Source organism: Thamnophis elegans, chromosome 1 (genome assembly GCF_009769535.1).
Source record: "Thamnophis elegans isolate rThaEle1 chromosome 1, rThaEle1.pri, whole genome shotgun sequence".
Lineage (NCBI taxonomy): Eukaryota > Metazoa > Chordata > Lepidosauria > Squamata > Colubridae > Thamnophis > Thamnophis elegans.
The window spans coordinates 19,393,622-19,529,188 of record NC_045541.1 but is presented as its reverse complement, the minus strand read 5'-3'; the positions used below and the strand labels follow the sequence as shown (position 1 = coordinate 19,529,188).

At 40.5% G+C, this 135,567-nt stretch overlaps 1 protein-coding gene across 1 annotated transcript; it reads right to left on the bottom strand.

Moving 5' to 3' along the window:
* Positions 1-17,406: 17,406 nt before the first annotated feature.
* On the bottom strand, positions 17,407-133,002 carry PDE1A (phosphodiesterase 1A). The gene is made up of 15 exons (XM_032234752.1): positions 132,498-133,002; positions 64,680-64,793; positions 57,781-57,963; positions 56,590-56,656; positions 48,913-49,029; positions 47,400-47,540; positions 47,101-47,201; positions 43,870-43,995; positions 37,758-37,859; positions 37,509-37,629; positions 35,106-35,187; positions 30,169-30,292; positions 28,407-28,591; positions 21,786-21,885; positions 17,407-20,469 (listed from the first exon to the last, which is right to left on the bottom strand). The coding sequence occupies exons 1-14, from the start codon at positions 132,548-132,550 to the stop codon at positions 21,830-21,832; spliced, it is 1,572 nt and encodes a 523-aa protein (XP_032090643.1). The 5' UTR covers positions 132,551-133,002; the 3' UTR covers positions 17,407-20,469; positions 21,786-21,829.
* Between the last annotated feature and the right edge of the window lie 2,565 nt (positions 133,003-135,567).

Here is a 135,567-nt window from a genome sequence, read left to right as displayed (position 1 = left end):
CAAGATTCCCATCCATAGCTTGCAATATGCTCATATGAATAGGTCTTTCTTGAAAAATAAATTTCCAATAGAAGCTTACCTCGGTTGCCAGGAGGCTATCCTGAAAACCACCACTAATTTGTGTTCAGACCTCATACCTTTTTCTAGGAATTCACCTGAACTGAATCTGAAATATGCAGACTGGAATAAAAGACATGGTGTCTTTTATGGTGTTACATGGTGGTTATAAATGTAGCAGAGGATCAGATCCCTGGGGGTTTTTTGGAGCACATTTCCCCAAGTTTATAGCAAGAGCAATAGCAAGAGCAGTTAGACTTATATACCGCTTCATAGGGCTTTCAGCCCTCTCTAAAGCAGTTTACAGACTCAGCATATTGCCCCCACAGTCTGAGTCCTCATTTCACCCACCTCGGAAGGATGGAAGGCTGAGTCAACCTTGAGCCGGTGAGATTAGAACCGCTGAACTGCAGATAACAGTCAGCTGAAGTGGCCTGCAGTACTGCACCCTAACCACTGCGCCACCTCGGCTCTTATTTCTGAACTCAATCCAAATAATCAATTTTCCAAAGTTAAGCCTTTTGTCTTTGGCCCAATTATAATTTAAATCCCAAGGACAAAATCTGTGTTATAGCACATGACAATTAGCAGTTAGACTTATATACCGCTTCATAGGGCTTTCAGCCCTCTCTAAGCGGTTTACAGAGTCAGCATATCGCCCCCACAGTCTGGGTCCTCATTTCACCCACCTCAGAAGGATGGAAGGCTGAGTCAACCTTGAGCCGGTGAGATTAGAACTGCTGAACTGCAGATAACAGTCAGCTGAAGTGGCCTGCAGTACTGCAAGTGTTGGTAATTAAAATGTGATGTGTGTGTGTGTGTGTGTGTGTGTGTGTGGCAGCTATCTTTCACGATGAACTACCAGACATCCTATTGGTCAATCTTGGGATGCTTTGTTGGTTGGATCACCAATGCTGTGTTTATCCAATTTATTCATCCTGCTTTGATTAGCCCCAGCTTGCTGAAAAATCACAGCTGCCTGCGTTTATTCAACAGTCAAGCCGTATATTATGATTTACAAGCTACATTTACTGAGTTCACATAATATGTTAATCTACAGAATCATTTGTTTGTCTTTAGGATAGCAGGATGTGCAAACTGTATAGCAAACTTAGTTTTATTTCAATAAATTTTTGTTGGGTTGTGGCAGCATATTTGTTGGCCAGATTTGCTGGCTTTTCTTTATATAGCCCTTCATGGTTTAGGACCTGGCTACCTGAGAGACCGCCTCCTGCCATTTACCTCCCAGAGACCTATAAGATCACACAGATTAGGCCTCCTCCGGATTCCATCTGCCAGCCAATGTCGACTGGCGACCCCCCGGGAGAGGGCCTTCTCTGTAGCCGCTCCGGCCCTATGGAACTATCTCTCCGTGGAGATCTGGACCCTTATTACTCTCCCGGCCTTCCACAAAGCGATTAAGACCTGGCTCTTCCAGCAGGCCTGGGGCTGTTGATTTATCCAGCCCCATTTTACGTTATGAATGTTGTGTGATTTTAATGTTTGTACTTTTTAATTTTTGTATGTTCCCCCTCCCTGCTTTACCTGTAAGCCGCCCTGAGTCTTTCGAGAGTGGGCGGCATACAAGTCCTAATAAACTCAAATTCAAACTATATATAATTACACACACACACACATACCACACACACACCAGGGGTGGGTTTCTCTCCCCGTTCCAACCGGGGCCGGCGTCCTCGTGCACGCGCGCAGTGCACGCATGCGTACTAGCGTCTGTGCGATGCTCCAGCTGCTCCTGGAGGATCGCGCAGGTGCTGTATGCGTCCTGCGCATGCGTGGAAGCGCAGAACTCGTCAAAACCGGGTAAGGAGCGTGGGCGGGCGGGCGGGCCCTTCGCCGTTACTTACTTCCGGGTTCGCCGACCAACCGGTTCGCGGGGACTGCCGCGAACTGGTTGAAACCCACCCCTGACACACACACACACACACACACACACACACAAACAGTGTACATACACACCTCTAGAAAGTCCAGCAAAGTTTTAGGTCTTATAGCAATTAGTCAAATTATGGGGGGTTGCCTCCTAAGCAAGATATAATTCTCTTCAGAGCACTGCAGCAACTGAACTGCTAGAACATTGTCTGAGGTTTTAATTCAGCGTCTTAGGGAAGAAATTAATTAATATGGCACAAGAGCCATCAGACAAAACAATACAGGTCAAAATTTCTAGCTTCTGAATTGGCAAGAATTTTGGAGAACCAGCTGAGTGGAAGTGGGCATGTGCACCATCTTTGGCCCATTCAATTATCATATCTTTCTCTTCTCCTTTCTGAAAATGCCAACTGCCTTTGGAGACCCCATCTGGGGGAGAAGGAAAGAGTGAAAGGTTAATTAGCTCTTCAAAACGACCCTCCTCTAATGCAAATCTTTCTTTCTCTTTTCCCCATGCCCATATGGGCAGGCCCACAACGTAGAACAGAAATGGATCCCCAACTGTATCAATACTGCAGTCAATGTAAAAGAAAAGGCATTATTTGCATTGCACAGACTGACAGCTGAACAGAAGTGGGGGAAGTCAGCTCGTTTCTTTTGATCAATTTGTACCACCCTTCGGCGAATGAAATCAGTCTGAGAATAGCTGGATAGCTGTGTAGTAAACCAGTTACGCTGTGAATTGCATGGTGGGAAAGAATACTCCACACGGCATCCTTTCTCAAAAAAGGTTTTATGCAAGAGATGTAAATGTTGCACTGGATCAATGTGAGGAAGAAAATGCTCCTTTATGCAAGTGAATAATACAATTGAGAGAGAACAGACTGTTCACAATGATCTCTAAATATGCTTCATCCCACTCTTGCTGGAGCACAGTGGCTCATGTAGTTAGGACGCTGGGTTCGAGGTTAGCAAGCCTGCGTTTGAGACCCGAATGAGACTGAGTGCTGCTGCATGGTGGGATGGGCTCCGGTCCTTTGCTCCCGCTCCTGGCAAGGACATAGAAGGGACCCCAAACTTGGTGTTCCCCGGGCAACAGTGATGTCTTCAGCTAATTCTTTCAATCTGGAAGCACATTGGTGCTTCTGTTATGAGTGTGATTGATCCCTCTCTTTAATGATAACTTAATCATTTTACTTGTCAAGCACTAAGAAGCACTAAGATATGAACCAGAAGATGAAGACATCTGATATAAGCATCTTCATACTGCAAGGTCATTTCTCTAAGCCTGTGATGGCGAACCTATGGCATGCGTGCCATAGGTAGCACATGGAGCCATATCTACCAGCACACTAGCTGTCAGCTCCAGCGCACATCAGCTGGCAAGCTGATTTTCAGCCTTTAGGAGGGCCGGAAACAGATCACTTCCAAACTTCCAGTTTGGGCCCGTTTTTCGCCTACCCCAGGCTTCGGAGGCTTTCCTGGAGCCTGGGGAGGGCAAAAAGTTAAAACAGCCTCCCCCAGCCCCCCCCAAAAGAAATACCAAGCTCAGCTTAGAGGCAAGCAGTGTGCCGAGTGTGGAAGGGGAGCATGGGAGGGGTTGTGCGTGCATGCACATGTGGGGGCCCCGCTTTGCATTATGGGTGCCGGATAGCATTTTTAGCACCCTACAACAAACAGGTTAGTCATCAACCACTCTAAGCAATAGATGACTATCTTCCTGCACGTAGGTTTTGGAAAGAGAAAAGGAGTATGTCAGAGTCCCTTCCATTCCAAAACCTGTTTGGTTAGAGATGCTTGACAAAATACAAGCATGCCTGTGTGATGGGGAAAAATTGCTTTTAGTCTCTTCTTGAAAATACTGTTACAGTTTCACAACAGTTAGCTGTGATTTGTTGCATCTCTAAGAATCAACAGAGATATTCTTTCAAAGCAAAGCTTTCTGTCAATAGGTGAAAGAGTCATTCCAGAATGCCACAGATGCTTAACTATTCATTGTTAGCCACTCACTGGGGTATAAAGTGCACCGTCAAACAGAAAATCATCTCTGATTGCTCTAGCCTCTTGGTTGAATAATCACATCAGCTTATGTAGCAAATAGAGCAAACTTGAATCTTCTCATTTTAGCGTATTTCAAGCAACAATCCAAGAGGCATCAAGCATCTTGAATCAAGGAGCATCAACATATTTTATTGTTATAATAAATTATATTGTTATAATAAAATCATCATCATCATCATCATCATCATCTCCTCCTCCTCCTCCTCCTCCTCCTCCTCCTCCTCCTCCTCCTCCTCCTCCATCTCCTCCTCCTCCTCCATCATCTCCTCCTCCATCTCCTTCTCCCCTTCTTCCTCCTCTCCTTCCTCCTCCTCCCCCTTCTCCTTCTTTTATACAAAGGTTCTATAGCAGTGTTTCTCAACCTTGGCAACTTGAAGATGTCCGGACTACAACTCCCAGAATTCCCTAGCCAGAAACACTGTTCTATAGCATATGTTTCACCTCAAATTGAAAAGCAACTTGAAAGTAGAATTTTCTCCCCTGAGGGTCAATGACAAGTAATTTCACAAATCTGTCCAGGCTGATTTCTTGGTAGTAAAGCAGAAATGTGTTGATTATCCCTTCTTCCAACCCTGGTATTTCCTGGTGATCTGCCATCCAGGTTCCAGCCAGGTTTGCTATCGGCTGAAACTTAAAAAAAAATACTATGCCGTAAATAGAATTACTGAAAAGCAAAGTGAGCAAGGATGAGGACAAGTGAATTTTGGATGCTGTTAACAGAAGATTGTCCACTGAGAGCTCTACAAAGAAGGACTTGTGGGCACATTCTCTTTCAGTCACTGTCTTCTGCTGAAAACTATAGTGGCAATGCAGAAGACCATCATTATTTTGAAAAATTTAGTGACATATTTTGATTTCTTCTTCGTATTAAAACAAAGTTGGGAAGTTTAGAACTCATTCAGAGCTAGCATGCTTGTTTTTTCTCTCTTGCTTTTTGAACAAAAGAGAAAAAAGGGGAGAAGAGGGGAGATAATTTGTCATGTAACTGCAAAGTTTTGTTTTTGGCTGGGAAAGTCTTAGACTTTTAATTCCCATTCAGACTCATGTGCCATTCAGTCAAAGTCAAATCTTGCAGTCTTGATCATAACAGGGCCATGAAATTATGAATTCGGGTTTTGATACAAACCTTGTTTGTTTGTTGAAAGGTTCTGTATGAAACCTAGCACTAGGTAGTGTGTTAACTGGCTGTCCTTGAGGTATCTCTGCTGTCATTATTTAAGGAGCTCCTCACTGATTGGAAGAGATTTGGGCATCACCTTGCTTAGCATGTCTGCTTTTTATATTAAGACTTTTAACTCCGTTTGCATGAGCTAATAGGAAAACATAACTCTCCATTGTTTACTGGGCTGCATTTCCTCTGGATGCAAGGCAGAGGTGGTATTCAGACGGTTCAGACTGGTTTGGGTGAACCGGTAGCGGAAATGTTGAGTAGTCTAGAGAATTGGCAAACATCACCTCTGGTTGGCCCCACCCTCCCGCCCCCATCGTTTCCTGTCCTATATTCCCTTGGTTTTTAGCTCAGCTGATTTGCAGGGCAGAGCGGATTGGCGCACCTCAGCTGAGCTAAAAAAAACAGCTGAGCTCACCAGCTCTCACACTGAGGGCGGTCTTTGAGTACTGATCATGCGCGCAAAGCACGCCCTCATAGAATCATCTGGAAAAGATTTGGAATCCCACCACTGATCCAAGGGAACCAATTGCCTGGGCATCTCTTCAATGCCCTGACACTTGGCAAAACAAGACATGGTTCTGCCACAGTACCTGGGGGGGGGGAAGGGTTTAGCAATGAATGGTGGGGGACTTTTACAATGTCTGTGTTCAGCTGACGTAAGGCTGGATTCTGCTACTGTCTATGATTTTTTGGTTTTAAATGGAATGTGGTTTTTATATATTTGTATATTGATTTTTGAAGTGGCTTTTATTGGATTTTTAAAAAAAAACCTGTTGCAAGTCCCTTAGATGAGACACGTGGCCAGAAAAATCATATAAGTAATAGCGGTGTTTTTTTTTGCAACCATCATATTTAAACATCCAGGGAAAGAATGACTTTTGACCCTGGCAAGGGCCAAATGTTTCGAAGCCCCCTTAGGAGAGCAGTTGCATAGTCATCCCAGCCGTAGCTCCATGCCCCCCTTCCTATGACCAGAATGCTCTCCCCCTTTGCAGTGTCCGCGTTAACTTCCTCTCAAACATTTAAAACTTCCCAGACGTCCTACGACCTTAAGTGGATCATATCAAGATATATTTGGCTGGATTTAGTTTTATTGGAGTGGGACAGATGCATTTTCTCTGTTGGTTTATTCAGATTTAAAAGAGACAACCGCATTCTACTGAGGTCTCTGATTGATGTCTTCTCTAAGACAAGATTGGTTTGTGGAATCCACTTCACTATGTTTCCCCCCCCCCTTTTTAACTAGACCTCCAAATTTTGATGACATAGGAATACTTGCTGTTAAAAAAAAAAAATCCATGCTTGAAGCCTATTTTTAATCCTAGCACTGAAGAGAGGCATGGTCCATTCCTCTTTACCCCAAGCCTTTTAACTCCAGGAATGCAAATATAGGGTTGGGAATGCTCTATTCATAGATGTGTGTTTGATGGCATCTAATACATGATCTGATGCAAGACTCCTCTCTCTCTCTCTCATTCTGACAGTATAATATCCCAGTAGATCCATATTTATTAAGTACTAGCTGATAACCCAGTCTTGCCCTGGTATTTATTTATCCCAACCCTGTGTTCCACAGGAAAAGGAATGAATTATATGTTGGATTTCCCCCCTTATCAGAGGGAGCCCCCTTGTGGAGTACTGTGAAACTGTTACCATGGCAACTCCACTGTGCTGTACAGTAGAAGTCACTTTAAGGTGATACAGCATGGGTTGCACAGGTAAACCCACCAGTGGCTGGCTAGGTTAGGTGGTCTTAATAGAATGGACCTTATAGATTCATTTTAGTTTGGCTTTTACTCCAGTGCCCTAGAGTCCCAAAGATGACTTTTAGCTGCAGTGAACCTTCTCCCCAACTTCCTCATAAGTTACAAATAGGGCTGAACAGTGTGGCAAGACTCTGCAAAGGAGGGGCACAGGAAGCCAGACGTGGGGGAGAGATAGTACAGAGAAGTTGCAGAAAACTGTTGGTATGAATATCTGCTTTTGTATTTTTCCAAGATGTACTTCCCTCTTCTGAACAGGGGTTTTTACGTTTTGTATGAATACGCCTCTTTAAACGCCCTCTGATTGACGAAGTTTGATTAAAGGTATAAAATCACTGCCCTGGGCGTAGCCAGGACAGTTCAGATGTTGGTGTGTGAACACGCTGAACTCGATGCATCCAATAAACCTGTTTCTCTTCCTTCGTGGTCTCAAGTCCTGATCTTTCGTAAGTAGATTACAAACCTCAATCTGCTGCAACATTTTTGGCGAGCCAGCCAGGAGTTGAGGGGTCTTTGGGACCCTCTGGAGCGTCCACCCCGGTGTCAGAGCTCATCTTGTCAGGGGGAACCTCCCTGGCGCCAACGGACCCGTTTGATCCTAGGGACTTCCCAGCGACAGAGGGCTCTGGCAGCAGCGTTTGGCGATTCCAAGAACCACCAGAGAAGGACCAGAGACCAGGCATCTAAAGGCATCTAAAAGGCTGGCCAGCATCGCAGGAGGGAAGCCAAGTACATGAGGCAAGTACTGTGGGAACCCTATTTAGACCCGGACTCCTTGTTGAGCCGGAGGTGAGGCCTGATCTCCCTCACTAGGTGAAAGGTTTTGGGGAGGATTGTCTAGTGTATGTGTGTGTGTGTGATTGAGGGGGGGGTTACTGCATTTCCCTACGATAGCCGTGTCCATCCGGTATCCTGGGTCAGAAGCCTGTGTGGGGTGATTGCTAAATTTTTGTTGTTTGGTGCCCTGGGAGGACATGGGTGGGGGCAGCAGTGTTCCCTGGATCCCATTACAATGTATGTTAAATCATTTTAAAGAAGGATATGTGACTCAGGATTATGGCATTGAGTGAAGCAGGCATGAGCTTAAAAAGTTTTGTGAATCTGAATGGCCCACTTTTGGTTTTGGGAGGCCCAACAAAGGCAATTTTTGATCCCAACATAGCTTTGAATGTCCATAGGTTAGTGTTTGATCCTGATCAAACAGGATCCGTATATTGACGTGTAGTACAATTTGTTGAGGAGACAGCTTGGCTAAAAAAACAAATGCAAAAGACCAACAGTGTATTCTTATGGCTGTTCGGGTTGCAAACCCCAAATGTCCCAAGCAGAGACCACCAATCCTAGCTAGTGCCCCAGAAGACTTGCCAGAACAGGAAGAGGATCACCACGACCCTCACCACGACCATGCCAAAGGGGGGCTACACCTAGTAGCTCAAGAGACTTGAGGGCATCAACAAGCCGAGCATCTGTGGAGTGGATAGAGTGAGGGCTGGACGGTGTGACCTCTATGATGTCAGAAGAAAGTCCTGTCAGAGGGACAGGGGATGGGGACCCTCTGAGCTCACCAGAATTTTGGGAGAAGAAGGAAGAGGAGATAGAGCAGTCTGAAGAGAGGGAGAAGATTAGAATTGCAGTGTCTAACATTCTAAAACCTGATGTTCCTGCTCACACCAATCTGGCTGACTTTACTGAGCAACGCTTCCCTTCAAGGGACCCGAGATGGAGCCCCTATGACCCCCACCAGTTGACTCTGCCACATGACCATCAACAGTTAATTGTAAGGGCTGTCTGGCTGGGAGGAAAGCCAGCCACTAAAATGTCTAAACTCTGCCGAAAGCCCTGAGGTTTTTATTTATGGTAACCACTAACCTTCCTGAAAATGCTCGGATGCTAGCTATGGCCTTTATTTCTCAGTCATCCGACACAAGATGTAGAAGCTGGAAGGGGCACTGGGGAAGCCCCTCAATGAGCTTATGGAAGTAGCTAGAAAAACTCTCGTCAATAGAGACTTGTTGGAGGAAAAGAAGAAAAAAAAATCAAAAGATGCAGAAAAAAAGCAGAAGTGCTCGCAGCAGCAATTAGGGAGGGGAACAGGCCCCCACCCTTGGGACGGAACCGATGTGCCATCTGTTACGAACATGGCCACTGGGGAGGGGAGTGCCTCAACTGGGACTGGGCTCCACCCCCTGAGGAAAGGGAAGATGACCGCCCTAGGATGCCAAGGGATCCCCCTACCAAGCTGCCCCAGGAGACGTGAATCTCACAGGAGGCCCTTCAATGGCATGCAGAGGAAAATGGTTTTCAGTCATTGATTCAAAGGATGCTTTCTTTGAAATCCCCATCAATCAAAAAAAGTCAGCATTCGTTTGCCTTCAAATGCCCAGTCACAGGCAGAAAGCAGCAATATGTTTGGACACGTTTGCATCAAGGCTTTGAAGAAAAAAAACTCCTAATGGAGCTGCATTAGCCATGGATTTGAAACTTTTAGACATTGCCCCACCTGATGTGGTTTTGCAAGATGTAGCTGACTTGTTGGTCGCAGGTCAGACGGAGGAAGCCTGTCATGCCACTGCAGCAGCCCTACTGCTCCTCCTACAGGAGAATGGCTACGAGGCCTCTCGGACCAAAGCCCAATTAGTCCAACTGGAAGTTAAATATTTGGGCTACAACATCCAGCAGGGACAAAGAACTTTGGGCCATGAGAGGAAGGAAGCCATTTGCCAATTGCCGGCCCCACGAAATAGGAAGGAATTAAGGAGCTTTTTGGGGGCAGCAGAATTTTGTCGCATTTGGATTCTCAATTTCACATTGTTAGCAAAGCCACTCTATGAAGCTACCAAGGGGAATGGAAAAGGAACCCTTGAGTTGGGAGGAAGAGGAACAGAACAGCTTTTTGGAATTGAAGCATGCTGTGACTCAGGCTCCTAGTTTTCTGACTTGACAGCCTTTTCAGTTGTTTGTGGACATTAAGCAGAATATGGCCATTGGGGTACTGACCCAAAAATTGGGAACATGGTATCGTCCGGTTGCATATTTGTCCAAACAGCTGGATCAGGTGGCCAAAGGGTGGCCAGCCTGTCTCAAGGCTGTGACAGGAACTGCCCTACTTACCCAGGAAGCCAATAAGCTCACCTTTGGACAGCAATTAAATATCTACATCCCCCATGCTCTTCGGGCTGTCCTAGACCAGAAAGGTCATTTGTGGCTTACCAATCCACGAATGTTGAAGTATCAGGGGCTTATTACACATAACCCCCTCATCAAGTTTGTCCAATCTATGCTTTGAATCCAGCAACCTTGTGGCCTGAACCAGACTCTGAAATTACTCATGATTGTTTGCAAACCATTGAAGAAACCTATGCCAGTCACCCAGATTTGAAGGATAAACCCCCATCGCACAAAGATGCAACTCTTTGTACAGATGGAACCAGCTTTATACATGAGGGCGTGCGAAAAAGCAGCTTATGCTGTAGTCACCCTTGATGATGTGTGGGAAGCCATGCCCCTACCACCAGAAACCAGTGCCCACTTGGCAGAACTACATGCCCTCACAAGGCTTTGGAATTTGCATGAGATCTACGAGTCAACATTTGCACAGACTCCAAATAGGCCTTCCTAACCATCCAAGCCCATGGAGCTTTAGGAAAAAGCTCTTCACAGGAAAAAGGCCTCATCACAGCTGGAGGAAAGGACATCAGATATGACCCCAAATTGTGCATTTGTTGGACAGTGTATGGGCCCCCAAACAAGTTGCCATTATGCATGTATGGGTCATCAGAAAGGGGTTTCAATAACTGAAAGAGGAAACAACAAAGCTGATCAAGTTGCCAGAGCAGCAGCCTTGGATCCCCCTTCTTTACAGGCCACATGCCTTACTCTGTGGACCCCGGCTCAGGAAGAACAACCCCCATCGTATAGTCACTCAGGAACCCAGCAAGCTGAAGCAATAGGGGTGGAACTACTAGATGGGTGGTGGGTTCTGCTGGACAAAGGTGTTTGTTTCCCAGCAGTTGGCATGGGATGCTGTCTCCTCCCTGCATAAGCATTTGCACTTAGGAAAAACGGCTTTGAAAAAAAAAGGCCTTGGCTCAGGGAGGTCTATATCAACAATTTGTCTAGCCTGGCAGCTGCTGTTTGCTCTCAATGTCAGGTATGTGCTGCTAATACCCTCCGTCAAGGCCCAGTTCAGGTGGGAGGGTAAAGAGGGCAGATCACACCATAGAGGATAAGTTGGCCAAAATTTGTCAGGAAACCCATTTCAAATGGCCGGATGATGCCCACAGCATGGCATTGCTGGCAAAGAGGTGCATTCTCACCGAGGAGTTGGGTGTCTCGCCATTTGAATTGTTGTATGGGAGGGTTCCTAATTGCGTGGCCCACAGGTGTTGCCCAACCCCAAGTTACAGACATGGTGAAGCTCAAACAGTTGCCAGCCCTGAATGCCATAGTCCACAAATTGCGAAAAATATGTTTTGTCTTGTCGTTCTCATGAAATTGTAACTCCAGTCCACAACTTCCACCCAGGACAAGAAGTCTGGATGAAGGACTGGTAGAAGGAACTATTGGGCCCCAAATGGTGTGGGCCGTATACTGTTGTTGTTTTTTCTCCCCTTGTTGTTAAGGTAACTGAAATTAGGCCTTGGATTCACTGGACCCGTTTTAAATTGGCTGCGAAAGCTTACTGGAAGGCCTCCAGTGACCCTGCCAAGCCTCTATACCTCACGTTTTGGAAACACCAGGAGGAACGCCACCTCTTCTGCGGACACACGGGAAGCTGTCGCTCTACGAACAGGTGGTGAAGAACCAGCGCCCTCTGCAGGTGTCGCTCCAGGTGCCGTCGACACCCATCGCACAGGCAACGTATCGCGACACTCCGCCCCATCCAATGCCCAGGCACAACCATGAAGACTGACTAGCGCCTACACCAAGCTGCGTGCATTAGGAGAGGCCTGATGCTGGCAGTTCTGGTCGTGGTTTTTTTTCTCCTATTCATTTCTATTCTCATTGACTCTCTTTATCTCTATCAGGCAATCTTGGCCAGAGCAAAGGGTGAGGCGCCATTGGTGGTGTGGGAAGTTCCGAATGATTACGAGGACCCCCGCTCCATCCTTTCCTATAGGGGGGAATGAGGATAATGAGGGTATTCCCCAACAAACGGAAGCTAGGCCCCTCACCTCTACAAATGACTCCCCTGCACTGGTAACTTCTGAGCCAATGCTAGAGGAAATGGGTTCAGGGCCTTTCCCCCTTTGCAAAAACTGCTTTTATCAGGGTGAACAGGGACTGCATTTTGTGTATAATGAACGCTGGTTATTAAATTGCCATCCGGAGGAGGGGCTATCCCCCTGTTCAGAGGAGACAGGGAACTATTGGCAGTGTTGCATGGACCCCAATGTCACAACTTGGGCACCAAACAAACGGTACAATTCGACCATTAGGTGCCATCGCAAAAAAGCTCATTCAGAGACCCTTCCCAGACCCCTTTCCAGAAAGGACAAGGGCTCAGGTGAAGTGGGCCCCCCTTGATTTCAGTCTGAAAATGGAATATGACATAACTTATGACCAGATTCCCATAATAGTGGAGATAACTTGTCAGCTTATTGGGGATGTAGGGAATCAGTGGTTTCTACAATGGTGGTCAGAGGATGAAAATCTGTCAAGCATGGATGCACAAGACCTGAGTAAGTACTGGCAGATAGGTGTAACACGTAACCATAGTGCTAAAGCCAGTCGCCTGGAGGTCTGGATAACCCAATCCAACTACTTGGAAACATATCAATGCCATGCAGGGACACTTGACAAGAACCTCAGCAGAACAGCTATAGCCACCCTAAACACACAGGGAAAGGGAATGGTGGTTCTGGAGCCACTCCTACAACAGGGTAGGAACCCCCATCCCAGATGGACCCCTCAGGAGGGTGGGAGGGGCGGCCCACAAGGGAAGGAAAAGGGAGCCCCAAGGGAACCCAGGGCCACAAGGAAGGCCATTACCCACTCTCCATTGGAATGCACTCAATGCCTGCAGGATCCACAGAAGAACAAAATGGGAAAAAAAGCCACAAAACCCCATCTAGCACTTGGGAAGCCCCGGAGAACATGTATTGGATTCGTGGCACATTGGCCTACGAAGTCCTCCCTGTGTTCTTGGATGGATAAAACTTTGGGTTCTTTCTGTTGCCCATCCAATCACGACAGGTGCTAGGGGTCCTGGTGTATGACTCAGTAGGCCCCATCCGTCAGAAGAGGAAGGTGGACACAGCCTTCTCTAACTTTCCTTGTAAGGAACTGGCTGAATACGAGAAATTTGACATGTGGAACTCAGAGAGAATCATATGCATCTATGGGAGGGCCACTAGGGCAGAGGATGGGTATTGGGGTTACCGCACCCCAATCTACATGATCAACTGGATCATGCATTTGCAGGCAGTATTGGACTTGGCTGGGGAGAGGATTGATAAATCTTTGAATATCCTCTCCAGTGCCACTGGCAAACTCTGTACTGCAGTGTACTACTGCAAAGGTCCTGGCCCTGGTGGGACGCTCAGAAGAAGGACGCTCGAGCAAATATGTTGGGCTCATGCTTCATGGAGAGGAACCTGCCATTTATGAAACTACACAGTAATCTTAGGATTGGGTGAAGTTTCAATAGGGGGGAATGATACAGCATGGGTTGCACAGGTAAACCCACCAGTGGCTGGCTAGGTTAGGTGGTCTTAATAGAATGGACCTTATAGATTCATTTTAGTTTGGCTTTTACTCCAGTGCCCTAGAGTCCCAAAGATGACTTTTAGCTGCAGTGAACCTTCTCCCCAACTTCCTCATAAGTTACAAATAGGGCTGAACAGTGTGGCAAGACTCTGCAAAGGAGGGGCACAGGAAGCCAGACGTGGGGGAGAGATAGTACAGAGAAGTTGCAGAAAACTGTTGGTATGAATATCTGCTTTTGTATTTTTCCAAGATGTACTTCCCTGTTCTGAACAGGGGTTTTTACGTTTTGTATGAATACGCCTCTTTAAACGCCCTCTGATTGACGAAGTTTGATTAAAGGTATAAAATCACTGCCCTGGGCGTAGCCAGGACAGTTCAGATGTTGGTGTGTGAACACGCTGAACTCGATGCATCCAATAAACCTGTTTCTCTTCCTTCGTGGTCTCAAGTCCTGATCTTTCGTAAGTAGATTACAAACCTCAATCTGCTGCAACAAAGGCAGTACAGTAGAAGTCATTTTAAGGCACAAAAGGCTCTTAACAGAACACACCTCCTGTGATTTGATTTGATTTGATTTGATTTGATTAATATTTGTAGGCCGCCCTTTTCCCTGAGGGGACTCAGGGCGGCTCACATAAAATCGGGAAGGGGAATACAGACATTAAGATAAGACATATAATAAAATAGTAGACAACATACATTCATCATTCGGGAGGGGAACTATCCTTGTCCCCAGGCCTGACGGGCGAGCCAGTTCTTCAAGGCTGTGCGGAAGGCCTGGACGGTGGCGAGGGTGCGAATCTCTACGGGGAGCTCGTTCCAAAGGGTCGGGGCTACTACTGAGAAGGCCCTCCTCCTTGTAGTTGCCAGCCGGCACTGGCTGGCCGATGGTATACGGAGGAGGCCTAATCTATGTGATCTTATTGGTCGCAGGGATGTAATTGGCAGAAGGCGGTCTCTCAAGTATCCAGATCCACTGCCATGTAGGGCTTTATGGGTGACTAATAGCACCTTGAAGCGCATCCGGAGATCGACAGGTAGCCAGCGCAGCTCGCGGAGGATAGGTGTTATGCGGGTGAACCGAGGTGCACCCACAATCACTCGCGCGGCTGCATTCTGTACTAGCTGAAGTCGCCGGATGCTCTTCAAGGGCAGCCCCATGTAGAGCACGTTGCAGTATTCCAGCCTAGAGGTCACAAGGGCCCGGGTGACTGTTGTGAGAGCCTCCCGATTCAGGTAGGGTCGCAACTGGCGCACCAGGCGAACCTGGGCGAATGCCCCCCTGGTCACAGCCATTAAATGGTGGTCAAACGATAGCTGTGGGGTGTTAGGGATGTTTTATCCCCACATTATTTTTTCCAGAGGGTAAGTAATCTTTCTACCAAGTTTGGTTGAAATTGCTTGAGGCATTCCAGACACACACACACACACACACACACACACACACACAGACACACAGACACACCTGTGTGTGTGTGTGTGTGTGTGTATTGCCAGCTTTGCCCTCCACAATAGTCTCTATTCTAGTAGGAGAAGGAATAGCCCTGCATTAACCATTAAATAAAAAATACACATTAAAAGCTACATAGAGAAAGGGAACACCAGCATTCCCTCTAAGCTGCGCGTGTGTGCGGCCGCGCAGGTAACAAAAAAACACTGCACACAAGTTTTAAACTGCAGCGCAGTGTTTTTTAATGTCTTTAAATGTGACTAAAAATATCCCCCCTCCTTCCCTTCTCTCTCTGCACCGAACTCTCTCCTCCATCTGGTGATTGGTGAAATCGAGGAAGACTCTGCCTGGAGATCGATGACGCTGCAGAAGGGAGAATTCCCATTGGTCCTCTGGGGCTTCGTCAGTTCCTAGAAAAACGGGATTCACTGGTTGTAGCCTGCGTTTCTCTGCACATCCGGGGTTTCTCAGGCATTGCCTCATCTGAAGCCCCATTCTGGGCTCAGCATTTTTTCTGCGATCCCTTCGCTTTGGGGAGAGAGGGAAGCAGCGTGGAATTGGAATGCCTGAGCCAAAGGGGTCCACGGGATCTTGTGACTTGATTTTTGAGCAGTACCAATTCTTTCCACTCTTTCCTTTTCCTTTCTGTCCTTCTTCTAACTTCCTTTCTTTTTCCTTTCCTTTCTCTTTGCCTTTCCTTCTTTTCCATTTCCTTTTCTTTCTCCTTTCCTTTCCTTTTTCCTTTCCTTTCTCTTTTCCTTTCCTTCTTTTCCTTTTCCTTTCCTTCTTTTCCACTTCCTTTCTCTTTCCCTTTCATTTCTCCTTTCCTTTCCTTCTTTTCCATTTCCTTTCCTTTTTCCTTTCCTTCTTTCTATTTCCTTTCTCTTTTCCTTTCCTTCTTTCCCATTTCCTTTCCTTCTTTTCTATTTCCTTTCCTTTTTCCTTTCCTTTTCTTGTTTCCAATTTTCTTTCCTTTCCCTCCCCCTCCCTTCCTGGGGGTCTGAGGGAGAGGGAGGGGACCCTTTTCCTCCTTGCCTCCCTCCCAACATCTGCTCTGATGGCAATTATGGCTAAAAAATATTCAGGTGCTCAGGCATGAAAATGTGCCGCTCGAACACTATACTTTTCCTCACACACTGAAAAAAAATTAGAGGGAACATTGGGGAACACCACAGATTTTTTCCCTCCTATCTATCATGCCCTTACTTCTTTCATTGCCATGTTCAACTTTGGTTTTCAACACTTATTGAGTCTTAAGAACTGTGGTGGTGCAGTGGTTCAAATGTGATATTGCTGGCTAAATCTGGCAACTACCAGCAGTTGGATCCTGACCTCAAGGTTGACTCAGCCTTCCATCCTTCCATGGTCAGTAAAATCAGGACCCATATTGTTGGAGGCAATATGCTGATTCTGTAAACTGCTTAGAAAGGGCTGTAAAGCACTATGGAGCGGTATATAAGTCTAAGTCCTATTGCTAAGTGCTCTTAATGTTTTGTTAGTTAGGCAATGGAAGGGTTGGGGGGGCCACCATTGTTGGGCTCTGCTTAGGGCTTCAGTTGGCCTTAATCCTGCCCTGAGAAGGAACATTCATAAACCCTTTTAGTTCAAGGATCACAGAGGAAGAGCAGAGGTCTGCTGCATCTCCGGAGAAAAGAGGAAAGCTTGCTGGTTTCTTCAAATGTTTACGCACTGTAATCAAAGATCTGAAAAATTACTTATGCAAACGTGTTTCTTAACAATAGGAATCCCCCCCCCCCCGCTATATGGTGAATTCCAGATTTTTTCAGGAGAATGTATTAAGAATCTCCCTTTAGATCCTCAGCCACAGGGCTGAAGGACAATATGGTTAGCCCTCATTTAGTGATTAAACATTGTTACTGAGTCTATCACTAAGTGAAGCCATGACTGATCTTATTTCAGCTTTCTTTTCTTGACAGATCTATGAAGTTTGTCAATACAAGGACCTATCACAAAGTTACTTTTCCATCACTGTCATAACTATGAATGGTCAGTGTATGAGGCAGTTGCTAATTGAGGGTTACCTGTATTAAGGAGGATCCAGCACCTACTGATTAACTACCCATCACACATTCAAAAGAATTGAGCAAACTGAATAAAATGAAGTGAAGACACAAGATTGAGTAACACTGGGGAATTCCTGAATCACAAGCCAGAGAAACCAATGGCAGTTTATAGGACATCTCCCTAAGCATAGCTATAGGGAGTGACCAAATAGTTTTCATAAGGTTAACTCAAAATTTCCACACAATCAATATTTTACAAAGACTGCTTTCCAATATAATTTATTTAGACATCTTATCATAGGCAACTACAGCAGAAAAAGCCCCCCATACATTCCATGAGGATTGCCACACTAAAAATTAATTCTTTTAAAATGCTGAAATTATAATTCATATTTATATTACACAGTATGCCAGAAATCTCAAGATAAATATATACAAAGTAAAAGTTGGAAAGTATACCCCTATGTCTATTCAGCTACTGTATACTCTGAGGAGTGCAAGGTAAAAAGATCAGGCCACCACTTTAATTTTCCACAATGCTCCCAAAAATTTAAACAGGGCAGGCGTGTGGCCAACCATATGAACAAATCTTCTCATTGTGTAACTCATACTAGGTGGCTGGGGAAAGGACAATGTACACTAACTATAAGTGTACAGAAAAGACCAGATCAGAGAAGACGTATGCTGCGTAAATCATTACTAAACCCAACAAGTAATCCATAATGTGGTCCCAATTCAACATTAACATTGAGATAACTTTAAAAGATCTGTGGAGGAAAAATCTTCTTTCATTGAAGCACATCAGTGTTTAAAAAGCAGCCTAAAACTAAAACCAAACAGAGAACATGTAGAGAATGGGTACCCTCCCTCTCCATTTTCTGGTCCCAAACACTAAATGAGCATGTTATGCATCATGGATTTTCACAGTATTTCTGTTTTACTGACAAGCAAATGAAATGGAAGAGAATGACTTTGAATTAGGATACTAAGACCTGCCACCACCCATACCTTGCTTGTTTTAACTGTTTGTCCCAATTGAAAATATGACCTTTTCAACGTAAGGCAACATAGAGGGGGGAAACCCTGAACAAACTATGCAAAAACAGATCTTCGTGGGATTGAGTCCACTGCATTTGCTCTTCCTCTGCAAAAATCAAAATTATGAGATTATGCTCAGTAGCTGCTGTGGTTTTTCATTGGTAGCATAACATTACATACAATTTCCATGGTAAAACAAAAGCCACAAAATGTACATTCCTACCACATTGGCCTCAATGTTCAAAGAGTGATAGGAGGTCAAATGTTTCTTGTCAAAGAGCCTCTCCCAAGAGATGCTAGGGCAAATGCTTTTAGAGAAACCTACAGTACATCTACCAGAGGCAGACAATGGCATTTATATAGAATTACAGCTGAAACTGCATCGTATTTGACAGAAGACAATTGCCTTTCTTCCTGTTGAAGACTCATGCTTGGCAAAGCTTTAATTTGAACTGTCCTACAATTCAGTGGGCGAGATGACTATAAGCATGCAGGTATCTAAAAGAAAAAGAGATTAATCCTAAATAATTAAGGCATTATATGAGGGCTTCCAAAATAAAACTGGAGATCTCTTGGCTGTGGCTGGACATTCCCATACAAGGAAAAGATCTCAAGAAATCCTCTTTTCCCCCCAGAAGAAGCGGACATCTCCATTTTCCACACGGGGTTCCAGGTTGAAGAGTCTACAAGTATTTTTCCTGAGAAATCCCTAGGATTAATGAAAGAATATATTCCTGTGGGTTGATAGATATCTCTTGAAGCTTCTTGATGCAAGCCATTCATGAGAATGGTTATTTTTAATCATGGGGAAATAATTTGGTGAGACCATGAAGACACAGTGAATTATCCAAATCCCTGGAGCCACTTGATAGTAGCAACATATGGGTATGTACTCAGGACTACGTATACATACATAGGCACATTCACATACAGGGCAAAGAGAGAAAACACTTCAGCAAAAGTGTAAGTTCCATCATAGAGCATTTCAGACAGTTTTGTTCTTCCAAGGGCTGTTCCGCTCTGGCATAGGGCACACGAAGTCAATGCTAAATACAAGCTCTGCCTTTTGGACAGAAAGAGTTGCCACATGCTTTTTAAAAAAGTATTATCATTATTTTGATCCACTCACCCAAGCTTTCCTTCAAATCAACTTGCTGGTATCTAATAGGCACAGCTCATATATGGCTTTGGCGACCCCTTTTAGCATGAGTTTTGCAATGGGATGGATGCTCTTGCTTTCTAGCCTCCCCAAAAGTGCGGGGAGCAACTGGCTCCAAAGTGAGAAAGCCAGAAGAAGCAGGCAGAGCTCATGTCATTTCTTGGTTTTCACCGCTTCCCTCAGTAGGAAGGAGAGAAAGGCTCCAGCTGACTTCTGTCTACAGGGCAAAAGCAACTTCAGGTGTGTTTAAAAATCCCATACAAGATTCCCTTGGCATATTTACCAAGATGGCCTGCAATATGAATGCTTTTAAAAAGAGACAAAGTGTTGGCCTTAGAACCTTAGCTGGCAACAGTTCTGCAAGCTCCTAGATTGAGGTCTCTCGTACAACCCTGAAGTCTCCAGTTGGTTTTTCTCTGGCAGCAGAGTTTGCATCATGGACCCCCTTACATGCTTAGCTGCTAAGTCATGGCTTCTTTCAAGAATCTGAGACCCAGCAACTAGCATTTAATCTTCTCATACATTTTGATGTAGCCGTGTTTTTACTAGTTTTAAATAGATATTTTTTATACCCTTCAGAAATAAGGCTGGTTATGTAAAAGACCAGAGGTTTACCTCATTGGATACCTATAAAACTATCCCTACTTATTCAAGCGGCTTTCTACAATTCTTGGTATTTTAGTGCAGCTTTTCTGAACCCTCTACCGCATATTTCTATAAAAGCAGAAATCTGTACATCTGGATATGTCACAAATCAACAAGACAGCAGAGAAGCAGCTTGCAGCTGTCTACACTAATTGCACCTTGAGATCCAGTCCACGGTCCTCTTAACCATCTCCAAGTGAGGCAATCTGCTCAGAGGAAGCTCCCACATAAAGTTTCTGCTAATCAGGCACTTCCTCCCTTCAGCAGTCATTCAATATGGCTCTGTGTGTGTGTGTGTGTGTGTGTGTGTGTAACAAATATTTTGGCTGAAGATGTATTCCAGCTATGTTAAGGGATAATAGAAGAACTGAAGAAGAAGTCAAAGAAGTTCTTGATAGCTGCAATCAATGCCTGGAATTATCAGCTCATTCCTTGGTAGCGATACATAGAAAAGATAGCAGCCTTGTGTAGAATGAAGACACTTTCTTGCTGTTCAGTTCATCCTGCAGTGGTATTAGAGAGGAGAAATTTTGGAGATTTGTTCTTGCATGAAACTAGGCATTTAACTAGAGACAAGGAATAAGTAAATGTAGGATACATGGTTCTCTCTATACCGATAAAAAGAAAATGATTTGATAACTGAGAATGCTACAGATAAGAGATACGACATAAGGGCAGAATTATAAACAAGAGCAAGACTGAAGGTTTGGCCTCATGGTTCATGTTAACTCTGCTCTACTTCACAATGGTCTTTTGAGAAAAACAGGGTGTTTCTTTTTTTTTTTAAATTATTCTGGCATGAAACCAAAATGAAGAAAAACACATTACAGCTCAGCATGATGTGTCAACTTGGTCTAGAGTCTTTTGGAAAGAGAACAGCATGGAATGGGAAGATGTTGTGGGGTGGGATTCTCCTAAGAAACTGAAAAGTAGATGGCTTGCTGGGATCCTGGGTAACTGCCCTCCAGGCATCATCTGGCTGTCTCCTTGAATGGCATACCTTTAAGATTGGTTGGGCTTGGAGCTGGTGTTGGCTCAAATACTGGGGGTTTGCACCTGGCATAGGAAAAAGTCAGGGACTCCAGAGGGGATTCATTAGCAGAAGAATTTTCTCAAAGCATACAAGCATAAAAAGTTATCTTTTCCAACTGACAGAAGGAGTCTGGTAGCACCTTTTCCAACTAACAAATTTTATTGGAAGGCATCAGCTTTTGTGAGTACATGACATTTGTTAAGTTTAGCGCAACAAAGTAAGATTTGGGGGGGGGGGGGGAAGTTGCAGCCAAACAACCTATTTTTTAAAATCACAGCTTAAAGCCATGATGGGGAACTTATGGCACGTGTGCCAGAAGTGGAAGGCAGAGCCATCTCTCCGGGCATGCCAGCCGTCGCCCATTGCTCTTCTGGGTTCTGGCATGCATGTGAATGCTTTGCACACGCATGCGTGCCAGAAACCGGAAGACCAGGTGACTGGCGCTCATGTGCACGCCGGAAACTGGAAGTTTAGCTTCCTGGCATGCGCATGAATTCCAGGCAACTGCTTTTCTGGTTTCCGGCACTAGGTTTGATAACACTGGCTTAAAGTGTAAAAATAGTGAATGTGAATACATATTTATAAGATGCTAGGGCCTGGATGATAATGATAATGATGATGATGGACGTCACCTTTTCCTTGTGTGGATAAATGCACCACAATGATAAGACTCTCAATATATTAGTAAAGGTTTATTCTTGTAACAAAGTAAACCTTTCTTCTTTTCAGAAGCATAGAGAAGGAAAGGAAGGTAACCATATTTGGAGAAGAACGGGGATAACTTACCTCTTAGTCTGAAAATGAGCAGAAGCAACAAAGGTACCATTGACTTAGAGTTCTGGCTCTTTCAGGGGCTCTTCGGAATTCTCACCGAGATTAGAATCACCTGAAATTCAAAAACAGAAACTGCTACAAATGGGTCTTCTAAATGCTGTTCACCTTTAATTTGGTGCAGTGTGACCTGTGTGGCTCAGGATTTAGAGCAGAGGAGCACAATCGGAGCACATGTTCTCCACAAAAGCTTTGAGGGGAGCTCCTCAAAAAGTATGGAAATTGTAAGAGGTAAAGATTCAAGAGACCTGTATTTAAAGAAGCAACTGCAAACTTTCCTTTTATTAGGGAAGAGATTCTCTGGTGACCAAGTTCATAGCAAAGCTGTGAGAAAGAGTATTAGAAAGTCTCTGCCTGTATATGTGTATGTGTATGCATATGTATCCGTGTTTCCCTTTTGACACCCCCCCCCCCCCAAATAAGTGCTTGGCCCTATTTTCATGGAGGTCTTATTATTTTTGAGGTGCAGGAGGCGGCGAGTGTGGTCACCTTATGGCTGCTGCTGTGTTGCAATATTTTCGGGGAGGGCTTATTTTAGTGCATGTACTCAGAAGACCAATTGGGCTTAGTATCCAGGGAGGTCTTATTTTCAGGGAAACAGAGTATATGTATATCATCATCATTTTAGTCATTGTCTATCCATTGCAGGATGAAGGCATTTTCTGCATGTTTCCAACTAATACGACCCTGAGCTTTCTTTTGTAAATTAGGCCAGCAATGCTTGCTGATGTTGGATTGCAGGGGGTGGTGGTGTCTTTCTGAGGCATTTTCATAAACCACTTTCTTGACTTGGGTTCAAAGTCTTGTTTGTCTGATCATTGTCTTGGTAGTGGATCTTCCCCCTGTCCTTCAAGACCATCCCCTGTACCCCTTACACATTTTGATTGGATTGTATAAATTTTCATGTGCAACATTACACAAGTGAAGTGGAGGGAAGATTCCCTAAATGATTGTTTTTCTCAGGACACTATTTGGATTATATTTTTTGGAGGGATTTAAAAGTATCAGTTATTTAAAGGGATGTCAATTAAATTAAATTCTCTCCTTTGCTGGAATACATGTCATACCAAGTTATTTAAAAATAGCTTTGTCAGACCTGTTTTTCAATGTTTATATAGACAAGAAATGCTTCGAATGTTAGGTTTCCAAGTGATGAAACCCATTCAAAGAAGAAATGTGCAAAATCCATCTTCGAAAACAAATTTCTTTTATTTAGGTAGACATCATTGGCAACATCTATTGTAATTCTGAATCTGACACAAACTAGAATTACACCATTTAATATATGTGTCTATAGGTTCCCATTCCTCACCTTAGTATAGCTCTGAGAGCTGCCTGAGATGAGGAATCTTGAAAAACCACTGAAAAAAATGGTTACATTTAAATCCTTTGGAGGATGTAATTTTCCCTTGTCCCACAGAAAGTAATCAAATAGATTTAAGATTGAGTAAATCACTTCACCAGATCAGTTCCAGGGCCTTGTCCCAAATTTATTAGGATATGATATATTAAACATAAATAAGTAACGTATAAAGGACTGATTTCCATCGACAAGCAATAATTTCCCTGGAGATCAGCTATATAATGAACATTCCTTCCAGAATGCATCCAGATGCTTCTAATCCAAGCTAATTATGTATAAGTGCATTATCAAGAGCCTTCTCTCACGCGATGCAAGCAACATAACCTCCCAAGATAATGAAATGCAATATTCTGCAACTTCTCCTATTGGGAAGTTTCTCCTGAAATTAATGTTAATTAGCAATGGAACCCAAGTCAGTTTTTTTTTTTTTTTTAGTATAAATGACTTGGCCTATGGGACTCTAATGATATTAAATGCTGCAATTAAGGGGAGGTACTTTCTAATAGAAAGTGAATGGCTCAGCCATAAAAAGGTGGGAATCCTTACTATTTACCTAGAAAAGGTTACCATGGTATCTCAAAAGGTTTGGCATTCAAAAAATGGCAAATCTGCAGTCATTTACTTCTCTGGAAAGGTCTACTTCTTGATGTCAATGAGGCTTACTTCCAAATAAAAAGATAAAGGTTTCCCTCACACATATGTGCTAGTTGTTCCTGACTCTAGGGGGTGGTGCTCATCTCCATTTCAAAACCGAAGAGCCAGCGCTGTCTGAAGATGTCTCCATGGTCATGTGGCTGGCATGACTAAACACCAAAGGCGCATTAAATAAATTAGACAAGAAAGCCCAGGGTAAAAAAAAACTTCTTTGCTTGACATTGAAAGGGAACAAATTAAATACATGGGATGCAAAAATCCAACATAGGGAAAATTAAAAACAGGAACCCTTTTCCTGCAGTTTTGAAGCTTCAGATGCATTGGGAAGAGAACTGAGGGAATGTACTTGAAGGACTAGAAAGCTGTGGGATGAGACTCTATTGGAAAAGGTTGTTGCATCACCAGTTTCCTGATTCTTTTCACTTGATATCTTTTTGGGCCCAGTTTTGAGATATTATCTGCTCTGAACTTTCTGCTTTTTTTTTCTCTGCCCACCATCTTTTCACACAAGTTTTTCTATAGAAAGAGAACAACGTGCACACACACATATTCGATTTCTTCTTACCATGTGGTATTTTCCCCAGATTTTTCTGGCCATTCTTATTTTAAATACATGGCTAGGACCCCCAGGATTAGCACGTTCAGTAACTAACATAAGATCAGATGTGCTGGTTTTCAGATCAAAGGCCTATTTCAGCCAACCTGATCCTTCCAATAATTTTGGACATTAACTCCTGACAAATACAGTCACATAGCGAATAGTGAAGTGCTACAGAATCAGTGGTGGGATTCAGCTGGTTCGGACGAACCTGTTGTTAAATTGCTGGCTGGCCCTGCTCCCTTTCTGCCCCACCCCTTCCAGGAATCTCCACACACTCCATTTTGGCTCCCAGGTAACATTTTGGGGTCTAGCGAACTTTCTAAGGAAGGATGCAGTGAATTCTAGTGTTTCATGAGTTTAGAGGATGGGGGGGAAATTCCTACATACAGTAGGAGCTGGATTTGGTGATGAACATAAAATATTTCATTTGAAGAAAATTCAGGGGGGAAATAGGCATAGGTCGAGCCTACCTTAGACACATCCAGATTCAACTGTTTTCCTCTGAATACCTTTAATAGGTGTTAGATCGTGTAAAGGAGGCACACAAAGGCTTCAGTAACAACAGCTCTTTATTGCAAGTCAAGTAATCATCCGGCTGAGGAAGGGATCTGTCAGACCTTTTGACCAATGGGATTAAACCTTTGTTCCCACCGGAACAGAGGACCTTGGTGGAAACCTCTGTCAGTGGGGACAATATCTAACAATAGTCCCAATCAAGATCCAATTTGAATGTTAGATTTGTAGCTGGCCCAATTAAGTTCAAATTTATGATTTACTTGGCAGCATTCTTTTTAAACTGACTTGAGGGTTGATTTTGATGAAAGTTTTGACTATAGATTACAATGAAGTATAAAAATGCCTGCAACTGCTTTATTTTTGAAACAACAGGATGGAAACAATTCAGTAGAACCTTTAAAGGGCCCTGCAACATTTTAGGCAGAGAATTTCAAGGCAATAAATTTTAGAAATATTTCCCATTTACTTGTTCTAAAGCAGAATGATGAAGGGGGGGGGGGGGAGAAAAGAAATTTAAATTGTCCAGTAAACAACTCCTAGTTCAGCTTAAAAATAAATATGATCGAAAACTGTTCCGAAAACTAACTAAAAATGGAAGAATCCACCATGTTTCATTGAACTTCATTGTCAGATTTGGCAGGCTTATTAATATAGTTCCTTGGTTAAGCTGGGCTCTTCTGGAATTGTGTTGCTTATGCAACATTTTTTTTTAAAGTTGAAAAGTGTGCATGCAGAATATTACTCTTGTGTACATAATAAACTAGTATATGAAATACATCATGTTATATCTGATAGTAGATAATAGCAGGTAATAGAGATCAATGTAGAGATGTCATTAATTTCTTTATTTCTTTTTTCTCAATAGATTTTAGACTGTGTTTGTTAAAAATCCATACCATGTACGGGTTCTGGGAAGTTGGGGGGGGGGAAGGAGGAGGAGGGTTGGGGGGGAGAGTGGAGGGAGGGAGGGGTATACATTAGGCTAGACAAGAATTTGGTGGTAAACTAGAACTATTTTGACACACCAAAAATTGTACTCCGATGTCTTACTGATTGAGGAATGATGAAATGTTTGTTTTAAAAGAAATAAAACTTTTGAACCAATAGCAGGTAATAGAAGAGTGAGCACACTGTCTCAGACTTGCTCACATAGGCATCACCAACAAACTAAGACGAAGTTATCATGACACATCCAGTCATATCAGGAGGCAGGTTCCAGCCTGATGTACTTGTGCCCAAGATCGGATGGAAGTTTATAAGGCACAAGATTTGCATTAGGATATGATGATGAGTTCTGTCATCCCCCCCTCAAAAAAAAGTCCTGTCAATTAAACTAACCCACTTAGTATAAAGTGTAAAACAGATCTGCACATGATGCAGAAAATGACTAAGGATTTCAGTGAGATGGCATTTGTTTTTCATTTGGGGGTGCAGAGGAAAGGAAGGACTGCAGACAGCATGCAGAGATTAACAGGGACTTTATTGAAGGTCAGACAACTAATCTGAAAATGAATGGAACGTAAGCATAAGAAGTTACGTTCTTGGCAAAGTTAGAGGTTACAAGAAAGAGCCAAGCAGATTAGGAAAAAGAACAGTAAAATATATCTGAATCTCTTTTTCTTTCTTTCATTCTTTCTCAGTGAGCAAACTGATTTGCTCAATGAACCTAAAAGGTTCTAGGAGAAGACAGAGACACAGAGAATGGAATAGCTATTCCTCACCATGCAATCCGATAGGCAGGATTTTCAAGGATAATATTTATTGGCCAACTAATCACACTGGTATAAAAATAGCTTGTTACTCTAATCACTGCATTCTTTCCCTTCCAGCCAGAAGTGGGATTCATCCAGTTTTGACTGGTTTGGGCAAACTGATTATTGGAGAACTGGCTAATCGTACCAGTGGCTGCCCTGGCCCACCTCAGCCAGCCTCACCCCTCTCAGTCACTCCTTATCTCGCCTGGCCCGCCTTGGCCATGGCATAGCAGGTGCTGCTCTCTGGCTCCCTCACTCGCTAGCCTCAACCATGTAGCCCCTGTGACCCAGCCTACTTGCCTGCCTTTGCCCCGGCTTCCCAGTTCCCAGCTCCCTACCAAACCTTCCTTGGCCATTCTTCGCTGTCTCCCATGCGGCCCAGCTACCTGCCTGGTGAGCCTTCCTTCATCTCTTTGCCAGCACATATGGCCTGCTGTTGCTGCCTCTTTGTCATTCACGCTGGCAAAGAGGCTATGGGTGCAGGCCATTCTCTCTGGCAAAGAGGCAGCGGTGCTGGTGGCAGACCAGTGTTTCAGGGCAGAGTTGTGCCCATCTACATCAACAAAGGTCGGAAGTAGCTGTCTGTTGTTTCCTGCTGCAAAAATATTTTTAAAGACCCTGATGGTTGGGCCGTCAGACCCAGCAAGAGATGAGGCATCGGAGAATCATCATTGCTCTTGCTGCACAAAGGTTAAGTATAAGGCTCCAGCCATTGCCACCGCCACTTTGACTTGCTTGCGCCGCCCCACCTTGACATGAAGGACATTGAGCTCACGTCACCCACTCAGTCATTAGGAAGAACCAGTTGTTAAATTAGTTGGATCCCACCACGGCTTCCAGCTTTGTCCATTTATAAAAAGAGAGCTGCAAAATTATTTGGCGCAGCAGAACCAGAAAGTCCACTAGAGTTTTGTCCTTCCAACCCCAAGTAACCGCCCAGTCCCCCTCAATATCTTCATGTAAAATTAGTTTCTGGTTCTCTCTTTTTTTCTGACCTTCTTTCCATCCTTTACTTTTAGTTTCTTTGAATCCCAGCATAGGAACCAAGTGGAGCTGGAGCAAATCCGGAATACAGAACTATTAACTTCCTATGATTCGAAAAGTACATTTTTATTTATGTTGCTTAAATTGCATTTGGGGTTGGGTTTTTTTTCCAACCCAAAAGCATATTCATCTGGTTTAAATTCAGCTTGTCATTCCAACCGCAAAATCCTTTTCACATGTAACCCACCAGCTATTGGCATGATATCTGTGCATGTGATCAATTTTTCCAAATGAACAACATACATTTGGATCTATTAAATTGATCTCTTTTTATTTTCAGCCCATTTCTCTAACCTATATTCCAATTCCATCAAATTCCAATTTTATCTACTCCTGATATGCAAGATACAAGATGTAGATATATACCATCTAGTGGCTTGAACATTGAAATGCAGCTGTTTGAAATATTGAACATATAGCAATTTGACCACAATTCTGCAAACACAGAGAGAAAAAAAGGAAGAGAAAAATGAGTGTTCCTATTTGCATATGGTGAATAATTGCTGTATTGAAGCTATTTGTTTTCATTCATCTATATGACCATTAGCAAATATAGTCTTGTTATTCAGTATGTCCAATATGGCATAACAAGCACAGATGAAAGATGAAATTGCATATTGGTGAACTGGCAAGGGAAAACATACCTTTTTCTGCTAAATCTTTCCACCTGTCTTTGTTTGCCTGTATGTTCCGGAATAGGGTGTCCTTAAAGCTTCTTAAATCCACCATTGCCAAAGCGTTTTCTGAGCAGGTCCCACCAACACATGCAGCATTTTTTACACTTAACTTTTTGTTAGCATCACTGCTGGTACTTCCTGTACTATTTTCACTACAAAGACAGGGAAAAGTTAGATTAGATTAAGATTAAGATTAAGATTTAGTTTATTTGTATGCCGCCCTTCTCCGGGAGGGACTCAGGGCGGCGAACAACTCAAAAGGGGAAAAGGGGATACAAACACAATACACGTAATTAAAATACACAAGAGTCATACAGCCATACAAGTCGAGAGGGGAGGGGAACTCATCAACCCCAGGCCTGCCGGCACAGCCAGGTTTTGACGGCTTCAGAGAAGGCCCTCCCCCGGGTGGTAGCCAGATGGCATTGGCTGGTAGACGGAACCCGGAGGAGGCCGACCCTGTGCGATCTAACGGGTCTATGGGAGGTAATTGGCAGCAGGCGGTCTCTCAAGTACCCAGATTAGAATGAAGATGCCTTTACCTGCCTGGAAACACAAAAGCAGCACAATTTTGCTACACTCCAAAATGTTGCATACTTCCATACTGCAGAATTCAACTATATTAGGATCAATTCATTCATTCTTGTGATGTGATCCTAGGCACATTGTACAGCAACCAATTTATTCCAATTTCATTTTAAATCGTATTTTATTCCAATTTCATTTTACACTGTATTTTATCCAATTCCATTTTAAATTGTATTTTATCCAATTCCATTTTAAAATTTTTTATCAGATTTTAGTAATAATTTGCTTCTAGAACTTTGCACTTTGATATGGCCCAAGGATTAATCAATAAAGAAAAGCAAAGTACAGCGACCATTCTAACATATTTCCCTTTATAGGTAGAAATTCTGGGAGTAGTAACTAAGGTTTCCAGAGGATTACAAATGGAAAAGGCTGGTTTAGAAACAAGCCTCAGTGATTTCAATGATACTGATTTCCAGGAAAGAGTACATAGCACTGAAGTTTAAATAAACTGGATTAAAAGAACTAAAGCATCTGCTAACTTCTGTATAGTCCATTCCCCCTTCTTTAAAATGGAGCAAAGATATTCATTTTAAAGGTGTTTCATGATATCAAATCAAAATATTCACTTTTGACTTCAGATGGTGACAGATAAAGTATCTAAAGTCAATGTTTATAGGATTATAATAAGAAGGGAAATAATCCACACAATAAAATGATTTTTCTGCAATTTGCTCAGGATTAGAAAAATCAGATTATATGTGACTTCCAATCCCTCCTTTCATATTTTTGAATCTTACCAGGCTGAAGGTTGACTCAGCCTTCCATCTTTCCGAGGTGGGTAAAATGGGGGCCCAGATTGTTGGGGGCAATAGGCTGAACTCTGTAAACTGCTTAGAGAGGGCTGTAAAAACACTATGAAGAGGTATATAAGTCTAAGTGCTATTGCTATTTTCTATATAGCAATTTAAATGTAAACATTCTACTCTACAATAAGCAAAGCCAGAATAAAAAACACATCCTGTCTTTTGCCTTTCATACATTCAGTTTCGGACTTGAATAGAATACAATTCATAGATAACAATTGCAAATATTGTCACTAGATGGCAGTACTATAACAGGATCATTGCAGTTTCTGAAAATTAAAATAGTTCAGGAGGAAAACAAGAAAAAAAAAAAAAAGTAACCCAAAACCTCAAACCTTGGTGCTGTCAAAAAGGTAGGACTTTCGGACTTGGATGCTTCCTCTATAAGAGGAAAAACTATTTTCTCCATGGAGTCAGTAAGAAGCGCAAATGTTGGTTTCACTATGAAATCAATGAAACCTGTAGAACAATAGAAAGGGTGGGGTGAGGAGAGGCAAGGTTGTTGGCACTGAGGAAACTAAAGAAAGATCCATTTCAATCCATGGCAGGAGAGGAGAATACAGAAAGCCCATCTATGGGAATCCCCAATAGCATCATTTATATAAGTAGGAAATACCTAGGACAGTGTTTTTCAACCTTTTTTGTGCAAAGGCACACTTTTTTCATGAAAAAAATCACGAGGCACACCACCATTAGAAAATGTTAAAAAAATTTAACTCTGTGCCTATATTGACTATATATAAAGTAATTTTCCCACGGCACACCTTACACTATGTCACGGCACACTAGTGTGCCGCGGCACAGTGGTTGAAAAACACTGACCTAGAACGTTGTACGAATGGAAGGGCAGATCCAGTTAAGATTTTGTGCAAGAAAAAAAAAGGGATTGGCGAGACAGAATTCACTGATTTCTCCTGACATTTTACAGATATCTCCTCCCTCCAATATTCTTCCAAACATCTTTTGTGGGGGAGCCAGGAAATAAAAAATAGGGGAAAAAACCCCCTTCCCTTCCAAATGCTGCCAACAGCCAGAACTTCACTAGATATTACTCTGGATTCAACCAACAAGTTCTTTGAAAATTAAACCATTTTGTTTGTCCCAAAGGTGCTTTTCCAGGAAGTAGCTGAACTTTCTTGGGTGGTTTTTTTTTTGTAGGCATTTCGCTTCTCATCCAAGAAGCTTCTTCAGGTCTGACAGGATGGTGGGGAACAGAAGGATTTATATTCCTTGCAGACAGCTGGTCACTAAGAGAGTCATTGAGGCCACAGTTTGAACACTCTTGGGGTTTTTTTCTAAAGGGTTAGGGGTGCAAGGGTCTTGTAACTTGACAGCTTTAAGACTTGCGTGCTTCAAATGCCAAAATTTCTGAGCCAACATTTTGGTTGCTAAGCAAGAGCGTTGTTAAGTGAGTTTCACCACATTTTACAAGTTGGCCACGCCCACCCAGTCACATGACTGACAAGCCGCTCTCACTCGGTCACATGGCTGGCAAGCCACTCCCACCTGGTCACATGGCCAGCAAGCCCCTCCCACAAAGCAGGCCACACCTACAGAAGAGGTTCTAAAAAATTTTGAAACCCACCACTGCTCACAACATAAAAGCTGAGGAAGAACACAAACTTTTGTATTTACAGGTTTTCATTTTCTTAATCAAGTAATTATTCTTGATTCTCTTTCTGGAAAAAAGTACTGAGTGAAGAAAAGCGCAGAGTTGGCCACTAACAATCAGGGTTTATTTCACTGTTATATTTTTTGTCCCTCAACTCAGCTAGTTTTTATGTTGCATCCCCTTCTGCATGTTTCATCTGAAATGAATTCCACGATGCTGACTCTTATATAACTCTGCTTTCTGTTAACCAGCAGTTTGTTTGCTTGTTTGCAGGGCTGACAGGGAGTCCTTACAGACATTTGTTTAGCCAAGTTACAATGCCCCTGGAAATTTTTTTACAACCAGTCCTCACACTTATAACTGCTGCAGCATGGCCATGTGATCAAAATTCAGGCACTTGGCAACCAACAAGTATTTACCACCGTTGCAGTGTTCCAGGATCATGTGATTGCCATTTGTGACCTTCCCAACTGCCTTCTGACAAGCAAAGTCAATGGGGGAAGCTGGATTTACTTAACAACTGCATGATTCGCTTAAACACCAGTGGGGAAAAAAAGTTGCAAAAGTACTCACGACTCACTTAGCAATCATCTTGCTCAGCAGTGGAAATTCTGGTCCCAGCTGCGGTCGTAAATCAAGGGCTACTTGTATAAGGCTAACTCTGTGCAAATTCCCCACTATACAGTTGGGGTTCAAATACATACAATAAAAGGAACCGGAAACTAAAAGTATTCCTATGGCAATGGACAGCATGGCTAAAAGCATTAACCATAGTATAGAAATGCCCCGCCTCAGGAAAAAGCTCTGACAATTTTGCTTGATTCAATGGAATGACCAGATTGCCACCAGCTTCTGAAAAGCCAGGAAAGGGAAGAGTCAGTTTGCACACTGGGAGTATGCTCTTCCAGAGGAGGAAGTCATAGTTTGAAAGGCATGTTACCTTGGCTCTTAAAGATGACAACTTCACATTGAGAGAAATATATGAAAGAATGTTGTCTGTCTTGAGAGGGGAACAATGAACCATTCAGAGATGGGAAAAGATTTCTCAGTCATGAGAAGGAGGAAAACACGAGAAAGAAACTCAAAAGGGCCCTGCCTTGATTGTCTTTGGCATCAGATATGGTAGAGAAAAACTTTGACAAGCTTTCAAGGTGATGCTACAATACCTGCAATATATATTTTTTAAAAATTGAAATCCTTGTTTCTTTGGTTTCATGGCCTTGCTAATCTTGTAGTTCTGACCAGATACATAGCAAACCAAGCTGGATCTTATTGAGAGAAGATGGTTCTACAAATATGCATCCCTCAGACATGTGATGGCAAACCTATGGCATCCGTGCCACAGATGGCATGTGGAGCCCTCTCTGCGGGTATGCAAGCCGTCGCCCCAGCCCAGCATCACAACGCATGCACGCGTGTCTCCTGCTGGCCAGCTGATTTTCAGGTCTCTCCTGCACGTGCTAGAGACCCATGCCGGGGGAATGCACGAGGTGTGTTGTGTCCCCCCCGCACCACATTTTTGGTCCCAGGAGACCTCAGGGCGTCCTGCTAGGCCCAAAATGGGCTATGGGGTGTGTGGCAGCACCCCCCCCCCGGCGGTCTATTTTTGGTCCCAGGAGTCTGCAGGAAGGTCTGCTAGGCCCAAAATAGGGAGCAGGGTGGCTCGGTGGGGGTGTCTCATGCATGTACAGGGGGAGGGGGAGGTCGTCACGCAAGAAGAAAAAAGTTAGCCATCACTGCCTCAGACTCTGAAAAGATTTAAAGGGACAAACAGCATCTTGAATTGCAAGTGGAAATAGGGCAGCTCTTGGAATAAAGGTGTTACATGAGTGTTTCAGGGAGTACCAACCCCAAGTGTCTGAATTCTGGACTAGCTATAACTTTCCAGTGCTTTTCAAAAGCAGCCCTACGTAAAACGCATTACAATAGTCATCAATCAAGTGGTGACAAAGGCATGAGTGACAGTGAATAATGCCTGCCATTTCAGGAATAGATGGATCTGAGTGAAGACCCTCTTAGCCACATCTGTCAGCTGTTCAAGCAGGAGTTGTAAATGTAAGAAGACCTCCAAACTGCAAATCTGGAGGAATGCAACCCTGTTTAAAGTAATGATAGTATCTCACTGGAAATAGCTATCCTTTGAACTCATAGCCACGCATCTGAGTCTCAACCTGTTCCTCCCCATCCGAGCAGCTTTCAAGCACCTGCATAGCACTTCAGCAGCATCACTCAGTCAGGATCAAGACATCCAGTTGGGTATCATCAGCATACCAGTGATCCCAACAATCTCATCTAAAAGCTTCATGGAGATGTTGAATAGTACTGTGTTTTCCCAAAAATAAGACCCGGTCTTTTATATATATATATATATATATATATATATATATATATATATATATATATATATATATATATATATATATATATATACATACATACATACATACATACATACATACATACATACATACATACATACATATATATATATATATATATATATATATATATATCCCACTGCATGCAAGTGGTGATAAGTGGTCACAGAAGAAATGGGCTGGCAAGATCAGGCAGGTGTCAGGATATGTGAGGCCTGGCTGCAACTGTCAGCTAAGCAGATCAACCCTCCCCCCATCCTCACCCTCGCTTGATTTTTACCCATGCACCTTGTCCATCCCGTGCAACCAGGTGCAATGGAGTGGGCAGGGTCTTAACTAGGGCTCATGGGTGGTGGTGGTGTTAAGGCTTATATTGGATGCATGTGTAAAAATCAAGCTAGCGCTTACTTTCGGGGTAGGTCATATTTTTAGGAAAACACGGTAGTAGGGAATACGCAGACCCCAATTAAGGTGCCTAGGACTTGAGCTATTCTCCCCTACAACAAAAAACTAAATCTATCTCTTCGGGAAGGAGAACCATTGCAATATAATCTCCTCTCCCACCTAAATCATTGGAGATGGATCAGAAGTTTGACTGATTGTCCTGAAAACCATTGAGAGATTAAGCAACATTAGAAGGGGCACATTAGTCCTATCCTGTTGCCACCAAAATCAGTAAGTGCCTTCAAGCTGATTCTAAGCTGAAACTGAAATGACTGAAATAAATTCAGATAATTTCGACTTGAGCATCTGAACCTTTATGTGATTGGGTTTGTACTTGAAATGACTATTATGTGTTGCTGGTGTGATTTGACAACATGTTGGCAATGTTCTGTCAGATTAGTGAACGAAACAAGAAATAACCCTTGGAGACAGAATTCAGCCCACAGCTCTGAGATGGCAGTACTGAACAATGCACTTGTACTTCTTGTCTGGTCTTCATTTTGTTTAAAAGAAAACACTTGTCAAAGCACTAAATATGTTCCACTAAGAACCTAACAATCAAAAAACTGAGCTCAATATAGAAAGGGACACTGTGAACCCCTTTCCTCATCTACACCAGCAGTGGTGTCAAGAATTGAGAAAACATGCTGGGATCCCAAAACAGTAGTTAAAAACCTTTGAATCCTCTACCTAATTTTTCCAGTGATTCTATTCTCCATGAATAATGCATATTGAAAAATATAGTTGGAGGCTGAACTGCCTAACAAAGCCAATCCTGTTCTTTCGAGCATTTCTTTCTTTCATTGTAAGATTTTTTTTAAAAGAAACCAGCCCTTACCTATTTGGGACTGTGCCACCATGGTGGATTTCCGGTCACAGAGAGGAGAGAATGGTAGCCCCAGCTCTGCCTCTTTGTCTCCCTAAAGTCGGGGGAAGAAAACATGATTCTCAACATATAATTGAAAGTAAGTGAAAGTAAAGTCAAAGTCAAAGTAAGTGTGAGCATTCAGCCATTACAACTATGTACATATGTTCCTAAGTATTTAAAAACCAGGATGCGGTGGCTCAGTGGCTAAGACCCTGAGCTTGTTGATCAGAAAGGTCAGCAGTTCGGTGGTTTGAATCCCTAGTGTCACGTAATGGAGTGAGCTCCTGTTACTTGTGCCAGCTTTTGCCAACCTAGCAGTTTGAAAGCATGTAAAAAATGCAAGTAGAAAAATAGGGACCACCTTTGGTGAGAAGGTAACAGCGCTCTGTGCGCCTTTGCCATTTAGTCATGCTGGCCACATGACCACAGAGACATCTTCGGACAAGCGCTGGCTCTTTGGCTTTGTAACAGAGATGAGCACTGCCCCCTAGAGTTGGGAATGACTAGCACATATGTGTGAGGGGAACCTTTACCTTAACCTATTTAAAAACCAAACACCTGCCAGTACAACCTAGATACGAAAAAAAGGTACACAAATTGGTAAGTAAGCCTGTCCTTTTCTCATTGCTTCCAGTATCACTCTTAAGATGTATCTGTCAGAGTGAGTGATGGAACCTCTTGATTACTCAGGGTCTGCAGCTATATGTCCTTCAACCCACTCTCTTTAGTACGTCAACTGAGACTTCTTGTTGTTGTTGTTTTGTGTTCTATCAACTTCTGGACAAGGTAAATGGATTCTCAGTGTCCTTACGATAGCCAAAGGATTGACATTACAGCATTGCAAAGATAAATATATGGCTCCACTTGTTCATTGGCTTGAAGACCTGATTACATTTGTGTAGATTGTTTATAATGAAGAGTTGGTATGGGCAAGCGTAATGAAATAAGGTACTCATTTGTATAAAGTATAGTATATACAATATATGGTATAGTAGAAGAATGATAGCTATATAAAAGGATTAGAAATAAATGTTTACGCACTTGAATAATATTTACATTCAATAAGTATATACAGAATTGTAACTGTTAAATGTCATAATGATGTATTATATTTAGTTTCTTTCTATTTTCTGTTGTTTTTTCACTTTTTCACTTTTTATGTGCTATTTATTTGAAAGTGTATGTATTTGCATTAAGTTAGTGTTTTGTTCCTTTCCTTTTTCTGTTATTATCTTAAAAGTAATAAAAATAAATTTCAAAAATCTGTTTTCTATTAACAATGATGCCCTGACTGTTCAGTTATAATGTTTTAAAATTACAATTTGATATGTATTTCCAGTTGTCGTTTATCCAACTGTAATTTAATAACTGACTAAATTCCAAACTTGGTGTCTTTCCAAGCTTTATAGTTATGCTGCTTTGGACTTTATGGGAATTGCAGAGAGCTGAATTAAACAATAATTTTGCATTTAATTGGGAATTTTGCCTGAAGGAAACTATGAGTAAATATTAAACCTAGTGCACACGGGAATGGAAAAGGTGACATGTATGAGCAATACAATTCCTGATATAATAACAATTGCTATATCTGCGCCCTTTGAAACCTCACTGTGCTGGATTATAAAAATAACACACACTGTTCCAAAATAAAAGAAAGGGTTTAGTTTGATTACTTTGGGGCAAACAAAGTGTCTAAAGGGTTTCTTTTGGCACCTCCAAAAATCCCACCCATTTCTTAGAATCTGAGTGTGAGTACAACCACTTCACAAAATAGTTCAAAGGATTGTATTTTTCTTCATGCATCCTTGCAAAGCCTTCTCCAGATATTTATCATCACATGGGAGATGAGTGGACGGGGATCTTTTCAATCATGGACGCCCCCCTGCCTTCATGATCCTTGCATGTCAACTTTCAGATGCTGGGAAAAGGACTCTTTCACACTGAATGTCCAGGTTTGAATTGTTCTTTGCTCCTGCATTTTGTTCTTTTGATGTGTTATATAGGACATTACTTACATTATTAATTGGCTATTAAAAGAAGATTGGAATAAAAACCAGTTAAGAAATAAAATGGATGAAATGCCTGATCCTAAGCACTGCGCCAAAGCCATGGTGGCCCAGTGGTGAGAATGCAGTATTGCAGGCTAGCTCTGCCGATCGCCAGCAGCTCGATCCTCACCATCTTAGGTTTGACTCAGCCTTCCATCTTTCCGAAGTCAGTAAAAAGAGGACCCAGATTGTTGGGGGCAATATGATGCCTCTGTAAACCACTTAGAGAATCTTATAAAGCACTATGAAGCGGTATATAAGTCTAAGTGCTAGTGCTATCTGTCATGGCTTCTGAAATATTTATAAATACATTGGAGAAAAGTACCTGTCGAAAAAATTCTTCCATCAGGGCCTTTGTCCATCGGTAGTGCAGAACCCACAATTTTGATGGATGGCTGATGTCAGCAGCATGGAGGATCAAGGACATGGCTCGGGCTTTGTCTATCCTGTCCATTGAAAGACATTTTTCTCATTATCTCTCTACAAAAATAAGCCTTGCTCCAGACTGAGGATGCCATTCAAACTACCAAGCCTTCTGCAGCTACAGAAGGAAGGATGAAGGAATGCCACTTACCCTTCTGTTTGCTGAAGAGTGTGCCTCATTGTTTTGATTTGCTGGAAATGTCCAGACATATCAGTAGATAAAACCATCTCAACAACCAGGTTGCGCAGATCCCTGTGAGCAATCAAAGTGATTACAGTGGCATTAATTTTGTACTGGGGCACGTGGATTGTACTGCACTGCCTCATTTGTTTCTCAGAAGCAAAAACAACATTAGAAAAGAAGTGAAATTACTTGAAACAATGAACAGTAACCTGCAATTTTATGCTAGACAGCTTTAAAAACATAACTATAATACTACTATTATCTATATTTTTACAGCAAGTCTTTTCAAAATTGTGACCAGAGATTTAGATATAATGGGGGTTGGCTTTCTTGCTATGGCAGTGAGCAGATTTACACATGGTTATAATTCTGCCATCATTGTAGACGGAAGCTACTAACAGGTCAGAAATGGGCAGTCTGGGCCTCCCAGTCCATGTCTAGCCTATTTTTGTGGCTTGAAATTGGTTCTGTTAAATTTTCAGCAAAAAGAAAAGTAATTAAGCATGTTAAGGACTTAAGAGAGGAATCATGTATAAAGCTAAAAATCCCACCTTCCCTCCAAATGAAGGAGAATGGACTTCAAATTTTAGGCCTGTTCCAATAACACAATAACATCATCACCCTATAGAAAACAACAACTCTAGACACAAAAATATCCAGATCTACATTAAAATATGTAATTAAGAGAAAGTGGTTCCCTTCCAAAGGATACCCTACTGTAAGGATCCCCAATCACCCAGGCCACGGCTGTGCAAGTGGCAGAGGTGTGGGCAGGCGGGTGCATGAATCTGCATTTGTGCAAGCAGGGAGAGTGCATGCCTGCCATTTGTGCAAATGGAGCTGCCCTTGCACAAAACCATCCCTCCCTCCCCGCTGGTCCACTAAGTCGAAAAGCTTGGGGACCACTGCCCTACCATAAAGGCCTCCCTGAAGATCTCTCTAAGGTTGTAGAGGTAGTCGATGAAGGAGTACAGCAACCAAATTTGTAATTTGTGATAGAAATGTCTTTACTTGGTACTCTGTATGTGACAATCCTCCCCAAACACCTTGATGTGTCAATCATATCTTGGAAAGGAATTATTTTCTATGGAAACAGAGAAGCATGTCCTGTAGCAACTGTCATTGATTAGTAACGGGCAACTTCCTTTCAATTAAATGTCCAGGGTATGTTTGCTTTATGACAATAAGTTTTGGGTTATTTTATACTAGTTCATGCTATCTTGGATATGTCAATTCCTGAGCTGGTCAGTAAGTAATGCAAAGTGGTTTGATTTTAGAATATTCTAGGACCAGGAATATTTTCCCAAGGTCATTTTTTTTCTATACATTTTGAGAGGGAAAGGAAGTGCAATGTAAACAAATAGCATTTGGGGGAGGTTTCAAAGCAGGACTACCAGATTCTGTAACGGCTTTGTTACCTATGCCATCCACCTGGTACGCTCGCAAGATTAGTTTTTCTCGCCTTGTACATGTATACATCCGAATTAGACTGTGTTGTTTCTCTGGGTCATATAATATATGTGGGTAATGCATTTTTTTTTTGTCATGTTCATATAATATATATTGGAAGTGGTGACCCTTTGAGAGTCGTATGCAACTAAATTTCATTTTAACGTATGCCGATTAGTGTATATTTAAAGTGACAATAAAGTAAAGTTATTCTAAGCATTGATAAATGAGATCTGGCAATGGATATCTGCAGAAAGTATAATTTCCCTCCACTTCCAACCACAAATCGCTAGGAAAAAACTCAAAGGTTGTCCTCTCCCACTTGTTTGCAATTGTTGTTGTTGCTAAAGGTAACGGTGGTGTGTATTAGAGAGAGGAAGATAAGACAGCATATCAACTTATTCTAGCATCCCTTGCAAAAAAAAATAATAATAATCATGTCATGGATATGCTCTTTTGAGTCAGAGCAGCCTGAATCTCCCTCCCAATCTAAAAATCTCAGTTGTACCCTTTACGCCTGTGACTCTGTTTTTAAAATCCCTTCTTGAATAAGGTCAGCACGAAGTATACTTTTCATGGTGACATTTAAGCACCATTAAGCACGGAGTCTTTAAGGAAGCTCTCTGCTGGAAAAACTGATAGACTTCTGAATCAATGTAAAAAAAATATAGTGAATTAAATAGATTGCTATACCTAAATGACTGTGTGCAGCTATAACAACTTATGGTTAAAGTTTTGGTGTGTGCGACTGTGCATGAGAGAGCAGGATGTTGCAAGGGAGGATAGGATGTAATGAAATCCTTTGAAATATTGTTACAAAATAATTTCTCTTATTCCAAACATTCTATTTACAATCTCTATCCTTTTCTACACTAAATGCATTTATTTATTTATTTATTGCAAATGATCTTCTGCTTGTACCCTGATGAATTGCAGTTAGCTATAACAGGAGGCTGCAGTTGAACATGCCATGATATTCACTGGGGATGTTGGGAGTATTTCACTGGCTCTGCCTTTTTCAATGAACTGAACTAATTCACGGTTGTCATATAAATACATGGGCTCAAATGTCATCATTTTTCAGACTGTGCAGCTCTCCAGATTATGAGCAGCTGTTGATTGAAAAGTGCACTTAAAATGAATTATTTACAGAAAAATGCATTTTTCATAGGAGAATCAAATCAATTTTCTTTCCCCGATGTTTTAAACTCCCACTTAACTACATTGTAATGACAAACTCATCATCATAACAAACAGAAGACAGACGCTACAGAAAAAGAAAAAAATGCACTTATAAATCCATTTGTAATCTTAAGGATAAATATCCAATTTTAAACATCCATATTTATTATTTCTATTACTGTTTTAAATTCTGTTTAGATTTCATGATATAAACTTCTGGGAATATTTTTTTTTTTAATCTGGCAAAGTAAAAGAGATGGAAAAGATATTTGTGCAGACATGGATAATCTACTAGGAATTGTTTTGTTGATATAACAAAAACATGGAGATTAAATGTGAATAAACAGTGTCTTACTTTCTCATCTACTGTTTTAAATTTTCAGCCAAAACTATTTCCTGTACTTTAAATATCAATCATTCAAAGAAAGATGCAGAATAAAACCTTGATTTAATTGACTATTTGGGAGAAGGAGTTCTGTTCTTCCTGAGCATTCTTTAAATGCAGACTTCCTTCCCTGTAATTATTTATATCACTTATGTAATGACAGACTTACATAAATTATACATAAATGATTTCATTTGCATTATTTACATAAACTGCATTATAAAAGATGAAATGCATGATCTCATTATGTAAATAATTTAAATTGGTGCAAATAAAGTAAAATTAATATTATTTTAAAGGCTTCATCCAGACATATTTGGATGCAATGGATTTGTCTGCTATTCTGGAGTGTATCTGGATGGAAAATTTCTCTTTGCATCAGAAGTAAACAGTTACAATAAAATAATGAATGTATTGTGTGTCATCATTTTACATGTTTTAGAGGAAAATGAACAATAAAGTCACATTAGCATTAATTGAAACATTGTGTATTTTCCCCCAGTTTTCTTATAAACCAGGGGTGTCAAACTCAATTTCATTGAAGGCCACATTAGAGTTGTGTTTGACCTTGGGGGGGCTAGGGTAGGTGTGGTCAGGGTAGATGTGACCAGCTCAACGTTCCTTGTGTTGGGGGTGCCTATGGTGCCCCAAGCACTTTGCCAGCGAAAATGGGCTCCTGAGGTCTGTTTTCAGTTGCGATGGCCTCCTACAACCCTCTGCCAGCAAAAACGGAGCTTGCCCTCCCGAGCTCCATTTTTGCTGACAGAGGTACCACGGGCCGATGCTTCAATATCTGCAGGGCAGCCCTGCAGACCAGATGTAAGCACCCCACAAGTTGAATCCGGCCCACGGGCCTTGAGTTTGACATAGCTTATAAACTTTCTATTGTTCTATAAACAATAGAATAACTATTGATACAAAGAGCGTAATATATGCTCATTTTGTTACAACTTCTCCAACACAATCTGGAAAGAGAGAGAGAAAGGTTTTTAAGCATGAATCTGGAAGCTCAGGAGACTAAACCTCTGGTCCCGGAGATCGGCTCAGATTGGATCCTGCAGCATTATCCTGGGACATGTATATTTACCTTCATTCATGATAATCTAGAAAGACTGATAAATATAATGCAAGCCTAAGTAGCTGCAGTACAGGTATTACCCATAAATTATTTTTACATTTAATTCTAAATCTGAGAGAGATTTAGAAGGAACTTTTTATCATAAAGAATTCTAAGCTGTTTTTTTCCAAGAAAAGTTACAATAAAGGTAATATATATATATCAGTCGGTGCTTGACAGATGGGCAGTTAGCCAGATTCAGTTAAGTCCATTTGAAAATCCATTATCCTGCCCCTGTTGAAGCAGGGGATGATACCAAATGCCAACAGGGAGAAATAACATTGAGGTAATTATCAGGGTTATGTCACTTTATGAGCTCCTAAGAAGCAAATTAATGGCCGTTTCAGGACAGATGATGTTTGTCTCAATTATATTTGAAATTTTATATACCATCCAGAGTCCATGGGAGTTGGGCCGCTATAATAAATTTGAATGAATGAATGAATGAATTAAAAATACTACTAATTAAAAAATAATTAATAAAAATTACTAAAGATTCTGTGGGTGTCGCATGGCTTGGTGGGCATGGCAGGGGAAGGTTACTGCAAAAATTTAATTTCCTCCTGATCAGCTGGGACTCGGGAGGCAGAGAATAGATGGGGTGGGACCAGTTAGAGGTGGTATTTACCAGTTCTCCAAACTACTCAAAATTTTTGCTGCTGGTTCTCCAGAACTGGTCAGAACCTACTGAATAGCACCTCTGGTTCTAGCTAAACCTTTACTACCTTGTTTTCTTTTTGCTCTTGCTCTTTCCCTCTCTATGTATCATAATTCCAGCTCAGTCAAGCCATGTTATATATCTGAGGAAGTGGGTATGAGTATATAAAGGCTTATGACTTAAAAGTAAGGGGTTTTCTTTAGGTCCGTTTTAGTCAGTGTTGACTTCTGGCAACTACCAGGACAGGTTCCATGAAGATTTTTTTGGCACGGTTTTGGAAATAGTTTGCCCTTGCGTTCTTCTTTCTAGGGCTGAGAGAGAGTGTGTAACTAGCCCAAGGACACTAGCTGGACTGATATCTTAATAAGACTAGAATTCAGGCAGTAAGGAGTTGTAAGAGAAAAATTAAGAATTTATTAGTCCTAAAAGCTGCTATCAAAATCAGGAACCTGGTAGCAACTTTTCTGATTAACTATTTTTATTAATTTATTTTAATAAATATCTATTTTAAAAAAATAATAAAGAAATTTATTAGTTGGAAGAGGTACTACAAGATTCCTGATGTTTTTTGTCACAGTAGAATAACATGACTTCTACAAGTCTAGTTTTTCTAGACTAATTGTCTTACTACAATTCCAAATTCTTTAGGATGCATCTAATCCATAGTTTAAAATTGGAAAACTTTGGCATTACTGTACAACTACCACAGCTTCCAATGACCTCCAATATGCTTCATAATAGTAGAGTCTCTGATAATGTTTACTCACAACGCTAAATTACTGAATGTCAGTTTTCTTTTTGAAAATGAAGTTGCTACTCCAGTGTTTGCACACTGAAACCATGGTATTAGTGTACCGCACTGGCCCAAAGTCACTAATCACACCTGCCACAGGTTTGGATACTGAATTTCATGTCTCTGTCTAATCAAACCAAACCAAACCAAATCTGAGATCATATTGGGATTTTGAGAGACTTGATTGTGATGGCTTGACTTCTACTGCAGTCCTTGTTGGGTAACCAGACAGACTAGTTTTCCACAATGGCAAAGTTCACCAAACCAATACTATATCCCAGACAATAGTGAACATGATTTGATTACTCACCTCATCTGAGTATTGAAAAAACAGCACTGATAGGGGTTTAAAAACCACATGATGCAGAACATCAAACTTAGAAGATATAATATGATAGCTTTGATAAAGACATAGCAGTCAGTCAATAAGCATTAGATTTCTGTGTGTTATGAATGATGAATGAATGATGTTCTTAATCAGGATATCAATCTTACCTCCATTCATCTTTTGTTAGATTCACCAGAATATTCATTTCCTCGTCCTGCATAATCTTATAAGCAGCACTAACATGGTGGTTTTCAAGAACAGAGCGATCATTGTACAGAATAGCAACATCTGACCTAAATGCAGAGAAGGAACTAATAAGCCAGAAGTTCATAACCTGACTATGGTTTTATCCATCTGTTTTCTTAGTTAAATGGAGATATGGCTGGTTGAAATGAAACCCAATGAAACTTTCCCCGCTGGATGTGAGACTACAAACTCTGGCACCTGTAAGGCTTCTATATTTTAATGAAGCTATTCATTACAATGAATATTCGTAGGTGGCAAAATGGTGTTATTTCTTTCTTCCATTTTCATTCAAATACATAGGTGAATAGGACCATCTCCCCTGATAAGAACATTGGATTGAATTTACTTTGCAGAGGCCCATAATGCCACAGGCAGCAGAAGCGTTAAAAATTAGATACTTTGTAAACAGAGGTATGATCCAAACATGCAATAAACAGAGATGATATAATGAAAACGTGATTTTATTATTCCTTCAAAGGAGTAATGGATTTTTCCCATGTACATTATCTCCTGGGAAATGAATGATTCTGTCATATCTGTCCCTTTTTGTTTTTCTGATTCTTGTTTAATTTTATGTATTTATGCTGTATAAGAGAGAAAGGGGGCAGAGGAAGGGAGGGAGGGAGGGAGGAGAGGGGGAGAGATAGTGAGAGAGAGTTTTATATATTTTACATATGAGAGAGGGAGGAGGAAGGGAGGGAGGAAGGGAGGGAGGAAGACAGAAAGAGTGGGAAGTGAGGGTGAGAGAGAGAGAAGAGGGCAGTGGTGGGATTCAAGTAATTTAACAACTGGTTCTCTGTCCTAATGGTTTCTTTCAACAACCAGTTCACCAAACTGCTCTGAAAGTTAACAATCGGTTCTCCCGAAGTGGTGCAAACTGGCTGAATCCCACCACTAGAGGACGGGAAGGGAGAGAGGGAGACAGAGAGAGAGAGAAAGAGGTTGCAAAATACTAAATAGCCAGAAAAGCACTCAAAATATCATCATTTAATTTTGTACAACATGATGCAGCTTCAGGAAGCGTTAGAAACATGGGAATTTTCAGGAGTCAGAAACTGCAGTGTACATTGATTTATTTTTGCCACGGAACTCTGAATGGAAAGAGAGCTTTTCTGCTTCCACAGCCCACAAGGGCAATGCATTTTAGATCCAAATAGAGAAGGCTTGGAGTTTGAATCACTACAGGAGATGCAAAACTTTCATTTTGCCTGGAAAGCAGAAATACTGGAAAAAATAGATCGGTTTAATTCCCTGAGGAATGTGTGTGGTTAACACTAAAGTGAACAATGGGCAAGAAAAATTGAGTCCTCTCTCTAGGAGAGGCAGAAGACGTCTATCTGGATAGAAAGATTATTACATTGATATATAGCAGTACAACTATCTGATCCATTGGCAAAGTTAATGGATCTTTAGTGCAACTGAACACAAATTTCTTTACAAATGGGAACCAATCCAATGTTCTGGTGACTGTATAAAAAAGTGTAGGAAACCAGTGATATCTCGGATGTTAAATTCCAATTAACCCCAGCCCAAAGCAGCTGAGCCAATTGCTAAGTTTATTTTGCTAATGGCTAACTTTATAATGCCTTGGTAAAGCCACACTTGGAATATTATTGCATCCAGTTTTGGTCGCCACGATATAAAAAGCCACAGTATTATCAATATCAATTATTGATATTATCAATTTCAATATCAAGTATATTATCAATATACTACCTCACCCACCCAAAGTACTATTCATTCTATATAAATCTGAGAATCCCTCTTCCTTCCTATTAAACACATTTCTTAAAATAGTCAATAGGAACTGAGAAAACATAAATTGGAATCCTTGGGCCTACTTTCTGTCTCACAGTGATAGAAAAAGGTCTACCGAACCAGTTTGACATGATGAAGTTTAATTATCAAGATCTGAGTTTAAATCCCTGCTCACCTTTGAAGCTTGAAATAGTGAGTCTCTGGATTCCAGGTAGTCCTCGACTTACAACAGTTCATTTGGTAACCGTTCAAAGTTACATCAGCACTGAAAAAAGTGACTTGTGACTATTTTCCACAGTTACAACCTTTGCAGCATCCCCATGATCATGTGATCAAAATTCAGATGCTTGGCAACTGGTTCATTCTTATGCCCATTGCTGTGTCCCAAGATCATGCAATCCCATTTTGTGACCTTCTGACAAGCAAAGTCAATGGGGAAGCCAAATTTACTTCACAACCGTGTAACCAACTTAAGAACTGAAGTGGTTCACTTAACAACTGATGCAAGAAAGGATTGTAAAATGGGGAAAAACCTCGCTTAACAAATGTCTCATTTAACCACAGAAATGTTGGGCTCAGTTGTGGTCATAAGTCAAGGACTACCCATAGTCACATTCTCTTTGCCTAGCCTATCTCAAGGATTGCTGCGTGGATCCATGGGAAGAATAGTGGAATGTAACTATGTGAAAATATATACATAAGTCTCTCAATATGGGAAGCCACTCTTAAGTGAGATAGACAACTCCATTCAGAAACCCAGAATTGTTCTCTTTGTGAATTGTGCAGCGCTGAAGAACCATATTTTTTGGAGTATAAGACACACCTTATTTTGGGGGGGAGGAAAATAGAAAAAAAAATCTGCCTCCCAGGTTTTCATCTGGTTAGTGTCCTTAGTCTGGTCAACTTCAGCACTTAAGTTTGCTGGTTTTGAGCCCGCGCCTGCTTTTTATCCCCTTGTTGGGGATAAAAAAACAGCTTTTAAAACACAGCTGATCGTTGGAGAGAGAAGCAATGAGAAAAGCAGAGGAAGCCTGGAAGATCGCTTCACTCGTTAGTGCCTCATTAAGGCTGAAAAAAGCTTTGAAAAAGCTATATTCGGAGTATAAGAGCCCCCCAAATTTTCAGTCTCTTTTGAGGGGGCTGCATCTTATACTCTGAATAATATGGTACTTAATAACTAATTATCTCCATTTACTTTGTCTCTTTTCTCTTCTTGCTCTCACTCAGTACTCCTTTTGTCTTCTTAAAACTCAGCAACTATTGTAAGAGAGTCTTGTGTGCTGTTGGTATTACTGGTGTAAGTATGCATCATCTGCAAATCTTCTATAAATCCAACATGTGGGAGGCTACTCCCAGATCAGAATTTTGTTGCAATTAATAAGCATCATGCTTACCTGGTCTGAATGTGGAAATTGTTTGTAGTCCCAGTATGCTCATAGTCATGAACTGCAGCTGCAAAAATCATGGCTAATATTTCCAGTTCAGTGAGCCAGTGCTAATCAAGAAAAACAAAACCCATCATCTGTAATACAAATAGTTCACCCTTGCCAATTAAAATTCAAGGTTTTGCAAAATCTCCAGTTTCTTCAAGAGAGCATGAAGACGATTATAGCTTACTCCTGCACAAGTTATTTATCAGTTTCCTAGCAATATTCACAGAAATGAACCCTAACGCAGTAGCTTTTGCCCTTACCATGATCCCAGTCAGAAGCATGATGCAATGTACAGTGTGGGTAACATCAGCTGCATGGATCAAGTTGTGGTAAGGATTTTTATACTTGCTGTAGCCAATTTCCAAAGCTTCTCCAAATGAAATGAGACATGGAACAGGAATCTGAAAGAGTCAAAAACCAAAAAGCAAAATAAAGAAAGGAGGAGGAGAAATCTCCAAGATCAACATGTCTGCAAGGTATGAGATATAAAGGTTTGCATGATTTCACACGTCATCCATTTACCAGTCCACACTCCAAATGTCATCAGAAAAAGAGGACAAGTAAATGAATAGTCTGAAGTCAACTTTGCACTTCCTGATAAAACAGGAAAGTGAATACTTCCAGTTCCCAATGGCCAAGCTCTATCACTTTCAGGCCATTATGCTAAACTGAACTGAGTCACCTCACTATCTTTTTCTCACATTATCTCTATCTTTGTCTCCTGATAAAGGAAACAAGAACCATGGTGATTGGTCTGGTCACCTGGATGCAAAGACAGTCCCTTTCTTCTTCTAATGGGCAAATTATACCAAAAAGTCTTGTATGTTTCCCTTGTATCGTCAACAAATAAACACAGCAATACCATTGCTTAAACCTGAACCACACCAAACAGGCAGAGAATCCTATCTTTTTTCCAAGCTTTTGGAATGGAACAAGCTAGAAATAAACCAGTCATGATTATGTAATCATTACAGAGTGTCAAACAATTCCAGCTGGGATTTCAAAACAACAAAAATAATCTTCCTGACAAGAATGGAGGAGACAGTACGTGTTGTTGTCTATGATAAAGCCTATAGAACTTCACTTGAATTAACTATTGAGGAGAAACACCACCCCCCATCGTCTTTACAGTCTAAAGTCCCAGCCTTTGACCTTTCAAAATGCTGCTTCCTATCCTTTTCTTTCTATGTTACTTCTTATTCAAGGCACTGACCCATCATTGGACCTTAGCATCTGAAAGGAGACTCACGGCCTGTGATACTGTATTTTTAGATGCTGCTCTTTGTCAAGTTCTGTTTCATGACACTGTTAGAGCTGATTCATTCTTTAGCTTTCTCACACATGAAATGTTGGATGCCGACTTGTGTCTATTCTGCTCCTTCATTTTCATGGCAGATGAACTTGCATCATACATAGGCAAGACTACACTCTCCAAGTTCATCCTAGTAAAACAGCCCAAAAGCATAGCATAGACAGAGCAGGTTCACCACTCTTTCTGCACGATTTGATCATTTTAGAAATTACTCCACCTATTGCAAGCAATCAAATGGAATGCATATTAAATTATTTCTTAATTTGAGAATGTATTGCAAATGTATATCACTGCTATTATGGACTTCCTTCTCCCTTACTGGTTGCTATGTGTCTTCGAATCTGCTAGAGAGACATATGAGACGGAAGGGAGGACAGGTGGAGAATGAGACTATTGAGGAAGCAAGAAAGACCAGGTACTCTTTGTCTTTTACATATGTATTTGTAGAGAAAGGTTCTCACCTTGAAACGGCTCAATAAATCATATCTGGTGAACAATTCATGCATCATAAATTTCAGACTGTGGCCTCCGCTTGCTTCGTTTAAGGAAAATATATTAAATGACCATTTGTCAACATCCTAAAAAATAAGGAAGAGGAGAGATGCTTATGGATTTTCTGATTGTTCAACATTTTTCAGATAGTTTTATAATTTGCTTAAATATTATTAGATTATACAAACTGCTATTTCAGCAATATGTGAATGTATGTATGTGTATCAGAGGTGGGTTCCTACCAGTTCGCACCAGTTCGGTAGAACCGGTTCGTCAAATCTACTGAACCGGTTAGAAGAGGTTCCACCAGAAAGCAGGCCACACCTAAAGAGGTTCCAAATTTTTTTGAAACCCACCACTGACTGACACATATACACACAGACAGACAGACAGACAGACTCACACAGAGAAAGAGAAAGAAAAAGAAAGGAAGAAATAAAAAAATAAAAAAGAAAGAAAAAGTGAGAGAGAGATGAAAGAAAAAAAGGAAAAAGGGACAGAGAGGCAAAAGGAAGGGGAGAGAGAGAGAGAGAGAGAGAGAGAGAGAGAGAGAACACATGGCTAGCAAGCCACTCCCACCAGGTCACATGGCCGGCAAGCCACTCCCACAAAGGAGGCCACACCCACAGAGTAGGTTCGAAAATTTTTTGAAACCCACCACTGGTATGTATATGCATGCATGCATGCATGCATGCATGCATACATACATACATACATACATACATACATACATACATACATCACCAATCTATTTAATGGTTTGTAGACATGCACAAGATTTGGTACATCTACACCTAAACTTTTTTGCATTTAGTAGGTATTCATTCATTGGCTATTAAAATATACTCCAATAAAAATCTAGAAATGCTTAGGTCTGACTACACAGGTAGTCCCCAATTTACAACTGTTCATTTAAATTCTGTTCAAAGTTACAACTGCACTGAAAAAAGTGACTTATGACCGTTTTTCATACTTACAACAGTTGCAGCATCCTCACAATATCACAACATCAAAATTCAGACACTTGGCAACTGGTTTACATTTATGATGGTTGCAATGTCCTGGGGTCATGTCAGGGGTGGGTTACAACCGGTACAGACTGGTACGACTGTACTAGATGGTGAAATTTAGCGAACCTTCCCATCCTGTTGGTCCGGAGGCCCCATACCAGAACGCTCCCTCCCCTGGCCGCCGCCCCCCAGTTCGCTCCCCCGCCTGCCCAATTGCCACTTGCTCGTTCCCTCGCCCCACCCATCTGCACCATGCTGCCAAAAAGTTCTCAGAAGAAGAACCAGAAGAAGAAAGAACTGGTGAGTGGCGGGGGGAGAATGTTGGGGAAGAGGCTGAGGGGCTGGAAAAATGTGTGCTTGTGCACAGGCTGAGGGTTTTAAAAACTTTGGAGGGAATCCAGGAAGAGGGAAGAGGCACAGGGGCTGGAAGAGTGTGTTAAGGTGGTCAGTAATGTTGAAGACCGGCAAGGACAGCCATCTTCCTTCTGTAAGTAGCTGTTTTATTGTTTTGTATACTTATTTTATTAAGTGCACAAAATAATAAATTTCCTTTTTTTATATCTTCTTTTTGTAGGTCATTCTTGGGGGCAAAGAATTCAGTGACATCGACTTGGCTACTCCCACCCAGTCACATGACTGCCAAGTCACTCCCACTTGGTTACATGACCAAGCAACTCCCAGTCACATGACTGCCAAGCTACTCTCACAAAACAGGCCACACCTAGAGAATAGGTTCTATAAAATTTTGAAACTCACCACTGGGTCATGTGATCAGATTTTGAGACTCTCTGACAATGGGGAAGCCACATTCATTTAACAACTGTGGCAAGAGCAGTCATAAAATGGGGCAAAATTAATTATCTTGCTTAGCAATAGAAATTTTGGGCTCAATTTTCATCAAAAATAGAAGACTACCTATGTTATATTATATTATTTACTGAGTTACTTGCTTCATAGAAGAAAAGTTAATGTTGTGGCCCACTGGCAGCCAGTGGAACTGGCAGCAGAGTCAGACAGTTAGGAGGTTGGGGAAGAACCTGGGCCAGTCCTGGGGATTGAGGAAAGCTCAGACAAGGGCTCTGCATCGGCGGCAGAGAGGGAGTTAAACAGCAGTGAGGCAGAAGAACAGCTGGAGCCTGTTCCCATTGTGCACATGCACAGAGCTGCCAGAAGTCAAGAATAACTAAGAAAGCAGGGTCGACTTGGGAGTAAAGCCACACCTTAGAGGTGATTGGCCCCTCCCAGAGGAAACAAAAGAGGAATGAATGGGAAGTGGGTTTTTGCAGGAAACAATTTATTCATTTGGTCTGGAAAGTTCAAGTTTTGCTTTGCCCTGTGTTTGGAAACTAGTTATCTGGCAATGCTCTAAATGAGATAAGGTGCATGTGGATAAACATTCCTCTGAAAGACTGTTTGCTAAAGCCTTGCTGACTGTGAATGAAAGGAATTCACAGTCGTGTAAATATGTGTCAGGACTAAGAATTTGCTTCTTGCTTTCTAAGGAAGCCTTGGTCAGAATAGATAATTCTGCCTTGTCTCCACATGGGTCTTGCAATAAAAAGCCAGTCAACCTTCTGTGATAATATATTCAGCTCCATTTCCGAAGTTTTCCTTCCCCACCCAGGTGTTTTTGCTAACGAGATAGCACTTCCTTCTTGTGTATGGCCAATGCTGTTTCAGCTATATAAGCCTTGGAAAGAAAGATGATTAGTGGTATATGATGTTGAGATCAGCAATATATCTATGGGAGCCTTGCTGTTTTCCAGCTTCTTCTCACTGCTGAACCACAGGTGCAGTCTCATAAGCAGCAGTTCTCACAGAAAAACACTTCTTCATTGCTATTCACAGGGCCTGTGGGGCAGTGATGGGATTCAAATAATTTAACAACTGGTTCGCCCAAGGTCAGATTGATTGTCATAGGAGGCATGGCCCATTCCTGTACTCCAGTTCCACCCCACATGTGGGATGATCCTCCTGCGACCTAACTCTGGGTGAACCGATTGTTAAATTATCCCCCCCTCCCCCAAAAGTGGATCCAGGGTGCTGTGCTGCAATGGAGAAACGGGCAATAGAGCGGCTGGCATGAGGGAAGGAGGAGGGACAGGAAGAAGAAAGAAGGAAAGCAGCCTTCTCCTTCCCTTGTGCCAGCCACTCAATTGCCCATTTCTCCATTCCAAGGCAGTGCCCAGGATCCACTTTGATAGTGGCAGGTGGGTAATTTAGCAATCGGTTCAAACGAACCGGTGCGATCCGGCTGAATCTCACCACTGCTGTGGTGAGCTGTGAGGGAGGTTGCCTATTTGAGAACCCTCAACATTTTTGGTGCAGAAGTTATCACTTGGACAAAATGGAGAAGGAAACAGTAGAAACACAATGAGCCTCCCTCTCTGCAAATGAATTCTAATCAAGAAGGTTAATCATAATAGTAATGAGCGCTTAAAGCAATAACTAGCCTTCTTGTTGAAATAATGTCTAAATGACCTTGCAATTAAAAAGAAAAAGCATCACAATCACAGTATTTTGGGAATTGTCATATATGTAGTTAAACAGAAATATTTTGATTAATCCTTAAAATTAGATGCATCCCTTGGGGACATTTATCTAAAGCAATCCTAATGCAGATATATAAAAAAGCTATATATAAGCTTTATTACTTTCAATTTATATCTAAATCCAATAATTAAAATGCTTGTTTTTTCAGCCCATCATCCAACCACTCTGGCTGACTGTACAATTCCAGGGCTATTGTATGCCGATAATGTTGTCTCTGTGTCTGTTTCATAGGAGGGAACAAAGCACTTAGGACATTATCTTTATTTTGCATAGAACAAACACTATTAATAAATTATTAGAAAACCAAAATCTTACTTTTTGCCCGGCATTGTTATGAAAGTCACTAATGGAAAATAAATGGGATTCCAGCTGAAAAACTGCACAGTTCAATTTCTTGCTTTCTTATCCTGGCATGCTCAATTTTCTTATCTAGCAAATGTTGCAAAGCCTACTTTCACAGCTATTGTAAGATGTTATCATTCAATAGGTAAATTGGGTGCAGGAATATCTATCAAAATAATGGATGCTGTTGCAGTCTGCATGGTCTTTCAAGCTAAGATAGCCTCTCAGCTTCTTTATTGCTTCCAAATTGGCTCCTTTGCAAGCTTAATATTATTGAAACCGTCCAAAATAAGTTTATTAGAGACTTACTGATGGTTCCAAAATGTATTAAAGATGCTATCTAATGTGTAGAGACAGGCATAATTTCATTGGATGCTGCACAATGGTTTCTTCTTCATACCTTCTGTCTAAAGTTAAGTCTACTTCCCATAGCTTTGGCCCCTTTAGTATTTAGAGATTGTTTTAAATCATCATGCCTTGAAAAAGCCCTTGCTAAAATTCAATTGCTGGCCTTCTCCATGGAAAATCTGTGCTTGCTAGGTTTTGATAATGGTAATAACACCTTAAGCAATGGATTTGGAATACCGATTTCCAAATAAGCTAAAATAATGTGTCACACCACAATATTTATCATTTGCATCCAGAAAGGCTCACCCCAGTCTCCTATTTATCATCTATTCCAATTCTGAAATTTCACATTAGTCAGGTTGGATTCTTTTCCCTTGGCAGTCCTTTTTGGCTGTTTCAAGGATACTCTTATTTTATTTATTAGATTTTATTCCGCCTTTATTATTATTTTGAATAACTCAACATGGTAAACATACTTAATTCTTCCTCCTATTTTCATCACAACACAACCTTGTGTGGTAAATTGAGCTGAGAGTGAGTGACTGACAGACCAAAAGTCACCCTAGTAGCTTTCATGTCTAAGGTGGGTGGGGCTAGAACTCACAGTCTCCTAGTTTCTAGTCTGGTACCTTACCCACCTTAGCAAACTAGCTCTCATATTAGCCATTAGTTATATCTATTTGGTTATAGTTCAACAAAAAGTCTAAGCCACAAGCATTCTGTGCAGACCCTTATATATCCTATCCCTGTGATGGCAAATCTATGGCACGCATGCCACAGGTGGCACATGGAGACATATGTGCTGGCACGTAAGCCGTCAGCTCCAGCACCAGCTGATTTTCGGCCTTTCAGAGGGCCGGGGCCAGGGAGGGTGTTTTTGCCCTCCCCAGGCTTCAGAAAAGCCTCCGGAGCCTGGGGAGGATGAAAACGGCCTACCCCGGGCCCCCGGAGACTTCTGGAAGCCAGAAAATAATTACTTCTGAACTTCCAATTGGCCGTTTTTCACTCTCCCCAGGCTCTGGAGGCTTTACTGGAGCCTGGGGAGGGCAAAAACAGCCTCCCCTGCCCCCTGGAGGAAATACCAAGCTTAGCTTGGAGGCAAGCAGTGCGGTGCGCATGGGGGGGAGCATGGCGTGTGTGTGTGCATGCGCATGTGGAGGCATGCTTTGCATAATGGGTGCCAGCATGCACGTGCCCTATTGTGCACGTGCAGTGGTTAGGGTGCAGCACTGCAGGCCACTTCAGCTGACTGTTATCTGCAGTTCAGCAGTTCTAATCTCACCGGCTCAAGGTTGACTCAGCCTTCCATCCTTCCGAGGTGGGTGAAATGAGGACCCAGACTGTGGGGGCGATATGCTGATTCTGTAAACCGCTTAGAGAGGGCTGAAAGCCCTATGAAGCGGTATATAAGTCTAACTGCTATTGCTATTGCTATTGCTATTTTTGGCCCCAACTACAAAAAGGTTAGCCATCACTAAAGAAATTTATATTTAATACTATTTTTTTTAAAAAAAAACCAAGACCTTGAAAATAACCTTTGGTTGACTCATTTTGCACTACTTTGATATGCTATACAGCACCATTATTTAGATTTGAAACCAACTTCTTATAATAGTATTTTACCGTATTTTTCAGAGTATAAAACGCACCAAGGTTTTGAAGAGGCAATTTTTTTTAAAAAAGTAGGTAGGTAGATAGAGGGATAGAGAGGGAGAGAAAGAGAGAGAAATACAATAGGTAAGTAGGGAGAGAGAGGGTAGGTAGGTAGGTAGGTAGATGTTTCCAGGTGTATTTATCCATGTGCTGGAGAAGGAAATCGCTGACAATCTGCAGCACATAAGACTTTGTTTCTGCTGACACAGCACTTGATCAATGTAATTCTCATCAATCAAAGAGCTTTCCAAAAGGGGAAAAAGTTTTTGCACTCTACAAACCTCCCCAAAACGGCCCGTTTTTTGTGACAAAGGGCCCATTTTTTTTTAAAGGCATCAATGGCCTTGGGCGGGCTTGCAGAGTGCTCCTGCAAGGGGGAGGGGCTCATAAATGAGCAAAAAACAGCCAAATTTTCATGAAAACATTTTTTGTCAAAAACATTGCATGCATAGCCTTCTGGACGTTTATAGAGTGCTGCTGCAGGCTGGGTGGGGGGCAAAATATGGTCCATTTTTTGCTCATTTCTGCCCTTCCCAGCCCCTTGGAGCTCTCTGAAAGCCTCCATAAGGCTATCCATGGCCATTTTGGTGAAGGGGCGGGGCTTTGGGAGACAAAAATGCTGTATTCAGTGTAAAAGACACACCCAGATTTTCAGCCTCTTTTTTGAGGAAAAAGGGTGCATCTTATACTCCGAAAAATACGGTATTTGGATTTATTTTACTATCTTTGTTCTTAAATTATTTTAGCTTCTATTACACATAGTTTATCTGCTATACATATATAGAGAAGGATGCAATAATTTTATATGATTTTCTAGCCTTAGGGCTATAATAAACTTTATTTCATTTGATTATGAATGATGAGGACTCAAATTGTTGGGGGCAATATGCTGACTCTGTAAACCACTTAGAGAGTAAAGCACTGTGAAGCCGTATATCAGTCTAAGTGCTATTAATCCAGACAAGAATTACTTAACTTTTTTTACATGGTCCAAGTAGGTACTCTAGTGCATGATAAGTAAAGAAAATCTAATGCGACTTAATCACATTGCTGAGATGGCTGTTAGCAATGTTTATGTTTGTAGCAACTTAAAATAAGATGAAATCAGATAATTCACTATTACCAGTGGTGGGATTCAAATAATTTAACAACTGGTTCTCTGCCCTAATGACCAGCTGGGTAGGCGTGATCAGTGGTCCTGTGACCGTGTGGGCATGGCCAACTCAACATCACTTATGTAGATGGGCACTTCGCCTCAGCTGTTACAATGTAATAAGGGTTAACCAGAGCAGTTTCTGTAAGCAGGGCAATACAGATTAGGCTAGAAACAACACCAGAATGTTTCCTTCCTGCCTTCCTTACAGGATTAGCCCTGTAAAGTGGAAAAAGACAAAATGAGATTTCTTCCAACAACCGGTTCTCGAAACTGCTTAGAAAGTTAACAACTGGTTCTCTCGAATAGGTGCAAACTGGCTGAATCTCACCACTGACTGTTACCATTATAAAATTGATAGACAGCATTCAGAAATATGCAGAACAATAGCTTTGTTTGCAGCAAGACTAAAGTCTTGCTGAAATGCCAATGTTATAACTATTTCCTTATGAAACCAGATTAAGAACTTGAACATTGTTTTCCATGCAATTTATACAGGAAGGGGGAAAAATCTGATTCCTATTTCTCCCAATAAATTTATTGAGAGAGATTGAATGTATTTTGTACAGTAGCTGAACTGAACTAACCTTAAAGGTTGCTATTACTTCAGCTGGATAAGCCAAGCCAATCATGCTAGACGTTCTTCGATACATTCTATAAGAAAGAAATATGAAATAAGGCATTATAGGACCTCACAGTTAAAATGATATCTTTATTCTCTGGGAGCAGTTCCTATTAAGTGTCATGAAAGCAAATGTAATATATGTAGAACTCTTAAGTCTGCATGAAAGACCGTTTTCCCCAAATATGGATTTTCAACCCGCTGTCAATCACTTCACAATCTCAGATCTCTTCTGTATCTATACCAATGGATGAATGCTAATCCTTTTTCAATCAAATCTTATTGCTAAAAGAACCTGGAAAATGATAATTTAAGCAGTGATATTACATTCTGTTTTCATATACACAAGCATTACAGACCTTTCAAATATTAATTATAATGAGGATTAACCAAATGAGTGAACAAATCCATAAATAACAGAATCAGGATATGCTTGCTTAGCAATTAACTTTTTTTAAAAAAAATATTTTTCTGTTCTCTTATTCCATAAAAACACAAAACACTAATCTCTTTCTGAGTTTTAAACTCATACTATTGTTTTCAGTGGGAAGACTGAAAAGGCATGAGAGAATTACAGTAAATATTTATGCAAACAATGGCACATATTCCTAAGTAAGTCTGAAGGCAATTACAGTCACAGAGTGCACTTTTATAAGCATTATCTTAAGTGTTCCTCACTGAGTTCAACAAGACTTCTTTTGGTGCCTTCAAGTGAGTGTTGATAAGTCCTTCAAATACCTTAGTAAAGTAACCAAAGTGGTTTGCCATTGTCTCTTTCCTAGGGCTGAGAGAGAGTAGCTGGCCCAAGGTCACTCAGTCTACTGGTTTGTAGTATGATGTCTTAACCAGTACATCGAACTGGCTCCCCTCAACAACTGTTATACAAAGATATTTATATAGTTAAATGTTTATATGTTTAGTCTCAATTTTGATGTAAAAACGCCCCAAGCATGATGTTTGAGTCCAGATTTTTCAGTACTCAGCTGCTAGCATCCAAGCTGTGATTTAGCTGTTTAATACCAGTTTTGAAAAAGAAGACCGTTTAAAATATTGTAAAGTAAAATAATTATTTCTTGCTTCTTGTTCTTTATTAGGATGATGATGTTGGTAACACATTCACCTGCTGTCGTATAATTAATAAAGGAACAAAGCACACCTTTCCACAAAGATCCCGGCTTGTACAGCATGCACGATGCTTCGAAATTTTGGTTTCTCCTCTGGTCTCCTTTTGGTCATTCCCATTTTCCTCGTAAAGGTAGATGCTAACCAATCTCGTACTTCCAGTGGAACAGAATCTGATTGGATATCTGATAGTTCATCCTCTGTATCCAACAACCTCCTGTATATGCATATGTAGAAGACAGCACACAATAAGTACCGAAACTCTTAAGTAATTGGAATTATATCTCAGCATCTATATAACAACATTCTTTCCACATGAATGTACAACAGTGTAAGTCACCATTGCTCTATTTCACTGATGTCAAACTCGTGGTGTCACATTGCCATCACGTGACATATTATGGTGTTTTCCCTTTCATGGAGCTGGGGTAGGTGTGGCCTGCATGTGATGCATCCGCTGTGGGCCACTAGTTTGACACCCCTGCATAGAATGCTACTTTTTATCAATTGACATCAAGGATTCATCTACCTTTATATTATTTATTTCAAGAATGAGCACTTCAAATTTGTGGAACTACATACTTCAGTAGTTTGCTTTTTTACTAGAACCTCAACAGCCATAAACTAGAGATAAGTGCAAAATAGAAGCTGAAATTTGGAACAGAGCCAGAAGCAAAATGGTGACAGAGCCAACATCTACTATTCTTTCCCTCTCCTCACAAAATGAGCCAACATGCATGAATACAAATCTACATCTGAAGTTTAGTATATATTAATCTTTTAAGGATCAGGAAACAGACCCCACAAAGATTATAGGAATCATATTTTATTGTTGGAGGGTACAATAACAGAATCTTGGAAGTCTGCCAGAGTCTCTCTCTCTACTACATCTTATGCCAAACAGAATTAATTCAGCTTATTTTGAGTTCATCCCTGTGCTATCAATTTTCCTGGGGCTGAGTTATAATTTTTCCTTTGTTAATGGCTCATCTATTCCTTCGTGAAAATTATCTCCGGAGTCCTTTATTGTACATCAGGCTTTCTGCTACAATTCTCTAAAATAGCATAGCAGAGTAATATAAAGTCCTTACCGAAGTACAGTAATAGAATACTTTTATTTTATGTGAGAAACACTGTCAGAGACATTAAATTATTATAAAGTTAGTTATTAGTATGACCCAGAACTACACTTGCAATTTTGGGGAAAAAAATCGGAGCAGAAATATTTGCAGTTAAATGGCCAAATATCAAGAGTAAACCCAAATAATTAGCCCATGTTTCCTTGCCTACCTTGACTCCATGATTTCAGAACGGAGTCCTTCAGAATTAACCCAAGACTTTGATATAAAAATTACACGAACCATTATTCAGCTTCTGATCAAGACTGATCAACCCTACTTATTAGAAACTAAATGGTTTATCTTGCCTCATTTGGTTGCAAGGAAAAAAAAAACAATGTGGTAACTTTCACAAGAGTTTTTGTTTGGCCAATAGCCATATTCGTGTGATGTCCCTCAGTAAATCAAACAGATAGTCTTACAAACTTCTGCTCATCATGCTGTTTGTATATCCCATGCATTTCCTTTTTTAAAAATAATTTTATTGACTTTTTAATAAGCATAATAAAAACAAATACAAATTGCACCACTGTGTAAGAGTAACCAGAATATTGTTTAAAGGAAAGAGTGAGGCAGGGATTCAGGCAAGAGAATAGGGTTGTCATGAAAGGGCAGCAAATTATTTACTCTTTTATTTCTTAGAAGTGTGTTTTTACAACAAGGGGTCAGGAGAAATATTGTGAGATTTTCTGCCTCAGGGCCCAAAATAGTTTGGAAGACATGCGCCACGATGGCTGAAGGATCAGTGTGTATGCTCCCACTGTTGCTCTACTCTACCAAATATTTTCCATTGCTTGTATATTAAATTATTATATATCTATATTCCCAGACCGCCCATATGTATCGATTAGGGGCTCAAATCAGGATTTTTATACATATTATTATAATGTCTTTGTAGAGTATTTCCCAGAAGAAAAATGAGTTCCAAACCTTGTGACTGTATTCCCCCCCCATACAAACTTTAAAAAGAAGTCAATAATATAACATTTACTCAGTTTGTTAAGAAAATCAATATCCATATTTGAAACTTCACATGAGGAAGCTGCAGAGACAATGAAATCCATTAAGAAAAAAAAGTAAAAGAAAATGGTTTAAGATATGCAGGAACATTAACATTTACTACATGTACCAACAGAAAGAAAGAAATTATCATGAATTACTTTGGCCTCCATTGGAATTGGTGCAAAAATCCCCTTAAAGAAACACTACATATTATAAGGAGAAATCCAAAGGTTCCAACTTACCAAAACTCAATAGATATGGCTTTATGTTATCTTATTAGGGCATATGCTACTTTCATTGAAATGGTGATTCTCATTGTCCATTGAGCATATACAGATGTTCCTAATAGGCCTCAGGTACAGTACTATTAGTTGGCAAGGAAATTCCCCCTCAAAAGGCACCATCGAGATCTTTCTAAAGACACATTAACTGGTTCTACTTTGTCTCTCCACTCCACTCCTGTCTAGCCTGTCATCTTCAGCAGAGAACCCTGGCTACCCCCAATTCTGGCTCCAGTTTTTCCTTGTTGAAGTTAAGATTTCCCCCCCCCCTTGTTTTTCCGGGATCAGGATGGCCACAGAATAGTAACAAGGCTAATGAGATTACATGTATCAATTCTACTTCAGAGTTACCAGAATGTTCTCTAATGTTCAACATTTTAAAAAAACAACATAAAAGTAACAGTACAATTATGTTAAAGTATTAATTACGAAGACACTAATTCCTATAAAATCTTCCTATCACTTTGCAAACATCTTCTTAGTCAAGAATAGAAAAGAAGGAATTAAAATAGCTGTCAATGTATTATTTTTTAAAAATACAACTTTGTTAATTTTTTTAAAAGATAAAAACTAACCAAAGCTAATATTTATAACAAAAAAGAAAGAAAGAAATAGAAGAAAAAGCCAAAAGTACAGAAAAAATGTTAAAGAAGCTGCTTTTGATTTTCTTTACAGCAGTTACAGATATAGATATACATTTTTATCCTATGGTTACAGCATGCCTTATATTTGTCTATATCTATTTTTTCTAATCAAAGCCATATATAATAATTTCCTCTTTTTTCTATTTCACCTAAAAAGTCTAAAAGGGGTTTCCAGTCAGCATTAAAATTAGATAATGTCATTTCCTTGATCAAAGCTGCCAATTTGGTCATCTCAGCAAATTCCATCGTCTTCCACATCCATCCCTCCATTGTGGGTAATATCAAATCTATCACATTTGTGTATATAATAACCTAACTGCAAAAATTACAACTTTTCCCCACTATGCTGATGATAACAGCTATTTTCCTCAGCTATTTAAAATGAGAAAATTCATAATCAGTAGTTTTTTACTAAACAGATCTGACTGCTTCTTTTATCTGAGCAAGGTGGAAGAATTGCTACTTATAAACAGGCTTGTCCTCATTAATATAGTTAATGCAATATTTGGTGATATTTAAAAGCTTGTCCTCACTTGAACATAGACCAGAGGCCAAACATGTCCTCATAATATCGCCTTATCTTATCACCAGCCCACATTTGAGCCAGAACTACGCTGAGTTGCTCTCTGATGTTCATAATAGAAGTTAGTCTACAAAGAAGAATCTTATTAAAGATTAATTTTTGACTTGACACTAAAATAAAAAGTTGCTTAGCGTTTCAAGTCTTGAACTTTCTAATCAAAGAAACATATTTGAATTTCCGAATTATTTTAATTTAAATGCTCTTCATTATCCCATTTCCTCCTAAATTTCAGCAAAAAGAAATATAGACTCAGGTATTATTGATTTTTCTGCTAAAAGCTATTTATTATTTGCCACAAAAGTGGGAATTATATTTCAGAAATGCATAATGGGGTCCAGACTGGTCAAAGAATTTAATTGTCTCTATTTTTACTCAGTGAGCAGTGTATGTGTGTGTTTCCTACACATTTTCTTCTTTATGTAAGAGACCTTCGACATACTTAAGACAGTGACATTCCAAGTACTGCTCAACTACATCTCAGCTCTTGGGGGAAACGTCTACATGTTTCAAAGTATTATGTTAATAATAAATATTAAGGACATTAAAACTCTCAACAATGCAGCTGGCAACAGAGCTGTAAGTAAGAATAAGAGCGATAGTTCACTAGGGCTGAAACAGTATGTATCACTGTAGAAACAGTCTTCTCCAGCACAAATCAAGACACGTGTCGATAAAATGAGGGAGGATAACTGGGGCTGAAGCAATGTTTGTGGGAGCATTTCCCCCCTAAATGTGAAATACCCAAAGCCAATGCAATTTAACCCAATTCAACCCAACCCTCCCATTCGAGTAATGGAAGAAAAGCAACAAATGTCATTTTATTTTGATTCCTAAGCTTTTGCAAAGTTGCTTCTTCTGCTGAGATATTTAATTTCTTAGCCACACAGCACTCAACTGGAGGTGAATGACTCTTCCCTTCTTCCTTTCTTTTGAGTCTCTTCCTGATTTGGGGAAGAGAGTTGCATCCCATCTCTAATATGTCTGTGTATCACCTGTGGCTCATGTAGCACTGCATGGAAAATACTGACTTGAACAACATAGTTAAGGAAAATCTTGCCCAATGTTTTATATAGTGCCTTTGCTCTTGCCAAGAATTCTTATTTTACAAGGGGAAAGTTCCTATAAATATGTTAAGTACATGGCGGACACTAGGTGAAACCCACTGTTTCATGGTCATTATGTCAAGTAAAAATATCAATATGTTTTATAATAAATACTTAGGTTTGCATTTATATGTAAATAATTACCATAAATATTGTCTATGGGTTAATGATGGAATTGAGGGTGAACCTTTGAATATTTATTAAGGACACTCTGCTTTGAAATTTATTTATAATGTCAGTATTTTCCAACATTTTCCCTTGGGTCTCTTAAATTCTGAAGATTTGCCAGTAAACATCTCAACATTCACCACATATCCAACAATTATTAAGCCACCATCTTTTAATATAAATGCTAGATAATAACAAAATGTTTGTTTTTTGACTTTTATTTTTACCAACCCTTGTCCCATATCAACTGGGAAACCTGTTTTGTTATTTAAATGTTTTTTTCTGTATTCCAGAAAATATTTTAATAGCTTCAATATGTGGAAACAAAATTGGTTTTTTAAAAAAGTGCAGTGACATGGAACATTCCAAGTCTTCATGAAATGTCCTATGTTGGTGATATGCTTTTGAAACTCTCTTCTAACCTAATCCTAAAATGAAACATTTAAAGGGTTTATATCAAAAACCAGTTCTTTTTAAATGCAATTCATCTATTTCACCTTAAAATATATTGTGTGCCATGCCAAAGATAAATGAACAATAACAACAACAACAAACTTTAAGGAAAATGCTACATCTTGAGAAATTGATCTTCTGTCATACTTATTTGTTTTGATTAATAGACAACCTATAAGAGGGAATGCAATTACCTTCTCCAATATGTTTACTGTTCAGAATACTAATTTTCTCATTGCCATGCTTACAGTTAATCAGCAAGGATTGCCCAACAATTGTTTTGCCTCTTCTATCTTTTCCCCAAAGTGTCTCTTGATGGAGAAACTACTTCTCATCGTATCGTCTTCTTCCCTTCCCAGAGTCTATTCAGTAAGCACTCATTTTGTCCCACAGTCTAATAACTATTTTGTTACCTGTGACATGAGCAATGAGCAACAGCTCTCCCATTTCTTCTGAAGAGTCGAGCAGATGTGAAGGAATGTATATGTCTGTCATTCATAGGCAGTTGCATTCATATGTCTGTGAATTTTAATGTTCTGGCTGGGGGGCACTCAAAGAGCAAAGCACAGAACAAGAAGTTGGATCAACCAATCAGCATGCAGGACACACAATTCCATAGTTAAGATTGGGGAGGTCTTTGCATTGTCCTGTCTACAACCATCTGTAACTTACACATCAATCCCTTTGCAGTGTAGGTATGTGGCAATTGTTACGGGAAGTTGCGTGCAACTCTAAATCAGCTTTAAACTGCTGTGCTGCTGTGGTTATAGTTCTGACTTAGCTCTGACTAGAAGTTAAAATCCTTGCAACCTACCTTATCATCAAAAGTAAGGGATTGTGGAAATTCAGACCATATTTGAAGAGCACCTGCTGGGGCAGAACTAAATTCCAGAATGCAACTGTTTGTGAATACTATAATATATAATTCTTTTTTAAAATCAGTTTTCGGTTATCATAGAGGTAATAATATATTACAAGTATTTATTCCTCTTATTTGCTATGTATTATTTCTAGAAGCGTAATGTTTAGTTTGTAAATATACATAAGGCATTCGTACAAGGTAAGTATATAATAGTCAATTCAATAAACCCTGACTGCCTGGAATTATCAAAAGGTCAGATCTTCAATTAAATAAGGAAATAGGCCCAGATGGACCAAAACATCCAACTATGATGAAACAGTCATAGTTGAAAGTACATTTTGTTCTCATTTAAATGTTAAAGATCAAAATACTAGAATGTACAACATAGGTCAAATTTGATCTGATATCTGAGAAGATTTTGTTTCCTGGGCCATCCTAAACTTGATTTCAAGTAATTATAAATGAGAAATGAGAAACTGACTGTGAAATTATTTCAGTACAATTCAGATATGTATTGAACAGTATTATTTATAATGTGAAAAAAGTAATTTATTGCAAGTATTCGAAACACTTCTACTGTATATGAAAAGTAGCAGATGGCATTCTTTGCCTAACTTGCGTTTCTGTATTATCCTACAAACCTTTAAAAAACACAGTACTGTCCCTAAAAAGATGACAGGAGGAATGAATGGAGATTCAAAGTAGTTCCAAAAACTCACCTGGTTTCATCAATGTATACTGCCTCCAGAACAGATGCTGCATATTCAATGTTCTTCTTCAGTTCAACCACGTTCACATCACCTTTCTCCAGCTGCTTCACCAAACATCTTAGTCTGTTGAAAACAAAAATCTAGATGGGTAACGGCAAAAACCAACATCCCCTTTTAGAATGCAAGATAAACAAGCCTAAAGAGTAGTTAGCAACAAAATATTTACATAATTACTCAAATTGTGAAGTAAAGTAAAAGTAATATTGCAAGTTTGAACATTCTCAACCAGATACATGTGGATTGCCTTCACCAAAGGCATGCAATGGTGTCCATTTATTTCATGGACAGTTTACAAATTACCCATTCTATAGAAATGAATGAGAAACATTAGAGCTTTTAAAGATGTACTAGCATCCATGATTATTATTCTCAGTCTTGACAAATGGAAGACAGCCGAGACTAAAGAGTGCATCACCCTGTGTAAGTAATTGTGTGAATTGAATTTAAATTGAATATGCCACTAGAAGTGGCATGAGGCAGAGAAACATTTTGGATCTTCTTCAACTATATCATTTAATTTCTCTCACATTGGTTGCTGTTTACTCCAATGGGGACAAAGACAAGTCTTGTTATTGGATCCATTATTTCAGTGGACTGGAAAACTTCAAAACGTGATTTGGTAAAGGTAGGGTTCCAACAATATATTTTCTTAGTAGTGACAGTCACCCTTCAGATTATTCTGTCTTCCGAGGGACAAAGTGCACCCAACCTAATTCTACACTGAGGATGGTTTTCAAGACTTGATTATTCTGCAGTGAATTTGGATTTTGCCATATTTTAAATGTGATTTATCAAGGACGCGGTGCCTCAGTGGCTAAGACGCTGAACTTGTCAATCAGAAAGTTTGGCAATTTGGCAGTTCGAATCCCTAGTGCTGTGTAACGGAGTGAGCTCCCATTACTTGTCCCAGCTTCTGCCAACCTAACAGTTTGAAAGCATGTAAAAATGCATGCAAAAAAATAGGAACCACCTTTGGTGGGAAGGTAACAGTGTTCGGTGCGCTTTTGGCATTTAGTCATGCGAGCCACATGACCATGGAGACGTCTTTGGACAGCGCTGGCTCTTCGGCTTTGAAACAGAGATGAGCACCACCCCCTAGAGTCGGGAATGACTAGCATATATGTGCGAGGGGAAACTTTACCTTTGAATATGATTTGCTAGTTAGTACTTTGTGAGACTTAGATCCTACTTTTTAAAAGTTCAAGAATTCAAAGTGGCATGCAAAGCTCTATCTTCCCATTTTCTTCCACAACCATCATCGTGAAGAGGTCGGACCCAAAGTATCTGATATGATTACAAACATCTTGATTCCAAGGAAGCAGGTGGTACATACAGTCTTGTGCACCTAAACAGAGAAATCTCTCCCTCCCACATGAGGTTAGCTAGATGTAGCTGACAAAGAGCAACATTGCAGAACTGCTGGATACAGAAAAGTTCAGTGGTACATCTTTGTTTGGAAATACCCTCATCGATATTTTACTAGAAATAATAAACAATGCACTTGAACTAAAATAATTTGGTTTGTTCTCATGAAGAAAAAAAATTGTTTATACAACTGTGTTGAACATTTTCTCCACGCCTACAGGTGTTTCCACTGTTTGTATTCACAGCTATATAAAGCAACAAAACAGGCTGTCACTTTAGCATTTCATTTGTACTCCTGGTATAATTTTGTTCTGTTTATTTTGGTCAGGTGCAAAGTCTATTACCATTTCTTTTTGCAAAGAAATTTCTCTGGATGGAGTTTTGACTTAAAAAAAAAAACCAGTAGAAATAATAGAACAAATACAGTTAATGGAGCCTTTGAGATACGTCATTTGTAGCACTAAGCATTTTGATAACTAACTTGCTTTTTTTTTTTTTTTTTTTAGGATTCCAGCCTACTGCTACAGTTATTCTGTGGGGACCTTTCTAGTTCACTTCTGGATAAATGCAGATGATGAGTTTGTTAGTTTGTTATGCATGAAATGTGGGAAAGTTTGCTCGTTTATTAAATCAATAAAGCAGCTGATCGATTGCAAGCTACTTTGTAGCTAGCTTTGCTCCACTTTGACTCGGTGTATTTTATTTTATTATCGTCCCTAATTGCTTATCTGTCTATCATTTTGATATGAAAACACAAGCCAGCTCAAGGCATTTTCCAATCTGAGAGAAGCTTCCTATCCAGTTGCTGACAGAATCGACCTATTAGATTTTGTTTAAATACTTTCAATCACCTTAGGTTACAAATCTTTGCCGCGGTTGAGTATTTTTTATTTATTTATTATATTTATATATCACCCATCTCTAGAGATTCCAGACTATTAGCATCTAAATAAAAATAATAATATAATGGTAATCAAAACAAAAATATACAATAACAGTTTACAGAATGGAGTGGAATAGAACAGAACAGAAGACTTGGATGTCTTCTAGTCCAACCCCCTGCTCAGGCAGGAAACCCTATACCATTTCAGATAAATTGCTCTCCTAGAGGTGACAAATGGTTGAACTAGAGGTGAGAGAAACATATATGAGGGTTAGAAACAATCTGTACAACATCTTTTAATCTCCACATGATCTTTTAAAGAGAAATTTTTGTTGCTCTGTGAAAAGATGAACCTGGCATATTCCACATGCATGGGTTGTTTCTGAATCTCCCTTTTTGATCTGGTGAAGAGGTGAAACTCAAATCTCCCTTCATGAAACAAGACCTCTGGACAAAATCATTCCATAGGTACACTATAAATCATTATAATTTGCAATATAACAAGATCTGGAGGACAATGGTGCTGAAGAACTTGATAAGACTATTGACCCTTTTTATAGCATACTGGTCAAAAGACATTTAGCCAAGTGTTGCCAGAAGCATGCCAGAGGTTTTGCTTACATCAGGAAAAAAAATCAACAAAAGATCAAGGTCACAATTAATATGATTTTATTAATTTTGGTAGGACCAGAACTCTATTCTTGCTCACGCATCATGGCCATACAAGATTTGGGGTACAGAGGGGCATTTTAAATGAGACGCAAAATTAGAGTTCATTTAATTTCCGGTGAGAAAATTAGTTTTACATTTCTGCATCTTGTGTGAAAAATTAAGCTACACTGGTGGACTCCCTTCAGCATTATTCATGCCTAGATAGAAAATAATAATTAATTGAAAATAATGAGCCTCATGAGCTCTTCCTTCAGGATTCCACTAAACTTTTGCTCAGTATCTGAGAAAGCTTAATTGTTGTAGACAAAATATTAAAAAACTACACAATGTCTCCTAATATTCCAACTGTCAGAAGTGCCATATCACTGAAGCCTTCCACTATCACTTTCTGCTTATTTATTAATATAAAGGCCCAAAGTTCAGGTTTGCAGGTCAACTTCCCCAAGTAAATCTGCAAAATCCAGCCCTATCATAAGGCAGAGGGAAGCAGCAATCTCTCAAAACATCCAATGCTAGGCAGTTGCTGGAGGTGATGGAAAGGACACTTTGATTCTTCCCCTTGACAGGGAGATTAGTAGAAAAGCATAACCACCTAAGCTTATCTGCTATGTCATGCATGGGGAAAACTCATGTGTCTCTCTGCTATTGTTGAAGGAACATGTATTGGTCAGGTTTCTTTCTATAGATGGAATGGGTGAAGACACTATCTTACCTTTAAATTGTAGGCAATAAAATGTGTGAAGATGTTGGCAGCAGGGGTGGTATTTACTTACCTTCCCTACCGGACCAGTTCACAAATGTGAGCGAGCACCCAACTCTGCACATGCACTAAACCTTCCACACATGCGGTTTTCGCTAAAAAAAAGGGTCTAAATGGAATGCCGTAGAGATGGGGCGGATGGGCGGTGCCACCTGCAATTTCTGCTACCGGTTTGGGTGAAGCGGTTCAAACCTGTAGAATACCACATCTGGTTGGTGGTACTCCTTTGTGTGAATGGCTCTTCCCATTTATCTCAACAAAAGAAACAACTAAGGGGATTTGTTGCCTCGTGCTTGAAGCTGCTTTCTCACATGAACAACAGTGCAGAACTGGGAAAGTGACCTGGTCCTAAATGCACAGTGCTTCCTCCCATGCCCTAATTATCAATTGGATCACATAAACAAGGGGAGAGTATTCCTGCCATGTACTTGTACTTGTACTTGACGCCTCTTCACCCATCGTGGGTATAGGCGACTTCCATGGAAATTTGGCACCACTGTTTTCGGTCCTGGGCTAGGGTTGTCAGGTGGTGCAGCCAGTCGCTATTATATGATTTTCGGCTAAGATTGAATGGGCGCATGACTATATCTTCGGCTTTCCGTTTGAAGTGACGCAGAGTGGTTAGACGAACACCTCCTTTTGGCCGTTTCCAGGTCGGACCAGGCTCTGCAAGCAGGGAAATTTTGGGGATTCGATTTTCTGGCATTCTCAATGTATGGCCTAGCCAGCGCCAGCGTCTAAGTTCTATAATGGCAGATACATTTTCATTGATATCACATCTTCGGCGGATTTCAGCATTGGATATTCTTTCAGAGTACTTGATTTTCGTAAGTCTACGCAAGCAACGGTTTTGAAATAAGTCCAGTTTGTGTTGATGAGCAATTTTTATTGGCCAGGTTTCACAACCGTATAATAACGTTGGTATGATAGCAGCCTTGTATATACGGACTTTGGTTTTCAGGCAAATGTCTTTCCTAGCCCAGAGTTTCTTGAGTGAGCTCCAAGCAATTGTTGCTTTTTGAATTCTAGCATTTATTTCTGAAGAAACATCTCCATTTCCCGTAATGTTGCTGCCAAGGTAGGTGAAATGATCAACAGCTTCAATTGGTTCATTTTGAATGTGGATGGTTTGGTCGTCTATGTGGTTGCAGCATATCATAAGCTTGGACTTGTTGCTACTAAGGACTAAGCCTAGACTTGCAGCTTCTTTTGCCACTCTATCCACCATGCCTTGTAGTGAATCCAACGAATCTGCGATCAGGGCAATGTCATCGGCGAATGTTAAGTCGGTCAGTATAAAGTTATTTGGGTGGATAATGACTCCTCCCGGTTGATTATCAAGCGCTTTCGACAATATGGCATCCATTCCGATGTTGAATAAAGTTGGTGACAAGATACCACCTTGCCTGACTCCAGAGTTTACAGTGAAAGCGTCACTTTCTTCATTATAGGCTTTTACTTTGCAGGATGTATGGCGATAAAGGGCTGTTATTATGCCACACAGCTTGTTTGGAATTCCGTCTTGATGTAATAACTTCCACAGACTTTCTCTATGAATGCTATCAAAAGCAGCGGTAAAGTCGAGAAAGGCAACGTAGGTTGGCTGCCTGTACTCGTGGCGCAGTTCTAGTAGGTGTCGTAGGGCACTAATTTGGTCAATACACCCTCTCCCTGACCTAAAACCCGCCTGATTTTCCCGGGTTCTTTGTTGTCGTCCATCTTTTATACGATTCAGTATTATGGCCTCAAGAATCTTATATGCCAAATTAATTAGTGAAATTCCTCGGTATTCCTGCCATGGGCCAATCAAGAATTGCTGAGTAGATTTTAACATGCTATAAGCCTCCTTGGGCATCCTTGGATTATAAAACGAGACATGAATCCTTCAAATGTTTCCTCCATGAAATAAGCAGAGGAACTCAGAGAACCACGAGTGCTCCCAAAACCTTCCCACTGACTTTTGGATAAACTATTTCATGGAGTGCAATACTTTGCCCATATATGTATATTTGATCTCTAATGGGCTACTTAGTGTTGGATGTTGAAGAATGGTTGGTTTTGCTATGATCCACTATTCTCACCTACAAAAACCAGTTTTCACTTAGTAATGTCAACCCAATTCAGTAGGCCTAGAGTAAAGTACAGTAAAGTAAGGGAAAAAATCCTCATGCTTCTGCCTGGAACCACAACCATCAACAGCAGGACTGTCAAACTCCCGGCCTGTGAGTCAGAGGTGTCACACATTGGCCATACCCACACACAGTTTAGTGAAGGAAAAAGTCCTGATACGTCACGTGATGCTGCCGTGACAATGTGAGTTTGACACCCCTGATCTACAGTGTGTGTATACATATCTGTACAATCATGTTATAAACATTTCTTTTTATAATTGTGCCTTAGAGATCAATATTTTTTAAAAAGAGATTCTATGGGAAGGACCTACTCTAGCCCCAGATAAATTTAGTCACTGCTTTTAGTTTGGACAAAGCTGTATTTTGGAAAACTATCTTTGTTTTTAAAAGCTTGAGAAATCATTTCCAGACAAACAAAGCAATTAACCTTGAGTTATTGTGCAATTCCACCTTTCAGTTTGCTAATATGTGTACTCAGAAAAGCAGAATAATATTTTTGGATTAAGTTCCATTTTATGACAAAATACATTCATAATAGGGGATACAATTTTATAATTTTATACCGATTTTTTCTGACATTTCAGATCATTTGCCCTGCAATAAAATTCCAGGTAGATTAATTGCGCATTTAGTTATATTTGAATTTTTAAAACTAATAATCTAAATTGTGAAAAATGCATTTCTGTACATAGCTAAATTTTAGAAATTCTCTTTTTTTTAAACATGCATTTTATTATGCCGCCTTCGGTCTGACCTAAGCGTAGTACATAAAATTATCCACTACAATGTCCTACCTGTCAATGACTACTTCAGCTTCAACCACAACAATACACAAGCACCTAATAGATACAAACCAAAGGTAAACCGCTCCAAACTCGATTGTAGAAAATATGACTTCAGCAAGAGTGGTCAATGCCTGGAATGCGTTTCCTGACTCAGTTTTTTTCTTCCCCAAATCCCCAAAACTTTAACCTTAGACTGTCTACTGTTGACCTCACCCCATTCCTAAGAGGTCTGTAAGGGGCATGCATATGTGCACCAACGTGCCTTCCATTCCTGTCCTAACAACCTCATGTATTTGTATCCATTTCATGTATTCATAATCTTATATGTACTTATATCTATTATCTTATATACACTTGACAAAACAAATAAATAAATAAAATAAAAATAAAACATTGACATCTATATCAGTACAGTGAAAAAGAACTCGGAATAAAACTCTTACAAATTCCATCACATTCTTATATGAATAAAATAATAAGCCATGATAAACCTTGAATAATCTAACCCTGAACACGATGTATACAACTGAGGCAGCTTCTAAATTTCACTTGAACATCACACTTGCCAATTTCAGCTATGGATTAGTGGAATTCTACGGAATGTTTGGTCTGAAATGTTCCCTGGAATTTACTAGGAAGGGACCAAACAGCAGAAAGAGAAAGTGATAATATGTCAGACTCAGAACAGATTGAGAGCCTGCTTATGTAGCTTTTCTTCTGCACAAATGAAGCACGGTTTTCTCTGCCTCTTTTAGAGAAAATAAAACAATTTCCATCTTGGATTCTGGGAGGGAAGAGAGGACACTTTCCCTTGTTCACTGGCCATTGCTCTATTTTCTTTTTGTCTGTTTGTTTGTTTATTTAAGGGCCTTCTCTACTCCCCCCACTTTTCTTACGATGGTTACTTCACTATATATCTGGTGGGGGAGGGGGTTGTAAAAAATAACATTTTGCAGAATTTCATTGCACAACTGGAGAATGTTCAGAGGAGAGATTCACCTCACCACCCTCCAGGCTTTCCGCAAAGCCACGAAGACCTGGTTGTTCCGGCAGGCCTGGGGCTGATGAATTTCCAGCCCCATTTGAAAGGTTATGATTGTTTGCTGTTTTTATTCTGTCTGTCTTGTCGCATTTGTATCCCCCTCCCTTTTTTTGGTTGTGAGCCACCCTGAGTCCCTCGGGAGTGAGGCGGCATATAAATTAAATAAAACAAACAAAGAAACAAACCTACTGCCCATAGGCTGAATATCCATTTCCCCTCTGCTTTGTTGGAATTCTCTTTTTAACTGTCCCACCTTGAAGACATCTGTCCTTCTTCAAACCTGGGGCAAATTAGAAGCCAAATAATAATTCAGCACAATCTTAATATATAAAAAGCAACATAGTGATATAGTAAAGGTAAAGGTTCCCCCCGCACATATGTGCTAGTTGTTCCCGACTCTAGGGGGCGGTGCTCATCTCCGTTTCAAACCCTAAGAGCCAGTGCTGTCCAAAGATGTCTCTGTGGTCATGTGGCCGGCATGACTAAACATTGAAGGTGCATGGAACATTGTTATCTTCCCACCAAAGGTGGTTCCTATTTTTCTACTTGTATTTTTACATGTTTTTGAACTGTTAGGTTGGCAGAAGCTGGGACAAGTATGGGAGCTCACTTCATTATGCAGTGCTAGGGATTCAAACCGCTGAACTGCTGACCTGATCGACAAGCTCACCGTCTTACCCACTGAGCCAACATGTCCCTAATGTGATATATAATAAATCAAAACACCAGGTTAACATCTCCATTATTCCATTAGTGCTTTACTTATATAATACTAATCACCTTCATCCACAAAAATAAACTACCCATTCTTGCCATATTTTCAATGTTTGCTTGTTATTATATAATTACACACACACTTTCTGTCTTTACCTCAAACTCTTAACTGGTCCAGCACTGACAATGGCTAAAGAGAATTAGATTCCCTATTCTTTCTTTCCATACATTTATCATATTAGACATGGCCTTTAATGGATGGAACTGGAATCTAGAGTAGTTTGTGCATTGGGCAGGGAACTAGATTAGATTATCTCCAAGGTCCTCTGCAAACATAACATTCAACTCTATGATTTTATTATACGACTTGGGTAAGGTAGTGAAGGCACATGCTGTTTGTTGTAATGTACAGCACTTCTCTTTTTCTGTTGAATCTGTTCCTTTTGAATGACTTCAAGGACCAAACTTGCCTTCATGTGTGTCACCTACCAAGTTTAAATGATGCCTTTGGAAACATACAGATCAGTAATGGTATTCTATTTTCTTCACTACCGGTTCGATAATGGGAGCGCATGTGCAGAAGGTCCTTGATGATGTCTGGGTGGATGGGCGGAGCCTTGTGCCACCGCTACTACTGGTTCGCCCAAACCAGTGTGAACCGGCAGCATACCACCTCTGATACAGATCCTCCCCTGTTAGGAATTTAAGTTCTCCCTGTCTCTTATAGTCTGTGCATTGATGTAGAAACATCTGAGATTCAGTAATGCTTCACTGTTATAATTTCCTCCCAATTTCAGTGCCCCATTTCATTTTCATGCTGCCCCCCCCCACCCCCGGCAGTAATTTCTTCTAGTTCTTGGTAACATATATGATTCTGGATTTTCATGACCTCCACCTTTTTCTCTATTCAATGCCCTATTAATTAATTTGGTGAGACACTTGTCAAACACATCCTATTTAGCTTTCTTAAGATATAGCTTATCTCTTGCCAGCAGCCTACCATTAGGAACTCAATAGTCAAGGAAAACAGGGTGATACCATCCATATAATTAGTTGTTCATTTCCACTGTTCTTTCTTCTTGTACAATGATCTTCAGTTGGAAGGTTTGATGAAAACACTACTTGTGCTTCCAGTATTTTTCCTTCTTCTCCAGGATCTTACAATCTCCTGAGAAATATTCAAGGATTCTTCTGATTGTATCATTTATCTCAAATGAATCAATAGAAAGGGATAATTTTTTAGGATTTGAAGAAATTTAGCAGTCTGTCTCCTATATCCTGGACATAGGTACCTGGGAAGACAATATACATCCCACAATGACATTCTAACTCTGTGCTTGCAGTCTTAAGCCTTTCTCTCAACATAGAATTAACATCATATTGTTAATTCTTGATATTCTTGGACCGATGGGTGGGGGAGCACATCTCCAGCCTTGTTCCATGAAACTGGGCTTGGTAAGGCTCCCCAGATATTTGTAGTTTGAGTTCTACAACAAGACACTTATACTAAGTTCCATTGGCATTAGGTACCTCCTAATTCTATTCTATCTCCCAGATACATGTTTTTGTTTGTTTTCTTCTTGTTCTGTGGCATTTAATTCACCTCCTCTTTCCAGAATTTCTCACCTGCCTTGGGTAAGGTGTAGTACAGAACCTCTCTTTTCAAGTCCTTTTTACTTCTTCTCCAAAAAGACACAAACATAGATTTCCAGTTGCTTTGGTTTACAGTTCTCTTTAGGCAGGAGGACATGCATTGCCTGTTCCTTGAAGATTACCATGAGGCTTTCCTAACAGTCCAAATACTTGTAATTGTTTTGAGTTTTTCTATATGTTCCATGATCCAAACTCCCATGCATATCAACAGCAATCAGAAGCACAGTGCTTAGTCAGAGCAGTCAAGGGACAACAAACAGCAATCAGGAAGTAACAGCAGCTACAGTGTATCAGCAATCTCCAGGTCCTTAGTTCCTCCACTCTTACCTCTCTTGAACTCCAACATAAAACTTTGCTTGCTCACTGAGTTCGCCATTTTGCATTTTAAATTTGCCAGAAAAAGTTATGCATGATCTTGCTTCTCCGAAAAATTGTTTGCAGTCCCAGCCTTTATTTTGAAACTACAGTTTATTGAAAAATATATTAAGATAAATGTAATTGTCCGTGATTACATAAGATACCTATGTTCCACTGACATGTAGTTCAGCTCTTTATGAGAGTTACCTGCAGCTGACAGCCTTTCAAAGAAGGGTGCAATCTAAGCCAGAGTTTGGGTTTGTGTTCAGATTTATTATATATGCTTAGATATGTTGATGACACTTTCGTGATTTGGCCACATTGGAAAGAAAAACTGGAGAACTTCCTCACACATCTCAACAGCCTACACCCCAAAATACAATTCACTATGGAAATAGAAGCAAACAGCCAACTACCCTTTCTGGAGGTCCTAATCTACAAAAAACCCACTGGCTCCCTAGGGCACACCACCTACCGGAAAAAAACCACACACCAACCATTACTTAAACACACAATCCCATTACCACCCTGCACAGATCAACTCTGTAGCCAAGACCCTCATCTCCAGAACCAAACGCCTAGCCAACAAAGACCACCTGAAAACTGAATTACACACTCTCACAAACGTATTAATCTCCAACGGATTCCAAAGAAAAACAATTACCAACCTAATCCAAAGGGAGATTCCCCCAAAAAACCGAGACACAGAACAGGACAACGACATCGCCCTCCTCCCTTACATCAAAGGCACCACAGATAAAATCAGAAAAATTCTCCACAAACACAATATCAAGGCAGCCTTCATCACTGACCAAAAAATAGCCAACATCTTTAGAAATCTCGAAGACAAAATCCAGCTAGAAAACCAAGGAGTCTACGAAATACCATGCAAAATCTCCCCTGCAACATACATAGGACAAACGAACAGGAGAATAAATGCATGCATCGCAGAACACAAGAGCGCAGTAAAAAAAAAGAAAAAAACTTCCTCCCTTTTCCAGCACCTTAAAGCTACAGGACATGAAATTGATTTTGAAGGAACCAGCTTAATCTCCAAAACTGAACACTTCAACAAGGGAATAATTATGGAAGCTATCGAAATAGAGAAACACCCACCACAACATGAATAAACGTGGCAATACCTACCACCTACCAGACATTTGGAAACCAGCCCTAATCAACAAACTAGCCCCACCCACCTCCCAGGCCGTTACAACAGGATACAACAACGGACACACAGCCAGCACCAATCAGCACCAATCTACCAATCATGATACAACCACACGACCAATCACTCCACTTACTGAAACAAAGCCAGCACTCCACACACTCCAACCAAGATTTATAGAAAGACGACAGCTCCGACCACGCTTTAAGCCCAAAACCCAGCCTGAAGATGACGAGTGAGACCTCGCCGAAACGTTGCCAAGACAATCTCAATCTTACATGGGAAAAGACCTGAATACAACAAGACCAGCATACCTACATCCAAGAAAATCTATGAAAACACACACACAAACACACACACAGACACATACACAAGCATAAATAAGGGGGTACTGCTGGCATTTGTCATTTCCTCAGTTAATAAACTTTGATGACGTATCAGTGAAAAAATCATGTGGAGCTGGTTAAGGCCAGACAGGGAGGAGCATTTTGTATTTGGAAAACCACTAAGAACTTCTCGAAGGTTTTGGAATGATTACTCTTATCAACAAAGCTAATTAAATGACCAAAAATGCCATTTAAAATGAGGTATTTAGGAGCTGACCATGTCAGAAAAATAAAATGTATCCATAACATATGCATAAAAATATTTAAGAAATTGAATACTGGGTCATGTCAAGGAAAACAAATATCAGAAGAACCTTCTTCTTTTATTGTTTAACCACAAGGGTTAAACTGTCCAATCTGGTCCAACAAGTTGGGGATGTTGCAGGTCCCATCAGCCAAGGAATGTTGACTGGCAGGAACCAGAAATCTGTACCAAGGAGAAAAACCATACTGGCAGAGCAAGCTAGTATATAAACAGGGAACAGATCCAATACTCAATAGTATTGATGAAATTATCTAGTTGGGTAATAAAATATCTGCAACCAACCAACCAACTTTAGAGAGCACGAAGAACTCTACAGAAGGACAAATCCTGGTCCTTTTCATTATGACCTGAGTACATCCAAGCATGGATTCCTTACAGTAAAGTCTACAAATTCACTTACTGCACTACAAATATTCAGAAAGCTACTTTGTCAAAAAATGGTATTATTCAGGAATATTCAGCTGATAGTTCTGAGAAACGTCATTGCTTTCATTCATTCAAAAAACTTCATAAGAAAGCAACTAGAAGTGCTAACGCATCCTATTCTTTAAGTAAAAAGTTGATAAAAAATGGGGACATGAAAAGTACACTGATTTCTCAGGAGGCCTAACCAATTCTTCTCTTCTGCAAACTACATGGCAAAACTATAACCTTTCCTAGTATTATGAATTGTTTCTGGAAGAGAGCCAAAACATGAGTTTAGCAAACATTTGTTTAGAAACAGAAATGTGGATCAAGTGAAAATAACTAATTGGAAAGGGTCATGGTATGTTTACTTGTTCTTTTTGCTACTCTGATATGTTTGACTGATAGATGTCACGATGGAACTAAACTACTATCTTCATTTCTGTAATGCTTAGATTACCCTTGTGATTAATTATATTTCACAGAAAATCAATGAAATTAGATTAAACGTTAGAGTTAAAGCACAACAATTCTCTAGAGAAAATCTTTCATCAATTTTATAATACATTTATAATATTGTGTTTCCCTGAAAATAAGACAGAGTCTTATTTTCTTTTGACCTCCGAAATAAACACTTGGCCTTATTTTTGGGGTGGTCTTATTATTTTTGAGGTGCAAGAGATAGCGAGCATGGTCACCTCATGGCTGCTGCTGTGTTCCAATATTTTTTGGGAAGCTTATTTTTGCGCATATGCTCAAAACCCTTATTATCTAGGGAGGTATTATTTTTGGGGAAACAGGGTAGCAGTCAATGGATTTTTGTTAATTCAGAACTGGCTTTGGATTGGAGTCAAACTTCGATTTCTTCTGAAGGAAGTTAGCACCCACCCCTCTCCAAAATATTATAGGAAATATTTAAAAAGGCAGAATATTGTGCCTCCCTAGATGAGCAAAGAAGAAACATGCTCTTGAAAAGCAGCTTTGTTAATATCCTCAGAAAGACTGGTGCCAACCTATCCACAAGACAAAAGGTTGGGCCAGCTTATCTACAAAACAAAAGACCTTCACCCTCAGGACATGATAGGATTAGCCTTCAGGCAAGATCCAAACCAGGACAAAGCCATTAAGCCATAATAGGAATTGCCCAAAGCCCCTTCATTACATCACCTAGCAAGATTCAACCAAGCCTGGGACTCAAGACAACTTACAAAATTATCCCTGCATGGCCCCATAGCAGTCTGACAACCAATCAGAATACGTTTCTTTCACAGGAACAGGAAGCAAGTTTAAAGCCCAAGAAAGGATATAAATCTGTCTCTCTCTCTCTCACCCATGTGCTCAATTGTCCAGGACCAGAAACTATGTGGTCCTGTCGACCATTAAACCATCTTTCCAAAAAGCCTCCATGTTTCCAGTGTTTTCCTCCCCATTTGTAACTGAACCAGGGGTGAAATGCTACCATTTCAGGATGGTTCGCCCGAACCGGTATTAAAATATGCTACTGGTTTGCAGAACTGGTAGTAAAAAAATACTAAAAAATGTTTTTTAAAAAGTTCCAACGATCGCACATCAACAGCTGATCTTCAGACCGTTTTTAAAAAAAAACTTTTAATGTGAGGGTGGGGTACGTGTCCGTTTTTGCTCCCAGCAGGCTTCCCTGAGGCCTGCTAAGCCAAAAATGGGCAGTGCCGGGGATCCGTTTTTGCTCCCAGGAGGCTTCCCTGAGGCCTACTAGGCCCCAAAAATGAGGGATGGGGGGGGTCAGTTTTTGCTCCCAATAGGTTTCCCTGTGGCCGCCTGCTAGGCCAAAAATGGCTGAGGGGTTGGGGTCAATTTTTGCTTCCAGGATGTTTCCCTGAGGTCTGCTGGGCCAAAAATGGGGATGGGGGGGGGGTCCATTTTTGCTCCCACGAGGCTTCCCTGAGGCCTGCTAGGCCCCAAAAATGGGGGGTCAGGGGGTCAGTTTTTGCTCCCAACAGGTTTCCCTGTGGCCTGCTAGGCTAAAAATGGCGGCGGGGGGGGCAGTTTTTGCTCCCAGGAGGCTTCCCTGAGGCCTGCTAGGCCCCAAAAATGGGGGGTGGGGGTGCTGAGAAAGCTAGAAAGAAAGAGAGAGGGGAGGGGAGAAAGAAGGGAGAAAGAAATAGAAAGAAAGAAAAAGAAAGAAAGGGAGGGAGGGAAGGAAGGAGGGAAGAAGGAGAGGAAGGAAGAACTACAAACCTGGCACTAGTGCTTGAAGGGACCTGGAGGTCATCTAGTCCAACTCTGCTCCAGTAGGACATTGTTAAAGTGAGTTTTCGTCTCTTTTCATCCCCCAGTTACATGACTTACATAGCCACGCCCACGTAGTCACATGACCCCATCAAGCCACACCCAGTGGTGATTTCACCACTGAACTGAACCTAGATGATCATTTCTTCCAACGCTACTATAACTTGATTGCCATTTGCACTTGTTCTTCTGTTTCAATTTTCAATAAAAATCTTCACACTTTAGCAATCGCATGTATTCTATTTCAAAGTCAGCCTTAGAACATTCAGTGCCATTAATCTTGGGTCTACTTTGAATCGTTCTAATAACTGGAGATTCTAAAACCTTTAACAACTATATATCCTTCTGCCATCAGTTGTTCTCTTGATTTTATTTTGCATTTCCTTTGACAGAATTCTAGTAACTCCCAGTATGTTGACTATTTGTTTTTGCCCATTATTTCTCATCTGCAAAACACTCCCTGTTCTGAACGTCACAAAGAGGTCCTCGGGCACAACCTGGATTTGTAAATATTTCGTCTAACATAGTGATGTTTCAATTCTACATTAACCTTGACTTGGGGGCATGGTGGCTTAAAGGGTTGAGAAGTTGGGCAGGCCCATGTTCAAAACCCGACAGCTGCCGTGGGGTGGGGTTGAGCTCTTGTCCTTCGCTCCAGTTCCTGCCAGGGACATGAAAGAAGCCCCCAACTGGGTGTCCCCAGGGCAACGGTGATGTCACTGGCTAATCCTTTCAACCCAGACGGGCCTCAGTGTCCCTAACAAAAGTTAGAAGGTCAGGGACCTTCTGCGCATGCAGAAGCGAGTGCGTGCCTGCTACAGAAGCAGTAGTGAAGAAAATAGAATACCATCTCTGCATGACACCCAAATTTCAGGTCACATCCTTCCAACTCTAAAAGCCTTCCATTTCTCAGCAACCCCCCTTCACTTTGCTGTATAAAATCCTATTTGATTGCCTTTTGCAACTTTTTGCTACCAGCCTACACAGCAGAGAGGGGCGGGGGGGGGGGGAGAGAGAAAGGCTATGGGAAAAGCCACTATGGAGATTGTGAAAACTTTTATTTATAGGATGTGGTGGCTTTTTGTTCCTGTTGGCTGCTAATGTTGTGTGCCGAGAGCCCGTCACATTTTTTCCTTCTCCACTCACACTTTACATGCAGTTTTGACCCTTCCTTTTTTAGTTTTACTCAGATGTCACTTTATGTTTATGGCAGTTCTTAAACTTTCCATCTTAACCTTAATTTCTCAGTATGTCTGCTTGTGCATAGCCCTTAATTCTTTCTTTTTCCTGGCATCTTAAATATTAACCTGCCACTGCAGCCACATAATCCTTTGAGTTCCTGCAGGGTTTGCAGTCATACAGCCAAACCAGAGGTGGTATTCAGTAGGTTCTGACCAGTTCTGGAGAACCAGGAGTGGAAGTTTTGAGTAGTTCAGAGAACCAGTAAATATCACCTCTGACTGGCCCCGCCCCCGTCTATTATCTGCCTCCCAAGTCCCAGCTGATCAGTCCAAGCTGATCGGGAGGAAATGTGGATTTTGCAGTATCCTTCCCCTGGAGTGGGGTGGGAATGGAAATTTTACAGTAACCTTCCCCTTCCATGCCCACCAAGCCATACCCACCAAGCCACGCTCACAGAACCGGTAGTAAAAAAAATTGAATCCCAAACCTGGGATAAGCCACTATGGCATTTTCAAAACAGGATGGCCACTGTTCTTTCCAAACACCTATCACTTTCTCTATTACCAACTCATATGTTCATAGTCCCATAGCAGTCTTCTCCTTTTGAGGCCAAGTAATATAAAAGTTAAAACGTTTTTTAAAGTTTAAAAATTGTGGTTCTACATTTTATTGCATCATTTCTCCTTCTTTCCTTCTGTAAAATGGCCCATAAGAGAGTCCTTTAACATTTGTATCTAGCCAAAGGATCCTAAAGTCCCCACTGCTTGAAATATATATTCTACAAAAGACATTCTATCAAAAATAGTAAGTTTTTGAGAGGTGGGGCAGGTGGTACAATGATGGCTAGAGAATTCTATCCAAGTTCAATCCAATATGCACAATGCTCAGTGTGTCAGAATTCTGGTCCAAATGAAGAAGAAGAAAGAGGACTGTTCTGTTAGCAAGAAAAAAAACATCAAGTGCCACGGTGGCACAGTGGTTAGAGTGCAGTACTGCAGGCTACTTCTGCTGATCACTGCCTGCCAGCAGTTTGGCAGATCGAACCTTACCAGGCTGAAGGTTGACTCAGACTTCCATCCTTCCGAGGTGGGTAAAATGAGGACCCAGATTGTTGTGGGCAATATACTGACTCTGTAAACTGCTTAGAGAGGGCTATAAAGCAGTATATAAGTCTAAGTGCGATTGCTAATGTGTTCAAGGATAAAGCTATTCAAGTGCATTCCTAGGTTGCTTATGATTTATTTTTCCAGTCTTTCTGTATCCACCAGTGGCCATCTACTCTTTCTTTTGAAAACTGTCATTCTCCTACGGGTTTTAAGTTGATTCCAAGTTTCTACTACCCTTTCTGTGGAACCAACTTCAAAGCCATGGGGGAAGGAGACTTGGAACCAACTTCCAACAGAGATAGTGGGTTAAGTCATCAGTAACTGAGTTTAAGCATGTGTGGGATAAACACATGCCCAACAAAAATTTAATTAAAAAAAAAAACTAAAAACTAAAAAAAATGGACTTTATAGACCACTAGGTCTTTTTCTGCCATCAGTTTACTACGTCCTTGGTTTCTAGTCAATGAGCTGTATCATGTGCCCCTCCATCAACTCCATCACACTCTCACTGGTAGATTTTATTTCTTCCTACTACTCCTTTTTCAAGACGATTGCTGCCTACTTAAACATCTCACATAGACTCCCTTCGCTGGGAAGGATAATTTGCCTGATCACTGTTATTTTTGTCCATCATAGCACTAGGAAGGAAAGACAAGACAGCCTGCTTTCTTGCCACTACCTGATGCAATGGAAGAGTGATCATTGTGCCACCATGTTCATCCACCTGCCCGAATGAAGAAAGACTTGCTGCTATGTCCTCTTATTGATCCTGTTGCCTGCTAGAGTACTGGCAGGCCCACATAGCCTCAGAAAATACTCCTCATCCATCAGAGGAACAGACAGCAGAGACTGTCAACATAGGAAGAAATGAATGGGGAGAAAGAAAGGTTGTAACATGGATTACCTTCATGTTACTTTAGAGATTCCTGAACAATCCAGGCCACAAGGAAAATTAATATCAGGACAGCACAATTTGTAGAGAGCTATGGTCTGTACATGGATGTTTGAGTGACAGGCTAAATCTATGTTCCCCGATTAGCGATGGTGTGATTTCACTTCATTTACATCCTAGTCTAATGGAAACCAAATATGCTTAGTGTGATGGACTTCAAGTTATGTACAGTATTTTTCAGAGTATAAGACACACCTTTTCCCCTCAAAAAAGAGGCTTAAAATCTGGGTGCGTCTTATACACTGAATATAGCATTTTTTTTGCCCCCCAAACCCGCCCCTTCACCAAAATGGCCATGCATAGCTTGTAGGAAACTTTTAGAGAGCTCCTGGGGGCTGGAGAGGCAGAAATGAGCAAAAAACAGCCCATTTTTTGCTCAATTTTACCACCACGCCAGCCCTCAGGAGCACTCTATAAGCTTCCTAGAGGCTATCCATGCCCCCCCCTTTTTTTTACAAAAAATGGGCCCGTTTTTTGCTTGTTTTTGCCCCCCCCTCCAGGAGTACTCTGCAAGCTCCCTTAAGGCTATTCATACCTTTTTTGGGGGGGGAAACTGGCCCATTTTCACAAAAAAATGGGTCATTTTTGGAAGGTTTGCAGAGTGCAAAATCTTTTTTTAATTATTTTTTTCTTCAAAACCTTGCTGCGTCTTATACTTCAAAAATACAGTATTTGTTTTAACTTCTGTCTATCATTTGTTAATAACTTTGGGAGGATTGGGGGACATTGCATCAAAGTTTTCAGGGAGGTCTGTGAAGACCTGGTTCTCAGGTGATTCACCTTGGGCCATCCCAAGAAATTGTACTCAAGAGGCAGACAAGATGGTATTTCTTCCACTCCATTCCGATTATACTTTATATCTTAGACCAGGGACGGCTAACCTTTTCTATACTGAGTGCCCAAGTACACACACGCACAAACCCCCCAAATGCAATGCACGTGTGGCCCCTCCACATGCGCCCCAACCCCACACATGTATGCATGCCTCTACATGCACCCCTCCCCCCGTGCATGCACATGCATCCCCGCACATGCCCCCTGTGCATGCGCATGCACCCTGCAAACGCCCAACAACCTGTGCATGCACAGCACCGACCTGAAGACCAGCTGGCTGGCAGGAAGGGTCCATGCATGCACAGTAGAGCTGAACTGGGGCAATGGCTCATGTGCCCACAGAGAGGGTGCTGAGTGCCACCTCTGGCACGCGTGCCATATGTTCTCCATCACGGTCTTAAACTGTGTGACATACACACTTCAGTTACTTCCTGTTTACCTGTGAGATGGCTGCCTCGCTTTCTCTCAAAATAGAACTAGCCTTGATATAAAAAGAAGGAAGATAAGTGTGTGGGCTTATTAATTTTAAGGTTGTATATTGGATTTTTTTATTTTTTTGTAAGCCACCCAGAGTCCCTGAGTGGGAGTGGGCGGTCATATGATTTTTTTAAAATAAATGAACAAACAAATTAAGCAAACTGCATTGTAGGTGGAAAGGAGTGGGAAATTGCAACAATGTCTAATTTTCTAGATCTCATACTTCTTATCCATATTTCTTCTTTTCTTTCTGTCACTTCAGAGTCAGACCATACACCAAACAACAACAACAAAATCAGTTTTAAAGAAATGGATTAGCTCCTATATAATACCCTGTCTTCTAACAAATTCCAGGAAATTCCCTCTTCGGAACAGAAGCAGCGTGCACTAAACAGTTTGTCAGGAAGAGGAGGAATCAATTAATTCCTTTTAAAACAGTTCAACAGTTCCCAAGAAACTTAGTTGGAAATGGCTCTTGGCCATGTACACCCCCAAGCTAAGCAAGATTGCAGAATTCTCCTCCTCCATCTCATCCATGAAATCACCTAAGCCAGTGCTTCTCAAGCTTGACCATTTGAAGAGATATGGACTTCAACTCCCAGAATTCTCCAGCAAGGCTGGCTGGAGAATTCTGGGAGTTGAAGTCCACACTTCTTCAAGTGGCCAAGCTTGAGAAACACTGAACTAAATTATGGGTTACCTTCTTACTATAATGTTGTTCTTATGCCGGAATGTGTGGTATAAAACATATTCATGCTACCTTTTTGAGCTCAAGAGAACTTAACAGTAAATAAAAAAATAAAAAAATCCAATGTAGAAGAACCAAGCATGCAAATGATAATCACACAGCCACAAGCGTAACTGAACAAATGTAGTATCACACCAGCTTCTGAGCAGAACTAAACCAACATTTCAACATGCGATTAAAACTCCCAAAAACTGTTGGAAGAGATGTTAATAGGGTCTTCCTGAATATGCAAAGTTAAAAATGTGATACATTTTATTGGCACATAAACGGAGCAAAAGCACTTTAGGCCCTAAATTATAGAAGATAGAAAAAAACCCCAGATCCTTTCTTTCATAACCAACTTCAGTACACATTTCTGTAGTGCTATTTGGTTGCTAGGCAACATGTATCCAGAACTGCCCATTCTGTCTCATCTGGCTGACCCCGGCTATTCTATTTTTTTAAGGCTATAGAGTGGAAACAACTCTGTATTACCAAAGTCTTAGGTTATTGCCTTCTGGAGTAAGGGATTGACAGAACGAACCCCACTTTCACTTAAACTTCTCGCTCCCAGGATGCCTTTCCACTTTTAAAAACTATGGAGGATCCCAAAGGAGTTTTTATTTGTATAGGTTATAAGTATCGATTGGTTCCATATTAAAAATTAACATGCACCTATTTGTAAAATATCTATTGAATCATGTAAAAATAATAATAATATTAACAAATACAATTTTGCTCATAAAAAACTCTGTCCTTTAGCAAATAAAATAACGAGGAGATTTTTAATCTTTTGCAAATATTTTTAACATCTGGCAAATAGGTTTGACTGCATGGACCCCTAAGAAGAACTTCGGGGGGGGGGCCCTCAGGAGTCCTTAGCCTATGTTTTAAGGCAGTGGGTCTCAACCTATCTAATGCCGCGACCCTTTAATACAGTTCCTCTTGTTGTGGGGATCCCCAACCATAAAATTATTTTGTGTTTTCTGTATTTTTTCAAAAATATGTGTTTTCCAATGGTCTTAGGCTACCCCTGTGAAAGGGTTGTTTGACCCCCAAAGGAGTCCCGACCTAAAGGTTGAGAACCACTGTTTTAAGAAATGCTACTCTAGCGTGAGCTCTGACATTACAAATATTATTTGTTTCCAAAAAAATGCAGACTCTTTTAAACAAACTGTGGTTGATTATTCAGGTGTTCTGATGTGGTTTTATTTTTAAATTTCTCCTTCTGATGATTCCTCAGTGCCATACAATAACTGGCATCTATTTTTAAAAGGCCGCATCTTTTTTAAAAAAATCAACATTTTATAACCAAGACACCAACTAGTCCATGTATATCTTAGAAGGGTTTATTACTATTAATACTAATAAATGATTACTATGGGGAAACTATCAAGGAGAGAAGCAACTTAGAACTAAGGAGAAATTTCCTGACAGTTAGAACAATTAATCAGTGGAACAACTTGCCTCCAGAAGTTGTGAATGCCCCAACACTGAAAGTTTTTAAGAAGATGTTGGACAACCATTTGTCTGAAGTGGTGTAGGATTTCCTGCCTAAGCAGGGGGTTGGACTAGAAAACCTCCAAGGCCCCTTCCAACTCTATTATTTTTTTTTAATATTTTTTTTATTTTTTTGTTACATAAACAACACATACCCACAACAGTGGGGGGGAAAATCAAAACAAAAAAGAACAAAAAACAAAACAGAGAAAAAAAACACAAGAAGTATATGTTATAAAAAAGTATATCAGCTGGTTACAACAAGTTTTTGTGCATCTCTTCCATTAATTCATATTAATTCAAATATCTTAACTCAAATGTTTACCATATTAACATCATCATACCTCCACTTTTAGTTGACTACAGTTGTTTAAACATCCTTCATCCTTAACTATACCAAAGATTTAATCCATAACCACATTCTGGCATTTCATTTACTTGTTTATAAAATCCTCCATTAACATCAAATCCTCATATCCTGTTTTAGCTAAACATCCATAATATATAATACCAAAAATTCCATCCTCCAACTCTATTATTCTATGCTATGTTATAGTGTGCACAATTTTGATCTAGCACAACTATCAACACATTATGATAAAATTGCAGAGATGATTCCTGACAAGGCACATTCTACCATGCCTAAGACCAGCTATTAAAAAACATTGATGTTGTTCTGATGATGCCATGTTTGTAAGGACTCCCAATGGGGCAATCTAAAAGAGGGGGCTGGATATGGAATTCCCTTTCTATTTAATCGTAGTCAATGCTAAGCTTTATAAGATTTTGATGTCAACTAAACTAGCCGTTTACACTGATTTGATTTGATTGCATTTATTCCAGGAGGAATCTCTGTGAAAAGTGTTCCACCGTGTTAATACTCTTTATTTGTTACTCCTAGAGGTGGGTTCCTATCGGTTTGGACCAGTTTGGCCAAGTAGATAGTAACTCGGCTGGCCATGCCCCTGAACCAGTTCTATTGGCGGCGCTGTAGAAACCGCTATCTTGAACCACCAGCTTGAACCATCATCTTGAACCACCAATTGTTTTACTGCTGTGCATGCGTGCATAGTGCACATCAAGTGTGTGCACATGCGAAGCGTGTCCCTGAGTGAACCGGCAGTAACAGAAGCAGGAACACCCACCCACCCCCCGGCTACCCCAAACATGACAATTGTTGCTCTTCCCAGTAACATCAAGAGCAGCAAAAGTAGAGATCAACACAGTGAAAGGCAGTCAGGAATTCGTAGCAGAAAGAGGTGTGCAGGTGATGGAAGCAGCAAAGAAAAGAGCCTCTATCCTTGATCCTTGCCAACAACAGTATCAACAAAAATCCACTGCCCCTACCTCAGTATGAGGGCAACAACTTTGCTGGCCTCAGTTTTTGAGATGTGGCAAGCATAACACTTTAGAGGCTGCAAGTTTTCCTATCTCAAAGGTAGTTTGAAAGCACATTGCCAGGATTATGAAGAGCCCATTACTAACCAAGAAATAAATGAATCAACTTTGAAGTACAATGAATAGCTCTGTGAATGGTTGAACCTCTCTCTCTCTCCCTCTCTCCCCCTCTCTTCTATCTATTATATATCTCTCTCCCTCTCTCATCTATCTATCTATCTATCTATCTATCTATCTATCTATCTATCTATTTATCATCTATCATATTAAAAGGTCTTGGAAAAGTATTTTTAAGCCTCCCTGGAACTGTAATTCAAAAGACATTCTTGTTGAACATGTATAGTAGTCAACAAAGTGTATTTATGCTGCCTTCAACCAGTATAAAAAGTTGTGAACGAACATCCACAAAACAGTGGGATTTTATGGAGCAATTTTTTGCCAATGAATGCAAGAAGTACTGGACTAGGCAAAGCAGTTACTTCTATTATTGTATTTGGAACAGCCAGCAAGCAAAACCAGTAAAAGGCCTCCTAAATGTGTAGAAAGAGGTTTCTCCATCAGTATCCTACCCTTCTTTACTATATAAGGCAGGTTGTCAGTGCTGAGTTGACGTGTTCTCCACCCATCCTTGAATTGGCAGAAATTTAGGCTGGCATGAAACTAGCTGTCTCCATTGCTGATGCCAGTTTTGGCTCTGCTGCTTCTGTTTCAAGTAACTGTTAGTCACTTGACTTTCCTCCAAGATAATGAGTGACAAAGCTTTTATATATCATGAGCTTGTCCTTGATTGGTGTCTGAGTAAGGGGGGAAAGATTACTTTTAACATCAGTGCCGCTAAGGGTAACCTAAGTCTGTCTCACGTATTGGTTGATGACAAGATGAATGCAACATTATAAAGATGTAGCAGAAAACAAGATGCTGCCAAGGCAAATGGGAAAAGGCAAATGTCAATGATAAGTGGGGGTAAATCTGTGGGGCTTCAAACATTATTGGATTTCAACTAGCTAGAATTAGTCTAGCTAGTCTGAGAATATTTACTAGGCCAGAAAGTGTCCACATTCTGGTCTTTGAGATCCCCAAACCGGTTTCCAACATAACTATATATAACAATACCGGTTTAACAAAGCAGCATGGAATGTATACAGATAGCAAATTTTTACCAGGCCAAAAAAATGATAATTTAGTTCTCAAAATTCTCTTTATGATCAAAACTGTTCAGTCCACTTTGCGACAAAAGCTTGCAGTTTTTCATGTAGAACAGTGATAGTTCATGTGGAACCAAGATGTAATGAATATTAGAATTGTCCTAGAAAAGAGAAATGTGATCTTTCTGAATGCTTTCATTAGATAAAGAAGTAACTGATAATTCCCTATTTTACTCCCATGTGCTCTGTAACAAGGCAGAGATCCATTCAGTCATGGAATTAGTTCAATTTATTCCAGCAAAGTGTCTGCATCGTGAAATGTATTCCATATTTCAACTTACAACAATGGGAAAACCACGAGAGGTCTGGCGTACATATCGGTGAAAGAATAGAAGTCATAAAGGTTAGAAGTAACTGTTTTACAATATTAATTGCTCATCTAGGATGTTGCTTTTATAGTTAGCTAATATGACACCAAAAGAGAATATTGTCTTATTGTCCCATAGCAATTTCCATTTTTGTATAATATTCTCAACACACTATCTTTCATTCATTTAGGTAGTGGAACTAACTGAACAATTTTTGGCCAATGTTAGCTTTAAAGCCAGAGTACAAAATCAATTGATTCAGTAAATGAGATTGTATTGCTAATAAATTGGTGTGTCTTTATTGGCAAATGGAACCCCCCACCCAGTAGTGGATTTCAAAAAGTTTTAGAACTTCTTCTGTAGGTGTGGCCGGCTTTGTGGAAGTGGCTTGCCAGCCATATGACCGAGTGAGCGTGGCCAACTTGTAAAATGTGGTGAAACTCACTTAACAATGCTCTTGCTTAGCAACCAAAATGTTGGCTCAGGAACTCTGGCATTGAAGTGTGCAAGTCTTAAAGATGTCAAGTTACAAGACCCTTGCACCCCTAACCCTTTAGAAAACCCCCCCAAGAGTGTTCAAACTTGACAGCTTTAAGACTTGTGGACTTCAACTCCCAGAATTCCTCCTCTCGCTCTTCATCTTGATGATGTGCGGACGGGCAGGGGGAGGGAGCTGGAACCGGTTCTAGATAGCACTGTAGATTTGTGGAACCTCTTCTATAGAAGAGGTTAAAACTGGCAGGAACCCACCCCTGCAAACTCTATTCTTATCTCTATGTTAGCCCTACAAGGCAGGCCAGACCAAGAAACTAATGCCATATACTCTGAGTCAGGCCTAACTTTAGTGTAACATTTATAGTAAGAATCTTGCAAGTCTGAATATGTTTCTTTCCTCCTTAATTTATCTTTGTGTGAACTTCAGAGGGCCTTATCTGAAAAATTTTCTCAAACTAGTTTCTTGGAATGGGTAAAGTGACTAGATTTTAATATTGGTAATGCGGGACACCATTGACGGGGGGGGAGTGTTCTTGATTAAACATTTGGTCCAAAAGCCTCTTTCTTGACAGCACTTGACAGCATTATTGGGGCCCAGGGATCAATTATCCCAGAAAAATGGCCAATTAATTAATCCTTCTCTCCTGCCCTTCTCTCCGGCTTCCCACCGGCAGACAAAGCTCACGGCCCCCTCCCCATACCCATGCCCATCTTTCCCCCTGGAAATCTTGGCAGAGGGATCTCCCCTCCCTCTCCAGATGGACTCAGAGGTGGCCCGATCCGCACCAGCCCCGCGGCCGAGCCTTGGATGCTGCCGCCAATCTCAATTGGTGGATGCGCATCTGTCTATGGCACCACCTTGGGCGAGGAAGGAAACTACCGTTCCCGGCATGCAGCGGAAGCAAGGAGCTGCCCCAGGTTCCCAGCATCCTTTGTGGAAGGAGAAAGAACTATGTCTCTCAGCAGCTCCTTGGAGCACCTCCCCCCGCGCCTGAAGAGACTTTGGGAAGCGGGAGCTTGCTTTGTCCAGGGCTTGATTCGGGCATAGTGCGCAGGCACAGGTGATGCCAGTGTCTTTAATAGCCTTCGCTGCTGCTTCTGGGCTGATGGGGTGATTCCCACCAAATGCCCCCCTATCTGCCCCGAAGGGGGAAGAGGAGCTGCCCAAAGCGAGGTTTCTCCCCCCCCCCCCACCAATGCAATAGGCAATCAGACAGAGAGCCAGAAAAGCTCTGCCCAAAATACAATACAGTAGTCCTTGATTTACAACTAAAAATTGGGACTTTTTAAAAACGCCGTGAGACGCGGGACAAATTATTAAAAATCGGGACTGTCCCGCCAAAAGCGGGATGTCTGGTCACCTTAGGAATGGGCTCAATCCCCGCTTATCTGACCACAATCACCTCCCTACTCAAGACTGAACTTTGTTACTGTGTCCACACAACACTGTTGGCACTTGCAGGCATCTCACACAAGCTGTCTCTTTGCTTATGTGGAAATGCTGCAGAGGCAGATCTATAGCATGTTCTCACAGCCATGAGGTGGAATGTCTCCCAATAGCAGCATCTCCTACCTCATCTTGCTTCTTTGGTCTTCGGAGTCACCTGAAGCCAAATCAACATGATACCTTGCCCATCTTTCCCAGTTACTGTGAAGGGAACCTTTGTTCCTCTCCTGATCTTTTCGTCTTTCTTGCTGCAAACCCCAACTGCACAAGGGAAGAACAACAGAGGTGGGCTGCTCCCAGTTCGGCCGAACAAGTAGTGGAATTCAGGCCTGGGTCACAGAACCGGCAGCAACCCAGGCCTGCCTCACCCCCAAGCCAGTCTCCCCACTGCCGCTGGGCTGCTGCCATTTTGTTTTTTAGTGACTGTGTGAGCAGTTCACTGTAAATTGTTCTGCCCATGCGCAAAGAATAGGAGCAGCAATAGGAGCATGTTCCAGCTCTGTAGGGGAACACAATGAGGAATGTATTCTTGAGACACTGATACACTGAGATGAAAATAGGGCAAAGGCTAGGTAGGAGGAATTTAATGTTTCTGGGAAATGTCCAGAAAATCCTGTTACTCTGGTTTTCTTGTCAGAAGATCAAAAATGAACGTACTGCACTAACCAAAAAGAGAAGAAGCCATTCCTCTCCTGACATATCCAATAAAAGAAGAGCAGACAGACTTGCAATTCAGAATCAATGGAAGAACCTGGTCATTCCGGACATGGCTGGTGTCCATATTCAGAAAGCACCATATACCTGTGTCCTTCAAATCCACCAACACACTAAGACAGGGGCTTGTCTACTCTAAAGATCACACCATAACCTAGGAAGGGTAGTGTATGCAGTCCAGTCCAGTGAGGAGTGTTCACAGCTCTACATTGAAAAAACCCAGCAGCCTTTACACAACAGGATGGCCCATCATAGGACCAAGCAACATCACAGGACCAGAATCAGTAGGATACCTTCATTTAAAAGTAAAACGACATACTTTTCTTGGACCCAAATGTTCACAGTTTGAACAGGTGATGTCTTCAAGAAAGTCAACAGGTTCAAAATAATGAGTGCAACTGGACGACTGAAGACTTGTCACTGTTTAACCCGGGTTGCGTTCATCATGTGCACATTAAAAGAGGAAGGGATTCAGTTGCCATGTTGACACTATGGATTCTCCCTTCCGGATCCCCCTGATTAGACTTGCAGAGATGCAGAATTTTGAAAAAACTGAAGTTTCCTGCTTTACCACACTCGGGATGCGGTGGTTCAGTGGCTAAGATGCTGAGCTTGTCGATCAGAAAGGTCAGCAGTTCGGCAGTTTGAATCCCTAGCGCTGCGTGATGGAGTGAGCTCCCATTACTTGTCCCAGCTTCCGCCAACCTAGCAGTTTGAAAGCATGTAAAAAATGCAAGTAGAAAAAAATAGGAACCACCTTTGATGGGAAGGTAACAGCATTCCATGAGCATTTAGTCATGCCGGCCACATGACCATGGAGACATCTTCAGACAGCGCTGGCTCTTCAGATTTGAAATGTAGATGAGCACCACCGATGATCTCTGGAGAGCCAGGGATGGAGGTCATCCCTCCATCCTAGTGCTTCTTGACCTCTCAGCGGCCTTCGATACCATCGACCATGGTATCCTTCTGCGACGGTTACGAGAGGTGGGGGTGGGAGGCACCGTTTTTCGGTGGTTCTCCTCCTACCTCTTGGACAGGTCGCAGTTGGTGTTGGTCGGGGGACAGAGGTCAACCCCTAGGCCCCTGAAATATGGGGTCCCACAGGGTTCGGTCCTATCCCCTCTCCTGTTTAACATCTACATGAAGCCGTTGGGCAAGATCATTCGGCGGCACGGGATAAAATATCATCAGTACGCGGATGATACCCAGCTGTATCTGTCCGCCCCGTGCCAACTCAGTGAAGCGGTTGACATGATGTGCCAGTGCCTGGAGGCTGTCAGGGTCTGGATGGGGCTTAACAAGCTTGCGCTCAATCCAGACAAGACCGAGTGGCTGTTGTGTTTCCCTCCCAAAAATTTGGTTAGTATTCCATCACTCAGGCTGGGGGGTGAAATTTTACGCCCCTCAGACAGGGTTCACAATTTGGGAGTCCTCCTGGATCCACAGCTGACCTTAGAACATCATTTGTCGGCTGTGACCAGGGGGACATTTGCCCAAGTTCGCCTGGTGCACCAATTGTGTCCCTACCTGAACCGGGAGGCACTCGCAACAGTCACTCATGCCCTCGTGACCTCAAGACTGGACTACTGCAATGCGCTCTACATGGGGCAGCCCTTGAAGAGCATTTGGAGACTTCAGCTCGTCCAGAATGCAGCCGCGTGAGCAATCGTGGGTGCACCTCAGTACACCCACGTTACACCTATCCTCCGCGAGCTGCACTGGTTACTGATTGGTCTCCGGATACGCTTCAAGGTGCTAGTCGTCACTTATAAAGCCCTTCATGGTATTGGACCTGGGTACTTGAGAGACCGCCTGCTGCCAATTACCTCCCAAAGACCCATTAGATCACACAGATTAGGCCTCCTCCGGGTTCCGTCTACCAGCCAATGTCATCTGGCTACTACCTGGGGGAGGGCCTTCTCTGTGGCAGCTCCGGCCCTTTGGAACGAACTCCCCGCAGAGATTCGGACCCTCACCTCTCTCCAGACCTTCCAAAAAGCCGTTAAAACCTGGCTATGTTGGCAGGCCTGGGGTTGATGAGTTTCCCTTCCCCTCTCGATTTGTGTGGCTATTGGTTGTTTTTAAATGCCTTGTATTTGTAGTTTTTGTGTTTCCCTTTCCCTCCTTGGGTTTGTGCGCCTCCCTGAGTCCCGCAGGGAATAGGGCGGCATATAAATAAAATGAAACCTAAACCACCCCCTAGAGTCAGGAATGAGTAGTACATATATGCGAGGGGGGACCCACACACTCTCAAGAGTGCTTTTTCTTTCAAAATTCAGCATCTGCCAAACTCTTTCCCCAGAGAGAGGGGAGAAAAATAATAATATTTGAAGAGGAGACTCCCTGGGGACAGGAGGAAAAGTATACTCCAGGGGATATACGCACACATTCACAGGTGTTGGTTTGGCATAATGGTTAAAGGCACTGAAATAGAAGCTAGGAGGACTGATTTCTAGCCCTCTCTTAGTCATAGAAGCTTGCTGAGTGGCTTGGACTAATCACTCTCTCTTAGCTCTAGACTGGGACTTGAAATACATCTAGCTGCCCACTCTCTTGAGATCAGCATGCTTGATTATGGCCTACAACCTTCAGTGGAGAGGTCTTCTTCCTGCAGTGGATTAATTTTGCTGGGGGAAGATGCGTGGCTTAGCATATGTTAACTGCAAGGTTAATTGACCATTATAACAAGGTTAGTTGAAGTTCTATCAAGCATTTTTAGGTACACTGGAAAACATCAGGCAGCCTTCACCACGCAGAAAATTCATCAAAAGCAATCCAGGGTTAATAACTGCTATAGCAGCATTTACTCACAGATATCTAGAAACGAATTTAAACCCCTTAATTTGAAAATAGTTGATATATTAGACAATTTAAGTTTCTTATATATAACATGTACGTAGTCAGTACAAGTCTGAGATATCAGCTTCCATTTTGTTTTTTCCTTCAAAGTATTAGAAAAATATCAACTTTACTGACAGTTTATTAATACTGACAGGGTTTACTGACACTCTCTGAACTTTGCAGATTAGTCCAGTATAACAATGAGCTTGACCTTCAACGTAAGTCTTGGACCAAAAATAACACTCTTGTGAGAATGTGATAGGATCTGTAATTTCAGCTCCATTTTTTAACAGCAAAAGCCTTGTGGATGAATAGCACATAACCCCTGTTTATTTGGCTTTCCCTAATCTATTATCTCTGCACCATTGGAAAAGCTGGTTAAAATAGTCTTTCAAAACATTTTTAAACAACTGACTCTCAAATATCTTGGAATTGTTCATCATTAGGATAGCTCTTCATACAGCCCTTCAAGTTCCCATTATTCACAAATTGAAAAGGAGTATATTTGCATAATGAGAATCTTTCTCTGTTGAAATAAATCCAGGTGACTGAACACCACCAGTTGATTGGTCCTGGTTGGATTAAGAAAGCTTTGGGCATTATGTTTTTAAAGATGCTTAGTTTTAAGTAAACTAAAAGGAAAAAAATTGATTTATTTTCCTTTTCCAACCTCTAAACTCTCACCCCCACATATAGTGGAATTTTGGGTCCTATGAACAACGATAAAGCTAAATTCCCTACTATAATTTGGAGCAAGATAATCCTTGGAATAGAGCATAGAAGAGTCAATGAGTATCATTTGTTTTAATTTTCTCTTGTTCTCTCAGATTCTCTCGCTCAGATGTTATATAGGTTTGAACTGTATATAGCATAATATATGACATAAGGCTTGGTTATTTCAGGGACCACTTGCCTCCCATAACATCTGCCTGGCTGATTTGATCCTGCAGTATTGCTATGTTCCAGGTTCCTTTGATTAAACAATGTCATCTACCCCAATCCTAGAAGCATGCCTTCTCTGTAGCAACATCTGCTCTGTGGAATGAAGTTCTCCTTGAGATCCAGATGCTACCCGTCGCCACTCTGCTGTATTTAGGAAATCTATGAAGATCCAGCTTTTTGCCCAGGAGTGAGAGCCCTCACTGCAACCTGCTTGCCATCTTTTTTTCTTTTCTTTCTTTTTAATGTGTTCTTGCAATTTCTTTGTTAGATTGTTGTGAGCTTCATTGAGAGTCAGGTGGCATACAAGTTTATTAAAATATTATGGTTGGTTTCAAGGCAGATGTTTAGACTAGATTTGACATTTCTGTCTGGCTATTGAGTCCTTACAAAGGACCTGGGATAGGTAGAGAGTGTTTATCAGTATTAAAGATATCCTTACAGGAAATAAGATGTTCCAATTGAATTGTTCCAGCCAATTTTTGCAATTGACTGATGGTGATATTATCAGTGCCAATGGTGTTCAAATAGTGCTCCAGATCAGTGGTGGGTTTCCTTTTTTTCCCCCTACCAGTTCACTCATGCACATGCATGCACTTGCGCACGCGATGCTTCTGTGCATGAGTGCAGAAGTGTCCAGGTGGGCAGAGCCTCCTACCGCTGCCACTACTGGTTTGCCCAATCTGGGCCAAACCGGGAGCAACCCACCTCTGCTCCAGATGTTTTAAAATTGCCAACAGTGCCTATTTTTATTGGTACTATCTTTGCTTTCTTTTGCCATAGGCATTCTACTTCTACTTAAAAGTCTTTATATTTTGTGATTTTCTCCAGTTCTTCCTCCTCTTTCTGCTGTCCAGATACTGCAACTTCCTTAAACAATTTTTTGGGGCTATCTTATCAACAATGAGTGGGTAATCCATAGTTAGATTCACAACCTAAGACTGATGGAAACTTAAGTTCTAACCAAGGACCTAAACATTTCTAGGCAGGGTGCTTTTTTCTTCTTTTCTTTTCTGTAAAATTAGAATATTCAGATCTGATAAATTCAATATTTCAGATATTGAGAAAGTCACAGGTAGCCAATCATAATTTTTTTCCATTTCTTTTTCAATCATAGCTGGAAAAGCAACATCAATGAACCAGATTTTTTTCCCCTTTCAATGGCTGTTATATTAGGCATTTTATGAACTGTACTGTAAGTAAAGGTTCCCCTTGTACATATGTGCTAATTGTTCCTGACTCCACTGGGTGGTGCTCATCTCTGTTTCAAAGCCGAAGAACCAGTGCTGTCCAAAGACGTCTCCATGGTAATGTGACCGGCATGACTAAACACTGAAGGTGCTGTTACCTTCCACCAAAGGTGGTCCCTATTTTTTCTACTTGCATTTTTATGTGCTTTTGAACTGCTAGGTTGGCAGAAGCTGGGGCAAGTAATGGGAGCTCACTCCATTACTCAGTGCTAGGGATTCGAACCGCCGAACTGCCGACCTTTCTGATCGACAAGTCAGCATCTTAGCTACTGAGCCACGGTGTACCTTTTGAAGAGGGATTAGTAACTTGTAATTATTGCAATGTATCAATAATTAGAGCCTGAATTAAAGGAAGTCCTCGGCTCTGCTGCAACCTCCTTTTTTCTCTCTCCTGGATTATCTGAGAGCACAAGGAACTTGCGGTGCTTTTAAAATAATCTTTACCGGTATTTTTGGATAGGAATTCCGAAGCAAAGGTAGGGTTGGAGATAATGAAAAGATTTAATTTTAAAAGATTCTTAAGAATGAAAAATGTTACACAACTGTAGACAAACATTATTTTCAGAATCAGAATTTTTGGTGGAGCATCAAATGACCTTCCCCTATATTACCCTCATCCCCGTCAAAGAATGTAGTACTGGAAAACAATCAAGCAATGTTCATATCTCAGCCACAAAATCCAATAAATCTGTCTTTTCTTCTGATAAAATAATTAATAAAATTAAAGAAAACACCATTTATAATCTTTACCCATACTTAAAGATAGCATGATTGCCTTAACATTTTCCCTATGACGGTGTCTTTTTAAACCTAGAATACAGAATAAAAGTGTTGGAAGAGACCTTGGAGGCATTCTATTAGAAGTGACACATGGAGCCATGTTGCCTGGCACGGGTGGCATCGCCCGTTCCTCTTCCGGGATTCTGGTGCACATGCGCACACAATAATCAGCTGACCTTCGTGCATGTGGCAGTGCTGGAAACTGGAAGAGCTGGTCTTGCATTTTCTGGTGTGAGCATGTGCGCTGGCCAGCTGATTATCACTGGTACATGTACATGCACGCCAGTAACTGGAAGACTAGCTTGCGCATGCTGGAAACAGGAATTTCATTTTACAGCGCATGCATGAGCCCCTGGGCAGCTCCTCTTTCGGGTTGCACGTGCGCACTCCCTTTTTGACTCTCGGTGCCGAAAAGGTTCGCCATCACTGTTCTAGGCCAACCCCCTGCTCAGGCAGGAAAAACTATACCATTTCAGACAAATGGTTGTCCAATCTCTTCTTAAAAACTTCCAGTATTGAAGCATTCACAACTTCTGCAAGTAAGTTGTTCCACTGATCAATTGTTCTCACTGTCAGGAAATTTCTCCTTAGTTCTAGATTGCTTCTCTGCTTGATTAGCTTCCATTCATTGCTTTTTCTCCTGCCTTCAGGTGCTTTGGAGAACCAGTTGACTCCCTCTTCTTTATGGCAACCCCTGAGATATGAGAACATTGCTATCATGTCACACTCATCCTTCTTTTCAGTAAACTGGAGATCTTTATCATTTTTGTTTGGTTGTCTAGTCGTCACTCCATTCTATTAAACTGGTTTTTCAGAATGTTGTTCTCTCAGCCAGTCTAGGTCAAATTATATGTATTTTTGTTTATGCTCATAAATACTTTATTGTATTTTAGGAAACTTTGTTTAAATATTTTTCCTGGGCCAAGGCGGAAATTCCTATTTCACAAGTACTAACTCTGTTGAGTAGACATAAAATTATCTTGAAAGAGTCTGGGAAATTAGCCATGTTTGCATTTTGTCATTATGAGAGAAATAAAGGGAAAAAGGAAAGGAAGGAAGAAAGAAAAAGAAAGAAAGAAAGAGAGAGAGAGAGAGAGGGGAAGGAAGGAAGGAAGGAAGGAAGGAAGGAAGGAAGGAAGGAAGGAAGGAAGGAAGGAAGGGAAAATTCATTTGTTATCCTATTATCCTTGTTGCTTCCAGATCAATTAAATAGTAGATAATAAATTGTAGTTTCAAGCAAGGTATTTGGGATTTTTAACAGCTTATTTTAATTCTGGGACTTCTCATCAACTGAAACAAACACCATTCTGGAATAATATGATTCATTTACAATCAAAAAATGGAGGTATTTCTCTTCAAACTGAAAATTTGCATTCGATATTTACCAAGACATGAAAGAAAATAAAAAAAGGGAAGAAAAGATCCCAAGGCCTTTTCAAAAAGGGCCAGAGTGTCAGTATGTATTTAGGCATTTTTCCATTAATACATCTGGAGAATGTCAGTTTCCAACTTTTTTCCCCCTTCTTTCCTTTTTTTAAAAAAATTGGCATTGCTCCTGTACCTTGAAAAGCAGCCCACTGCAAAAAGTTTCAGCATGCAGACAAATGGACAGAAAAAGCTTTCCCTATCTGTATACCAGGCTATTAAAGCAAGGGAAGTACATGCGCAATAAGCCTTCACAAAGAGAAGTAATAGCATGAATGTTTTATTTCAAAATATGTAAGATTGTTCTTTAACCAGTACAAAGGTTATTGTACTGTTATTTATCAATAATAACTGAGTACGAGAGTTTTCACACCTATCACTGACTTTCCCAGGAACTCTGATACCTGTACGTGCCTATACGTATGTATAATGGATATCCTTAGTAATAGGATTCTAAGTGTGTCTGTATGCCTATATGTGTCTGTATGCCTTCTCTTATATGCTTTATGTGCATTTATCATTCTGTTGTAAATGTGTGTATGTATGTGTGGATAGATAGATAGATAGATAGATAGATAGGTAGGTAGGTAGGTAGGTAGGTAGGTAGGTAGGTAGGTAGGTAGGTAGGCAGGCAGGCAGGCAGGCAGGCAGGCAGGCAGGCAGGCAGGCAGGCAGGCAGGCAGGCAGGCAGGGTCCCGGAATGAGGAAGAACACAAGTTTAAATTCTACCCTTCATTTTGATTATTGTCCCCATACCATTTTGTTGCTGTTGTTAGTTGCAAAGTCGTGCTTGACCCATCATGACCTCTTGGACAACATTCCTCCTGTCCTTCCTGTCCTCTCCATCATCTGGAGTCCATTTAAGCTCATGCCTACTGCCTCAGTGATTCCATCCAGCCACCTCATTCTCTGTTGTCCCATTCTTCTTTTGCCCTCAATCTTTCCCAGCATTAGGCTCTTCTCCAGTGAGTCCTTCTTTCTCATTAAGTGGCCAAAGTATTTGAGTTTCATCTTCAGGATTTGGCTTTTTAAAGCGCAGTCAGGGTTGATCTCCTCTAGGACTGACCAGTTTGATCATCTTGCAGTCCAATGGACTCGCAGGAGTCTTCTCCAGCACCATAGTTCAAAGGCCTCAATTCTTTGGCACTCAGCCTTCCTTATGGTCCAACTTTCACAGCCGTATATTGCAACTGGGAAAACGGTTTTGTACTTTTTAAGAAATTACCAAACTGAGAGCAAATTGCATGGGTCCTATAGCACACTGTTTGGGCCTCCACTTTATTATCTCAGTTTGCTTCGGTCATGAGATTATGAGCCACAAACCTGACCAGCTTTTGAATTTCAGCATAAGAAATATCTCACCTTTAGTTCCATGCTTTTAGCTTGATATTCTCAGTGCTGGCATTTTTATCTCCAAGTAGTCTGCGTATGAAGATTGCCACAGAACAGATCCTCATTCCAGCATTTAATACATCACCGTACCAGAATACTGTTCCAAGCCTCATTCTTTGAGCTTGGTCATACTTATCTAAAACTGCAACCTGTTGGACGCTTATTCAATTGTAAGCTTTACTGAAGTCTAAATTGTGTTTCCCCCCCGGGCAAAAGTGAATAAGGCTGAGCTTCCCCATTAGTTCTTGCTCTCTCTGCCCTTTTCTTGAAATCACGTAAAAAGGATCAAGTAAGAAACAATTAAACACATCTCGGCTTTCTGCTCTTGAAATCCACTTCCCTTAATATTTTATCCATGTGCTTATGAAGAGGTCAAATTATGAATAAGGAACCCTTGTATTCTTTCTTCTCACTCCCTGGGCCACCAAGAAATAATAGCACAGTAGCATCACACCCTTAGTCAGATTCCAATTATTAACCCAAATGCTGGCCAATATTAAACAAAAATAGCTGTTTTTCTCCTGGAGGCAGAGAATTGCTCAAAATGTGACACGTACACAACACACACACGTACGCACCCTCCTGTGGAAATGATTTACCAGCCCTGCTGCGCATGTTAATTCAAGTACTTTTCTAGAAGCTTTTTTTAAAAACAGAAGAAGTTGGTTTTATTAGCAAGGGCTGATTAAATGATTAACTGGGTTAAATGTAATACCATAATATGTATTCTTGACCCTTTTTTTCTTCCAGCCTGCCTCTCAAACAAGGTAGTGCTAAAGTGACAAGCAAAAATTAATCAAATCCCAATGATTTTTAAAGTACTCCTGGCCTTACAACCTAAGTCCTCTTATCGGCATCATTTTACATGAGGCTGAACCTGAGCCATCAGGAAACTGAAGCTGAAATAGTGCCCATGATGTGGAGCTTCTTCTACCATATACAATATAATATAATATAATTCTTTACTGGCCAAGTTTGATTGGACACACAAGGAATTTGTCTTTGGTACATATGCTCTTAGTGTACATAAAAGGAAAGGACAAAAAAATTACATTCATCAAGAATCATAAGGTACAACACTTAGTGATAGCCACAGGTTACTAAATAAGCAATCAAATCATACTAGGAGACAGATAAAACTATAAATTGTAGAGATACAAACAACAAGGTTATAGTCATAAGTGGAAGGAGATAGGTCATAGGAAGGATACAAGGTCCCATGATCAAGACTTTAAATTCCAACTTGGAGTAAAAAGGTAAATGTAAAGGTCCCCCTTGCACATATGTGCTAGTTGTTCCCAACTCTAGGGGCTCATCTCCGTTTCAAAGCTGAAGAGCCAGCGCTGTCTGAAGACATCTTCGTGGTCATGTGGCTGGCATGACTAAATGCCGAAGGGGCACAGACCGCTGTTACCTTCCCACCAAAGGTGGTCCCTATTTTTCTACCTGCATTTTTACATGCTTTTGAATTGCTAGGTTGGCAGAAGCTGGGACAAGTAATGGGAGCTCACTCCGTTACGCAGTGTTAGGGATTCAAACTACCACACTGCTGACCTTTTTGATCGACAAGCTCAGCATCTTAGCCACTGAGCCACCGCATCCACAACTTAGAGTATCCCTTGCCAAAAGTTCCTGGCCCAAACATGACATCCTTTAATATAGTAAATATACCAAGGATGGACAAACCCATATTTCTTTTATCCTTTTTTAAACTCATATACCAGGCAAAGCAATCAAAGGCTTTGCGGGCATGCATAGAAATGCTATACAATTCCAAGTTTATTTGTTAGAAATGGCTCCTGGCCTGTCTGTAATTGTTGGATGGTGCAATAAAATATCTAAGCCAGCCCCAGATTACTTGTTTAAGCTTTGATTTCTCAAGAGAGGTTTATTGGAATCAGCCAAGGACAGCTATGTGACAGGAAGATTTCCACTTCTATCTATGACTTGGCTTGGATTAGCTTACCTAATGGTGCTCAAATTCAGAATAAAGGTTATAGTTAAACAGTAATTAACCCTCCAGGAATTGAGGGAAAATTAAAGTGGGAGAAAATGTCTTTCCTGCTGATATATTGTTTTCATTCAAGCTCCATAAGACATGAATTGTGGGCAATGATTTTCTGGTCTCCATTTGGCCATTTGTTGCTTATTAACTGTTAAAACTTTCAAGTTTCTGATTTGAAATACTCAAAGCAAACATGAATAAATAAAGTATAAAATAAAATAGTACATTTCATTACGTAAGAAGATACAGTGGGCTAAATTGCATCTCAGTGAGTTTACTAATGAGCTTCAGAGGGGTTTCTTTGAACCTGAATCTTACAAAACATTCCCATTTCTTAATTTAGTGTCCTTAGGAATGAAAAATATCTACAATTCTTTACCGTTAATATTAATATGAAAATATAAACTACTTGCTCTGAAAGAAAAAAAAGCAGCACGATGTAGTATTGTTACCAAAATATTATATTTAGACCATAGAGATGATTCAAATACCAAATCAGTGACAAAGGTTATCATCCAATCTTGATTTAGTCATTCATTCTCTCCACCTATCCTATCTCACTTGTACAGTATATAAAGCAACAGGAAAACTGGACAGAGATATTCATAAAGCACTTTTTCTAGGACTATCTATCTCTACTGGGAAAGACTATATAGCAGTGTTTCTCAACCTTGGCAACTTGAAGATGTCTGGACTTCAACTCCCAGAATTCCCCAGCCAGCGAATGCGAATTATCCTATTATTGACATTAACCCGGCCATATTTATTCTAGCACATCGTACAGTATGAGCATTAGAAGATCTTTCTGCAATATGTTAATCCTTTCAATCAATCTGAATAAGAGCTCTTAAAAATAAGAAGGCAAGATGAATACATAACACAGTAGTGTCTGATAATTTTATCAAAGTTCATATGGCTTACAATTAATCTTTGGAGAATTAGCCAGAAAATGTTGAATTACTTGGTGGAGAATGAATGAATCAATGTCCTTTACAGGAGCCTGAGTTATCAGGAGATCTCCTGTTTGAGACAATATAATAATTTGTTTACTAAAACAGTCAAATTCAAAGATCTATTTTACAACAATCTAATTTGATCGTAACAACTTCTTAGCAGACACAAACTAAGAGCTAAGCTACCACCTTTCAGTAATACAGTGACACTAGACCTGTAGTAATCTAATATATGGGGGTGGTGGAATATATTATTCTGCAAATAATAATAATTGCACAACAAGATCATGCAAACTGATTATAAACAGTGACGTAAAAGAGATTCATTCTGTTGATTGGATGATTCATTGGAACATATGCCAGTAATGAAAAATTAGTCGGAACAATATTTTTTTTTAAAGTAAGAGAAAATGAGCAGGTTAAAATATTGTGGGATTTCCCACAATAAAATGTTGGAGAAGAGCACAAAATATCAAGATCTGAAAAACTGAAATGGAAAGATTAGGGCATAAACCAGCTGTTGTAGTCCCAGTTGGAAGCATAACAAAAAACCTTGCATGGTACTTAGAAAATCTGTGCATTGACAAAAATTTCCACCTGTCCATTGCAAAAGGCCATGCTGCTTGGATCTGCACAGATACAACACCAATGCATTAGGACACTCTAGATCAGTGATGGTGAACCTTTTCAGCACTGAATGCCCAAACCGAAACGTGCATATGCACCAGGGCCTCGGAAACTCAAAGACCAGCTGGCTGGTGTACATGCGCACCCTGTCCACCTGGTCTTTGCACATGCCGGAGCCCTGGAAATTGAAAGACCAGCTGGCCAGGGCACATACATGAACCGGCCACCTGGTCTTCTGGTTTCTGGAACGTTCATGCATGCCAGTCAGTTGGTCTTTGCATGCACCAGAGCGCCCAAAACCTGAAGACCAGGTTGTTCAAAGGCCAAAGTTCTGGGGCTCTGCTATGCACAAAGATCAGCTGGTCAGTGTGCATGTGCACACCAGAAACCAGAAGAGCAGCTGGAGATGGTGCACCAGAGGTGGGTTTCTGCTGGTTCGAACCGGATTGGGTGAACCGGTAGTGGCAATGATGGGTCCACCCACCCGCTTGGACGCTTCTGCGCATTCACAGAAGCATCACACATGCCCACGAGCGAACCAGTAGTAAAATAAATTGAAACCCACCACTGCGGTGCACATGCCCACAGAGAGGGCTCTGTGTGCCACCCCATGGCTCTAGATTAAGAAGGAATTCAGAGTGAATGAGGGCCAATATTAGCTAAAGAATTGGCAACTGTGATTTCACAAAAAACAACCCTGCTTGGATCTGCACATTAATTGACTATTCTCACCCTTGGGAATTTTTTCTTTAATTCTAGGTTGTTTCTCTCTTTGATTGGTTTCCATCCATTAATGAAACACATTATACATATGTGCATGGTAATGTTATTAACTATGAAAACTGACTAGAATGTAACAAGTTGCTTTGATAGAGTGGTATTAGGGGATGGATGATAAGAGATAAATGCATTATTATGAATTTACAGTTGATAAAGTAGAAAGAAAAGCAACAAAACCAATTCAAATATTTGTTCTGGTTCCTTGCTTTTGTTAGTTTTAACTTTAATTTAATTTTTAACATTTGAATGTTATATATAAGCTTCCCAGTATTGCCTGTTAGCAAGATGTGTAGCATACATACACATTGCATAGTGACAATAGCATATATTATCATTTTTGCTATTTAATATCTACTCAGATTTAAATCTTCTTTAGAAGAATATAAAGAAGGCATAAAGATTAATGGTGCAATAACCAAAACTAATTCTTTGCCACTCAATGGCAAAGTTTACCAACTTACTTACTGAAACATATCCATTTATTAAAAAAAAAACCATATGAAATATATATAAATCAGAGAGGAATAAACAAATGGTCATTAGTAAAAAATAAAATATCTAAACCAAATATTATGCTGACAGGAAAACAAATGCAGAGGCTACACAATATAAATAATTGGACTTTATCTGAATGGTCAATGAGATCATACTCTGGATTTTTTTTAAAAAAAAAACAAACCAAGATTGAACAGATGATAGTAGCACTTTGAAAAAATAAATATTTGCGGTAGAGAATTAAGATGGAAACTTTGTTGAGAAACTGCATGCTATTATGTCTTGCTGGTTCTTTTTCATGGAGTATAAACACTTAACCAAGTCACAAGAAAATAGAAGCTTCTGAAATGCAACTTCACAGATTTAAAATATCATAGATTGAAAATTCTTGAACTGAAGCCTCCCCCAAAGAATGGATAAAGTCAGGGAAATTATGAATGCAATCAAGAAAAGGAAACTGAAATATGGGGGACATAATGAGAATAGCATCTTCTTCAATTAATTATACAGAGAAAGATTCAAGGGAAACACAGTGCTGGCATATGACGCATATGCCAGTTGAAAATTTTACATCCATGGCTTGGCAAAAATTCAATGTCCTTGTTTTGCACATCAACATCAAAAGAATAAATAGCATTGATGGTCATCAAGTTCCAGAAGGAACGAAGAAGAGAAGGGGGCATTCTAATCTTTTGTTTTCAATATATGGGGTTCATTTTTTTTCTGACCCAGCTTTTAATATGCTAGAGTTGAAACACAGTGAGCACAGGACAGCTCGTAACCTAAAATTTAAAAATTAGAATAATTAAAAAAGAAGAAAACAAAAGCTTTTTTATCTGTCTCAAAATTCCAAGAGTAACCACAACAGGCTATTAGAACAAAGCATCTTTGAATCTTAAGCCAAGAAGCATGTAAAAATATATCTTGGGTTTTTTTGCCCATGACATAGGAAAATGCAGGAAGCAAATGGATGAGGCTCCCAAAAATATATTTAAAACTAATGAAAGTGTTAAGAGCCAAGGCAATTCCAAATGATGACAAATTTGGTATCTGGATATCAATGTTAAGAAAGTTAGGCACGAGCTTAAATTTCTTTGCTTAAATTTGAGATGAATTTAAAACGAACAATTTAGTTACGTTTGGGAAATATATTTAAAGAACCCCATAGAACAGTAAAACATATTTCTATTGCATTCCCATAAAACCAATAGCATATAAAATGGAATTGCTTAGATTTCTCAGTGTTGAATGAATCTAAGTTGGAGATTGATTGATTTCCTTCACATGAAGCGGTCTATCTTTTTCTTTAGTGTAAAATAACATTTTTTTAAAATGTCAATGTGACTGCTTGCATCATAAAAAGCTGTGGATTTTTGAAGGCACTATTCTACGGGCCTGCTACATGCTTTCCATATGTCTATCTGTGTATTTGATCTATCCCCAGCTGGTTTTTCTAAAAGCCTCTTACTGGGGAAACGGTAAAAAGCCTTCCTTTTAAAATTCTTCTCACCTAAGAGATTTTATCATGGCTGCACCTAGGCTCACGCTGTATAAACAGTTCTCCAAGTTTGTTTAAGGAAGGCTGGAGGCAGCTACAAACAGTCTGCCACAGGCATTGGAACTGGGTGATGCGATTATGAAATTTCAAAGCAAATGTCATTTTTTAGAAGCCAACGTCAGTTCCATGCAGAGGTGGGTTCCTACCAGTTCGCACCTATTCGGTAGAACCGGTTCGTCAAATCTATTGAACCAGTTAGAAGAAGTTCCACCAGTGGACCCGGAAAGCAGGACACACCTACAGAAGAGGTTCCAAAATTTTTTGAAACCCACCACGGGCAAGGATCTTGTAACTTGACAGCTTTGAGACTTGCATGCTTCAATGCCAGAGTTTCTGAATAGCTACTTGGACCGACTAAAGTACTAATTCATAATTTCATATCCGGTCACATGGGCGGCAAGCCACTTCCATCCAGCCACATGGGTGGCAAGCCAATCCCACAAAGGAGGCCACACCCACAGAGTAGGTTCCAACAATTTTTGAAACCCACCACTGGCTCCATGTTAATAAAACTGGAGTCAAGATGATACTGGTCAAGAGGCAAGAATGACCTGGGGTTAGGGCCATCATTCCAAACAAACCATTAAAAAGAATTACAGACAATGGGTGAAGGTAAAAAGATGTGGCTTCTCAAAGGCCACATCCATCATGTGATCTATCAGCATCTCTTGGTTCACTATTAACTGATGACTTGGAGCCCTGTTCTCATTCAGGATGCAGAAAATGAAAGGCAAAGAAGGCAAGTTATAACCAATCCAAGATTACTCTTTATGACAGAAAAGCCGATATTTTTTTTAAAAAAAAACACCTTCCAGCATTCAAAATTTCTGTATACCCTAAGAATTTTAATTGGAATGCAGCACATATGTTTCATCCCGCACAAAATAGAAAAGGTCATTCCTTGTGCACTTAAGATGAAGTGCTCCCCCAGCTCAAATCACATACAGACATGAGATTATCTTTGTAATAACTTCCCATTTTATGGAGGCCAGATGTTTCTCCCCGTCAGGCATGCATTTGATCTACCTCAGACAAACTTGTCTGACACTATTACATGGAAATATTCCCTTGTTATACTGACTGAAAGTGCAGCACAGAGACAGCTAACATTCAATTCCATAATTGGGGACTAGAAGAAGGTTACTCCACAATTTCAACCAGCAGAAGGAGATATTTCTGAGATGCTTTCCCGCAGGAAGATCTTCATCAGATGCAAGGAAATGACTACAGCAGAGAGACTAATTTGACACTTATGTCAATGACTTACTGGCTTCAGACAAAGTCCTTTTTATCATTCCAGTAAGGCGATCCTACTGCTTTTACTGAGTCTAGTGCTGCTTCTTAATGCCCTTAGCAGATTTATTTAACTATGTCTGAAGCAGGAACCTCTCCGAGGGATTTAAAGTCTGTTCATTTTTTAAAATACAAGGAAAGATTATTTTTTTGAGATGGAAACAAATGCATACTTCATTCCAAAATATAAAAACGAGGAGAAAGAGATCACAAGCCATACACAAGATAAATACATGGGGGGATTATTGCAAAAGGATAATAGTCTTACTATTACCTTAGCCCATCCGGGTGATATATTGAAAAATAAAGGGGCCTGTACCAAATCACCTTGGGATGGTTTGGTAAAGAGCTCCACCGAGAAGCATTGCTAAGCAGAAAAACTGGGCTCAGCTACTGGGAAACCCAAAATTATTTATGGGTTTATCCATCTATGTGGAATTGCGTACAGTGTTGCAGGATCCAATCTGGGTCGGTCACTAGGACCAGAGGTTTAGTCTTCTGAGGTTTCAGGCTCAAGCTGGAGCTGAATGCTGTGACACATTCCAGTAGAAAGAAGTTCCCTGAGGATGGGCTCCAACACGAGACTGAAAGATCAGAAGACTAAACTGTAGTGTTTCCTAAGACAAAGATAGCTGAGGCGATGTGTGCAATTCAACTCTACTTTATTTAACAACATCAAGTAGAACAGAACTACTGAGAGCCCATTTGACACCTATTTATACGATAGCTGTCAAATGGGCAACCAATCAGCAACCGCTCTGTCACCCGCCAGAGTTTGCTGCGTCTCGACCAAACAGGAACTGCCAGTAGCCGACTGAATCCCCGCGGTCAGAACTGCGGGGACTCAACATAAACTTCTAGTCTCAGTGACTGACCCAAATTGGACCCTGCAACAGTATCCTGGGACACATATATTTGACTTCATTCAGGTATATATATATATGTGTATGTGTATGTGTATGTGTATGTGTATGTGTATGTGTATGTCAGGGGTGGGTTTCTTGCCCCGTTCCAACCAGATCGGGTGGAACGATGCCGGCGGCGTCCTCACGCACGCACGCGGCGCGCGCATGCGTACTAGTGTCTGCGCGATGCTCCAGCTGCTCCTGGAGGATCGCGCAGGCGTTCTGCGCATGCGTGGAAAGCGCGAAATTTGAAAAAACTGGGTAAGGAGCGGGCGCGGGTGTGCGGGCGCGCGCGGGCGCGGGGGGGGGGCTTCGCCGTTCCCAGAAGTTACTTACTTCCGGGTTCGGCGACCAACCGGATCGCAGGGACCGGTGCGAACCGGTCGAAACCCAGCCCTGGTGTATGTGTATGTGTATGTATATGTATGTATCTCTATCTCTATCTATCTATCTATCTATCTATCTATCTATCTATCTATCTATCTATCTATCTATCTATCTATCTATCTCTATCTCTATCTCTATCTCAACTCTATCTCTATCTCTATCTCTCTATCTCTCTATCTCTCTATCTCTCTATCTATATCTATATCTATATCTATATCTATATCTATATCTATATCTATATCTATATCTATATCTATATCTATATCTATATCTATATCTATATCTATCTATCTATCTATCTATCTATCTATCTATCTATCTATCTTTCTATATATATATAATCAGAAGTGGGAACCACCAGTTTAACAACAGGTTTACTGAGCACACACTACATGCGTGCATGCAGTTTACAGAAATATCACCTTCCACATTACTGCTGGTAAGGAAAACAGCTGAAGCCCAGCAATCCACTCTGCCATGCTAATCAGCTGTGCTTCAGAAAAGGAAATATAGATGAGTATAGTGCAGGGGCGGGCAGGCAGGCCCACTTCAAAGTCGGAGCGAACCAGTTTGCTCCCAGCTGATAGTCAGAGCTACCTGTTCACCTGAACCGATAGAATCCCACCCCTGTATAGCGTGTATTCATTCCAGCTGATGGGTGTCTTCAAATAATGTGAAAACTTAAAAATATAAATTTAAAAGAAAAAAATAACTGACAATAAAAATCAAAAGAAAATTTAAAAGCTAGCTACAACATTAACTAAGCTTTTGAGAATTAAATGTCTGACAGAAGAGGTAAATCCTGATGCAGCATTTAAACACGCGCCAGGTGGATCTCCCTGGGAAAGACGTTGCACAGGAAAAGGAAGTCACTCCAGTGATGGCTCATTATGCCTTTATGAGCAGCAGCTGTTAAGAAAAGGGCCTCGCATTTCACAAGGAATGAATAAACGAGTGATATACTGGCTTCAGTTTGGATTTAACAATACCTAACATGGACCTCTTACTTGGTTCTATTTACTTTAGGCACTTTGAATCTTTACAGTTTCAGTACTATACAAACGGTATGAACAAATGAATGAACTTAACAATATAACATCCTATCATTCAGAAGGAGCACTTGTGAAAAGAGATACCTTTATGTAAACTGAATGTGGGATTCTGCCTTGAGAGTAAGTGGGCCTACACTGTGCTCCAAATTTTAGTATCTTCATGGCATTAACTCATAATTTGCATGCACACAGGAGTTGTGGGTTCAGTACAGCTCAGGGATACATCCAGTGCAGTGGTGGGTTCTGGATCCCGGTGCAACTGGTATGGTGCAACAAGGCCAGGCGGCCACCACATGAACGCGTGCAGCACACACATGCATACTTACTCCCTGCAATGCTCTGCGACGCTCCAGCTGCTCGGCGGAGCATCGCGCAGGTGCCATATACTTCGTGCACGTGCTCGGAAGCCCCAAACAGCTCAAATAGCGGTAAGGAGCACAGGCCGGCAGGGGGGTCCTCCAGAGCACATTATCGGAACGGTACCTGGTGCTCCCGGAAGGCACCAGTACGCCCGTACTGGAGTGTACCGGTTGTAACCCACCACTAATCCAGTGGTGGGATTCAAATAATTTTAACAACCGGTTCTCTGACCTAATGAGTTCTTCCAACAACCAGTTTACCAAACTGCTCAGAAAGTTAACAATCAGTTCTCCTGAAGTGGTGCGAACTGGCTGAATCCCACCACTGGATACATCCAAGTCACCATTATAGGAAATTGCACTGGGAACAATTTATGAGTTGTGTGATATGGTATCCTAAATCTATTCATGTCTCAATTTCTAGTCAGTCTTAAAAAAAAAAGTCTGAACTTTCAGGAACCAGCTTAATATGTAACTTTTAAAACTGTTACTACTTACTGGGAAACATATTTTAAGGGAATTAACTGCAGCAGGGAGCCTTAAATAAACCAAGGAGTCTGCTGAATACGCATGCAAGGCGGAACAAGTTAAATCTCAGCCAGTTCCCAGATTGTAGGACTGAAATGGCAATGACTCGTTCCCTTTTCTATTATTGGAAATGGGATGTTTGTTGGGGTTTTTTTAAAAATAAAAAATTTTCCTATCGTTTTTTTTTTAATTGGAAACTTTGTGATGTCACTTTATGAAGCCATTCTCTGCTGCATGTCCACGTCAAGATAGCAGCTAAGCAATTAATAATCGTAGGCCGAGGCAGGCACATTTTTCACAGTGAAGTAAAAGAATGGGGAAAAGGTTACTGAAGGCATTTTCCCATGTGCTTCTTGTTCTCTGCCTGCTATAAACCTTTCTTCTCATCTGAGAAAATTCAGATGGGTCACTGCATCCTGAAAAGTGGATAAGAAGATGCGGGTAAAGTAAAGCTAGATTGTGGAGTGAAGAATAGGCATGTGTGTTTGTGTGTGTGTCTGTGTGTGTATTTCATTTCCTCTGTAACTGGCACAGAAGGACAGATCTCTAAAGATATCTATATGGGTGCTGGAGATAGGAAGAAAATGAAATTTATAGAACAAAGGAAATATGTATAAAAAATATTTTGTTTTTGAAAAAAAACCCTGAATGATTCCAGATTTTCTCCCCCAACCCCTCCGTATGATTCCTTTCATAAATTGGGTTGAGACATTCCTAATAACATTCTTCTGCTTCTTTCCATATAATGCATTTTGGGCTTTCATTACTATAATTAATAAAATATAAACATGTCTCTCTTGATTCAAGCTGAATTTCTGGTGCCTACAAGCCTATTATCTGAAGCACTGTCTGTCTCTTCCTGGTTACATCTACCTGCCCCATTAGGTCAAGAAGAACAGGTTTCCTGTGGGTCCTATCTACTAAGCAGCTCCATCTGGCAGGGCCCAAAGGACCTGCCTTTTCTGCTGTGGCCTCTGCTCTCTGGGACATCACGCACCCCAAGGTGAGATTGGCCCCATCTTCTAATAGCCTTCTTCCAACAGGATTCTTCCCTCAACCCTGAGGATCCCATGGTAAGCCTGCTATATGACGTCAAGTGACTGTTCTTCTCCCGCCATGTTGGTTTTTTAAATTTATGTTTCAGTGTTTATGGTTTTTAATTACCCAGGATCCCAGGATTTTGTGAGATGGGCAGCTATATAAATTTGGTAAAATTATTGCTACACTAAAAATAAAAAAGCCCCTCATGCCTCGCTTTAGCTGTTGTATTCAAGCTTGGAATTAGATGAAAGGATTAGATAAATTTGTAATATTGTATGGGTAAGTGCTTCCTTAGTACTTTGTGCCAAAATCTGTATAGTGTAGGGGTGTCAAACTCGATTTAATTCAGGACCGCATCAGGGTTGTGTTTGAATTCAGAGAGCTGGATGGTGGTGGTCAGTGGTGGGTTTCAAAAATTATTCGAACCTACTCTGTGGATGTGGCCTCCTTTGTGGGAGTGGCTTGCCACCCATGTGACCGGATATGAAAATGCCAACGACACTTGTCAGAACCACCTTAAATTACCTCATACACAGCACTGGCATGCATAAGAATATGATGTAAACTTGTTTTTTAAAAGGCATCTTTGGTTTGCGTTAAAACAACTTCAACACACACAATGTTCTGATTGCACCACAAACGCAGTAGTCATCCTTACCTTTCACAGAGGCACTGAGTCTTATAAACATGAGCATGATAGTGTAGAATAATCATATCCAAGGACCAGTGGTGGGTTTCAAAAAATTTTTGGAACCTCTTCTGTAGGGGTGGCCTGCTTTCCGGGTCCACTGGTGGAACCTCTTCTAACCGGTTCAGTAGATTTGACGATACGGTTCTACCGAATAGGTCCGAACTGGTAGGAATCCACCTCTGGTGGTGGTGGTGTGTGGCCAGGGGTGGGCATGGCCAGGCAGGGCATTTGACACAAGCTCAAGATGCATTCCCCTCCCTCCTTCTCTTCTTTCTTTCCACAGTTCTTTATTATAACCATTTTCCTCTCTCTTCTACCAGATATTGGAAAACATTTATTTACTTATTATTCATACTCCACCAAGCTTTTTATTTCTAAATTTATACCCCATTGTTTAATAGTAAATTGCTTTTCCAGGCAGAAAAGCTATTGATACTATTGTATTTTTATTATTCAAATTAATAATAAAAATACAATAGCATAAATAACATGATAATACAAGATCTAACAGCACAGGCAAATTTCCAGGATAGTAAATAGAAATGGCTGTCAATTATAGATTGTTGATTGTAGATTAAATGAAGCTATAGTATGTAAAATCTGGCATTAAATTGTAGTATTAACATAGGGTGCTACTTTTTTTCTATCCAGATCAGGCACTTACTGGAGGCCACATAAATGTAATCCAGTCCAAGCCAGTCCTCTTGCAACACTCTGCTGTCTGAAAATGAGCCATGCAGAAGACCCACACGGCCCACGCGTGGCCCATTTATGGCCTCTTCGGCTTTCTGCAGTATTCTGCCAGCTTCCACACTGCCCGTTTTTGGCTGGCAGAATGCTGCTGGAGGCCAGGGAGGCCGAAAATGGGCTGTAGAGGTCCTTTGATATTTCCAGACCAGCCCTGTGGACCTTGAGATTGACACCCCTGGTATAGAGCATGCTTGTATTAAATGGATTTTAAATGCTAACCTAGTTAGAAAACTAATCTGAGCGGAGAAGTGAAGCATAAATGTGTGTACACGCCAGAGGTGGGTTCCTACCAGTTCGCACCTATTCGGTAGAACTGGTTCGTCAAATCTACCGAACCGGTTAGAAGAGGTTCCACCAGTGGACCCGGAAAGCAGGCCACACCTACAGAAGAGGTTCCAAAATTTTTTGAAACCCACCACTGGTCCTTGGATATGATTATTCTACACTATCATGCTCATATTTATAAAACTCAGTGCTTCTGTGAAAGGTAAGGATGACTACTGCGTTTGTGGTGCAATCAAAACATTGCGTGTGTTGTAGTTGTTTTAACGCACACCAAAGATGCCTTCTAAAAAACAAGTTTACATCATATTCTTATGCATGCCAGTGCTGTGTGAGAGGTAATTTAAGGTGGTTCTGACAAGTGTCGTCGGCATCTTCATATCCGGTCACATGGGCGGCAAGCCACTCCCATCCAGTCACATGGGCAGCAAGCCACTCCCACAAAGGAGGCCACACCCACAGAGTAGGTTCGAACAATTTTTGAAACTCACCACTGGTACACGCATACATGAGTTTGTGATATAGGAACATAATAACAATCCCTGATTTCAATAAAGATCATGTGATATATTGCCAAGATGCAATCAGATTAAGTTAGAGGGAAATACCTGAGATTAAACAACTTGCATTAAGATCCACACTCTTAAACAAAGCCTTTTTTGTAGCAACAGATATAAAAATGTGGCTAAATTTCTAAAATACAATTAAACTGACTTCTTCTCATGTATTTCATAATTCTTCGTTCCTCTTGCGCTGAAAATTAACATATTCCAGTAATGGAAAGACAGAAGGAGTTGTCCCTCTTTGTTATTTTGCAACAGCACTGACGCTACAGCTACATCACTGGCATCTGTCCGGATTATGAACTGCTGTTCTTGGTCAGGTGTCCATAATAAGTTCGGCATCAATATGGTGAGAAAGGGACAAAGGGGGAAGCTTTCAGATTCAGGTTAATGTCAGCGTTCCAATTAGCATCCAAAAGTAAATCAGAGTCCAAGGCAAAGTATTGCTCAAAGTTCGAATTTATTAAGAAAGCCATGTTGGCACATCTGGGAACGCCCGAATCTGAAAGCTTCCCGGTTTTCCCCACCTAGTTGGAAGTTCAAGATCTTGTCCCCACACCCACAAGTCCATCACATGGTGTAATCTCCCACTGGCAGTTCCATCCATCCTGTTTCAGTCAGGTGCAGAGGTGCAGAAACAAAGGATGAGCTTGGCTTTCTAGAAAGAATTTTGTGGATGGCTACATAGTATGTAACTCCATACAATCATCCCTCCCATTTTCCCACAATAGAAAATGCAGAGTGGAATAATAGAAAGTGTGGTAGGCCAAAGATCCAAAAGAAAAGATGGCTGCAGACCTGACAGGATTGACGGCAGAGTTGCACTTGGCTTTGATTTTTGCTGTAACACCATCCCCGTCTTAATTATGAATTCCTGGATGATCCTATGCATTCCTCCTGAGGGATGCATCCGACTATGGATTTATTTCTTATCATAACTGTGTGCAGGACTGCAAACTTAAGTTCTCTGCCTCTTGGCAAAGATCAAGTGTAGTTTCATGAATAAAAATATTAGGAAGTGACATCAGTGGCAAAGTTTCTCATGCTGCTCTTTTTAACAAAATATTTTTGATACGATTTGGGATGGATTCAACAGCATAATTGTAGCCTGTCATCCCTAGAATGCACAAGAGCCCTAAAAATCTAATTTTCCATTTTAAAACCTCTCCTAGCCTTCTAGAAGTGGTGTTGCATGTACCTAATTCAGACCATGTGTCTTATGAAGTGTGCAGATGCTTCACTTCAATTTCTCACTTAACAAAACAGTGAGATTGAAAAATGCCAGTGTAATCTGCCTTTGCAATACTGATGAGTTCAGCCAAATGATGCAGTCAGTCTTTCAACGCTCATAGCGTAAACAGAATTGGAGTCGGAGAACCCACATGCCCTTTTGAATCTGCACACAATTATTTGCGTGAATCTCCAGGTATTGTCAGCATTCATTTGAATGTGGGACAGCAAAGCATGGGGGCAGATCTGGGAAGAAACGTTCTTTCTGTAACACAAACATGATGTTGAGGGCCTGGGAGGACAGGAGGAAGAGCCACTACCAAGGCAACGGTCAGATAAGCAGGGTTTGAGCCCAGGCCAAGAAACTACTTTGGGAAAACATCTCAGAGAAGCTTTTCCCCTTTGCTTACACAAAGTTAAAGTGAGAAACTTGAAATATTGTATTACTGTGGCTGTTATGATAAAAGTAATACAGATCCGTGTGGCTTTGGTTTCTTAGTCTAGTCTACCTCACAGGGCTGAAACATATTGCATATTAGAAAATGTTGGATACAAAAGCAGATTAAATTTCACTTCTTTAAGGAGAAAAAAATAGGAGGGTTCTTTTAAACTCAATTCTAAATTTGCAGAAAGTTGAAAAGATTGGAATTGCAACTTCACTAATTGTTGCACAGATATCAGCCTACCACGAGCACAATTGCACAACCTCCGAATTTATGGAAGTTCTCACTTGCAGGTCTGAGTGAAAGAGTAAAACTAAGAGTTATATGTGAAAGCTACAGGCAGAAATTAGGTTAGATTGAAGGTAGGTAGCTTTACCAATAAGATTTATGGTGAGCAGAGTAGAAATCTATGTCTGCTCTCTTCACCACGAATCTTATTGGGAAAGTTAGTCTTTGAACCTAAGTTATTATGGAAGGATGGAAGCCTGAAAGCCTTGTAAAAGAAACTGGACTGCTGTGGAGGGCTGAACCAATAGGGCTGACAAGATACATAGGCATGCACATGGGCACATGAGTAAATTGAAAATAAAAATAGCAGTTGCCTTCAAAATAAAAGCCAGACAGGGACAGTCAAAAGATCAGAGTATTCTGTTCACAAATGAAAACTTTAAAGTCTTTGATTCCTTCAATTGTTGCATCAAATAATTAATTCTATTGATTAATAGTTTGTTGGATTCATATGGGCTCAGCAAGTAGAAATACTTAGTTTACTTTACCTGAGCAAAGAAAATTAGCAAAAATTAAGTCCCGGTGGAGGCCAATCCAGTGGGAAAAGCTGCACAAAAGTCTTTGGAGAGAATAAATGGTGAACACTAAATCCCTCTGAAATATTTATAGACCCCCTATATGTTTTAACCATTTTAACTATTTCCTCAATAATCAGATCACAGATATATTTAGAGTCGGACAATCATTCTATAATATTGCTTGATTATACCCTGTTTCCCCCAAAATATGACCCAACTGGAAAATAAGCCTTAGCAAGGCCTAGCATGGGGTAGGAATTATATCATAATTCCCTACCCCCCAAATAAGGGAGACTTGTGCAAACTTAACAAAGTTGTTGGCTACAGAAAGAAGTTGGGGGAAAAACTCTCCCCAGGAGAAGACAGTGGCTTTCACATTGTTCCCAATAAAATTATATAGTTGTGTCTGTATCTTCACAAACAGTTGAGCTTAACTGTGTGTGCTTGCTATTGCTCTTTGCACATTAAAATGTTTTAAACTTTTTTTTTTTTTATAATATGTGCTTTAAAAACCTCTTATTTTTTAGAAGGGAAATATCATAAATTAACGAGGCTACAAAATTTGGAGGTGGAGGTGGGGAGAAACCCTGTCATTTTTGCTCCAAACCAAGTAGATATGTGTGTTTTCTGAATCTGAACTCCATCACAGTTTTGGGAATAATTTGAAATAAGAGACAAAGAGACAGAGAGATCTGCCAAAATAATCTATTTTTTTTTACCCTTGAATTTTCCACAGGGACCCCATTTATGGAGAGAGTGAAGCTCTAGATTTAAATAAGGAAATAACCTTCATACATGTTTCCATCCAGTGCTCCTCTTGGGTTTTTGGTTTGTGTTTGTGAGTCTGATAACAGCATTGTTGTCTCAGGATAGTCTTTACCAACAACTGCCTGGACTTTCTAGATTATAATGGATAGTTCTTCAGAAACCAATTTTCTGTTTGTCGCCTGACATCAGCCTCTGACATGCATTCCACCAAAACTAATCAAATCAAATCATATTATAAAATAATATATAAAACGAGGATCCAGAGGTGGATTCCTACCAGTTTGGACCGAGTAGGTAGTAACTTGTCTGGTCATACCCCCAAACCGGTTCTATCGGCGGTGCCCTAGGTGCTGCCATTTTGGTTTTTGCCTACTGTGCATGCACGCAACGCACGCCCCTGAGCAAACCAGCAGTAGAAGAAAACAGAACCCACCCCTGGTTGGGGGCAATATGCTGACTCTTTAGAGAGGGCTGTAAAGCACTGTGAAGCAGTATATAAGTCTAAGTGCTATTGCTAAAGGCCTACAGCTTAATGAAATATGTAAGCACAGCTACAATGGTACAGCCCACACAATATATACAGCTAGGCGAACATAGTTTGGTGTGCCCCACGAAGCTAATCTGTGGATAGTTTATGGCTCAGTGTAACATAAAAATGCAACCCAGTTAAAACCATGAACAAATTCAACTAATTATGACACACACCATTTGTTTCAAACTCCCCTAGAATATGGGAGACAGGGAGAATAGCTGTTATTCTCCTGGTAAAGAAGGTCTAATTTGAAGCTCCAGGTAGGCAGCCAGGAGGGACAAAACCTCATTGGGCAATTTCCAGACTGCTTCTTTCTCAGTCTTAAACTTTGGTTTGCCTGTCACCATGGGTAGGATTCATCTGGTTTGGACTAATTCGAGTGAACCGGATGCTAATTTTGCATCTGGTTTGCCGAACCAAGTAGTTGGAAGGACTGGCTGGCCCCACCCACCCGGCCACTCCCCTCCCAGGAGTCTCCATATGGCCCATTCATCATGCCAGTAAATGCAGGGCCTGTATGGAGGCTCTGAGAGGGCGAAAAACGGGCCTCCCCAAAGTTCTCTAAGTCCAGAAACGGGCCTGTTTCTGGCCTCTGGAGGACCTCTGGAGCCCAGGAGAGGACGTTTTTGCCCTCCTGGAGGAAAGCCTACAGAGCCTAAGGAGGGTGAAAAATGGGACTCCGGGACATTCTGGAAGTCCGGAAACGGGCCTGCTTTTGGCCTCCAGAGGGCCTCCAGAGCCTGGGGAAGGCCATTTTTGCCCTCTCAGAGAGTTGAGGAAAGCCTCTGGAGCTTGGGGAGGGTAAAAACTCCCCCCATTTTAAAACCCATATTACTGGTGGGTTTCTTTCTTTTCCACATTTTTTAAGATGTTCTTCTTATAGTGCTAGATCTATTGTTTTCAGTTTGCATTTTATGTATTGATTTCAAAGCACCTAGCGAGTTGTAACAATGAAATTGGTATCCACATCTGCTGAACAAGGGGGTGAAACAAACAGTTGCACTCTTGTACTCTGTTGTAATATAGGGTCAAATAATGAGAGGGCTAATTTCAATTGAAGCATAACATGGGAACTAGACTAGAAAAGATTGCTTTCTGCACCATGGCTATTGATTCCCCCGGTGCGCATATTCACTGTTGTTGTTTTTTAATCTAGCTCAGCAAGGGTGAACATTTGCAAAATTCCAGTGCTGTCAGCTGAAGAGAAAACACATAGCCTAACTATTTTAATTCACCATAAATCCCTTAATTATGAAATTGTGTGGAATTATTAGTAGAGTCATCTCCAATATGACTGCAACAAACTTATATGCCTGTATTTGGCCATATTTACCCCTTGATAAAGGATAGTTGATCCAATTCTACCAAGCAATAAAAAAGATTATATAGATGATGTGTGTATATAGACATATAATAGTAATATATTGTAACTCTCTAGGCCATACACAATTCTTGTCAAAAAGGAAAATAGCAATAGCAATAGCAGTTAGACTTATATACCGCTTCCTAGGGCTTTCAGCCCTCTCTAAGCGGTTTACAGAGTCAGCATATTGCCCCCACAGTCTGGGTCCTCATTTCACCCACCTCGGAAGGATGGAAGGCTGAGTCAACCTTGAGCCAGTGAGATTTGAACCGCTGAACTGCAGATAACAGTCAGCTGAAGTGGCTTGCAGTACTGCACCCTAACCACTGCGCCACCTCGGAGGGAGGGAGGAAGGAAGATTTATGGGAGGGTCTGATTCAGAGGTGGGTTCCTACCAGTTCACACCTATTCGGTAGAACCGGTTCGTCAAATCTACCAAACTGATTAGAAGAGGTTCCACCAGTGGACCCGGAAAGCAGGCCACACCTACAGAAGAGGTTCCAAAATTTTTGGAAAACCACCACTGGTCTGATTCCAACTCCAAGCTGATAGTTTAAAAAACATGGTGAACTCTTATCACAGAATATCCGTGTGATAACTAAACTGTTTCCTTGTAAACAATACTTACAATCCAATTATGAAATACAATGGAGGGGAGCACATGGGCCTGTGTACCACAACATTGTATTTTTTCCACATCACTCTAAGATAGCTATTTTGTGCAAGAGACTAGGTCCAAAGATTTTTTTTTATTTATAGATAAAATTCAAAGAATGGGAAGGGCATTTCTGCACTGCCACCATTCCTACTGCACCTAGCCCTCCCCCCTTCCCCAACATTTGCGGATGTGAGTTCCAAAATTTTACAAATGAGTATAAAAAGGTAAAAGTTCCCCTTGCACATATGTGATAGTCATTCCCAACTCTAGGGGGCGGTGCTCATCTCCATTTCAAAGCCGAAGAGCCATCGCTGTCCGAAAACGTCTCCGTGGTCATGTGGCCTACATGACTAAATGCCGAAGGCGCACGGAATGCTGTTACCTTCCCACCAAAGGTAGTTCCTGTTTTTCTACTTGCTTTTATTACGTCCTTTCGAACTGCTAGGTTGGCAGAAGCTGGGACAAGTAACAGGAGCTCACTCCGTTATGAATATATAAATAAGCATACAAATGAGTATGGAAGGTTGTTAAAAAGGATTCTGAAGAAATAGGAAAGAGGTATAAAAGAAAAACCTTATTTCTTTATTTCTGTGGTTATTTCTCTTAATGGAATCCTTAAGATCAAAACCTCTCAATTCCTTCGATGCGTTAATAGTACTCTTGGGCAAAACCCATTAAATGACATGCCATTTAATTCATTCCCAAAGGAATTGCTTTACCCTTGAATGTACTGTAAGTTAGAATCAATATTAAGTACAAGTTAAGATTAAGTATAGATGACCTGTATGTCAGATTGCACTAACATGAGCACCTATTATTCATGCGAATTTCAATCCCTGGAATCCCAAGAACAACCGGGGAGCTGAACTACCACAATCCATGACATTCCAGGGTGGCTCAAACTTTAGCCAGTTATAATAAAAGAGGAATGATAACCTTCTGATCCGAGAAGACTCAGGGGAAAGTACATGGCTCACAGTATAACCTATTTGCTGCTTCTTTAAAAATAAAAAAGGGGAAAAATAATCTGCATTAAAAAAACATACAGATGGATTCGGAAACAGAATTAGTTAAAGATTGTATGATAAAGTGGGCTCAAAACATTGAGGAACCAATAATGCCGGATACATGGGAAAGAATCTGGGTAAGAAATGTGAAATTTACACAAGCTCAAAACCTGAGAGAAAATTTTTACAAGATGTTCTATAGATGGCATTTAGATCCTAAAAAGCTGGCTTCTATCTATCCGAATTTACAGCCTAAATGTTGGAGATGTGGCTCTCTCGATGCTACATATTTTCATATATGGTGGACCTGCCAAAAGGTTAAGGCATTTTGGATAAAAATATGGTGGATTATGCAAAATATCTTTAAAAGAAGGATAAAGTTTACTCCTCAGTTATTCTTACTAGGTATACGTACTGACTTTACAGTGGTAGAGACTAACTTGATTCTGCACCTAATAACGGCAGCAAGACTGTTGGTGGCGCAATACTGGAAGAAGGAAGACTTGCCTACAACTCAAGAATGGACATTGAAAGTCACAAACTTAGCCGAGATGGCTAAAATATCAGCATATCTTAAAATCACTCAAATGAGAGATATAAACGAGACTGGAAAAAATGGATTGACTATATACAAAATAAATACGGGACCAAGAAATTCCAGTTAGCCTATGCTTAAGATCAGAAATGATTTAAATTGTTTAAAGTTAATTCAGCAAGAAGAAGCTAAGATCAATGTAGAGATGTCATTAATTTCTTTATTTCTTTTTTCTCAATAGATTTTAGACTGTGTTTGTTAAAAATCCATACCGTGTACGGGTTCTGGGAAGTCGGGGGGGAGGGAAGGAGGAGGGGGGTTGGCGGGAGGGTGGAGGGAGGGAGGGGTACATATTAGGCTAGACAAGAATTTGGTGGTAAACTAGAATTATTTTGACATACAAAAAATTGTACTTCGATATCTTACTGATTGAGGAATGATGAAATGTTTGTCTTAAAAGAAATAAAACTTTTGAACCCCCCCCCCAAAAAAAAACATTATTAACCTGGAAGGGATGAAATAAATGTTTATTATTTAAATTGTTTCTCAACTCCCTAAAAAGTCCAGAGTCTTTCATTCCTTCTTCAATGCTAAGCAATGAAAGCTGTCCAATTTTAAACTCACACATCTCTTTCCAATCGCAACAAAGAAGGCATATTTAATATGCATTACGCTCAACTTCTGAAAGGTCATATACGGTCTTCTCTACTATTAAATGTCAGCCTTCGCATATGCAAGAGCTTGTCCACTCCAGACTAAATGCTTGAGATTTGGGATTCTGGGGGAGAACTCTGAACTCTATAGAAAAAAACAGAATTGATGAATTCCCTTTTTATTCAGTTTTAATAGCGTTATATTCCCCGCTAATCATTTTCTAGGCCCTTCACTACAAAAAAATAAATAAATATCTTGGTGGTGGCTGCTTGCATCCTCAGAGGGCAGCAACTGGTAAGTTGTATGTGGGTTTCTTTCATGCCCTGTGCTATATATAACTTCCCAGGCTTTTAAAACGGTTCATTTAACAGAACCATTCTTAGGTGACCAGACAGCATGTGTCATTTTTTCCATGATTAACTTTTAAAAATGGACATAAAAGGAGAAAACCCTGAGATTTAAAGTATTGCCAGAGTTCTAGCTGATTTGACATTTTTAAAAATGAATGTGCATATATGTCCGTGCATACACACAAGCACACAAACACATGCGTCCCATTTTAGAAGTTTTATTGTCATTTCCATAGCCTTTACAGTATTGTAACCTAACCCATTGAGATTTCATTTTTTTCCCAGGGTATATTATTTTCACTTTAATGACTCATACTTGGATGAGACATGGATTCATCAATCACTTTAAAGGTTAGGCTTAGACATCCAATGAATCCTGATTAATAAGTAATGTCCACGTGTTAGTTGTGAGCAGCAGTAGTAAGATACTCATAGAACAAGAGCTTCCTGTTCACTTCAGCAGAAGAAAACCATCTCCTGTTATGGAAGAGAAGAACCACAAGATCCTCTGATATGGGAGGAATGAGAGACTGAAATGGACGTAAGATGCTATCTGTTTCCCATAGTGCTCAACTATATGCCTTTGAGAAATCCAGAGCTTGTGCAGAGAGCAACAGCTTTTCTCTCTTGCTTCCTAGGAACTGATCTTCAGTGCCATTTTGCTTCTGAATAAGGAACCTTTATACTGTCGCCATTAGTTACTCAACCACTTTTTTGGAGTGGAGGAGACCTCCACCCATATCAAAGACCTGTAGAGTTCTGGAATGAAAGAATAATAGATATACAAGTGTCAATGAGTTGTGTGTGTGTGTGTGTGTGTGTACACACACACAAAGAGCAGAGTTTATATTGTGACATCATCACAATGCACATTTCATAATTTTGATGGAAATTGGGCTTTTGTCCCCAAAATGCTACTTTTACTGAACTCTATTTCAGCTGTTGAATGTGTCTATCCCACAGTCAAAATGTAATAAATCTGTGTATTCCTTTTTTTAAAATTCTCAATCCAATTAAATATGTCAATGTTTCTCAACCTTGGCAGTTTGAAGATGTGTGGACTTCAACTCACAGAATTCCCCAGCCAGGAATTCTGAGGAATTCTGGGAGTTGAAGTCCACACATCTTCAAACTGCCAAGGTTGAGAAACACTGAAATATGTCATCATTAGCCAAGCTCAACAACTGGCTTAAATACATTTGTTTTTAAAAAAAACAAACCCCACTAACATCTAGTAGTTCCAATATTTAGCCATACTGGCATATGAGCAATGTTTGGGGTAATAAATGTCATCGCAAACATTCATTTCTTAAACAAGCCCAAGGGAACACCTGGTGCTTACCAAATCTTGCACTCCATAGTTGTCAATGTTGCCATTTCAAAAACAGGTACAGCCTCTATTTTGCTTTACTATTTTGCCCATTTGCATAAAGTCCTATTCTATTTGGAACTATTATTTTGCTCAGCATGTCAGTGGGGATTGTTCTACTCTTCGTCTTCATGAAGAACAATGAAGAGCCTGGATACAAATATTTGGGCAGCTGTTTAAATACATCTGAAGAGTTGGAAGATGCCAAAACAAATGGAGGATATTCCCTTACACGGCTCCTTTTCCTTTAAAAACTGCTGTTATCTCTGTCTTAGATCAGTCGACGGTACAGTTCAACTGGATTTTGCAATCCCTTCCACACCAAACAGCCTGCAGATGGATTCAGTTCAAATATTTATATTGTACCTTCCTTCGTTTTATTTACCAAGCCCTTAGCAGGAGATCATCACATTATTATGCTACCCGCCCGATTGATTATTATTCTTTCCTTCCTTCATGGATCTTAAAAGGCCCCACCACATGCAGTCATTTTTTTGGTCACAATATCTGTTTCACAGGACAATTTACCATGTTGTCATGTAATTCTGTAACACACAAAAGTACAAATGCAAAGGAATGCCACTAGGGTTTCATTTTTTCCTTAAGGTGGGGGTGAGCAGATTTTTTTGGGTGATCATGGATTTTAAAGAAAGTCAAATTTTCAATGGGGGAAACTTGGCACACCTGGAAATAGCTTTTTAAATTTAAATGTAGTTGAGGCATTCATTTGGGTTTTCATGCATTTCTCCTTTGGAATTGCAGAAAACCATGCTGATTTTCAGTAGCGATGGTTGAGACAATTGCAGGGCTTGAAAAAGGGGGATTCATGCTACCCTAGGGTCTCAGGATGTCCATGTCCCCCCCCAATTTAAGAAAAGGGACACAACTGATGTTCCACATGTTTCTTGCACAGAAAACTTCAGATGCCATCTCTGGCATGAGGACAAGTTTCAGAAATGCCCATTCTAAAAACTTTGCAAGCCTCTGGGCAGTCTAGATCAGGGATGTCAAACTCGATTTCATTAAGGGCTGCATCAGGGTTGTGTTTGATCTTGGCGGGGCTGAGGGGGCATGGCCAGGGTAGGCATGGCCAGATTGATGTCACTCATGTCAGGGGTGCATATGGTGGCCCGAGTGCTCTGCCAGTGAAAACGGGCTCCCGAGCTCCATTTTCGGCTGCAACGGCCTCCTGCAACCCTCTGTCAATGAAAATGGAGCTAGGAAGGACCACCCATAGCCCTCCCGAGCTCCATTTTCACTGGCAGAAGCAACACAGGACAGTCCTTTGCTGTTTCCAGGGGGGCCCCGAGGGCCAGATCTAAGCACGCCATGGGCCAGATCTGGCTCCCGGGCCTTGAGTTTGACACCCCTGGTCTAGAGATAATGCAGAGTTAGGTGGAACTGGCTCATGCCTGTTTTTGCTTCCTTTTTTTCTTATTTGGGAAGCTCCTAGCAAGGTACAGGGCGGGGCATAACCTTTTCCTAGGGGGTCACAGCAAGATCGACAGCAGTTTACAACTTCCGCGACACCTCATTTTAAAGCCCATAAAAAACTGAATTGAATGAGCTATTAAATGTTAAATTTGCTTTAAGAATGGCTGGAAAATTCGATTCGGAAGAACAAAGGATCATTGACAGAATAAAATGCATTGCCTTTCGAGAGGCTCGCGATGCTGGAGCCAGATCTCAATTCGCCAGATCTCAATCCGGCAGAGAACATTGGGGCCATAATTAAGGATGAAGTGGAAGCTCTGATGATTCAGGAGCAAGGTCAAAATCGATATTCGGTTGAAACTTTGAGAATGAATTTGGAAACTGTGTTGAAAAATCTGGAAAATCGAACGGAACTGTTTGAAGATTTGTTGTGTTCTTATCCACCTCGTTTGAATGCTGTTCGAAGGGCTAATGGTGGTCATACTGACTATTAAATCGTGTCAATAAACTCAGTTTTTGATGGGCTTTCGAATGGTGTATGAATTATTTGTGTTGTTATTACAAGTGTTGCTGTGACCCCCTAGGAAAAGGTTATGCCCCGCCCTGTATAATTGGTGGCCCCTTGGGCAAAGCAATGTAATTCGCTTTCATGCAAGGGAGAAATTGTGTCTGCTCTCTTAGAAGCTTCACCTTAACATAAGGAACTGACCAAATCACTCTTGCTACATTATATTATTCTGCTCTTTGAAAACAAGGTCCCAGCTTTATATTTCATGGTCCTTGGAGTATTCATTACATATAAGAGTGGCCAGAGAGTTCTTTCAGATGAAAAAGTATAAATATCTCCCTTAAGAAAGATTGATAATTTTGTTTAAGTCTGCCTTCCCTTAAACAAAAGAGAGCAATAGAAAGATAGCTCATTTTTGTTCTTCAGGGAGGGCAGAGTTTCACGCAGCCGTCTCATTCTAAGGAGAAAATGCTGACATTAACCAAGCTCAGTTGATTTTCCAAAATGCAAAGTGCTAGAGACAAAATAGTGCGGACATGTGTTTGTCGCCTCCAAAGTAAATTCTCCAAATTCAACCCAAAACCAACAAAGTAGAGTTTAATTCTTCTCAAATATAACTTTTTCCCAACTTCCACAGTACATATTTGCAAATCTTCTTCCCTGCCTGTGTTTCAATGTATAAATTGACTCCTTCCAAAATCCAACACCTCTCCAAGCTTGTCAGTCATCCCAAGAGCTATTAACCTCTAGATATCTGAATCCTCTGAGGAAGCATCTTCTAAACAATTGTCTTGAGCTCTTTGTTAAAGCACACAAGTCCTCTTATCAATGGACACAACATAAGAGGAATCTGTTTGTAATACCTGTTTAGGTACATATTTAAAATAATGCAATGGTATAAGCATTTTGTAAGCTCTTTGCAATAAAAACGAACAAGAATGAAACAAAGCTAATTTCACCTAAATAACTTTAGTTACATGCCTTGCATATAAGAAAAACTGATCAAGCTAAGACATAACTGAAAACATATGGGCATTGGTATAAATCTTGGCTAATTTGTAACTGTAAACTCTTTTTTAAATTGACCTTTCAGACAAGAAGTAAAACCCATGTGAGGGCATTATGTTCTTGCATATATATATATATTTGTTCGTATGTGCATGGAAATACAATCCAGAATATTGTACAAGATGCCTATCTATCTCAAAACAAATAGATTTTAAAAATTAAAATAGCATAAAATTAACAAAGTCTTTTGCCTTATTTTACATGCAATGATGCCTTGAACATCAGATAAAATGCAGTTTCCTGGAATCAGCTAATCAGCATGATTTGACAGATCATATATTTTATGGATTTTGTTCCAGTGTCTAGGATGAAGATTTCTGTTTAAAGTGCTTTCCAAAGTTGGGGCACAGTTGGCTCCTTGTCTGAGCCTGGAAAAAAAAAATTCTGGAGTAAAAGTTGCAACAATCAACTGTTTTGCAGTGATGAAATAAGCACTGATTTCTAATTAGTGTGATTTGATGTATGCTGCGTAGGGTTTTTTAAATAAAGAAATTATTGCTTTTAAACTAATAACAAAAATAAAAGTAAAAAGAACAAAACAAGAGATAATTGTGATAGAAACATATTGTCAGAGAAAATAAAAAACATAGAAAGACTGAATAAAATATACATAACTTTTTTAAAAAAATACTTTCTATGTCCTTTCCTTTCCTTTACTTCCCTTTCTTTTCCCTTCTCTTCCCTTTTCTTCTTTGACAAGATATTCTTTAAAACGTATTCTCAGAGCAGTCCAGGAAATTGTCAGGATTGTAATAGAAACAAATATGATTTAGGTTGCATTAAAATCAGCACTATCCTCAAGTTCCAGAGAGTAATGGTGTTGTACTGGAAAAAGGTCTCCAGTTCTACGTGTCATATTTTAAAAAGGATGCGATAAGCTCCAGCATATTAAGAAATGGTAAACTGAAATGAGATATTTCATGGAGGGGGAGTTTAACGACATAAATAACTGTTGCCTCATCTGAAGGACCAGCCTTTCCATGGAGATTTGTTGACTGTGGCTCCATATGGCATTCCAGATATTTTGGGAAACAGTTTGGCAAAATATTAAGTTCTAAATGGCACAATGGTTCAACAGTGAGATCAACAGGTAGTGGTGAAGTTCTGAAGATTTCGCCTGGAGCATGAGGCTGAATTGAGTGATATTCTATGATCCGCTAAAAGTAGCAAGGACCAGAGCAAAATCAAAGAGGGTAATTTATTTATTAAATTTATATGTTGCCCATCTCACTACAGGGCAGCTGACATCATCAGTTAATTGTACAACTCAATCAAGATCTTATTTAAATCTATGCCTCTATTTGATTTGAATTGCCAATTTAGTTTACATTTATAATTCAATTCAAATAGTTGTGTTTAGTCAACTTTAACCAACGTCTTATATCTAAGAATATTTACCCATGTAGTATGGCTGTATTACTATTATCCTTCTCATATTTTCTACTACCTTTTCCTATTGTCATCTTATGATTATATTACCTTGTTCTATGCATGTATACTTGTTTGTATGTACATGTTGTTCTTACGTTAGCATATACAATGATTATATTATCTTGTTATTTGTATGTACAGGAAGCTTATGCACCGAAGACAACCTTGTATGTCCAATCACACTTAGCCAATAAAGAATTCTATTCTATTCTATTCTATTCTATTCTATTCTATTCTATTCCATTCCATTCCATTCCATTCCATTCCATTCCATTCCATTGAATAATCAAATAAAAATATAAATAAATCATCTTTGAATTAAATTGTTAAATTGGTTTAAAATGTAAAACTCAATTTTCTATAGTCTTTATTAATAAAATAAAATAGACCAATGCACTTCTAAGATCTTTGTTCATTTTCAGGAGCATTACTCCTTTCTGTTGCAATTCTTTCAAGGGAAAAATAAGTTCTTTTTCCCCAATTGCTTTTTGACAACTGCAGCGCAACCCAAGAATCACACCTGTGGGATATGAAGTTGAAATATGACTTTTTATGCCAATCCTTCCATGTACCCATCCTTGTTTGCTGTACGTTTTTTTTAAAAAATGGAATGAAACTCAAAACACAAGGTGAAATCAAGTCAAGTGAATGGACCAACCACTAATTGAATTCTCCTTAGAATGCTCATCAGACAAGACATTTGCAAAAATTGATGTTTCCATGTTTTGGATATCAATGCAGATCCCCCCCCCCCTCAATTCTATTAAGGGAAATGCATGTAAATGACAGCTTTCTCCTTGGGGCTAATCCTGAAACTTTGCTGAACTCCTGGGGAATTGAGGGAAGATGGACATTCTAGAAGTTGTTTCCTCTAGGAGCAGAAGATATTTCATTCAATCCAATAAAGAGTTACACGTCTAAAGAAAGAGTTTGAAAGGAAAGTCTACTAAAATGTATAGCCATTTACTTTGATGAAAATATGTCTATGCCTAAATTATAAATTTTAGGGCATCGTCAAATAAATTAAATTATTTTTTCCTGTAAATACTACAGGTCTAAAACAAACAAAAAAAACCACCATGTGATAATCAATAGAGTGTGAAACACATAGAAACCTTATACACACAGACATATGCACACACATACACACATACTCAGTTGGGTAGTTTTGAGTGCAGAGTCCAGAAAATGCTGGATTCAATTCCTTGCTTGAACATGATTCTCACCAGCAATTTTAGACTCATAATTTTAGCAGTGTTTGCACAGCCCACTGAAATATAAACCTATGGCATTGTGCAAATCCAGCATGGGTTATTAATTTAGATTTCATTACCTCGTACGATTACATAAAATGGATTAAATCTAGTGCAGCCAAGATTAGGTAGACATCCATAAGCATATTGTGGCAATTCTCTGTATCATCATGCATTGTTGCCACAAGAATTGGAGAAAGGGAAAAGAAAATGTTAGGTACAATCTTGAGTGTATTCGCCAAATGGTAGAAAAGTGGTACATTAGTGCTGAACAAAAGGATTCTTCGTACTTCAAGGGAGATGGCAGCTCTCTGCCTGCAATGTCCATCTCCTGCTTGAAACAAATTGACAAAAAAATGAGTAAGTGGGAAAGTCTACGGCTGTATTGCAAGCTGTGAAGTGATCATCACTTCAACCAAAACATCAGGACCAACTTGAGAATTTTCCTATAAATCCACTCTAAATATCAATAAATACTCTGAATATATTTGATCTTTAAAACAATCAAGAAAACACTTTTGAAAACTGTTAAAACGTTTGTATTACATGTGTATCATCTAATATATTTGATGGTCATCTCTAGGTTATCCTATCCTCAATGTTTTTTTTCAACTGTGAGTCAACAAGATGTTCCTTGTGAGAATAGAATCGCTTTTACCTTTGGAATTTAACTTTTGGGTAGATACTCTGGTCCTTTCTAGATGCAACCCAACACACTCTTTTAGGGACTAAGGTAGTCTGCTATTTGTTGATCATTGTTGATCAGCACTTCAGGTTCAAGAATTCTTAGTTGCGATCTTATCCATTCTGGAAGAATTTTAAAGACACCAATAGAAGTAGCTGCAATTATTCTGAGATGTATTATACAGCTGTAAGATACATTATGCAACTATCACAGTACAGTAGCAAGAATTGAGTATAATTACTTTGAAAAACCATTGTGGTCCAAAAATAATCACAGGAGACGAAACTAAATGGCAAGTGTGAGTATAAATATAATGGCATTTATCATCAAATATATTAGATGATAACATGTATAATGCAAACATAATAGCTTTTACAAGTCTTTTCTTAATTGTTTTAAAGATCAAATATATTCAGAGTATTTACTGATATTTATATTGGATTTAGAGGAAAATTCTTAACTTGGTCCTGATGTTTGGGTGAAGCGATGATCACTTCCTAGGAAGAATGTAATACAGCATGAAGCTATGCTGCATAATGACACAATTCTACACATGTCTACATAGAAGTAAATCTTATTTAGCTTCTAAGACTGGATTTTAAACTTTCTAATGGGAGTCTAAAGAATCGAGAGAGTGAGTTTGGTCTAATGATTAAGGTGGTGATCTAAGAGTAGAGAAACTTGAATTCTGGTTCTGCTTTCTGCACAAAAGCCAATTGGGTGACCTTGAACTTGGACTCTTCCTCTGAGACCGAGGAAGAAGGCAATGGCAAATAATTGCCAGGAGTCCACTTGACTTGAAGGGAAGGAAAAGGAAGAGGAGGGGAGGGAAGAAATATAACTATATTACAAATCAGAGCCATGAAGTCTTTGCAAAAGAGAACATCATCATGATTTGGACTGAAATCTTAAAATAGTTGCTTGGGACTAAAATATATTAGGATAAGTAGTATGTGCTGCTGAATACATGTCAATAGGACCATGCTATTGAGTAGCTGATTATTATATTTTTTAGCAAAATAGTTGCATTTAGTTTCCAAATCAAGCATTCTATTAAGGCTCCAATCTAAGTGTATTTCCTAGAAGGAAGCCTGTTCCAAAAATTTTGCATTTTACAAAGCCCAAGAAAATATGAAAGGGATTATATTTCTGGCCCACCAACATATTCAGTTAAACCAAGTCTGAACCAAGTAAGGAAAAGAGAATGCATCTGAGCAATTGGCCAGCTTTAAAAATAAGAAATTCATTTCCAGGGATTTTTCACAAGCGTTGAAAATCCCATCTTAAAGTCTGAGATAAAGTTAATGATGTTTGGGGAGGTAGAAAGTTGTTGCAAGCTTCAATTCAAAATCTTGTCTCCAAAAGTTTACCACAACTTGCATGAAAATGCCCATCTCAAAACTCTGCTGGCAGAGACGCACACATACTCACACACGCTCACACAAACAAGCAGACAGAGCAAGTTTAACTTCAGATTCCTGCTCCTGAAAGCCTCTTGTCTGCTTTCGTATTTGAGTTGTGAAAAGTTCCCTTCAAAATAACTTCACGCCTAGAGGAAGGAGAACGCCACTTACCTAAAGATAGGTCTCTGAAGATGCTTTTTCTTAATTGTAACACAATCATCCATTTAAGTGTGGGGGAGGAACAGCCACTTCCTGAAAAGAGTTCCCGGGAGAACCTGGGAGCAATCAGGGAACTTGTTCTTAGCTACTGTGCTGAAGAGACCACACCAAGGTTTTTTTCTGGTGCTGGGGAAAGCCTCCCTCGGTGTGACAGTCCCGTAAAATGAGGCCATAGAGACCACATAGAATCTGAGCAGCACCAAAACATGCAGGAGGCTGTTACACAGAGACCGAAGACAAGTTGAGCAAAGCAGAGCCTCCTGGAAGGGTTTCAGCTGCCTGAAGAAAAGGAAGGACTTTTTTTACCAACTCTTAACCAAGTTTAAAAGAAAAAATAAACAAACGTGTGCTAGATTATTCCAGGCATGAGAATTCTTCTAAAAAAAACCCACTGGTCAACGTCTTCCCCTTCGAAGGTTGCCTTGCTTTGTGAAACAAGTCCATGGGGAGGCTTCCCTTTTCCTTTCTTTCCTTTTTTTTAAAAAAAAATCCTCCCCTTTCTTCAAAATAAAAGTTGTCCAGCTGTTTCAGAGCAAACCCCTGCAAGTGTTTTCTAAATGTTTCTGTGCTGTTGTAAGAACTGTATACAAATTAACAGAGACGGATGGCTCTGATCTCCATTCCTGGCTTCACTTCAAGACATTGCTGCAATTATTTTACAGTCTGGCTATTATTCACTTTGGCTGATGGGTGACTATAACTATGCACATTAAACCACCACTCATAATTTTTTTGGCACCCACACAGCCTCGGAGCCCACAGTCGGCCGAAGCACAGCCTGATGTTTGCAACTGGTGGGAATCGCTTAACTACACACAGCAAGGAGCCATTATCCTTGACTTAGAAAAATTAAAATGGAGCGGGCTTCTCTATTGGCAGAGTCAGATGTTTTGTTTCGTTCTGGCCATGTGGCAGAACGTAGATCATTTATTTATTTGTTTGTTCAGGTGATTTAAACAGCCACCCTTCTTAAGCCACTCTGGGAAGCTCACAACAACAACAACAAAGCCAATGTCTATAAAGTAATTATTTTAAAAAGGAAAATAAATAAATAAAACAAAAACCCTGAGCCTTAATCATCTCGTCACAGCAAATCCAGTTTTCCTCATTCCATACTATGGATCTCCGTACTCTACTATTGCAGAACCTTGGTAAAAAGCCAGAACTTGATGGCTTTCCAAAAAAAACTAAAAGGGTGAAGCTCTGCTAAGACTGCTAACAATTATTTCAGAATATTCGACTTTCTACAGCAGGGGTGACAAAGAGGTTACAAAGTTACAGTTCTTCAAATCTAGGCAGTCTCCATTTTAAAAAAAGTAACTTTGCAATCAATCTTTGCATTTGCGGCCTGTTGTAAAGCAAAAGTACCTGAGGTAAGCTGAGGGAAGATTGTGTGCGCATAGTTTCACTTAGCAAATGTGTCACTTCATGACCGAGAGTTGCCAGTCCCAAGTGTGATTGCCAAACGAGGACTTCCTATGTGGAAGAATTATAATTCCACAATACTTCCCATCCCTGGTTACATAGTCCTATAGAAATGAAGGGGATCCATACTTTTGGGATTGGGTTTAGCAGCTACAGCCATATAAAGAAAAGTTGCATATCATGAACCTCTTGCCCTGATCCTGCCATCTAATTTTGTCTGCATGTATCTCTGTAGAAGGTAAAGGTAAAGCTTCCTCTCACACATATGTGCCACTCAGTGGTGGGTTTCAAAAAATTTTGGAACCTCTTCTGTAGGTGTGGCCTGCTTTCCGGGTCCACTGGTGGAACCTCTTCTAACCAGTTCAGTAGATTTGATGGACCGGTTCTACCGAATAGGTGTGAACTGGTAGGAACCCACCACTGGTGCTACTCGTTTATGACTCTAGGGAGCGGTGTTCATCTCTGTTTCAAAGCCAAAGAGCCAGCGCTGTCCAAAGACGTCTCTGTGGTCATGTGGCCGCCGTGACTAAAAACGTCAAAGGCACACAGAATGCTGTTACCTTCCCACCAAAGGTGGTTCCTATTTTTCTACTTGCATTTTTACATGCTTTCGAACTGCTAGGTTGGCAGAAGCTGGACAAGTAACGGGAGCTCTCCCCATTACACAGTGCTAGATTCAAACCACCGAACTGCCGACCTTTCTGATCAACAAGCTCAGCGTCTTAGCCACTGAGCCACCACATCCCTGATTGTAGGGGATTATATACAAGTATAAACCACCACCTTGTCATGTTGTACAACGGGTAGACATTTTGTTTCCAGGCTCCAATCCTATGAATTGGGGGATGGGACTGCACAAAGAAGAGAAGAGGCATTGTACATGTTTGGTCCAAATTTTTAAGAATATATTTATTTAAAACACAATTAGCCTACATTAACTGGGGTGTCTGATGTTATTTTAGCCATGCTTCAGCCTCTCTCCCAGAGAATAATAACCCCAAAGGAAGAAGAAAGTCTTACATTATTTGTCTTAAACATTAGTGAAACCCGATTGCAACCCAATGGGATTGGAAAGTTTTCCTTAAAAAATAGCATTGTGCTCTCCCTAATGAACCTTGATATTTATGATAGGTGACCTGTTAAACGAACCCAGCAAAATATCCCTGAGATACAGTAAACAACAGCTGAAAAATCTGAACACATAGCAAGTCACACTTTGATTGTGAAGGGTAATTTAATACTTCCCTCATGTAGGACTCTGAAAGTTCACGACTTCTGCCATGACTCCTGTGGCAATGAGAAACAACTTTTCTCAAAGGAGGCTATAAGTTGCCCTGAAATCATCTTTGGGAAACATTTTAATAGCCATCCATAGCAAACACCCACACTCCATTTCTCACGCTGCTACACTTAGTGAAGTGAGCGAGGCTGAAGGCAAAAAATATATATTTTTTAATGATGGTGTCTATACCTTCAGAATAGAAGCTAGGTTGGCTGTCTCAGTGATGGCTTCTAGAAATTGTGAAAAGTGAACAATTCTAAAGATAGCGCACCATCTGGACAGTCTATCTGCCTATCTGCCTATCTGTCTGCCTGC

What these genes read in the sequence shown, in the direction of transcription:
- PDE1A (XM_032234752.1), bottom strand. Translation starts at nt 132,550, where the DNA reads ATGGATGATTGTGTTACAATTAAGAAAAAGCATCTTCAGAGACCTATC. An exon ending in CTTCAGAGACCTATCTTTAG is followed by an intron (nt 64,794 to 132,497) that starts GTAAGTGGCGTT and finishes TGTTTTCAACAG; the next exon opens with ACTAAGATGTTTGGTGAAGC. An exon ending in AATTTCCACATTCAGACCAG is followed by an intron (nt 43,996 to 47,100) that starts GTAAGCATGATG and finishes CTCTGCATTTAG; the next exon opens with GTCAGATGTTGCTATTCTGT.